The 144,179-nt window shown below is 41.1% G+C and overlaps 1 protein-coding gene across 2 annotated transcripts; it reads left to right on the forward strand.

The window, feature by feature from the left end:
* Positions 1-22,728: 22,728 nt before the first annotated feature.
* LOC138756324 (complement C1q tumor necrosis factor-related protein 7) lies at positions 22,729-118,876 on the forward strand. 2 transcript variants are annotated; one of them, XM_069922853.1, is made up of 6 exons: positions 22,729-22,913; positions 32,357-32,534; positions 49,422-49,541; positions 51,131-51,224; positions 83,771-84,028; positions 117,826-118,876. In XM_069922853.1, exons 5-6 carry the CDS (start codon positions 83,779-83,781, stop codon positions 118,452-118,454), a joined length of 879 nt encoding a protein of 292 aa, XP_069778954.1. In that variant the 5' UTR covers positions 22,729-22,913; positions 32,357-32,534; positions 49,422-49,541; positions 51,131-51,224; positions 83,771-83,778; the 3' UTR covers positions 118,455-118,876. The 2 variants fall into 2 exon arrangements, with proteins under 2 accessions (XP_069778954.1, XP_069778955.1); XM_069922854.1 differs by lacking the exon at positions 22,729-22,913 and having other exon boundaries at positions 32,324-32,534.
* The last annotated feature ends 25,303 nt before the right edge of the window (positions 118,877-144,179 follow it).

The raw sequence follows: 144,179 nt of genomic DNA on the forward strand, positions 1-144,179 counted from the left end.
AGAGCTCACGGCCTACTGGTTGACATGAAGAGAAAATGGCTGGTCAATGCCTGAACATTCCACTCCACCCGACTGGACACAGCAGAAATCCTCAGGCCCAAAATCGCTGCCGTAGCCGCCACCGGGGACATGTTTGACGAGATACTCCACGAATTCCACATAATCTTAGAGTGCTGCCTTGCCCCAGCATGGGGTCTTCCACCATATCGCCACACAGGGCCCCCCATTGTATGCTATACCCAAATGGCTGGTGCCTGAGAAACTCCAGCAGGCTCCAGGAACTGGGAATCATCCGATGCTCAGACAGCACCTGGGCATCACCGCTCCATATGGTCCCAAAATCATCCAGGGGCTGGAGACTGTTCGGGGACTACTGTTAGTTGAATGACATAACCACCCCCGATGTGTACCCAGTGCCCCACATAAGGACTTCTTCACCAACATTCACGGCGCACGGGTCATCTCCAAAGTCGACCTCGTGCATCCAGATGACGTGGGTAAGATAGCCATTATCACCCCTTTCGGTCTCTTCGGTTCTTGTATATGCCCTTAGGTCTAAATAACATGGCCCAAACATTCCAGCACCTCAAGGACGTGGTTAGAAAAGACCTAGATTTGTGTTCATTTACCTGGACGATATTCTCATTGCCAGTCGCAACCACGACAAATACAAAGCTCACCTCTGCACACTCTTTGCCCAGCTGGCAGACTTCAGCCTCACGGTCAACATGGCCAAATATCAGATTGGCAAGGAATCCCTCCAGTTCCTGGGCACACCATTTCGGCAGCTGGGGATGCACTGGTGCAGGAGAAGGTAGTGGCTGTTCAACAATTACCCAAAACCTCCACCCTGAAAGGCCTCCAAGAATTTGCGGGGATGGTGAAGTTTCACCATCGTTTCATCCCTGGAGCCGCGCGCACCATGCGCCCATTGTTTATGCTCATGGCCACCAAAGAAAAGACTTTATCATGGTCAGAGAAGGCGGACAGGGCTTTCATCATGACAAAGGAGGCTCTAGCCAGCACCACGCTGCTGGTGCACCTGCAGCTGGAGGCACTCACAGCACTCTCCGCGGATGCCTCAGCTACGGCAGTTGGCGGGTGGGGGGGTTTTGGAACAGTGGCTCGATGGACAAAATGCCTGGTGGCCTTTTTCAGCAAGTAGCTGCACCCGCCAGAGCTCAAATACAGCACTTTTGACCGGGAGGCCTTGGCGCTGTATTTGGCCATCCTCCATTTCCACTACTTCCTCAAGGGCAGGCCATTCACAGCCTTCACGGATCACAAGCCCCTCACTCAAGCACTGGTGATGGCCAAGGACCATGGTCCACCAGACAGCAGTGCCACCTATCGTACGTGACTGAGTTCACGACCGACATCCGACACAGGGCCGGCAAGGACAATGTAGTGGCGGATGTGCTCTCCCGTTCAGCCATTAACATTCTTGTGCCTGGCCTGGATTACGAGCAACTTGCTCAGGCATGGAGGAACGATGCAAAGACGCAGGCCTTGCGGACCGCCATCTTTGGCTTCAAACTCAAGGATGTCCAGGTGCCCAGCAGCCTGAACACATAGCTCTGTGATGTCTCAATAGGCACACTGTGCCCAGTGGTCCCGCCACATTTGAGGGTGAAGGTCTTCAGTCTGATCCATGACCTCGCTCACCCAGCTGTAAAAATAACCGTGCGGATGGTCGCGGAGCGGTTTTGTGTGCCACGGGCTGAAGAAGGAGGTGGTGGAACTGTACCAGGTGCCAGATCTCCAAGGTCCAGGGACACACATGAGCCCCCATCCAGAACTTCAACCCGGCGGTTCGCAGATTCTGACACATTCTCGTTGATGTCATTGGGCCCCTGCTGGTGTCCAAGGAGGCTCGTTACCTCCTCACTGTGGTGCATCAGGCCACAAGGTGGCCTGAGGCTATCCTGATTAAGGAGGCCTCCGTGTAGACATGTGCCAGGACTCTGGTCAGCCAATGGATCACCTATTTCAGAGACCCAGCACACATCACTTGCAACAGAGGGGCGCAGTTCACATCTGCCCTGTGGACTCAGATGGGTCAAGCTCCACCACACCACAGCATACCACCCGCAGTCCAATGGGTTGGTGGAGAGGTTTCACAGGCACCTGAAGGCATTGCTTATGTCCAGGGGTTTCTGGATCAGACTGGGTGGACAAACTACCCTGGGTCCTCGGGATTAGGACGGCACCCAAGGAGGACCTGCAGGCTTCAGCAGTGGAGATGGCACACTGCTTTCCCTGCCGGGTAAGACCCTGATACCACGGCCACCAACAAACTTTCTGGCGGACCTACGCAGGCGAATGGCCTCCCTAGCTCCCCCACCCCTGGCACTCCATGGCACCTGGCCGTTTCATCTCCGCAAAGAGCTCGACTCGGCCCAGTTCATTTTTGTGTGGAGAGGACCACAAGGTGCACCACTACAGCGACCGTACAAGTGGCCATACAAAGTCTTGCACTGGTCCGGCAGAACCTTCACCCTGGATGTTGGGGGAGAGAGGAACTTTTTACGGTGGACTGCCTGAAGGCAGCCCATCTGGACTTATCACAACCAGTGCAGGCGGCTCTGCCCAGGTGCCGGGGCCGGCCGCCAAAGCGTCAGGACACATAACTGGTTCTTGGGGGTGGGGGGGAGTTGTGTGGCGGCACACCTCCTCATGGCAAACCAGCCCCGCTTGTATCGCCACATGGCGGGGAAGCCATGGGGAAATGGCATCGTCAGACGTTTCTCTCTGACTCCAACATCCCTTCCAGCTCGTACCCTGGGCAGCGATTATGATGTCACAATGAAGCAGGTGACTGAGCTCATGCTGCCCTTATAGGGGCGTGCTGAATTTGAATAAAACAGTGGTTAATGACCCTCAACGTAGTGGCTGTGTTTCTTCCACTGCTCACACCACCACATGTTTTTAATAACTTGTCACTTTTTTTTTTATTGTTGGAAACTTGCACTCAGCAATTACTCTAAACAAGCTGACAAGAAAATATAAGCCAGGTCATCAGGGATCTGAAGCTTTGCCTAGACCTGGGAAATCAGTAAGCTACTCCTTGACAATATCACATGTGCAGAGATGCATCGTCAACCAACAGACTTCTTGTTGTGGTGTTCCACAAGGATGTTATGGATAATGTAGGTTATAGGTAACAGCAGGAGATAGACAGGATGCAGAGTTCGGTAGAGAAGTGGTAGATGGAGTTCAATCCGAATAAGTGTGAAGTTTCCTGATGGCAGCAGCGAGAACAGAGGATGTTCTGGATTGTTGATGATTGCTTCTGTGGCAGTATTCCCCATAGATGTTCTAGATGGTGGGGAGGGTTTTGCCTGTGATGTCCTGGACTGTGTCCATTACCTTTGACAGTTCTTTATGCTTTGGAGTATTGGTGTCCCCCTTGCCAGACATTGATGCAGCCACTAAGCACACTTTCCACTACACCTCTGTAGAAATTTGCCAGGGTTTCCCGATGTCATACCAAAGCTCTGCAATCTCCTGAGGAACCAGAGCACTAATGTGCTTTCTTCATGATGCCATTAGTCTGTTGGGTCTAGGAAAGATCCTTTGAGATATTGACTCCCCAGAAATCCATTGATCTATCATTGTTGCCATGCAGGTTGAGATGGTAGTTAAGAAGACTTACAGTATGCTGGCCTTCATTAGTTGGGGGATTGAATTTCAAGGGTCATGAGGTAATGTTGCAGGTCTATAAAAGTGTTTAATCACACTTGGAATGTTGTGTACCATTCTGGTCGCCTCGTTACAGGAAGGATATGGAAGATTTAGAGAGGGCACTGAGCGATTTGCCAGGATGTTGCCTGAATTGGAAAAGGTGATTTATGAGGCAAGATGAAGCAAGCTAGAGCTTTTTTTTTTGGAGCAAGGAAGGATGAGAGGTGACTTAATGTAGATCTACAAGATTATGAGAGGTAGAAATAAAGTGAACAACCAGCACCTTTTTTTCGAGGTGACAATATCAAATACCAGGTGAAATCCATATATTCGAGGGGAGAAAAGTTTAGGGGAGAAATCAGGGGTACTTTTTTTTCCACACACTCAGAGAAGTGGGTGCCTGGAATCAATTGGCAGGGGTCGTGGCGGAAGCTAGTATAATAGGAACATTTGAAGGACATTCAGGTGGCACTTAAAAGGCACTTTCAGGTGGCCAAAATACCCCGATGTAAAGCTTCATATTCTACCCCTATGCAGCTGTCAGTAGGCCACCTGAAAGTTGAGAACCCAGCCTGGAGGAGCACTTACCTAACTCTCCTCCTGTAGGTATAATCTCCGGCTCCAAGAATCTCCTGTTGAACCTGAAAGCAGCCACAGTCCACAGGAGCCGGCATTTGCTCGGACTCGGCTCTCTTTCAGCTGGCACATTCAGGTGACAGAAAGGTTTGGCATATTTAAAATTTCCTTAGCCATGAGTGTGGTGCCGGAAGATTGGAGGGTTTCTCACATTGTACCATTGCTTAAAAAAGGCTCCAAAAGTAACCCTGGAAATTATAGGGTGATGAGTCTGATGTCAGTAGCAGGTAAATTATTGAAAGGTGTTTTAAGAGATAAGGTATATAATTGTTTAGATAGCCAGGGGCTGATTAGGGATAATCAACATGACTTTGTGTGTGGTAGGTCATGTTTAACCAATCTCGTCGAGTTTTTCAAGGAGGTTATCAGGAAAGATGATGAAGGAAAGGCTGTGGATGTTGTCTACATGACTTTAGTAAGGCCTTTGACAAGGTCCTGCATGGCAGGTTAGTCAGAAAGGTTCAGACACTCGGTATTCATGGTGAAGTAGTGAAATGGATTCAACAATGGCTGGACAGGCAAAGCCAGAGAGTAGAGGTGAATGATTGCTTCTCAGTTTGGAGACCTGTGACTAGTAGTGTGCTTCAGGGATCGGTGCTGAGACCATTGTTGTTTGTCATCTATAACAATGATTTGGATGATGATGTGGTAAATTGGATTAGCAAGTTTACCTTTGACTCTAAGATTGGAGTTGTTGTGGACAGCGAAGATTTTCAAAACTTGCAGGTACAATGGTATTCTTTAGTAATTTCTACTTATTTGAGGAAGGAGGAGAGAGAAGGAATGAGTGTGAGAGCAGTTTGCTGTTCTCTGTGCCAGATGTGGGAAGTCATGGAGTCTTCTAGCCTCCCTGATGTCCATATCTGCACCAGATGTGCTGAGCTGCAGCTCCTCAAGAACCGTGTTAGGGAACTAGAGCTGCAGCTTGATGACCTTGCTCTGGTCAGGGAGAGTGAGGTCGTCATAGATAGGAGTTACAGCCAGGTGGTCACGCCAGGGCCATGGGAGGAGGACAGGTGGGTCATGGTTAGGAGAGGGAAGAGGAATAGTAAGGTGGTAGAGAGGACCCCTATGGCTATGGCCCTCAACAACAGGTACTCCTCTTTGGTTACTGTTGGGGGAAACAGGCCAGCTGGGGAAAACATCAGCGGCTATGCCTCTGGCACTGGGTTGGCCTCTGAGGCTCAGAAGGGTAGGGAAAGGAAGAGGAGGGCAAAAGTCATAGGGGACTCGATAGTCAGGAGTACAGACGGGGGGGCATGGCAAGATGACGTAAAAGAAAGACGTGTGTTCCACCTTTCCCCAGGTGGATTATTAAATGCTCAATTTTAAAAAGTATAAAAGTGGTTAAAAATAATATTTATAGATTTTTGAATAACAGTGATTCATCATGGCTACAAATGTGAAGAAATCTAAAACTCAATTTCAGAAGAAATTGCCATATAAATGTATAGACGATCTGAGGCCTACCTGCACAGCTGAACCCATAGAGTCGTTGTTGGGAGTCTCCAAACCTCAGAGGACTCCTGCCCATTTAAGCTTGACCTTGGCACCGACCCTGCAGTCGCAAGATGGCGCCGGCACTTCGGTGAATTTGGTCATAGTCGACCCGCATGCACGTGAAGCCGTGCATGAGGGAGGCCCAACCGACAAAGGGGCCCATGAGCCCATGGCATTGCTGGGTGGCCCGGGTACACCAGCGTAGCATTGGATGACGCCCGTGCATGTCTGGTGGTTCTGCCAGGCATGCGCAGAGCATTCCAGGTCTGGGACCTTTTGGAGAAAGTGTGGGCTTTCTTTTGGGGGAGCCCAAGCGCCAGTGCTCCGATGAGGCCAGGGTGCTGGTGTCTAAACCCGTAGCCGCACAATCAGAGGACCTCTGGTTACTGAAGGTGAAGAGGAAATGACCTTATTGGAATTTGTCCAGGAGGAGGAGCCGGCAGTTAAAGAAGGTTGACATCAAAAAATGGCTATGGAATCTGGATTGGACTCTGTTTACTGTTTTCGAAAGATTGCTTTCTAAATGGATAATATGTCAAAACAAATGTCAACTCAAATAAACCAAAGATTTATGGATGTGAAAACAAAAATGAATATTTTGTGTGAAGAAATGTCAACTATGAAACAAGAAATGACTGTAGTTAAGAGTGATGTTAACAGATGTATAAAATCTGTTGACATTGTACAAGATAATTTTAAAAAATTGAAACAGCTTTTTCTGAATGTCAAAATCAGGTCGAACACAATAAAGAAAAAATGGAAAAAGTGGAAGGTTCTTTTGTTGTTTGGGGGATTCAAAGAAGGGATTTGTTGAAGAAGATTAATTCATTGGAAAACCAAAGCTGGAGAAATAATGTGAAAATAATTGGTCTTCCAGAGGACTTTGAAGGTTCTGATCCAATAAAAATTTTTAAACATTGGATCCCAGAGGTATTGGGTAAAGAGTTTTTTTCCTGAAGGTTTGGAACTAGATGGGGCTCAGAGCGTTGAGGAAAAGACCACTTCCTGGACAAATACTGAGGGCAGTCTTGATTCGTTGTTTGAAGTATCAAGATAGAGAAATTATTTTATGAATGGCGGTATACAAAGCATGACTGAGTCAATCCCCATTGATGATTCAAAACAATAGAGTGTTTTATGCCAATTTGAGTCAAGAGGTTATTAGAAGATGACGGGAATTTAATTCGGCTAAAGATGTCTTATGGCAAAAGGACTATAAGTTTGCTTTTCATTATCTTGGAATTTTGAAGGTTTTTAACGGAAACTTTCAATCTCAATTTTTTTAGAACAATCACGATGCCTTTGTCTTTGCTAATTCATTGCCAGAATTGCGAAGAAATGGGTGGTCTTCACCATCGTATCCTAAGAGGAGGGTAAATGGAAATGTAAATGGGAACAGGAATATGTTTGGAAAGAATGGAAAGAAAGAAGAGCTGACACAAAGTCTTCTTGACATTGAAAATCACGAACAATCATTGGGCTTGGAATCATTGGGTTGAATATATTTACTATATTTGATTGTTCTTAATTACATAATGAATATGTATCTGGATGATGGGGGGGGGGGGGGTGGATGACATTGAAAGTTTTGACTGTCATCTGCCACTAGTGGGTTTACCACACCCAGATTTTTAGGGTGGTTTTATATATTTTATTTTGGTTTTTTAAATTTTTGTGTGGTTTTTTTTGGGTTTAAATTTTTTTTTTTGTTTATTGAGGGTTTTTTTGTGTTTTTGAAGAATTATAAAGGAGAACTTTATTTTATAGCGTAAATATATTAGTAGTTAGTAAAAATGTCTACTTTGAATTTTGCAACTTTTAATGTTCAGGGATTAAATAATCCAATTAAGTGAAAAAAGGTATTGGCTCATATTAAAAAATGAAAATTGATATTGCCTTTTTACAAGAAGCACATTTGACCAAAAAGGAACATTTGAAATTGAAAAGAGATTGTGTTGGACGTGTGTTTTTTCCTTATTTTAATTCTAAGCCGTTGTCATACCCACACTCCTGTTCGGCTCCGAATCATGGGTCCTCTACCGGCATCATCTACGGCTCCTAGAACGCTTCCACCAGCGTTGTCTCCGTTCCATCCTCAACATTCATTGGAGAGACTTCATCCCTAACACTGAAGTACTCGAGATGGCAGAGACTGACAGCATCGAATCCACACTGCTGAAGATCCAACTGCGCTGGGTAGGTCACATCTCCAGAATGGAGGACCATCGCCTTCCAAAGATAGTGTTATATGGCGAGCTCTCCACTGGCCACCATGACAGAGGTGCACCAAAGAAGAGGTACAAGGACTGCCTAAAGAAATCTCTTGGTGCCTGCCACATTGACCAGCACCAGTGGGCTGATATCGCCTCAAACCGTGCATCTTGGCGCCTCACAGTTTGGCGGGCATCAACCTCCTTTGAAGAAGACCACAGAGCCCACCTCACTGACAAAAGACAAAGGAGGAAAAACCCAACCCCAACCAACCAATTTTCCCTTGCAACCGCTGCAACCGTGTCTGCCTGTCCCGCATCGGACTTGTCAGCCACAAACGAGCCTGCAGCTGACATGGACATTACCCCTCCATAAATCTTCATCCGCGAAGCCAAACCAAAGAAGAGAGAAGAATTCTAAGGCAAGAGGGGTGGCAATTTTGATTCATTAAAAATTTATTATTTGAATTGGAATCTTCAGAGGGAAATGTAGGTAGAGTTTTACAGATGAATTGTAAAATCTTTGCTGAATCTTGGACTTTGCTTAATCTTTATGCACCTAATATAGATAATGAGCGATTTATTTCAGAAGGTTTTTTATTGTTAACTCAAGCTAATGAAAATATTTTAGTTGGGGGAGATTTTAATTGTGTTTTGGAACCTTTATTGGACAGAAACTTGAAGAGTATAAGGAAATTAAAGACAGCAATACAGATTAATGCATTGATGAAAGATTTAAATCTGGTAGATATTTGGAGAAAGGTTAATCCTACAGAGAAAGATTTTTCTTTTTATTCATCACGACATGATTCGTTTTCTAGGATTGATTTTTTTTGGTATCAGCACACCTACAGGGTAGAGCACTGCAAGCTGAATATAAAAATAGAGTTCTATCAGACCATTCATTATTTTTTCTTGTGAAAGTTCAGAAGTTGTACATTTGTCGTATAGATGGAGGTTTAATGCAATGTTATTGAAAAAACCAGAGTTTGTTACTTTTGTTAAAGAGCATTTCTCTTTATTTTTGACTGAGAATATTAATTCTGTGGATAGTCATTTTGTAGTATGGGACACATTAAAAACTTATTTGAGGGGACAGGTTATTAGTTATTCTACGAAAGTTAAGAAACAATTTATGGCAGAAAGTTTAATGATGGAAAATCAGATTGCTGAGTTAGAGAAAGATTTTCAGAAGGATGTGACTGAAGACAAAAAAGCTGCATTAGTGAAATTGAAATTATGGTATAATACTTAACAAACTTACCAGTTTGAGTTTTTAATTAATCAAACTAAACAACATTATTATGAGTTGGGTGAAAGAGCTCATAAGGTACTTGCTTGGCAATTAAAAGCTGAACAGGCATCTTGGATTATTAATGTCATTAAAAATAATTCAATAATTACCTATAAGGCTCAGGAAATTAATGATCAGTTTTATTCATTCTATCAAAAATTATATACTTCTGAGGGGAAGCAGGATAATGGTTCTATTGAATCTTATTTATCTAAATTGAGGTTACAGGTATAGATGAGAAAGATATTCAGGAATTGGAATCTCCATTTACTGATTTTGAAATCAAGGAAGCTATACAGGAAATGCCAAACGGAAAATCCCCAGTGGACGATGGATTTTCTGTGGAATTTTATAAATTTTTTAATGATGATTTATCTAGTGTATTTGGAGATGTAGCAAAACAAATTACTGAAGAACAGAAGTTGCCAGAATCTTGTTCAAGTGCTTTAATAACTGTTATTCCAAAAAAAGATAGAGGTCCATTAAAAGTGTCTTCATGTAGACCTATTTCTTTATTAAATGTAGATTATAAGATTATAGCCAAGGTACTAGCTAATAGATGCTACGTACTTACCTAAGCTGATAAATACTGATCAAACAGGTTTTATTAAGAATAGAAATGCATCGGATAATATTTTTCAATTAATTCCTTTGGTCAATGCATACCAAAAGCAACCTAACCATCCTATAGTGGTTGCACTAGATGCAGAAAAGGCTTTTGATAGGGTTGAATGGGATTTTTTATATTTACAGTGTTAGAAAAGTTTAAATTCGACACTTTTTATTGGTTAGGTTAAAGCTTTATATACGAACCCGATTGCTAGGGTGGTGACAAATGGTCAGATTTCTTTACCATTTAGGTTGACTCGTTCAACTTGGCAGGGCTTCCCATTGTCACCAGCCTTATTTGCATTGGGTATTGAACTATTAGCTCAGACTATTAGGCAAAATGATGAAATTAGATGGATGAAGGCTATGAATGAAGAATATAAGATTAATTTATTTGCAGATAATGTATTGATATATTTTATGGAACTGGAATGGTCATTGAAGCAGTTACAAGATTGTTTATCAAAATTTGGAGAATTGTCAGGATATAAAATTAATTGTGATAAAAGTGAAATTTTACCAGTTGGAATTGGAGACTATTCAGAATTTAAAATTATTACAAAATTAAGTTGGACAAATACAATTAAATATTTAGGTGTGTTTGTAAATGTTAATTATCAGTCATTGTATCAGTTAAATTATGTGCCTATATTAAAATGAATTAAAGCAGATTTGATTAAGTGGAAAGATCTTCCATTAACTTTAATTGGTATGGTCAATTGTATTAAAATGAATATTTTCCCCTGAATTCAATATTTATTTCAGTTAAAAGTTTTTTTTCAGTATTTAAATAAGGTAGTGCGGGAGTTTTTATGGAAAGGTAAATCAGCTCGAGTGGCATTGTATAAACTTGCATGGAAATGTGTGTTAGGTGGACTTCAGTTACCATATTTTCAAAATTATTATGAAGCAGCCCAGTTGAAGTTTATTAGAAGGTTGATGGATTTAGATTATCCTCCTAGCTGGGCAAAGGTAGAAATGGTGTGTATTTCTGAGGTTAAAGTACATGAATTTATATTTTCTTGGAACTTGAATTTGCTACAGGAATATAATATGCCAGTATTGAAAGATTTATTAAAGATCTGAATTTTAAAAAAAATAGGGTTTTGGGATCAAAAGATAAATTTTCAATTTTAACTCTATTGTATAATAATCAGCTTATTCCTTTTTCAATGCTTAATAATCATTTAAAGAGTTGGGATTTTAAGGGTATAAAGACAATACACGATTGTTTTGAAGAGGGACAATTTCTTTCTTTTAATCAATTGAGAGAGAGATTTGATATATCTGTAAATTCTTTTTTGTGTATTACCAACAGAGCCTTGGTAAAGGATAATTATGCTAGAGATTAATTTACCAACTTTGTCGAGATTTGAGTCTTTGATTTCCTCTGTACCAAAGAAGGGTTATATTTTGGTTATATATAATTTGTTTCAAGATAATATGGATAAACTTGATTGGGAAAAATCTAAACTTAAATAGGAGAATGAATTAGTGTTTATTTTTCCTGAAGGTGATTGGGTGGATATGTCTCAGGACAATGCAATCAAATTGACAAATGTAAGATATGGAATGGTAAATTATAATTTTTTACATCAATTATATTTAACTCCAGAGAAACTTAAAAAAATATGGGTTTAGTAATTCAGATTTATGTTTTAGATGTGATTCATGTATTGGAACGTTTTTACATGCTGTTTGGACTTGTGTTAAGTTCAACCATTTTGGCAAGGAATTAAAGTAGTTTTGGAAAAATTGTATAACTTTACATTATCATTAGACCCAATGATTTTTTTGTGGGTAATTAATTTTGCTGAGGGGATTAGGTTTGGATAAAAGTCAAATTGCTTTTGTAGGTTTGGTATTATCAGTAGCACTTAAATGTGCTGCGAGTACTTGGAAAGACAACACAGAGATTAATATACTATGGTGGCATAATGAATTGATAGCTTGTATTGTTATGGAAAAAAATACTTATAATTTACATGATAATTATTCCCTTTTTGTTAGCGAATGGTCTCCGTATTTATGCACTTAGATATATTTTGAATTGTTCTCAACATTTATAATATTTTTTATATATAATTTATATTTTTTGCTCCCCTTAAGGGAGCTGGCTGAAGGGGTGGGAGGGTGGGTTTGGGGATTATCTCTGTAAAATCAATTTTTCATGATTATTGGACTGTATGTTATTTTTTAAAAATCTTTAAAGTTTGGAAAAAAAAAGTACAGACAGGGGATTTTGTGGACAGAGCAAGGAGAATCGGCTGGTGGTTTGTCTCCCTGGTGCTAGGGTCTGGGATGTTGCTGCTCAAGTCTAGGACATCCTAAAGGGGGAGGGAGATGAGATGGAAGTCGTGGTACATGTAGGTACCAACAACATAGGGAGGAATAGAGAAGAGGTCTTGAAAAGTGAGTACAGGGAGTTAGGTAGAGAGTTAAAAAGGACTGCAAAGGGAGTAATCTCGGAATTACTGCCTGTGCCATGCGACAGTGAGAGCAGGCATTCAAGTTTGTGGATCATTGGGTCCATTTTTGGGGTAGGTGTGACCTGTACAAAAAGGACTGGTTGCATTTGAACCCCAGGGGGACCCAGATTCTGGCAGGGATGTTTGCTAGGGTTACTCGGGAGACTTTAAACTAGAATGGCTTGCGGGAGGTAACCAAATGAAGGAGAAAAGCAGGGAGAAGGTTAGAATGCAATCAGAGAAAGCTTGTAGACAGTGTTTGAGGTGGGGGGGGGGGGGGGAAGGCAGGTGATAGAAAAGTGGGAAATCTCTAAAATGCATATATTTTAATGCTAGGAGCATTGTAAGGAAGGTGGATGAGCTGAAGGTATGGACTGACACTAGGAAGTATGACGTGGTAGCAATTAGTGAAACAAGGTTACAGGAGGGATGTGACTGGCAGCTAAATATTCCTGGATTTAGTTGCTTTAGGTGTGATAGAACCGGGGGGGGAGGGGGAAAGAGGGTGTTGGGTTGGACTACTTGTTAGATAAAATATTACAGCGTTGCTTACGTGCGATAGAATAGAAGGCTCATCTAGGGAGGCTATTTGAGTGAAATTGAGGAATGGGAAAGGGCAAGTTGCAATTAGAGGGGTATATTATAGACCACCGAATGGGGAACACAAATTAGAGGTAGCAAATATTTGTAATAACCACAGGGTAGTGATTGTGGGGGATTTTAATTTTCCAAATATTGATTGGGAGACCTATTCCGTGAAAGGGCTGGATGGGTTGGTTTGTAAAATGTGTGCAGGATAGCTTTTTACATCAATACGTGGAGGCACCAACTAGAGAGGGAGCTATGTTGGATTTACTGTTGGGGAATGAGATGGGTCAGGTAACAGAGGTATGTGTGGGGACACACTTCGGGTCCAGTGTTCATAGTGTCATTAGCTTCAAGGTAATTATGGAAAAGGATAGGTCTGGGCCCAGAGTTGAGGTTTTTGAGTGGGGAAAAGCTAGGTTTGAGGAGATGTGAAAGGATTTACAAGGGGTGGATTGGAACAATTTGTTTTCTGGGAAGGATGTAATAGAGAAATGGAGGTCTTTTAAAGGAGAGATTTTAAGAGAACAAAATCTTTATATACCTGTTAGATTGAAAGGTAAGGTCAAAAGAGAACCATGGTTCTCAAGGGAAATTGGAAACTTGGTTCGAAGAAAGAGGGAATACTACAATAAATATAAGAAACAGGGAAAAAAGATGTTTGGGTACTATATTAAATGTAAAAAGAATCTTAAGAAAGAAATTAGAAAAGCTAAAAGAAGGTATGAGGTGGCTATAGCAAGCAGGGTGAAAATAAATCCAAAGGGTTTCTACAAATAAATAAATAGCAAAAGGAAAGTGAGAGATAAAATTGGTCCAATAGAGAATCAGAAAGGACAAATGTGTGTGGAGCCAAAAGAGATGGGGGAGGTCTTGAACAATTTCTTTTCCTCAGTATTTAATGAGGAGAAGGATATTGAACTGTGCAGGGTAAGGTATATGGAGACTATAGTGATTAAGAAAGAGGTAGTACTGGAGCTTTTGAAACATATAAAGGTGAATAAGACTCCAGGTCCTGACAGGATTTTCCCCAGGACCTTGAGAGAAGTTGGTGAGGAAATAGCGGAGGTTCTGGTAGTGATTTTTCAAATGTCATTAGAGACGGGTAAAGTGCTGGAGGATTGGCATGTTGCGCATATGGTTCCTTTCTTTAAAAGGTTCGAGGAGCAAGCCTAGCAATTATCGGCCTGTAAGTTTGACGTCTGTGGTAGGTAAATTGATGGAAAGCGTTCTTAGAGATAGTGTATATTTAAGTATCAGGGTCTGATCAGGGACACTCAACATGGATTTGTGCGTGGAAGGTCATGTTTGACCATATATAACCATATAACAATTACAGTATGGAAACAGGCCAATCTGGCCCTTCTAGTCCACACTGATCCAAGTAGCCTCCTCTAATCTCACTTACCAGCACTCTGTCCATATTCCTTCATCCCCCTCCCATCCATATACTTATCCAACTCTTTCTTAAATAACAAAATTGACCCTGTCTCCACCAGCTTTCCCAGAAGCTCATTCCACACAGTAACCACTCTGAGTAATCCCCCTCATGTTACTCCTAAACCTTTGCCCGTCAACTCTCAACCCACGACCTCTTGTATCCATCTCTCCTACTCTCAATGGGAAAAGCCTTTCCATATCAACTCTATCTATCCCTCTCATTATCTTAAACACCTCTATGTTGATGAGGGTAGAGCAGTGTATGTTGTCTATATGGACTTCAGTAAGGCCTTCAATAAGGTTCCACATGGGAGGTTAGTTGGGAAGGCTAAGTCCTTGGGTATTAATTTGGAGATAGTCAAATGGATTCAACAGTGGCTGGAAGGAAGGTGCCAGAGAGTAGTAGTAGATAATTGTCAGGATGAAGGCCGGTGACAAGTGGTGTACCTCAGGGTTTGGTATTGGGACCGTTGCTGTTTGTCATATATATTAATGATCTTGAGGATGGGGCAGTAAATTGGATTAGTAAATATGCAGATGATACTAAAATAGGGGGAATTGTGGATGATGAAGAGGGTTTTCAAAGATTGCAGAGGGATTTAAACTGCTTAGAGGAGTGGGCAGAAAGATGGAAGATGGTGATAAGTGTGAGGTGCTTCATTTTGGAAAGAATAATCAAAGCAAGACTTGTGTGGTAAATGGGAGAGCACTGAAGAATGCAGTGGAGCAGAAAGATCTAGGAATAATGGTGCATTGTTCCCTGAAGGTAGGAGCGCATATGTGGATAGGGTTGTGAAGAAGGCCTTTAGTATGCTTGCCTATATAAATCAGTGTATAGAATATAGGAGTTGGGAAGTAATGATGAAATTGTACAAGGCATTGGTGAGACCAAATTTAGAGTACTATGTGCAGTTCTGGTCACCGATTTATAGGAAGGATATTAACAAGATAGAGAAAGTGCAGAGAAAATTTACAAAAATGTTGCCTGGGTTACAACATCTAGAATACAAGGAAAGATTGAGCAAATTAGGTCTTTATTCCTTGAAATGCAGAAGGCTGAGAGGGGATTTGATAGAGGTGTTTAAGATAATGAGAGAGATAGATAGAGTTGATGTGGAAAGGCTTTTCCCATTGAGAGTAGGAGAGATGGATACAAGAGGTCGTGGGTTGAGAGTTGATGGGCAAAGGTTTAGGAGTAACATGAGGGGGATTACTCAGAGAGTGGTTACTGTGTGGAATGAGCTTCTGGAAAAGGTGGTGGAGGCAGGGTCAATTTTGTCATTTAAGAAAGAGTTGGATGAGTATATGGATGGATGGAGGGATATGGGCAGGGTGCTGGTAGGTGGGATTAGAGGAGGTTATTTGGATAAGTGCGGACTAGAAGGGCCAAATTGGCCTGTTCCTGTTCTGTAATTGTTATATGGTTTTATGGACCAGTTGCTAAAATGGGATGAAAAATGGCAGATGAAATTTAATGCTGACAAGTGTAAGGTATTGTATTTTGGAAGGATAACCCAGAAAAGGACATACACAGTAAATGCTAGGGCACTGAGGAGTGCAGCAGAACAAAGGGATCTGGGAATACAGATACATAATTCCCAGAAAATGGTATCACAAGTGGATAGGGTTGTAAAGAGACCTTTTGGCATATTGGTCTTCATAAACCAAAGTATTGGGTACAGGAGTTGAAATGTTATGTTAAAGTTGTATAAGACATTGGTGAGGCCAAATTTGGTGTATTTTGTACAGTTTTGTTCACCTAACTACAGAAATAATATCAATAAGATAGAAAGAGTGCAGAGAAAAATTACTAGGATACTGCCTGGACTTCAGGAACTGAGTTATAGGGAAAGGTTAAACAAGTTAGGACTTATCCCCTGGAGCATGGAAGAATGAGGGGAGATTTGTTAGAGGTATTTAAAATTATGAGGGGGACAGACAGAATAATCATATAGGCTTTTTTTTCCACTAAGGGTAGGAAAGATACAAACCAGAGGAAATAGGTTAAGAATGAAAGGGAAGGAGTTTAGGGGGAACATGAGGGGGAACTTCTTCACGTAGAGTGATGGGAGTGTGGAATGACCTTCCAGCTGAAGCTACATGGATGGGAGAAGCACGGAGGGCTATGGGCTGGGTGCAGGTCAGAGAAATAAGTCGGCACAGATGAGAGGGGGCCGAGATGGCCTGTTTCTGTGCTCTAATTGTTCTGTGGATCTACGGTTCTATGAAGACAAAGCTCCAGCCCAGCTTTGTTTTCTGTCAAAGCTTTTTAAAGCAGAATTTTGATAAAGACACCACCTATTGCCAATTAATCATCTGATGTCATCTGCTGACTTCAGAGTGCAAGGTCAGCAACATCAGAACAGGTGAATACACAGATAGGTAGGCATTGTCCTTAAAGACCAAACCCATTGTATTATTCAGCTGTTTGACTTCATTCCATTATGGAACATCTATAAACAGCCAACATAGTAAAAGACTTGTCCTGTCTGATCAGGAAGAATGTTTTTGGGTGTGAGATCATGCACCACCAGATACAAGAACAGTTTCTTTGCCAGTGTTAACCGACACCCAAGTGAACCTCAGAATAGTACAATTATGCTGTCTTTGCTCTGTACCACCTGATCTCTCTCTGTAATCCTGTGCTGTCTTGCTCGTAGTATGTTCTAAATGGACTGTGTGCAAAACAATATCATTGCATCTTGCCGCATCTGACAATAAACCTGAGCTTTAACTTGAACATCATAAAGATGGCAACAGTTACATTTCATTAACTCAGTTGTGAATATATCTGTCAACATTTTATAAGTATATACATTAAAGCTTAATTTTCCTTCATCAATATCATTTATTTAATGCAAGTATTCTATGAACCAATTTATAAACAAATTACAAAAATGCAATCTCTTTAGTATGAAATCATCTATTGGTTTCCAAATATGGTTGCACAGTGGTACATTCATATCTGAGCAGTTCCATGAAAATTTTCTGTGAAAACTTTAAATTAATATGAATAAATATTTCCAGACATTTAACAGAATATTCCATTCATGTTTCCTTTTGAATTAGCTTGAAAGAGAAAAACAAAAATCTTTATACAGGTATAATTCCACACTGGTACATGGGTTAAACAATGTTCTTAATTAGAATTGTTGGAAAATTTTGAGGGGAAAAAAGTTACTTGTCAAGACATGTGGGAAAGTTTGAAAGCAGACAGCTTGAGGTCCATACTGGTCCATTCTCCTGATGACCATGTGTTAAGTTGCAAGTCAGTCAGTTTGATGCATTCTAACTATCAGGGTCTCAGTACATTCAAAAGGAAAAGGAAAATAATTGCACCAAGTTATTTAAGACTTTCCCCCAGGATAGATTGACTTGTGAGTCTACCACTTGGAATTGCAACAATATTAGCATTACAGATAATGATACTTTATTTCCTCTAAACCTTGCAATGAATTAGTGACAAATATCAGAGGTTAGTTTGTGGTCTGAAACTAATAATTTTTGGCAGTCAAGATTTTGCGGTTTTGTTCAAAGTTTTTTAAAAGTTTACTTTTACTCTCAGGGTAACTGTCAATACATAAACCTATAAAAATATGTTATTAGCACTGTTTATTGATTATGATGCTTCTTAGAAATAAAAGGAATGGTTTTTTTTGTTAACCTCAGTTTATCCCATCAGGAACTGGATACGAGTTCCTTTTGATTCTAGAGTTCTGTCACAGCTGAGACTGAGGTTACACTTGATTCCTGGAAGGAAAGAAACTCTGTTCAGTCCTGATCACTTTTGTTGGCTCTCCCTTGGAAATTCAAATGTGTGGCTCAGAACATGGGGAACGTTGGTAGGAAGATTTCAAGTGGATTGAAGGGTGGTGAATTCAGGGAAAACCACAGAGAAGGAAAGTTAAGTTCCTGAGAACTTACTATTAATTACAGAGGCACACAGGGAAGAGGAGAGGGGCATTGGTGTAAGGAGCTTGGTTGCAGGGCCTGGTGAGAAAACTGCAAGCACAAGGATTTTTGAAGGAGGTGCCGGCAGGACTGTTGTTCCACTATTTTGTGCCATAGGCCGGGGTGGGGGTGCTGATTGAGCTGAGTGGTGCGCGCTATACCTGATGTGCCGTTCGATGCGATCTGTACTATTTCATCCCTCCACCTTACCAGACTAACGCCCATGCTTATATTGCATTAATCAGAACCACATCATTCATGATGCAGAGGTGCTGGAGCTGGTGAAATGTCTCTTCAACTGCGCCCCTCTGATGTCTGCGTTCTAGGTGGCTGCATATTTGGCGTGGGCCCTGGGTGCCAGAGGGTTTTATCACATTTAAGTGTACAAAGAAGAAAGTAACTAGAAAGGCTGTGAACATTTATTGATAAGGGTTGCACTATCTCTGTAGTTCATTACTAGTTTAGTGGCCATACAATTTTCAGTGATGGCTTGACACTGTACCCATAAATCAATTTCATTCAGGCCCAAGTATCAAAATGCAACCATCTTGGTGATGATGAGGACATCTATCAGGAATGAAGCAAATTCCTGGAGGGAAAAATCATTGATTGTAGCTTTGATGGCTTACTTCAATTTGGCAGTGCTGGCTGAGTGAGTCATCAAGTACAGGAGGAACGGTGAGGGGAGTGGGAGGGTGGCCAGCAAAGAGCTTGATCAGTGAAGAACAGGTGAGAGAGGTAGGTGAGGGGTGTTGAACAATCCCATCACTTTCCATCAATTTCAAAGAACTTTTCAATGTTTGATTGTGTCTCATGTGAAGGGGGATATGAGCTAAAGCACAACTTGAGGATTTATTTTGATGGATAAGGAAACAACATTGCTGATAACTCCAACAATATTCTTGCCTGGCACAGTTAACATTAGACTGATAGTTCCTAGAACCATTGAACATTACAACATAATAATAGGCCCTTTTAGACCTAGTCTGTGCTAAACATTTTTCTACCTAGTTCCACTGACCTGCACCCAGTCCATAGCCCTCCATATACATACCTGTTCAAATTCTTCTTAAATGTTAAAATTGACTCCACATTCTCCAAATTCAGCTGAACACTCATTCCACACTCCCACCACTCTCTGTGTGAAGAAGTTCCCCCTCAGCGTTTCGCCTTTCATGTTTAACCCGTGTCCTCTAGTTTATCTCACATACCCTAAGTTGAAAAACCTATCTGCATTTACCTTTCTTTCCCCTTAGTTCCTGATGTCGAGACAGCATCCTAGTAAATCTTCTCAGCATTCTTTCTAATTTATTAATATCTTTCCTGTAGTTAGGTGACCAAAACTGCACACAATATTCCAAATTTGACTCCACCAAAGTCTTATACAACTTTACCATAACATCCCAGCTCCTATACTCAATACTTAGATTTATGCAGGCCAATATGTCAAATGTTCTCTTTACAACTCTATTTATCTGTGACACCCATTTCTGGGAATTATGTATCTGTATTCCCAGATTCCTTTGTTCTACTGCACTCCTCAGTGGCCTATCATTTACCCTATACAATGAAACCCCAATTTTTTACATGAGCTGATTGAACGTGAATTCAGATATAGTATGATGTGTCATTGGACTTGGGCAGCGGGATTGATTTTGAAATGCATACAGAATAACTGGGAAGTTCCAAATAAGCGGGAAATAGAAATGATGTAGGTATGCAAATTAAACAGGGAAATACAATGAAACTTAGATTTAGTGCAACTCTGTTTTTCTTGCCATGAGGTTTTATGGACCCTCAACAATTGAGTTATAATGGGGTTCAACTTGTATCCTTTCGTGGTTTGTCTTTCCAAATTGCAACACCTCACACTTGTCTGCATTAAATTACATCTGCCATTTTTCAACCCATTTTTCCAGCTGGTCGAGATCCCTCTGCAAGCTTTGAAAACCTACCTCGCAGTTCACATCACCTCCAATCTTAGAGTCATTTAAACTTGCTGATCCATTTTACCACATTATCATCCAGATCATTGAGATAGAGGGAAAAAAAACAATGGTCCCAGGACCAGTCCCTGAGACATACCAGTAACTACAGACCTCCAGTCTGAGAAGCATCCAGCCATTGTTGAATCCATTTTACTACTTCACCATGAATACTGAGTATCTGAACCTTCCTGACTAACCTCCTGTGTGGGACCCTGTCAAAGGCTTTACTAAAGTCCATGTAGACAAAATTAACAACCTTCCCTTTGTCAACTTTCCTGGTAGCCTCCTCAAGAAACTCTATAGGTTTGATTAAACGTGACCAACAAAGCCATGTTCACTGTTCCTAATGAGTCACTGGCTATCCAAATAATTGTATATCTGATCACCAGGAACACTTTCCAATAATTTACCTATTATGGACATCTGGCTCAATGGTCTATAATTTCCAAGATTACTTTGGGAGCCTTTTTTAAACAATGAAACAATGTGAGCTAGCCTCCAATTCTCCAGCACCATTCCCATGGCTAAGGACATTTAAAATATTTCTGCAAGAGCTCCTGCAATTTCTGCACTAGCCTCCCTCAAGTTCCGAGGGAATATCTTGTCGAGCCCTAGGGATTTATCCACCCTTATTTGCATTACGACAGCAAGCACCTTCTCCTCTTTAATCTGTATAGGAACTCACTACTTCTTTTCCTGGCAGTTTCCTGAGTGAATACTGATGCAAAAAAAATGTTGACATTTCCCAATTTCTTTTGGCTCCATACATAGCTGACCACTTTGATCTTCGAGGAGACCAATTTTGACCCTTACTATCCTTTTCCTCTTAATAATCCCTAGAAACCCCTTAGGATTTTCCTTCATATTGTCAGCCAAAGCAACCTCATGTCTTTTGGCCTTCCTGCTTTCTTTCTTGAGGTTTATCTTGCATTATTTATGCTCCTCAAGTACCTCTTTTGCTTCATGTTTCCTATACCTGCTATACACCTCTCTCATCTTCTGAATCAGATCCCCAGTAGAGGTGCTCCCCTACTTACGATGGTCCAACTTACAATTTTTCAAAGTTATGATGGTTTGAATCCATACTTTCAATTTTGAATTCTGATCTGTTCCTACACTTGCGATGTGGGGTTCATTACTCTCTCATGCTGCAGGGCAATGGCAGCAATGCACAAGAGTATTGTACAGCATAGTCTCTCTTGATGCTGACTAAGCCACACTCGCAGTCTCTGTAGTAATCATGCAAATGGGTGTGCTGTAAACAACCCATCATGTCTACTAAACACCCATGTGTGTCAACAAGTGTCAATGCCCCAGAACCTTCAACAAGTGTCGATGGCCCAGTGCATTCTACAGGCATCATCAGAAGAGAGGGAAATTGATGACCCTGTTGCTTTAGCATCTTCACCATCCAGCAATTAATTTTAGTTCAATGCATCATACATTATTTATGCCCAGTGTGCTTTCAGCTGTGTGTGATAATGCTTTTTTTCCCCCCAGTGTGGGAAAAAAAAGTTATTCAAAATATAATTATAAAAAATGGTAGGTGCAGTATTCTTTCTTCACTTACGATTTTTCTGACTTACATTTGGTTTGCCAGAACATAACTCCATCGTAAGTTGAGGAGCACCTGTATCCCTACTTTTCTTTTTAGACATACACAGTAATGGTGCTTTTCAGTCAACCAGCCCATGTTGCCCAATTAACCTACAACTTCCAGTATATTTCAAATGGTGAGAGGAAATAGGAGCCTCCAGAGGAAACTCACACAGAAATGAGGAGAATGCACAACATCCTTACAGAATGCATGGGATTCGAGCCCCAGTCCTGACTGCTGGCGCTGCAATAGCTTTGCTCTAACTGCTAAATGTGTTGCCCTTTACTCATTCAGGGACACTTCATTCTTGAGTCAACCACAAACTGATTATGCATTGTAAAATGCCAAGACTACCAATTGCTAATATTTTTATTTTATCTGCTGTAATTCCGTCATTAGCTTTAACAGATTCAGAACTAATGAATTTATTATTACCTTCAATTAGTGACAAACTAGAAATTCTACCAGATGGTCCAATGTTTATTGAGGAAATTTATTGTAAAGATCATTTGGACACTTACCATATTCTTTACAAAGTCCACAATGTTTCTTCTGGTCTTCCATGTCCTTGACATGCAGACAGATTGAGATGCCAAGTTAATGTGCTCTGATATAAAATTGGGTCATAGAGAGATGCAGCACAGAAACGGGCCCTTCAGCTCACTGATTTTGCAAGGAACATCAACAACCTATTAAAACCAATCCCACATTATCTCATTGTTATTCTTTCAAAATTCCAATCAACTGTCCCAGATTCTATTCTTAGCTCAGTGCATTCTTCTGGAAGTGAACTATGCAATGGTATGTGAGGCATGGTTTGATGTGAACTGGGGAAAAAAAATCTTGCCTTGATATCCAGCATGGGACATGGCTCTACAGATCCTCTTTAACTGAATAAACTACGCTTGCAGTGAATCTCTTTTGGATTCCTACACCCACTTTCAATCCAAGGTAAAACACAGGATTCTGTTGACACAGTGGTTAAGTGAAAAAACACACAAATGCTGGAGAACCTCAACAGGTCAAACAGTGCCTTTATGTATCAAAGATAAAGATACATCACCAAAGTTTCAGGCTGGAGCCCTTCATCAAGGTGTGGGGGAACATGAGAGATGTCTGAACAGAAGGGGGGAGGGATGGTAAGGGTGGAAGAGGAGGGAGAAATACTGCGGGTAGGGGAGGAGTCTAGGCTAGGTGGAGAGAGAAAGGAAATAGGAATTGGAATAACTGGTTAAAGGGGGGAGGAAGGGAGCAAAAAGTAAGCTGATTAGTGGAATGCAGTGAACTCAATGTTCATGCCCTGGGGTTGGAGAGTGCCCAGACAAAAAATGAGGTGTCGTTCCTCCAATCTGCTGGTGGTTAGGGTGGGATAGTGTGAAAAGCCATGGACAGATATGTGAGCTTGAGAGTGTGACTCAGAATTGAAATGGTTGGTCATCCAGTCCATTATCCCACTCATTCGATTGTAGCATCTCCTATTCATCAATATGGCTTCATCATGGGATATTAATATCGGCAATGACCAATCATTGTTACTTTAAAGTTGTTACAGTACCACTTAAAGCAATGATATGTGACTTATTATTCTATGGTTTCGGAGTAATCTTCAGAAAAAATCTATAAAGAGCCCTTAAATAAGCACAGCAAGATATGTGAACTGCCATATGTCGGGTCTTTCATTCTGAACATATTCTTAGAGGAACTCACTGAACACACATAATTTTCAGTCCCGATAACCCCCACACATTGTCTGCTGACATCCAATCCTTTCAGCTTCTGCATCTCCTGTAACCAGCAACCCCAAATACAGTCAATAGCATGCCAAAACTATGTATATTAAGCGTTCAGGAGTTATCTATAATGCTCACAAATCTAATGTCCCTGCACACAATAGAACTATGTTGTAATGGGCTCTAATCAAAGCATGTTTTCATCCTCTGTGCACTGCCCATTGAGCACAGCCTAAAGTGTCTAGTCTTGTCCATTCTCATCGCCTGCTTTGAGGAAAGAGACCAGAACTGTGAATCATGCGGCCATTTCCAGATCAAACTCTTCTGCTTAAATTTGAATATTGAGCTTTATTGTTTTGATGCCCTCAAAATATGCAGAAGATCCTCAGTGGAGAACATCTGTGAAGATTGAAACCAAGTCCTGAAACATTGACTTTGCTTCTGTCTTCACCAATTGTCTAGCCAACTGAGGATTATCAGCATTTTATTTTCTTTTTCTCTGCAGTATTTTATTGACGCATAGCCCAGTAAAATGTTCTATTTTATTTCCACTCATTTTGGAAAGAGAGCATTGTGTAGAATATGCACCCACAAGAGGGGAGTTTCTACCTATGTCAATGCATTGGCCAAAAAAACACACCAACCCCTCTAATTCTTCAGAAACCTGAGGAAATTTAACATCACCTTCATCCCTTATCAACTTCTCTAGGTTCACAATGAAAAGTATCCTGTCAGAGTGGTGCCAGAACTGCTCTGCCCAAGACTGCACAAAACTACAAAGGGCTGTGAAAGTAGTTCAGGCCATCACGCATAGCCACTCCCCTCCAATGACTCCATTCATAACTATCCTAAGGGAAAGCTGTCGATTTATTAAAAGACTCCTCCCCCTCACCCGTTGAAAAAATATAAAACCACATCCCCTCAGATTCAAGGCCAGTTTCATTCCCACTGTATCAGACTTCTTAATGTATCCCAAAATAGAAAAATTAAATTCCCCTTGCTCTCTCTATAATTTTCTAATTAGCGTAGTGGTTCATACAAAGATATTTCAGCAACACCTGAAGTGGGCACTGTCAGTAAGGAGTTCTCCCCATTATTAACCACATGAGTTTCTTCCAGGTGCCCTGGTTTATGCCCACCCTCCAAAAGAAAATTGTAGAAACCCCATGGAAGGATAAACAGTTGACATTTTGTCCTAAAATAGCTCTTGTGCTTCTTCATGAGCAAGTGATGCTTATGTAGTGCATAAACATTAAGGTTCCACTTGAATGGGGATCTGACCAAGGTTCTATTTGATTAGAGCAACATTTTCCCTTGTTTACAATTCCCAATCCATGTGAAATTACAGTGAACTTTCCATCAGCTTTTCTGATCCTATTTTGTTTCCGTGCACTGACTTTACTGATGTTTGTGCATGTACATTTTGCTATTCACAGTGAATTTGAACTGGGCTGTAGTTCCAGAAGCAGACCATCAACTTGCTTGCCCGAAATTGTAGACCACATTACTTAATAGGTCTTGTTTAAATGTCGCTTTTTAAAAATATTTTATTGAAAAATTTTATCCATACATGTATTAATTGCAAAATAAAAACATCAAATATTAATATCAGTTTCATTATACATGATGGTATAACCCCCCCACCCCCTCCTCTAATAAAAAAAATCCCCATTAAATAAAAAAATAAGTAATAAGAAAAACCAAGAAAAGAAATTAAAGAGAAAAAGTAAAGGAAAGAAACCTGATTGCCAAAAATACACTGTCCACCACATGATTCTAACCATTTGCATTTTAAAATTCTTTCAAGGAGGTTAATGAGGTTCTCAAAGTTTAGGGAAAATATCTATAAATTAATTTCTGCAGTTTGTAAATATGGGCACCAAATTTTCAAAACTACATCCTATTTGATTCTTAAATTTTAAGTAATCTCAAGGGGAATGCAACTATCCACTCCTGCGTTCCATCGCTCCATTACCCAGATGAGAGTCCGAAATCCATGTTACTGCTCTACATTTAGTAAATGTCACTCTCAAGCCATGTTCGCTCTTACCCCATTGAGCTTTATAGTCAACATGTTGGAAAGCCATTCAGCACAGAGACATGGCCTTTGGACTACAAGTTATACCAGCTATCAACCACCCACTTAAACTAATGCAATATTCATGCCTTTATTTAAATTCTTCCTGGACTCTCATCAACTTCCTCCAGATTCTTCCATCGACATACACACTAAAGACTTTAAATTATAACCTAGCCAATTAACCTACCATCCCATGTAGCCCTGAGATGAGGGAGTAAACCAGACTATGTGGTTGAAACACACTTCATCACAGGGAGAACATTCACACTCCAAGCAGACAGCACCAAGATCAGGATTGAAGCCAGGTCACTGGAGCAGTGAGGCAGTGACTTCTTCTAGCTGCCCCAGAGTAGCCCTGTTCATTTTAAATGCAATATATTTGAATTGACTTGAGTTTTGCACTTGATGGTAAAAGAATGACGCCCATGATCAATTATTCTGAAAGTTGTCCATGGGTTCTTTGTGAAATTTTTGGTACAGTAATTAGAGAGTCACCTCTGTATGGCATTCTCTGGGATTGTGTTGACACTGCTTCTTCAGTTAACTCAAGGGACCTCACAGAGGCTAACAAAGACTAAACTGGGAGTTGTAAAGTGCAATATTTAATTCAAAACAGATTTTGAAAGTGAATAAGGAGGGGTTATAGAAAGATATCCTGAAACACATGAGGGATAAAAGGGAAAGTAAGAAAATTCTATTCATGATGAAATTTGCCTGCATCATCAATTTGAAGTTTTTATTTGGTGCTGGGAAGATTGTTTGGAAAGAATTAAGACACCTTGTCTGGAAATTCCTTCATATAATGCTTTAAAAATCGTGCAGTTGGAAATCTTCTTAACCCATAGTAAAAATCAGGGTTATCTCATGCTGCAGCATTTGAAACAAGTCACATCAACATTTTCTTAAGCCCACTGCATCAAGCGGAGTAGACAAAATATTTGATTGTATTGCAGCCTTCCCTAATGTGCACTTCAGGGACCTCTCCAGCAATTTTCTACAGTGCTCCTCATTGTATCCCTGGTGTATCTCCATCCCTAAGTTGCACAAAGAACATTGATCCTGCCGACACTGTTCTCCAAAAACTTGTCCAGATTTATTAAAATCCTCAGGATCATTATTCCCATTCACTTTCTCTCCACAACTACTCCATCACCCTCTTTCTTTCATCATTGCAGCTTCTATTGCTTTATTTTGAATATTTTAATTATGATTTTCATGGACTCACAAAACTCAACAAACCATTCCATCTTTCCATCATTCTTGCGGATATAAAAGTCTGTTTTTATCCCCACCCCCACATACAATTTAACATACAGTCAAGTAATTAATGTTAATACAGATATCAATGGGGCCATCGACCCCTATAAAATCCTAAACAGAAAAAAGGGAAGGAAAAAACTTCGAATGATATTGACTAAGAAACAAAGATTAAAACATGAAAAAAAAGACTCAAAAATAAGACAGAACAAATGAAAAGAAAAGAAAAAAAAAACACGTCGTCTGCCCCATATCAGGTTTCACTAGTCACACTTACTTATTTTCTTACTGAGGACAGATCTATTTCTGGGGGTGGGCACTAATCTATCTGAGTGCCAATATATCTCAGGTAAGGTTGCCATACTGCGACGAATGTGTCGTGCTTCTTCCTTAGGTTGTATGTGATTTTTCTCCAGGGGAATGCAGCTCTGCATTTCCATATTCCATCATGTGGTGCAGCTTCCATTGTTGATACAGCATTACTTTTCCATTATTGGAAGAGTTCTACTTGTATTTTGCATGATATTTGAACTCTGCGGCTTCCCAAGGTCATTTTTGCAAGTCTAGCTATTGACTGCTGTGAGGTCCTGCAATTAGTCAATGCAAAGCCAGACATTAAAAATGACACAGCCTTTCACGAAGAAACGTGACAATCCTGTGGTAGGAACCCTGCAGTAAAAGAGTGCAAACTCTGTGGGACTTTGAAAACAGCATGAAAACTATTCACAAAGTTGTGTAAATACCATAAACAAAATAGGAATAAAATTTCTAAGAAATAATCTGTTTGCAAAACTTTACTTGCCAGAACTGGCAAGTTCAGTGGGCTGCCAGAGGAAAAAGAGCAATGACTGTATTAGGCTGCCAATTTTCTTCATGCCCACACTTAATTGTGTACGTGTGTAACTCCAGATATTTCTCTTCAGTTTACTCCATGATAGCAATGACATTAATATTACAGCAAATTCTTGACCTGAAATATTAATAAATTCTGTCTCCCTGCTATTTCTGTATGACAGTTATATATTTCCTTTTTAAATTTCATATTTCTAGCATTTGCAGTAGTTTACTTTGAAAATAAAGTTCATTACTCAAAAAATTATTTAAACATCCACATTATTGAAATGTGTAAAGAAAGAATGGTCTAAATATTTAAAGTAAAATAGTTGTTCCATTTTCCATCCTCAGACATAAATAATTGTGGCTGTAATTATCTAGAATCAAGAAAGTCATAGGGAATTAATTGCCCAAAGTATTAAAGTAGTGATTGCATTCCAAGAGCAGATGGTGAATTTCACTTAGAAACATCTCTATGTGCATCCATTGGGGAGATGATCATCTCCAATAGCCAGAATACACCTGAGGTTCAAGCCTGGTCCGTACTTGGAGGGGAGACTGCCTAGGAGCACCAGGTGGTGTAGGCTTCTGTGAGGGGCACTGGACAAAGTGGTGACTCTCTGTCTGCCTTACGGAAGACAAGGGTTGAAGAATTTTGTATACGTTAAATTCTAAATGTAGTATAATGTGACAATAATGGAACCTTTACCTTCATCTGGTAGTTGCATTGGCTCCATAAACCAGCACATAAATAACATACAACTACTACAGAAATAAATTTGGCCATTATTCATATATTTAATTCTCTGCATCCTAAGCTAAACAAAAGACTTCTGGAAAATGTTATTATTTTCACAGAAATTCACCCCATGATAAAATGGTTTAACAGTGGTCATTGTGCAGTCGACAAAATCTCCCATGATTCTGTCTCTGCTACCAAATTAATCAGTGAATATTTCTTTCAGAAAACCAATGATTCAGGATGCAAGGCAGTTGAAAGTCCATGGGCACACACACACAGTATCATTGTTCAGATACTGCTTTTGGATGAAAGGGGAAAGGTTTAGGGTGGAACTTCTTCACTCAAAAAGTGGTGGGAGTCTGGAACAAGCTGCCATCTGATGTGGTAAATGCGGACTCACTCTTAGGTTTTAAGAATAAATTGGATCGATACATGGGTGGGAGAGATATGGAGGGTTATGGACTGGGTACGGGTCAATGGGAGTAGCGGAATTATGTTATGGCACAGACTAGAAGGGCCGAATGGGCTGTTTTCTGTAGCATAGCATTCTATGGTTCTAGATGAGCAGTAACTAGCATTCATATTGTGAAATATGAACAAGGGGATCCCGCTGCCAAAATGGCATGCTGATGACAAAAATAGTTCAAATATTTGGACAAATGCTGCTTTATTTAAGTAAATATTTTGATTTCTTCAAAATTCTAGCTTAGAAAAAATATTGGATTCTGTGTTCACTGCAGTCTGTGTAAATTAGGAATATAAATGTTTTCAAAGTAATTTTACATTGTTGGAACACCATAAAGAGAAGACTTTTTTTCACTCTGTGGCCTCGATAATTTATTCACAATAATGTTTATTAAATATGGCAGGGCTACTGGAACTGCTGTAATAGCAGCACAGCCCCCATGAGAGCAGAGAGTGGAGACACAATGCTTCTCTGCTGGGTCCTACCGCCGGATGTAATCATTAATGCACAAGATTTAATTGGCCAGTTAAAGGAGACAACTTTTTTTTTAAATCCTGCAACTGCAGGGTCTGTGCCAAAGATGGCGACACCTGTGCTGGGAGGCGGACCACCAGGGGTTTCAGCCACCAAGAGAGCAGCAGACTGGCACACCAGAAATGAGTAGCACAAACCGCCCCGCCCCCATTCCACCCTCATTGAGAAGGAGGGGCAAAGGAGATGACCATATTGGACAGTGACCATGGCAGAAGATCAGTGAGGGGCTCAGCGACCTAAAGATCCACAGAGTCTATGGGAAGTTGATGACTGGTGGTTGAGAGTCGCACAGTCTAATGGTGATGCAGTGGAAGGGCCCACACAAGCTGTGTGGAGCTGGAGACTGGCTCATAGGAACCAGACTACATCATGGGATTCCAGAGGGTGCTGAGGGCAAGAAGGGCTCCTGAAAGGCCTCGGGCATGGAAAGCTTTCAGATTGTATTAGAGGTTTGGATCTGTGGATTGAACTGGGGTCTGTGTGGCTTTAGAGGGTGCAGGAGCATTGGAAGCAGATCCATGGTCCCCTAATATCTTTGAATGAACACAGTTTTGCTTCTCTTTTCTCTTGTTGATCAGGTACCAAGCAATGCAAATGGTGACTTTGTTGGCCTTATGACAGGCAAAGGGAAATGTGTAATATGACAAAAAAAGGAATGTTGAATCTTTATTAGGTGCGGAAATTATACCGTTCTATTGTAAGTATCATAATAAAATTTGATTTGTAATCAAGCATTATTTTAGCCATATGATGGTTGAACTCTACCACTTGTTGAGAAAAAGGTAAGCGAGAAAGTGGAAAATTATAGACTGTTTAGTCTGACTTAAAATTCGGAGGAAATGCTGAAATCTATTATTGAGGAAATGGTTGCAGGTGGGTTTGAAAGTTAAAGATTACACAGAGACAATGTGGATTTGTGAGAAGGAAATCACATTTGTAATATCCATTTTTTTTTTGGAAGTTGTAACCTGCAGAATAGACAAAGACAAGCCAATTGATATTGTGCATTTGGACATTCAGAAGGACATTAAAAAGTGCCACACAGGAGATGATGAAACAAAATTAAAGCATATGGTTTGGAGCATGTTCGTCAAGCATAAGTTAATGGACGGAAAAGAGAGAATAAGAATGAATTGGGTCATTTTTTGCATAAGGAATATATGTGGCAGGGATCTCAGCTATTCACAAATGACATTAAGGACTTCAATGAGAGAATCGTGCAATAATTCAGGCTTGCGGCTAATAGTAGCTAGGTTAGCAATGTGCTGTGAGGTGATCGCAGAGATGCTCCATTGGGTTTAGACCAGTAAGGTGTGAAGGTTAGAAAATGAGAATGAAGGTACAGATCAACCTGGGTTGTAAAAGTTAAAAAGGCAGGGTACTTTTTGAATGGTGAAAAAAAATTGAAAGGTGATGGTGTTTAGAGATATATGTGCTGTAGTATACAAATCTTGTCAATAGTCAATCTTCAATAGTTAACACGAAGGTTCAGCAAGAACACAAACTGTACGCTAGCTTTTATAAAAGTGGATTTGAAGATGCAAGTTGAGATGTTTTCCTCCAGATACTGTGAGAAAACATCTGGAATTTGCACACTGGTCTAGTCTCCCTCCAGAAGGAGAAATATACTTGTGATTTAGGGAGATTGATAAAGGTTAACAAAATTGAATTGGGATGGGGATTAGTAGCATGAGGAGAGACTGAATTTAGGTGAATGTGAAATGTACCAGGCTTGATCGAGTAAAGGCTTGGTATTTTCCATAGCACGATTTCTAACGAACCAGGGGCCTTAATAAACAAAATAAGGGATCAACCATTCGGGACAGGGATAAAAAAGAAATGTCCTCATCCAAGTAAATGCTGGTGCATCTTTGGAGCTCTGGAGGCTCAAACAACCAATGTATTCAAGATGCAGGTCAAAGGATTTTAGACAATTGATGATGTAGAAAAATAACAGTGAGGTGGAAGATCAGCCAGGACCTTGATGAATTTTTGAGGAGTCAAAAAGTCAATGACTGCCTTTTGCTTATTTTTTTTTTGTGCCTTTAGATTCTTAATTCTTTCCCCCATCTGAATCAAAATTACCAAAGGACCTACTATGTTTGTTTATTTTCTGAACAAATCGGCTTTTTCTCCAGGAAATCACAATTTAATTCCAACATCTTTGGAAACATGGGGCTCTGTAATTCTACCATAATTTTTGGCATAATTGGGTTATAATTTGTGATTTTAATTGATTTTTGTCCATTTGCTTTCCTGCCAAGCATTTCAGGGGGGAATGTGTGTTTGTATGGGAGCTAGTAAATTTGATTAACCTATCACATTTTCACACATGGATTAACTTAAATATTTTATAAAGAAATAATAAGATTACTCCTGGGCATAATTGAAAAGAAGCAATAAAATCTCTAGTGTTCTTTATGTAATCTTTGATTATGTCTGTGAACTCAAAAGTTGTAAGCAATTCCTGCCTATTGTCGTGGTTTCATTTGTATTATTTCAGGCAACCCTCATTTCTTCTGACATGACATGCTATCCTTTGATAAAATTATCTGGTCTATTATGTTATTCTTAAACTATGCAACTAAATAATCTGCCAAAAATGGTTGTGGAAATGTTTTTAGTTTGAGGCAGGGGGTGGGTGGAGAGGTTGGAAGGGAAGGAGAAAGGAGAGTCCAGTTGTAGCTGTTCTGAGTAATGCCATGTGGTCATTCTGACAGTAAATGTATCATGGTTTGTTGTTTTCTTTAGTTCTTTACAATCTGCAACTAATCATTTTCGATTGAGACCTTTTGCAAGAAGGTTTGGAGATATTTTAAAAATCCACATTTGACACGATCTTCATTCTGAAGCAAAACTTGTAAAAAATCTTCAAAGAGTTCGATGTCATTGCATTTGCGCGCGAGAAGTGTGTAACTGCCTGAAGGTGGTAAGTGACTTTAAGTCTAACAATTATAACATATTTTGTTTCTATGTATAATCTTTCAAAATGCTGCTGTGTCATTTTCAATGCTTGAGCTTCCTAGCAAACAGCAAAATGAAGCAAGTCCAGATGCGACTTCACAGTGCATAGATCCCAGCTGGGCTGTTTTCCTTGTTTGATGAATAATTTATGCAATTCTGACAGAAGCAAAGTAATTGTCACCAACTGCAAATCCTGAAGTTCTTAATAAATCCCTTAATTGGTAAATGCATTTCTGCTGCCGAAATGTGTTTTCACCAATAAGATTACAGGTGAATTACGTTGCTCTGGATCATTACAGGAGACCTCAGAGAGAAATCAAAATATAATGATCTGAAATAAAAACTGTAAATGATAGTTCTGATAGAAAGATTTGCAATGTTTAAGCATCATGTTCTTTAAAATCTGACCTGAATGGTGACTGCATTAGGCAAATTGATTACATTTTAGAGACTCCAAAAAGAATAGATGCTAAAATCTATTTGTGGATCAAATATATATACAAAACAATTCAGTTGTGTTTTGCATTGTACTTGGGAACTCCATTGAGAATACAATTATAAAATGTGTTGCAAATCATTTAATCTTTGCTACATTTCAACACTGTTTGAATAAAAAAAATATTTGGATCAAAAATAAGACGAGCACAAAATTCCTTTGTAAAATGGTTGAGCAATATAACATTAAAAATTGTATTGTGGACAAAATAAACAAAAATACTGAATTTCAGTTTATCATTGAATTAGATTAAGCTACTTTTTATTCACATTTTCCTTGGAAACAATAACTTTCTTTCAGCAAATGAGGCCTTTAAAATGAGTACAATCATCTTTCAAGATGATAACTCCTTTAATCCAGATACAACTTCTCTAAAGTTCAGAACTGCTAAGCTAACCCTGTGGAAGATAGAGTGAATCTGTGATCTTGTGGTGAATAGCAATAACTGGAATATATCTGACCAGTTAAAACTGGATCAGTGAATATTTATTTTCACAAGTGTATTTTGTGACTTTTTCTTTGGATGTGGTTGCTATTTACTCTGCATTTTAAGACCTTTAGCCCATAGCCTATCTGTCATCGCTTCACCAGTTGGCAGGCTGGATTGCCTCCCTCAATATAAAGGCATTTAACAACTCCTAGGTCGGGAGGGTTGAACTCCCACTCTGGGGTTCTCTATCCCAGCCCATCCCTCTCCAATGTGGAAGTTCCACCCACATGATGCCTGGTGGAAACAGTCAGAAGCCAGAAGCTGGTGAATCTGGCCTTCTGCTGAAACTTGCGTTGGGCTTACTGTAGAGCACACTGGAAGGCCTGCAGAAACTTGAAGTCTTTTTCTTCCTCTCACATCTGTTGGTTAAATTCAATGCACTTTCCTGGAATAACAGAAAATAAAAGCACTGGCAGTAATGTAAAACAATATATTTCACCTTCAGCTGCCACCTGTGAGATTTCCCATAACCAATAAATAAGGTTTGTCTTTTGTGAGCTTTGAACTTGGTGCTAGACGTCAGGGGAGTGATCAGCTCGTCCCTCTAATTATGAATTTTCAGTTTAAAGCATTCTTTCTCAGGTTTGTGGATTAGGGCATCTGAAGATGTAAGTTGGAAGTCAAAACATTAAGTTACTAGCCTGAATTCTATTCTGTCCCCCTGAGTTTCCACAAGAAGATTAGTGGGACAGACTGGAACATTATGTATATTAAACATCAAATTATGAAACCAATTGATAAATTAGCAGCTGGAATGTTGTTTCCACTGGCATTTGAGACTAGAACTGGTGAGTATAGCTTCAAGATTCAAGACAGAGGTGAGTAGGAACTGCTTCTCCTTGAGAGTTGTGAATTTGTGAAATTCCTGGCCCAAAGAAACAATTCGGGCTATCTCATTAAATATATTTCAAAAGTAGATAGATAGATTTTTGAATAATAGGGGAATGAAGGATGATGCAGGTCAGTGGAGTTGAGTCCATGGCCAGTTCAGCCATGAATGTATTGAATAGCAGAGAAGGAAACAGACAGGGTGGCCTCCTCCTGCTCTTATTTCTTATGTTCTTGTGTAAAACCAAAAAACCTGGAGACGTCTTATTGGGTTGACAAAAGCATATGGGACATAGAACAGAGAACATTACAGTACAGACCCTTTGGCCCTCGATGCTGTGCCGAACAAAAAAAAATAATAAATCCTTCCTACCCCATAACTCTCTATTTTTCGTCTGTCTATGTGCCTATCCAAGAGTCTCTTAAATACCCCTAATGTTTCAGCCTCAACCACCATTCCTGGAAAGGCATTCCAGGCACCCACAACTCTCTGTGTTTATTAAAAAAAAAGCTTGATGTCTCCCCTAAACTTTCCTTGTTCACTTTGTAGAGTGTTTGCTACTCCTGCCCTGGGAAAAATGTGCAGGGTGTCCATCTTATCGATGCCTCTCAGAATCTTGTAGACTTCTATTAAGTCTTCTTTGCTCTAAAGAGAAAAGTTCCAGCTCTGCTAACCTTGCTTCATAAGACATTTTTTAATCCAGGCAACATCCTGGTAAATCTCCTCTGTACCCTCTCCATAGCTTCCACATCCTTTCTATAATGTGGTGATGAGAACTGAACATAATGCTCTAAGTGTGGTCTCACCAGAGATTTTTTGAGTTGCAACTTGTCCTCTCGACTCTTGAACTCAGTCCCCCTATTAATTAAACCCATCATCACATAGGCCTTCTTAACTATCCTATCAACCTGAGCAGCAACCTTGTAGGATGTATGGATTTGGTCTCCAAGGTCCCTCTGCTTCTTCACACTGTTAATTATCTGAACATTAACCCTGTACTCAGCCTTCTGATTTGACCTTCCCAAATGCATCCCCTCCCACTTATCTGGATTGAACCTCATCTGCCACTTTTCTGCCCAACTCTGCATCCTGTCTATATCCTTTTGTAACCTATGTCACCTTCAACACTATCCACAATTCCTCCAACCTTCGTAATACCCGTAAACTTAATGATCAATCCTTTCGCTTCTTAATCTTGGTCATTTATAACAATAACAAAGATCAGGGGTCCCAGAACAGATCACTGCATAACTCCATTAGTCACTGACCTCCAGGCAGAATATTTCTGTCCACTACTACTCTCTGCTTTCTACATGCAACCTGATTTTTTAATCTACACACCAAGATTCCATGGTCCAATGCTTCATAACTTTCTGAACGAGTCTCTCATGGGGGACCTTGTCAAATGCCTTTCTAAAATCCATTTAGGACACATCTAATGCCCTAGCCTCATCAATATCTTTTGTTATTCCCTCAAAAGACTCAATTAGGTTTGTGAGGCACAACCTCCTCTTCACAAAGCCATACTGACTATCCTTGAGTAGACTGGACTCCTCCAAGTGCTCATAGATCCTATCTTTAAAAATATTCTCCAATAGTTTTCACACCACTGATATAAGACTCTCTGGTCTATAATTCCGAGGTTAACGTTTTAAACAAGGGGACTGTTTCATCTTGTATTCGTATGTGTGAGTTGTTAGACAACACATGGATGAAGGAAAAGTTACTTTAAATTTGTTTTAAACTGTACATGAGGCATACCATGAGGCTGCAAGCCTCTGTTACAGATTTTGCATACTGGCTCTTGATCTGTGTCAGCCCCCTGCTGGCAGCCCTGCCCCTGCCCCTGCCCCTGCCCCTGTTGTTACAGATCTTGCATACTGGCTCTTGATCTGTGTCAGCCCCCTGCTGGCAGCTGTCATGCAAACATGACCACTATCATTACAGGGAACATATTTGCCATTCTCCATTCCTTCGGCTCCTCTCATATGGGCAAGGAGGACTCGGAGATCATAGCCAATGCCCCATCTATCTCTTCCCACACTTCCCACAGCAAACTAGAGTATATTGTGTTCAGCCCTGGGGACTTATCAATCAATATTTTTCAGAAGATCCAACACGTCCTCTTCCTTCATCCCAACATCGTCCAGCTTACTAGCCTGTTCTATAATGATCTCACCTTGATTAAGGTCCTTTGCTCTGCTGAATACCGAAATTACAATTTTGAAATCCATGAGACTTAATGTGATCTATTGAACCTAATATTTTACAAAAGAACATTGCAAATGATTTTCCAAATATATCTAGATTATGAATTGTAGGTAGAAAGATTAGACATTAGAAAGTGGCACTGTTATTAATGAAGAGTTCTACAGATAGACTTAACATCAGTTGGGAGAAGTTATTGGACTTTGTCATCAGATTGAATGGATCAAAGTGTGGCTTGTTTCACCTGTAACTTTGGCATGGAAGAAAAAAAGGGGTACAACTTCACAGGAGTACATCCCACGTTCCACGGACTCTTAGGGAACGTGAAAAGTCAGAATTCACCTGTCCATCGTGACAGAAAATGTGCGATTCTCAGCATGCTGAGGAGGAGCACAGTGATGAGGATCCCAGACCAGAAATTTCTGAACTCAAGAAGTCTGCACTGCATTAGCTTTCACTGCATTTCCACGCCAGTACAGCTCAACAAAGACTTATCTGGAGGGCTATAATGGGCCATCTGTTACTGCCTCAGCCACAATCAATTGTGTGCAAATGTCAGGCTAAATGTGTTTTGCTCACATGTGTAGAGTGTATGGCCAATGAGAAGAAGTTGCTGCATATACTGTGTATAAAATGCTTCTTGGTCTCATTCCACTAGATTTCAAAAAGTGCTGTTTCTAATCAGAACAGGAAATGTATTTGCTATTGATTAAAATGCTGATTAACTTTGATCTATATGGATTATCTTCTAACACTCCTGCTAACCAAATTTTGCATGTTTGGAAATTTTACAAACATAAAAAAATTACTACTCTAAGACATGAGTTTCCTAATGTATTGGGTTAATGGTTTCAAAATACCATCTTGTTTTGAATTAGATTTACTGTTGAATACTGCTTCAGAAATCAAAGACCAGTGAATTAAATAAAAAACAGAACCATGTTTAAAGCAACAAAATTGCCTGGAAATCTGTTGTAACTAGCTCAAATTATATTAACAATATTGTAACCATTCCTTCTTTGAAGTGACTCCCTTTTTGACCAGTTTTCCACATCCAAGAGACAAAAGTAATCCTGCAAAGATAAATTAGCAGCAAGCTGAATATAATTATTAAATACACCAATATATGAGAAAATGGGCTTAGAAATGTCAATGTATAATTTTTTCCAAAATGTATTTATTGAGCATAAAAAACAACTTCGTACACATTATACAGATGTCCACTGTGTTTCTAGTTTCTTTTTTTTTCAAAACATAAAAACCAACACTCGTACGCACAAAGGTTCACATACACCCTCAGATACATGCAAGGACCCCCCACCCCCACTCTCAGCACCCCATGATCACCTTGGCACCTTTGCTGACAGTATCATCTGTATATTACCAATTGTATTGGTATAATCATCTCACAGTTAGTCTTTTATTCCATAGCACTTGTAATTCAGAGAAATATTGAATAAAGGGTTGCCATTTGTGGAAAACATTTTTTGGTGGATTCTCTTAATTGTATTTGATTTTCTTCTCTTTAATAAATAAACTGATATCCTTTATCACCAATGTATAATTCAATGTGACTCAGCTTCGTGCACGGAGACCTAACTTGTTTTTTCTTCTATCCACCTATTATTTCCTTACCCTTTTTTTGATCTCTTCTTGGTACTCCTACCTTTTTATCTGACTACTGACTGCCTCTCAGATTTCTCCTTGTCACCTTTCAAGTTTCCTCAACTATTCCCCAACTATTTCCATCCCCAGTTCCACCCTGAAACCATTCTGATCCTCCCAGTCTCAATCAGCTGCAATCCTCAGCTCTCTTCCCTTTCCCCTACATTTTTATCACCCTTGTTATCTTAATTGTTCCTTCTCTCTGATCTCCAGAGTTTTCTTTCCTTCCCAGCATCTACTGCCATCAGTCCTTCCCCATCCTCAGGCTTAAAACACCTCCCATGAGGTTTGCATAGAAGTGTGTCTCTTGAAAATGAACACCAAGTTATTAGACTGAAAGTAGCTGGGTTGAATGTACTTTAGTTTAATGTTAAACTGTATTTCATATTTATATGACTTAGTAAGTTTATTTTGTGGGATTGATTTCAGGGGTACAAAGACAACACATATGCATTTTAAAAACACAGCAAGAGGGATTCTTTCAAGATGGCAGCTGACATCATCTCAGAGACAAGTCAGCTGTGACTACAGTTGAAGCAGAGAGATTAAAGATTCTATGGTGGTTCTTGAGAGACTAAGATCAATGAACTGTTTACTGAAGAAACATTTGCCTGGCAAATCCTAGACAACTCAAAAGCAGGAGAGAAACATTAAACAGAGGCAGTTACCTTGATTTTAAGTTTGGAAAGACAAAGATAAAATTATGCTTTTTTTTAGCATGAAGATGTTAAAAGATTCAGAAGGACTTCAAAGGCTGTTATGATGTCATACCATGTGACATGAGGGATTTGCAAGAAATATATTACGAAATCAGAGACGAAGGGAGACATTAAAGAGAAGGCCATCCTTTATTGACAGGATTGGAAAAAGCAGCCACCAATTCCTTTAAAAGGAAGGCTGCCTGTGCTTTCCTTAATAGAGGAAGAACACCAAAAGTGCTATTCTAAAAGAAATAGCCACTCCAAGGGCAACCTTGTGTGTCCATGGAAAAAGGCCACTCTTGATTAAGAAAGAAATCATTATGGAAAGCAGACTATAATTCTTAGGTAAGAGGGGATTTGTGAAATCACTCATATGAAGAAACATTACTCTGAAAATGGCTCAACAAAAGAAAGTTGTGAGTTTTAAAGAGGTCTGAAGGCAAAATGCTTCACAATTACTTCTGAACTGCAATTTAAAAAAAATTCAAGTTCAACATAAGACTTTTGATGCTGAAAATTAAAATGGACTTTTCAGAATTATGTCTAAACTGTAATAGTTTGGGATTTAATCATGTACACACACACACACACACACACACACACACACACACACACACACACACACACACACACACACACACACACACACACACACACACACACACACACATGCAGAGTGTGGTTTAAGATAGAGTTGAAGTTAAAGATAAATAAGAAATGTTATGTTATTTTAATAAAAACTGTTATTTTGAATTTACCATTGTCTAGTGAATTTTCCATTGCCGTTCCTTTGTTAGTACTAATAAAATTTTATTAGTTTGTAGCATAGCAGAATATTTTTAGTCCACTTCAACATTTAAATTCAACTTGCTGGAAATTAAGGGTTATTTTTGTCCCTTGAACATGGGAACCAGTTCAACGAAAAGAGCCACATCTATGAAGCAATCGCTACAATTATTTTTATTCCAGTTTGAGCAAAGTGCCAACAAATTTTCATGCCATTTTCCTGTACTTTTGGAAACACTGAGGGGAAAACAAAAGCTTATAGGCAATGCAAGTCATGCAGCCAAGTTAATAATTACATAAATTGGATAAACCACATACATCAGCTACTGAACACACTAGAGTGAACTGGATCTCTGCTTCTCCTCTTGGGGGAAAAATCCTGAACTAGAACTCTATCTCCTCTCCTCGAATTTTCTCCCGAGGAGATAGAGCACTTGCATCCATGCTGGTATTGTATCACAAATAAAGGGAAGAAGAGAAGGTTCTCATTTCATTTTCCTTCTTGGAATACCCTGTTTGTACTCAATTTGGAAGGATAAGCAGCAAAATGTGATTATTAGCAAAAAATATTCATTTATTCATCGTTGCGATTTAGGCTCACTGGTTAATGCAAAATTTACTGAGAAGGTGGTGACGGGCTATCCTTTATGATTAATTGCAGACTGCCTGGTAAAAGGTACTTCCATTATAATCTTGTCCACTGAATACCAGGATTTAGACCAACTTTTTCTTTCCACTCACAGACCACTTTAAGTATTCCTGATGCCATAGGTGCTCTGTGATTAGTAAGGGATTGCTTAAGGTGGTCTGTGAATGGAAAGAAAAAGTTTGAAAACCACTGTTTTAATTGTACTTGTTATGTGCATGGTTTCATAACTCCAAAGGGAATGGGCCAATAACAATTTTTCTCAAGCAAAAGATTTCAGAAATAATTGGGTCTAGAACAGTGATTCTCAATCTTCCCTTCCCACTCACATACCACCTTAAGTAATCCCTTACTAATCACAGAGTATTGACGGCATTGAGATTAAAGTGGAATGTGAGTAGAAAGAAAAAGATTGAGAACCATTGATTTAGACCAAACAAAGATGAAGAATTATTTGTGTATTAATTTGTGATTTTATATTCCTTTTGCAAGCTTGAGTTTATTTGTTCACAGGACTTCCTCTAACTGAACTGGGAATGGAGAACAATCTTCAAGAAATCCATAATAGGTTTGTTGCTCAGTCAATGATAAAGGTTGGCCAGAGGTTGCACAAAATTAAGAAGCAGTCCATTAATCTGGATAACATTCAAGTCTGTGGTTCCTGACAATAGATAGAGGAGTCCTAGTTTAATCATCTTGTCAATCTGTTTGTCTAAAATATTGATTGACGTAAGGCCGTAAGGAATTATGATACAGGACCAGAAGTAGGCCATTCAGCCCATCGCATCTGCTCTGTCATTCCATCGCAAGCACCTTTGCATTTGTTCCCAAGATCAGGACAGGAATCATAGAGTTCTAGTGTGTTCATAGATATATACCTTGACATTCAGTAACTAGCTTAGGTCCTGACCATTTGGTTAGATTACCAGTAGCAGACAACAGCACCAGGATGAATGATTTGTGGCTACTTACAAGTTATAAGGCACAGATCAGGTTTGATGTGGTTGCAAACAAATTGGATGTCAAGCAAATTAAATCCCTTTCTGTTCATAAAGATCCCAGCTTGGTGATATGAAGCACACAGGCAGTAAGGATTAGCCTTTCACAAGGACACAAACAAAAGAAGTTGGCCACCAAGTCACTTAAGCTGGCTCTGCCATTCAATAAGATCTACTCCTTTGCCAATTTATCATGACTTTCAATTTCTCAATCTTTCAAATATTTATCCAAGTCCATCATAAATATATCCAATGCTCTTGCACCCACTACCCTTAGGAGTGAGAATTTCCAAGATTCCCCACCTTCTGAGTTAAGGTAACAGATCACAGCCCATAGACTGAGGGAAACTGCCATATGAATCATGTGTATTTACGTGTGGTACAGTTAAATTTCTATGTCTCCATCACATAGTTGCTGTTATTGCAAAGGCTGACTTAATCCTTAATTCTTCCTATGCCACAGCTTTTTTACTTTTCATACTCTGCTCATATGGCATAGTTTACACTCATGAAAAATTCTGCCTTACTAGTAATTTACACTTTAAATTAATTCTTGCAGAAAATTCATGCAAGTGCAATGAATTTTCATGGATTGAGGTATTTTTAAAAGTGATTCTTTTGTATGCAATGGAGCTGGATTCTGGACTTCTTCCCAGAAAGACCAAAGTCTGTCTGGTTTGCAGGAGAACGTCCAGCACCGTCATAATGAGCCTGGCACATCTCAGGGCTGTGCACTCAGTCCGCTCCTGTTCTTTCTACTGATCCATGACTACAAGGTTTTTAACAGGTTTGCTTTAAAGGGAAAATTTAAGTTGGTAATCACTATTTTCAGTAATAATTCCCATAAATGTTATCATTCACAAAAACCAATACAAATAAGTGAAGATCAACGATAACAAGTTCAATTCATGTTTATTTGTCATCTGACTAGTCCTGTGCAACCAAGGAAACAGCGTTTCTCTGGTCCACAGTGCAATGCACGTACAGACATAACACATGGTGACAAATAAGACAAGAGGACAGTACATAATTAATATAAATATTGTTAATGAATAGTAGAGTCATGTAGCATTGTTTTAGCAGTCATTCAGTAGTGTTCACTTCTGCATCTTTCTCCCGACGGGAATAGCTGGAAGATGCTGTGTGTGGGCTGATAAGGATCCTCCCTGATTTTGTGAGCTCCCTTTAATCAATGACCCTGGTAAATCACATTGATGAAGGGGGTTAGGGTACTGTGAGAAGGAGAGGTGGGGGGGGGGGTTAAGGGAGATTACAGTGATCTACTCTGCTGCTTTTATGGTCCTGTAGATTAAACTTTAATCCGATGCTTTATAGCAACTGTACCACAGTGTGATGCAGCTGGCCAGGATGCTCTCGATAGAGCTCCTGCAGAAACTTGTAATATGATAGCTAGTAGCCTTGTCCACCTTAGCCTTCTAAGAAAGTGCAGTTGCTATTGCATCTTCCTGACATGTGAGGAGATGCTGTGTGTCCTGGATAGTTCACTCTGAGGAACATGGTTCTTTCCACTCTCTCCACTACTGAGCTATTTGTGTTTAGTGGCAACTGGTCATCCCTGGTCCTCCTGAAGTCCACAACCATCTCCTTTGTCTTGTTCATGCTGAGACTCAAGTTGTTATTCTTGCACCATTTCTCGAGGTTTTCCACCTCTTCTCTGTATTGTGATTTATCATTGTCGCCGATGAGACCAACTATTGTCATGACATTGGCGGCAAATTTCATGACTCTATTGGAACTGGATCGGGTGTTGTAGTCATGGATCAGTAGAAAGAACAGGAGCGGACTGAGTGCACAGCCCTGAGATGTGCCAGGCTCATTATGACGGTGCTGGACGTTCTCCTGCAAACCAGACAGACTGTGGTCTTTCTGGGAAGAAGTCCAGAATCCAGTAACAGAGAGCAGTGTCAAGTCCCAGAAAAGTCAGGCTCTCTACCAGCTTCTGGGCTATGATTGTATTAAATGCCAAGCTGAAGTCAATGATGGCAGCCTGGTGTATGAAGCAATATTCATCGTGTGTCAGGATGGAGTGTAGGGCAAGGCTACTAGCATCATCAGTGAAATGGTTCCATTTGTAGGCAAATTAAAATGGCTCCATTGTCTCTGGGAGGTGTGCTTTGATATGTTCCATCACTAGTTGCTCGAACCGTGTCATACTGGTGGAGGTCAGTGCCACTGGGCAGTAGTCTTTAAGGCCTGTTACTATTGCCCTCTTTAGGGTCGGGATGATGGCGACTGCCTTGAGACCCACACGCCTGATGGACTATTGCAATGATGTGTTGAAGATCTCCATAGGGACCTTTGTCCTTTAGAATGCACAGTCCTTTGGTTCCATTGCCTTGTGCGGGTGGGGTTCACCCTGGATGGGATTTGCCTTGGCCCTAACTATGGAAGAGACCTGTTCTTCAAGGGATATGGAGTTTTCTTTGGCATCAGCCTATTCTTCTTGTCGTACCATGCCTAGAAGATGTCAGCCTATCCGGAAGGGAGGCATCATTGTCTTTAGCTCACAAGGTTGTGACTAGGGATCCTCTGCATACTCATACTTCACCTTCTGGATTGCATGGGAGAGTTCAACCCTGGTAGATCTTTGTGTCAACTTGTCTCCTGCTTGAAGGCTGCATCTCAGGCTCTGAGAAACCAACTATGGTTTCTGGTTCATCCTGGATGTGAAGCATTTGATCTTTGTGACCTCCACAATACACTTTCTAATGTAGCCATTCACTGAGCTCATGTACTCCTCGATGTTCACACAGCTGTTGTAGATGGCTGCCTCTCTTCCCCTAACAACATCTTTTCTCCCTGCCAACTGACTTGGTTCATTTTTCCAGCAGTCTATACCAGGGTGAGCTGGATGGATATGTAGTCTAACTATCCATTTCGGGCGCAAGGGGCTGCCTTATATGCACCAGGGATGTTGGTGTACCCTCGATCTGAGGTGTTTTCTCCTCTGGTAATGATGTTGGCATGCAGTTGAATCCATGGCAGAACAATTTTCATGTTTGCAGGATTTAAAATAACACCTATTGGCTCCTATGGTGGACAGTTTAAAGCCTGTATAGAACTGCCAACATTAGGACCGCCTAGTAGAACACTGCTGAGTCGTGGTGTGTCTCCACTCCGACTCTCGCAGGTCCACGTCAGTGTCAGCACTGCTGTTACAACAGCTGCAAGAGCAGTGCCATTTTTTTCTGAACTCTGTGAGAACATTAGTGGAAACTTGCAATATTGTTATTGAGGAAATTTCATCTTAATGTCTTTCCTTATAACACCTGAGAAAATTTGCTGTACTGAATCCTTATCCTTTAAGTGAGATTTTGCAGAGGAAAGATTCCTATCTCTCCATTCTGGGGCCTATATTTCTGCTGTCAGGATTAGGAATAAATTTAGCCATGCATTTGCAGAGAGCTATTGTTCAGAGCTACTCTTCCTTTATTTTCATTACCCAATGAATTGTAATTCAAAATGATAAGGACAGAAATTTTATGGATTTATGTGAATTCACACAAAAAAGTTGAGATCTAGAGATAGGCTGTAGAGTATCAATTAATTGCTGTCTATTTTTTGTCAATTTATTTTTCGTAAATCCTTATCTGTCCTGACATAAAATAATAATTTTCAACAGAATGAATATGAGTAGCCAATGGACAATCGGTGCTCTTTAATGATCTGAAACACAGATCTATCAGATAAAAATATATCTTTGGCTTGTTCAGAATACAATCCATTTGAAATTTGCCTGCAATATAACATACTATATTCGTGTCTAGCATTATTCATCCCCAAAGTACGGTGATCAGCTAAAATGGACATGTATCACCTATATTTATCTGCTAATAAGAAAGTGGTGCTGTGGTGTTTTCTTGAACTGCAGCTGTCTTTCTGGTTAAGTAACTCCACATTCATTTGTGTCAGGAAGTAGCATGATCTGGATCCATTTCTGATGAAGAAATGTCAATATATTTCCAAATCATGATGATAGCCATCTTGAAAGGGTGAGATTCCCTTACACCCATTGCCCTTGCCCTCCTTTGTAACAGTAATCATTTTGAGATGGGCTGTGCTAGTAGCAAAGACAAGCAACTACAACGCATTTATAGATGGTACACGTTGCGGCTACTGTGAGCTTTTTGAAGAATTGGATATTTTGGGTGGTTCTTGGGCTACCAATTAAATGGGGTTGTGTTTCCTGGATCCTATTTAGGTTCTTTAGATTAGATCAGATACCATCTAATGTCATGTAATAAAACAGATGTATACTATTGCACAAAATTTCCTTTAGTCTGCAATAAGGCAGACAAGGATTCACCATTAGTATTGCCTGGTGCCCCTTCCAGTCAGAGAAAGAGAAACAAAAGAGAGTCCCCTCAAAATCACTGAGTGTCTGTGGATTTTCCTCCAGCACTCCTGCAGCCTGCTATAGCCACACAAGATTCCAGTACAGTTCAAATCATCAGGAACCCGAGCCCAGATCCAAACCTCTGGCACAATGAGAAAGCCTTCAGCGCCCAGGGCCCTTCATGAACCCTTTTTGCCCTCAGCGCCCTTTGTTAGAGCTACATTTTTCTTGCAATTGGAAAGTGTTCCATTACTCTGCCGAATTGTGCCTTGTAGATAGTGGAAAGGTTTTGGGCATCTGGAGGTGAATACTTGCTGCACTTAGACCTGGTTAGTGCTGGTGTGAGTCAATGGTTTTCCAACTGACATCTTCACAGATTTGTCATGCAGATTTGAGATACTGTGTCAGGTAAATTGTACAAGTCTAATATTGATTGTAGAAGATTTGGTCATGATCATATCAGTGAAGATCAGGTGCTTAGATTCCTCTGGTATTGCAAAAGTTATTTACCACTTTGCATGAAACACCTCATTTGCTGAGGAATTGTAAGTAGAATTAAACATTGTGCAATTGTCAGTGAACATCCCCAATTTTAGCCTTATGTTGAAATGAAAGTTTTAACTGAAGCAATGGAAGATGACTGGGCCACAGACACGGTCTAAGGAACTCCTACAATCATATCATCTGATTAAAATGACTGGCATCAAACAACCGCAACTATATTACTTTGTGAGAATTAATCAAGTCATCTCAAGTTTATCCTCATCTGATTGTACAAGTAGAACCCGACGAAATAGCATTCTCCAGTCCTGCTTGCATAATACACAAACATAAAACCAGACATAGCTCACATACAGACAAACAATACACATGCAGGACAAGTATTTTGTCTATATAAATATTATTGCATGAATATGAGAGTCTCGGATGGTTAGTGTGAGGAGTTTCTTTGGCCATTCAGCATTCTCACTGCCTGTGAGGAGAAGCTGTTCCTCAGCCTGATGGTGCTGGCTCTGATACTCCTATATCTCTTCCCCAATGGGAGCAGCTCAAAGATTCTGTGTGCAGTGTGGAAAGGGTTCTCAATTATTTTGCACGCCCTCTTCAAACCACAGTTCCAAAAGTTCACGTCGAAGCAGGTGAGTGACACTCCAGTGATTCTATCTGCCACTCTTATGGTCCTGTGCATTGACCTCTGATCCATTTCTCTGCAGCAACTGTACAACCCTGTGATGCAGCTGCCCAAGACACTCTTGATAGAGCTCCTATAGAAGGTTGACAAAAAGGTGGCCGGTACCTTTGCCTACTCAGTCTTTTTAGGAAGTATAGTCACTATTACATCTTCTTGACAAGTGAGGAGATGTTGAGTGTTGTGTGGGTCCCTCAGCCACTAAGCCCCTCACTGGTTCACTGCCGTGGTCACTTCCCTGTAGGGTCATCTCATCTGCTTCTCCTTCTCAATGGTGGGGGGGGGGGGGGGGCATTCTTCCCATTTCTGCTGAGCACAGGGGCCACAGTCTTGGGCACAGACCTCTGCAGTTTCAGGACTCTACTTACAAACACTCCTTTGACAGGCTGTTAAAAGCCTCTAGGGAGCCACTGGAATTCGGACAGGGCAGTTGAACCCTTTGGAGCAGTGCTGTGTCTCTGCTCTCCGCTGTCATGAGTCCTCACCAGTGGTAGTGTTGCCATTACAGCCAGTCTGACAACATTGCCAACAACACATCCCATTACTATGTAATTGGTTGGAAACTGAATGATTGGACAGCAATTAGCTGGATTGAATTTGTGTGAACAGAAATGCCCAGATTTTGTTCTATATTATCAGATAAATGATTGTGTTGAAACTATTGGAATTGTAGTGTGGTTAGTGGAACACAGATATCCAATCCTACAGCCAGAATGCTCTCTTGTTCTATAACCATTGCTCTATCCAGCACTATCAGCCAATAGAATGTTTAGCGAAGCAATTTGCTTTCTGACGGGTTTCTGTGATAGTAAGTTGGGATATTCTTGGCACCTCACTTCCTCCTCCTGCTAAGTGTTCTATTCTACATGCTTTGCAATCTGATCTAATGGAACTCCAAAGCTTTGATCTGGTACATTAGGCATGACATTGCATAGTTCTGTTGCATGTTGTGTTCATAGTTTTGTACTCGTGTAGTCCTATATTCACTAAGCTACTAGCTCAGTTTTAGGTATGAAGGACATCCTCCTCTGAACTCTTTATTGAAACACCCACTGATCTTCTTGGCTTTGTGATAATAGTGGAGTCGTAAAGCTGGGTCATAAAGTTACAGATTGTGGTGGGGAACCACTGTGTAACTATATGATAGCCCTTGGGTACTTTGTTTGGATCACAATACAGTGGAAGGTGGCCTTGGTGTGAATACAGGCATTTCGTCCACATGTTAATTCTACCAAAGATGACATCGAGAAATGTATTTGCCACAGGTGCATTGGTACATGATATTACGGGAAAGGTGCAATCAAAGTCAGAATATTGGTTATCTGCCAGAAGGCTAAGAGTGGTGAATAAAGAGGTCTATTCCGGCTGGCTGTTGGTGATTAATAGTATTTTGCAGGAGTCGGTTTTGGGTCCACTACTTTTTCACATAACATGTTAATGATGAGAGAATTGTGACCAAGTTTGTGGTCACAATGGATGGATGGGTAAGTAGTGTTGAGAAGCAGGAAGTCTACAGTGATCAAAGAATTTGCAGATGGAATACAACGCAGGGAAGTATATAATCATGCTTTTTGGTGGAAAGAATATGACAGAATATTTTCAAAATGGGGAGAGAATTCAGAAACTAGAGGTTTAAAGAAACCTGGAAATTCTACTGCAGGATTATCTCAAGGTTAACTTGTAGGTTGAGTCAGGAGTAAGGAAGGCAAATGCAATGTTAGAATTCATTTCAAGAGGACTAGAGTATAAAAGCTAGGATGGAAGATATTGCTCAGACCATATTTGGAATATTGTGATCGGTTTTGAGCCCAAAGGATGGATGTACTGGGTGTGGAAGAGAATCCAGAGGAGGTTTACAAGGATGATCCAAGAATGAGAGGGTTAATGTATGAGCAGCGTTTGACAGCTCTTGGCCTATACTCATAGGAGTTTGGAAGGTTGGGGGTGGGGTGGAGAGGAATCAAATTGATAAGTAATCTACCAGATATTGAAAGGGATGGATAGAGTAGATCTGGAGAAGATGTTTCCACTACAGAGAGAATCTAGGACCAAAGGGCACAAACAGAATAAAAGTATGACTCTTTAAAACAGATTTCTTCAGACAGAAGGTGGTGAATCTATGGAATTCATTGCCAGGCACAGCTGTAAAGGCTAATATACAGGCTAATATACATTGGGTATATTTAAAGTGGAGCTTGAGAGATTCTTGATTAGCAAAAACATTAAAGGTTACGAGGAGAAGGCAGGAACACGGGGTTGAGAGGAAAAGTGCATCAGCCATCATTCGAATGGCAGAACAGACTCAGTGGGCCAAATGGCTTAATTCTGCTCTGATGCCCTCTGATATACATTCAAGAAATTTAATCCTCACATTGGTTCCTCCCATGCTTTTCCCTTCAGGACTTGACCAGCGACAGTGTTGCCAAGCCACTCTAGATTAAGAACATTGAACTCCTTCATTTGTACCTTATTTTCTTTTTCCTGCAGATGCCTGGGAAATTGTGAATGGATAACAACACTGATCATCAATGAACATTCTTAAAAAGCTGTCATTGAAGATGGTTGAGCCTAGGATACTGCCCTGAGTGACTTATGCAGCCGTGGGTGGTGAGTGAGGTGACTGACATCACCTATGTAATAGTTCCATTGTAATCCTTCTCCCTCCAGGCTGGTGAGAGGCTTCCCCTCAATTCCCATTCACTTCAATGATACTCATAATCTTTGATGCCACATTCATAGAATCATACAACAGAGAAAAACAAAACCTGCAGACACTGGAATATACAAATGTGCTAGATAAACTCAGCATGTCATGCAGCATCCATAGAAAATAAAGGGTCACTAAGGTTTTGGGCCTGGGCCCTTGGTAAAAACATTGGTTATCTGTGGCTTCCTGTGTATTGCATGGGACTCCAGCATCTGTAGATTTTCTTGTTTAACTATGCTCACACCCCATCTCTAATTTTGATTGTTCTGTTAAAGGAAGCCCTATCTTAATCTAAGATTGTTCCTCATAATCTTATGCACAGTCGTGCCTTCAGTCTCCTCCATGGAACTCAACCCAAACTAATTCATAGAAGTGCTGGACACCTCCACAGGTCACCCAGTTTTGAAAGAAGGTATAACTAAGATTTTGAGCCCGAGCTCTTCATTAAGGTGCGAACTGAAATCAGGCAGACATGATAGGGTGAGAGGGGGAGCTTTCTGAATAGAGAAAGAAAGGGGGTGAGGAGTTGGAGGAAAGGAGACAAAGAGATGGGGAAAGAGAGAGAGAGAGAGAAACAGGGTAGGGGATTAATGGAAACCAGAGAAGTGGATGTTAATCCCTCCAGAGAAGTCCTCCACCCTCCCACCTTTCTCAGTTCTTTTTTGCAATCACCGTGTCTGAAGACATTTCTGTACAACTCCAAGCGTGTTCCTCTTAATTACAATTTTCTAGCCTTGCAATGTTGTAAAATCCCATTAAAGCTTTCCTGAACTGTATGCAGGACTCATGTTGCAGTGAAACTGGTTTTGTATACAGTTTCAATATATCTTCCCCCCACCCCCCCCCCCACCACCCCCCTTTTGTTCTATGCTGGCAAGAAAAGATTGCATCTTATCTGCCTTACAAATCAATTGCTGCATTTTTCGGTGTATAAGTCGAATTGTGAAACACAAAAAAAAATTCTCAAAAAAGGGGTTGGTCGACTTTTGAGACCTTAAATTCACTGAAGAAACCAGATTAATGTCAATTTGGTGTACAAGTTGAGGCTGGAAGCACCTGCCCACTGCAGGTGCCTCCATTCCCTGGCGCATCCCCACTGCTGGTTACCACTCCTACCTGGAACCCTGAGGTCGCCGTCACCACTCCTGCCTGGTAGGTCATGGTTTCTGCTCCCACCTGGAGCACAATGTCGGTGTTCCAGCTCCATGGATCATCAGTCTGGTAAGCTAAGGTTTTTTTTTTGTTTACTTACTTAATTTACAGCTTTGTTACTTATGATTGGGGTGTTTTAGAAAAATTTGGGTTGTTCCTGGGAGATCCAGACACCCCAAAAAATAGGGTCAACTTGTACACCAGATATACCATAAAACTCTTAAAATTAGGCTGAAAACTGGGGGTTCACTTGTATGCCGCTTGGCTTATTTATATGGTAATTAAATGTCACATTGAATTAAAGATGAGTCACTTCCTCCTCACCTCTTAATTTCAGATATTATGCCCATATTTCAACCAAGGCTGTGATGAAGTCTGCAACTAGCAAGTCCTGGTGATACCTAAAGTAAGAATTGGTGACCAGGTTCTTGGTGAGTAACTGCTGGGTGAATCCTCCAACTCTTTGTTGATGACAAACAGAAGGAACAGTAGATCGCTGGATTAGATTTGTCATGTTTCCTTGGCCAATATACTGCACTTTTAAGAAGAGTTCCTTACAATAATCTTTAAATATTTGCTTTATTTGGTTTGTAGCTACCGCATGAACTTAAATTAATTTTAGATGAAAATTGCCTTTCTTTTGTGGATATGGAGTTATTGGGGAATTTTCCACATTGTCAGTGTTATTACTGTGCAGGATTATTTTGGCTAGTGATACCTCTGGGTCAAGGCACATGCTTTCAATACTGCAGACACGATATTGTTGGGTCACCTAGTTATGTGCTGTAACCATAACCACGCCAGAAGGAGCTGTCAGTTTCTTTCCATATGGAAACTAGTCTAATGCTAGAACCAGTGTGTTCAACTTTTTTTTGATATTACCTGGAATTAAAATAGAATTCGGCTGAAGGCTCGGTTCTGTGATGGAGGAAGACCTCAGCTGAAAGTGACTGCTTCAGTTCAGATTTGTCTTGAGTGCTCATGTGGTGGTCTCCTTCATCAATGGGGGGGGGGGGGGGGGCGGTAATGTCTCTGTTTCCCTCTTTCTCTCTTTTGCCTCTCTCTCTCTTCTCTCTCTCTCTCTCACTCTCTAAAGTTGAACAATATTTTGGCAATAATTTCAATAATGAAGAGAACATCATGCAAAACTTTTATGAAATGAAGTTTTCCTATGGAATTTGACAATTACAAAAATTAGCAAAGAAAAAGTTGGGCTCTTTGGCACCTATTGCTGGGCTTGGGTGAGTGTGGTCTTGGTTTCAATATTTTTCACATTGAGCATTCATACAGTTGAGGTCCAAACTAAATGGACCACCACTATGTGACACTTGTGCACAATGGATACATGAAGAATAGACAGATTAGGACATCAATCCGCTTTCAATGTCACTTGATCATCAGTCTATCCAAATTCGACATGCACAGAGGATGAAAATATTTGGTAGCAGGAACAGTCTACCATCTCCCCCAAACACAACCTCCCCCCCCACCCGCAAATTCCACTGTTCTGATTAAAGGCCTTTATTTGTGGGCTCGTTGCCAAAAAAAATTATAGAATGTGTATTGGACTAAAGGTGCAGTTTAATATTTCCAGATCTTGAGGCAATTTATGAAGTCTGAAGAGTGATACTGTGGCAGAAAGAAGGATTGTGTCTTTGTTTTAAAGCTTCATCAAGTTTTTAAAAAAATGGTTATTCCCAAACATGCTTGTTTGGGTTTCATTTTGTCTGGGTGTGTTGGACAGCCAGGAGAGTGAGGAGAGGCTAGGGAAATCATAAGATTACCTCAGAGGATGTAAAGGTGAGAGTCCATTTCCCAGTAAATTCCTCCCTGGGAATTGCCTCATTGTAGTGTATACTGCTTTTAAGAAAGTCTTAACCTCTTGTCAGTTTAGAATTGTGTGATTGACAACAGAGACCTACACAGGGGTGCCATGAGTAAAGTAGAAGACTGTGAGAGTGACCATCTCCAGCTGATGTCACTGTAATTCGGTCCAAATGGGCTTTGGGGAGGCCAGGCAGCCGCAAAGATGAATGTGCCTGATGTCAGCAACTTGGAGGCCAGAGTGGTGCAGGTAGAGCCGCTGCCACCATTGGAAAAGACTTGGGTTCAGTCCTGACCCTGGGCACTCTCTGTGTGGAATTCTCTCTCTGACCATATGGGGTTCCTCCCCTGCATCTCAAATACATACTAATTGGCTACTGCAAAATGTCCCTGGTATGGAGGTGAGAAGAAGAATGTGGAGAGAATAGAAAGAATGAGATTTAAATAAGATTGTGTTAAATGAGTGGTTGATGGTCATTGAGGAGTCAATAGGCCAAAAACTTGATTCTAGCTGTATCTCTCAGTGGCTGTGAAGAGAATCGGAGTAAGGACTGTACCAGGTGACCATATCCAATTAAAGGTGTTTTGAACGCATCCACTTCTGTAACGTCCAGAGACTAGAATCACCGAGCACAGATAACTCAGAGGATCGAGCATTTGTGGTGATTATAGACGTAAAGAGGAATTATTTTTTTAAATGGATGAGGATGTTTTAAATTCTCATTTCTTTACTCAGAACCAATGTGGATCAACAAACACAAAGAAGGAGATTGGCATAAGTATGTGTAATAAGTATGTGAAATTATTGTCATGTGCATAAGTATATTATATTAGCCACACATGTATGTAAGATATCCCAACAACGATGGTATAAATTAAATGAGCATAATGCACCATGAGGCAGAAAAAGAAACAACAAATATAAAAGGATAAATATTCACAGTTACATTTAATACAAGGAATAAAGTGGCATTTCCATATTGCAGACAGGTGCTTTTGTGGTCCAAGAGTTCCTCATGATTGGGATAGGATAAGTTCAAGAGCCTGTTAGATTTTAAAACTGTTCTTGAACATTGAGGTGCTGGGCTTCAGTCTTCTGTACCTTCTGTCTTAAGGGAGCAGTGAGAAGAGGTTGTGACCAGGGTGATAGTGGCCCTTTATGATGTTGGTTGCCTGCTGGAGGTGGTGCCTCACAGAGATGCTTAATGCACTTAGCTAGGTTTGCCACTTTCTGAAGCCTTCTGCATTTCTGGGCATTGAGTTTCCAAACCAGGCTGTGCTGCCCCTCAGTACACTTTCCACTGTACACATAAAGTTTGATACAGTATTCAATGACAAGCTCTTGGAAAGTCTATTAAAGCCCCAGCAACCAGGGTTTGGATCCAGTGGTAACTATAAGAAGTTTGAATGTTTTCCCTTTGTCTGTGTTGGTTTCCTCTTGGTGCTTTGGTTTCAAGATTCAAAATTCAATTTATTGTCATGCAATAAAGACAGCAAAATATTACAAAAAATTTGCTGTCATCTGCCATAAGGCAGACAGACTCATGTAAGCAAATATTGCTTGAAGTGTTTCTTACAATCAGAGAAACAGAAGCAAAACTGTAGTCACACAAAGTCCTGTCCAAACCATCAGCTCCCAAAGTTCCAGATCTGAACTTCCAACTAGATCAGGAACCCCTCTACAGCCTCTCGCGTCCCAATTCCGATACCTGGTACCCCTTCAGCCAGTCTCCAGCAGTCCGCAGCCTGGTGCGGGTTGCTTGACTGATGTCAGCAGCGGCCCACACCCTCTAATGGCTCCTCACCTCAAGTTGCCTGTATGATCTTCAGCCTCAGAGACCCTCACTGCTCTGCCGCTGTGGTCACAGCCCTGGGGGCTCCTCAGCTTCTGCTTCTCAAATGGGGGTGGTGTCCCTGTTTTCTGGTGCCCTGCAACAGTCCTCTGTTTCCCTAGAGTCTGCAACTCCTCGAGGCTGCTGTTGATCATCTTGGGTGCAGACCCGGTTGTTGTTTAAATAAAACCACTGTCAGCTCCATTTACAGGCTATTTAAAGCATGTGTGGAGCTGATAGAAGTTGGATTGATCAGTTGGACCCCACAGGAGCGTTGACGTTACAGCAGTTCCAGCAACACCGCCATTTTCCACCCACACTCCAAGATATATGGGGATTGTAAATTAATTGGTGTATTACGGCAGCATGGGTTTATGGGACAGAGGGGTTTGTTATAATGCTGCTTATATAATTTATTTTTTAATTAAGTAGAATAATTGGAGTGGGGACACAGAGGAGACTACACATTCTGGAATCTGGAGCAAAAAACACTCTACTGGAGAAATAGTAGGTTGAGCAGCATCAGTGGGAGAAAAAGAATGATAAATGTTTTAGGCCAAAACCCTTCATCAACATTGATAGTGCACAGAAGAGATGGCCAGTAAATGATCTCAGAGTGTTGGTAGGTGGAGGGGAGGGGGAGCTTGGGGTTGTGGGTGGTTGGGCAATGTCTGGTGGAACTACGGAAGGATAAAGGATGAAAAACAGAGACAGCTGATTGGCAGATGCTGACAAAGGGAGATAGAGGCAGTGGAGGAAAAAAAAAGAAAGGGATCAGATGGAGAAAGATGAGCCATACAGAGAGGAGGAGGGTGACTGGAACACAGACATAGAATATTACAGCACTGTACAGTCCCTTTGGCTCTTGAAGATGAGCCGAAATATATATTCCTACCAAAAAAATGAAACCCTTGCTTCCTCGTAACCCTCGATTTTTCTTTTATCTGTGTGCCTGTCTAAGGATAACTTAAATTCCCCTTAATATTTTAGCCTCCATCACCACACCAAACCAGGCATCCACAACTCTGTGTTTAAAAAAAAAAATCTTAACCCTGTTGCCTCTCCTAAACATTCTTCCCTTTATTTTGTACAGATGACCTCTGGTAGAATTTGCCATTCCCACCCTGCGTAAAAGGCATTGGCTGTCCACCTTATCTATGCCTCTCATCCTTCTTCACTCCAAAGAAAAAAGTCATAGATTTGTTAACCATGCCTTCTAAGATTTATTTTCCAATCCAGGCAACATTCTGGTAAATCCCCTGTGCACCCACTCCATAGCTTCCACTTCCTTTGAATAATGAGGAAACCAAAATTAAACACAATACTCCAAATGTGGTCTCACCAGAGATTTGTAGAGTTGCAACATGACCTCTCGAATCTTGAACTCAATCACCCAACTAATGAAGTCCAGCATCCCATAGACCTTCTTAACTAGCATATCAATCTGCATGGCAACCTTGGGGAAAGAGTCACGTGATGGAGTAGTTGCCGGTCAGGTAAAACCAGCCCTCTCGAAAAAAAAAGTCAGGAAAAGACAAAGCTCAACAAATAAAATACAAGAAATAGAAGTTAAAGTTACAGAGAAGAGAAAGAAGATGGCACCCAAGAAGGAGAAAGTAAAAACAATGGGAATAAAAGAAGAAAAGTTACCGGAAAATATAGAAGAAGGCCTTACCTGCACGAAGGACAGGAAGCTGTGGTGACGAAGTGCGCTCGATCTCCGAGGTTGGTTCCTGCCCTGCGGAGTCGCAACCTCCCAACTGGTGGACTTCAGAAATAGCTCTCGGAGCCAAACAAAAGTGCACAACTGCGCAATCAAAGGAAAAAGAAAACACTCAGGGGAGGGGGGCTCAGCTGAGGAGCGGACAGCCATAGCGCGACCAACTGAGGGATGCCTGACACCAGGGCACTCAGCTGGAGGATGAGGATGGCGGCAGGGGAGAGAGCAAGGAACCAGGCGAGGGAGAAAGACGGTGGGGTGACCGACAAGAGGATCAACAGCAGGAGACCCAACAGACGGGCAGCCCAGGAGGGGAGGACCAACAGCAAGGGGCAGCCTGATAAAGAGATACGAGCAATTCATCAGGAAAAACAGAAGAGACACAGATTCAAAGAAGAGAAGAAGAAGACACAAACACAGGTACAGAAACAGAAGAAGAGGAAGAAGTCTAAGATCTTCACAGAGAAATAGAAGGTAACACTGATGGACAGATTATAGATAAAGCCTTTTTTTGAAGAACAAATGAGATCATTAAAAGAATGGTTATCATTAGAATTTAGTGCAATTAAAAGGAAAATGAAAAGAGCAGAAGATAAAATACACAGTTTAGAACTGGTCATGACAGAAATAGGAAAAAGAGTAGAAAATGTGGAAGAGCGGGAAATGGCTGTAGAAATGGAAGTAAATGACTTAAGAGAAAAATTGGAAGAAAGTGACAAAAAAATTAAAGAGACACAAGAGTTGTTATCTCAGAAAATTGATATGTTGGAAAATTATAGTAGGCGAAACAACATAAAAATAGTGGGCCTGAAGGAGGGTGAAGAAGGAACAGACATGAAGGAATTTATAAAAGGATGGATCCTGAAGGTCCTGGGAATGACAGAAATGCAGGAAGAAATGGAAATAGAAAGGGCACACAGAGCACTAGCTCTGAAACCACAGACACATCAAAAACCAAGATCCATCTTAGTAAAATTTTTGAGATATACGACAAGAGAAAATATACTGGAGCGGGCAAGGAATAAAGTTAGAGAAGGTAATAAGCTATTGGAATACAAGGGTCAAAAAATGTTTTATTTTACCCAGACATAAGTTTTGAACTCTTAAAGAAATGGAAGGAGTTTAAAACAGCAAAAACAATTTTATGGAAAAAATATTATAAATTCATGTTAAGATATCCAGCTGTACTTAAAATATTTATACCTGGGGAGCAAAACAGACTGTTGTCAGATCCAGAGGAAGCACAAGAATTCACAGAATGTTGCAGGACAGAAGGAGAGATGAAGAGATGTAGCAAGAATGCAGAATGGCGATAAAATATATATAAAGAGATAAAAAACAATGCATATGTAAAGAACTAAAGAGGGAAAAGAGAAGGGAAGGAAGGAATTAAGGGGAAAAATAGAGAGCTTTGATATATGTGTAAAAATAAAAGGTGTTTTCTGGGGGGCTGGGGGGGGAGGAAATAACTGACCTCACTGACAAAAGGCAAAGGAGGAAAAACCCAACACCCAACCCCAACCAACCAATTTTCCCCTGCAGCCGCTGCAACCGTGTCTGCCTGTCCCGCATCGGACTTGTCAGCCACAAACGAGCCTGCAGCTGACGTGGACTTTTACCCCCTCCATAAATCTTCGTCCGCGAAGCCAAGCCAAAGAAATATGTGTTGTCATACATTGAGTTTAAAAAGGGAAAACTAAGAGATGAAAATGGGAAAAAGGGGGATGGAGGTGGCGAGGAAGTGGAAAAGAGGTGTAAACAAGATATAAGATGGCCACATTGAACTATATGACTATAAACATTAATGGAATACATAACCAAATTAAAAGGAAGAGGCTATTAAATTTACTGAAGAAAGAAAAAATAGATATAGCATTTGTACAGGAAATGCATCTAACTTAAGTGGAACATAACAAATGAAAGAGAAACTGGGTAGGACATGTAGCAGCAGCATCATATAATTCAAAAGCTAGACATGTAGCCATTTTAGTTAACAAAAATGTACCAATCAAAATAGAGGAGGATATAATAGATCCAGCAGGGAGGTATGTAATGATAAAGTGTCAGATATACTCAGAATTTTGGAATTTGCTCAATATATATGCACCTAATGAGGAGGATCAAAGGTTTATGCAGGATATTTTCTTGAAGATTGCAGACGCACAAGGAAATATATTGATAGGAGGGGATTTTAACCTTAATTTGGATCCATTGTTGGAAAAAACTGGACAAAAGACAAGCAAAAAGAATAAAGTATCCAAATTTATGGTTAATCAATGCAGGAAATGAAACTTGTGGATATATGGAGGAGGCAATACCCAAGATTATTTTTTAGAGTAATTAGAGTAAAATATTATTTGAGTAGGCATAAAATATACTCAAAGATTGATATGTATTTGTTGTTGGCCCATATTCAAGGGAGAGTTAGGAAAACTGAGTATAAAGCTAGATTGCTATATGATCTTTCACCCCTGTTATTAGCAATAGAACTGGAGGACATCCCACCGAGAACATATAGATGGAGGTTAAACTCCATGCTACTTAAAAGGCAGGAATTTAGAGAGTTTATTGAACCCCAAATTAGAACATATTTTGAAATAAATACTGAATCAGTGAAAGACAAATTTATATTATGGGATGCAATGAAGGCCTTCATTAGAGGGGAGATGATAAGTTATGTAACTAAGATGAAAAAGGACTACAATCGGGAAATAGAGCAGTTGGAAAGGGAGATAGTAAGTACAGAAAAGGAACTAGTAAAAAGGGATGATATAACAAAGAAGAGAGAATTGGCAGGTAAAAAAATAAAATACAAAACATTACAAATGTACAAGGTGAAGAACATAACGAAAATAAAGCAGAAGTATTACAAACTGGGAGAAAAAACACATAAAATATTAGCCTGGCAACTTAAAACAGAACAAGCTAGAATAACTGTATTGGCATCAAGGAAAAGGGACAAACAAATTACATATAACCCAACAGAGATTAATGAAAACTTTAAGGAATTTTATGAACAATTATACCAAATTGAGAATGAGGGGAAAGATGATAAAATAGAAGAATTTTTAGCTAAAATTGAACTGCCAAAATTGCAAGATGAAGAACAAAACAAATTGATAAAACCATTTGAAATAGAGGAAGTACAGGATATATTAAAAAAGCTCTATTTCCCAATAATAATCCTTTTTCATCTTAGTTACATAACATTATCTGTCCTCTAATGAAGGCTTTCATTGCATCCCATAATATAAATTTGTCTTTCACTGATTCTGTATTTATTTCAAAATATGTTTTAATTTGGCATTCAATAAACTCTCTAAATTTCTGCCTTTTAAGTAGCATGGAATTTAACCTCCATCTACATGTTCTTGGTGGGATGTCCTCCAGTTCTATTGCTAATAACAGGAGTAATCTGATAGTAGTCTAGCTTCATACTCAGTTTTCCTAATTCTCCCTTGAATATGAACAATAAAACACCAGGAGAGGATAGATTTCCAATAGAATTTTTATAAAACATTTAAAGAGTTATTGATTCCTCCTCTCCTGGAAGTAATGAACCAGGTAGAAGAAACACAAAACTTGCCAGATTCATGTAAGACAGCAATAATTACAGTAATACCAAAGATGGGGAAGGATCCATTAACACCAGCATCATATAGACCAATATCTCTACTTAACTCAGATTATAAGATAATAGCAAAATTATTAGCAAACAGATTGGCCGATTGTGTACCAAAAATAGTAAAACAAGATCAAACTGGATTTATTAAGAAAAGACAAACAGCGGATATTGTCAGTAAACTTATTAATCTAATTCATGCAGTTCAATTAAATAAGAAACCAACAGTGGCTATTGTTTTAGATGCAGAAAAAGCCTTTGACAGAGTAGAGTGGAACTCCTTAAAATATTACAGAGGTTCAATCTACCAGAAAAATATATTAATTGGATTAAAGCATTATATAATGGACCATTGGCAAAGGTAGCAGTAAATGGATATTTATCGAATCAATTTAAATTAAGTAGGTCAACTAGACAGGGATGTCCATTATCCCCCTCACTGTTCGCCTTAGCAATAGAACCATTGGCAGAACTGATAAGAAAATAAAATAAAAGGGATAAAAATAAAGAAGGAGTATAAAATCAGCTTATTTGCAGATGACATCATAGTATACCTAACAGAACCAGAGATATCAATAAAAGAACTACATAAGAAATTGAAAGAATATGGAGAATTATCGGGGTACAAGATCAACACGAATAAAAGTAAAGTGATGCCAATGAGTAATGCGAATTACACAGAATTTAAAAAAGAATCACCATTTAAATGGCAAACACAAGCAATCCGATACCTAGGTATCAGGTTAGATAATAACTTAAGCCACTTGTACAAACTAAATTATCAACCACTAATAAAGAACTTGCAGGAAGACTTAGAACATTGGAAAGAATTACCACTGGGGAGGGTAAACTGCATTAAAATGAATGTGTTCCCAAGGATACAATACTTATTTCAAATGTTACCAATTCCCTTAACAGAGCAATTCTTTAATGAACTAAAGAGAATAATAAGGAAATTCTTGTGGAAAGGGGGGAAACCAAGGGTAGTGTTAGATAAATTAACAGAGAGGTATAACCAACGTGGTTTGCAGTTACCAAACTTTAGAACTTATGGAGCTGCACAATTAAGGTATTTATCAGATTTTTACCAGACTGGACTAAGATAGAACTAGATAAAATAAGGGAGAAGGTACCAGAACATATACTTTATAAGTAGGATGAAAAGTTGATGCAATATAAAAGTTCACCAGTATTGCATCATTTATTTAATATATGGAAGAAGATCCACTTAGAAAGAAAAAAATGAATTACCAAATACCAAAATTATTATTGATGCAAAATCCACTAATCTCTTTTACAATAGATAACCTTTCCTTTAGAGATGGGAGAGAAAAGGAATCAAAAGAATAGAAAATTGTTTTTTGGAAAATAATTTATTAATATTTAAACAGTTAAAGTACAAATATGCAATAACTCATGGTACAATGTTTGCATATCAACTGAAAGCCTACTTAAAGGATAAATTGGGAAACAGATTGAGATTTCCAGAAGGAAGCAGTTTTGAATATGTGATTACAGACAGAATGATAATTAAAAGATTTATTACGAACACGTACATTAAGCTGCAAGATAAGGAAAATGATGAAATAAGCTATAAACCTAAACAAAAGTAGGAAAGTGATTTAAACATAAAGATAAAAAATGAAGCATGCGAAAAGTTCTGTTCTGGAACCATGAAGAATACAATAAACACAAGGTTACGCATGATACAGTATAATTGGTTACATAGAGTATATATCAGTCCTCAAAAATTAAAAGAATGGGATACAACATTATCAGATAGATGCTTTCACTATGAGAAGGAAATGGGAAAAACAATACATGCAATTTGGGCATGTACAAAAGTGAATACATTTTGGGAAGAACTAAATCAGAAATTAAATAAAATCACAAAAAATAACATACCAAAAAATCCAGAGATCTTTCTTTTAAGTAACATAAGAAGTAAACCATTAGGCCTCAAATTGGATAAAATGCAAAAAAGATTCATTATGATAGCCTTAGCAGTAGCAAAAAAATGTATAATATCACCTTGGAAAATCGAAGAGAGCCTGAGAATACAGCAATGGTACAAGGAAATTAATAAATGTATTCCATTGGAAAAAATAATATATAATTTAAAAAATAAAGTCACATTGTTTGAACAAATTTGGGAACCTACATGGAACATAACAGAGAGAGCTTGCCTCGGACCTCCAACCCCTAAAATGAAAAGAAGACAAAATGACTTGATTCAGTGTGTAAAAGTAGATGATGCATTTTTCTTGTTTATTTTCCTTTGTGTAAAGACATTGTTTTATGGTTTTATTATATTGTATATGTTGAATAATTATTGGTTTTGGAGAGGGGAGGGAGGGAAAGGGGGAAAATGTCACTGTGTATATTTAATGAGAAACGTTTGTATACATTTTGGTTGATATGGTTCACAGTGTGAAAAAATTAAAAAAAACCTACATGGCAACCTTGAGAGCCTTGTAGATTTGGACCCCCATGGTACCTCTGTTCCTTCAAAATTGTTAAGTATCCGACCTTTAACCCTGCACTCAGCCTTCAGGTTTGACCTCCCAAAATGCATCACTTATCCAGATTGAACTCCATCTGCTACATTCCTGCCCAACTCTGTATCCTGTCCATATCCTTTTGTAACCTATGACACACTGCAGGACCATCCATAACTCCTCCAACCTTCATATCATCCACAAATTTACTGACTGTGATAGTACAGATTCTATCACCAATGTTTATATGTACAGATTGTAGTGAAGGATGACTGTGATTGGCTGAGAGTGTAGTCACAATCTTAAAGGATTGCTCCTAGCCAGATCAGGTCATTCTGGACTAGTCGACCTACTTGTGATATGCTCCTCTCTTTAGTTAATAAAAGCCTTGGTTTGGATCAACAAGTCTTTGGTTCTTTCAACGCACTCTACAATTTTATTAACGAAAAGACTGGAGCATATCATAAGTAGGTCGACCAGTCCAGCCAGGGGTGAGGTTTGCGAAAAGCACTGGTGGAGAAACTCGGAGGGTAGAGAAACTATAGGTGAGGCTGACCTATCCTTCCGCTTCTTCATCCAGGTCATTTATAAAAGTCACAGAGCAGGGGTCCCAGAACAGATCCTTGCAGCACTCCTCTAGTTACCGACCACCAAGCAGAATATTTTCCTTACACTACTACTCTCTGCTTTCTAAATGGAAGACAATTTTTAATCCACATAGTCAAGGTCCCAGGGATCCCATGCCTCATGAGTTTATGAACAAGTCTCTCATAGGGGACCTTGTCAAATGCTGCACTAAAAATCCATATAGACCACATCTAACACCCTACCTTCATTAATTTTTTTTGTTATCTCCTTAAAAAATTCAATTAGGCTCATGTGGAATGACCTTCCCTCACAAAGCCATGTTGACTATTCTTGAGTAGACTGTACTTCTCCAAATGCTCATAGGTTTTATCCTTAAGAATCATCTTCAATAGTTTGCACATCACTGACGTAAAATTCACTGGTCTATAATTCTCAGGATCCTCCTTACTATGTTTTTGAACAAGGGGACTATATTTGCCATTCTCCAATCCTCTGGAACTTCCCCTATGGGCAAAGAGCATTCAAAGATCATAGCTACTGCCCCAGCTAGCTCTTCCCTCCCTTCCTAAAGCAACCTAGGGTAGGTTGCATCTGGCCCTGGGAACTTAGCAATTCTCATGTTTTTCAGAAGATCTAACACTTCCTCATCAAGGTCCTTTTCTCCAGTGAATACTGAAGTAAAGTGTTCATTTACGATTTCCCCAACCTCATCTGCCTCCAGACACATTGCCTTCTTTATCCTTAGCTTCCCAAACTTCATTTTCATCACCTTCTGTTCTGCACATATGCATAGAATGCCTTTAGGTTCTCCTTAATCCTACTTGCCAAGGCCTTCTCATATACCCTTCAAGCTCTCCTAAGCCTTTTTTAAGTTCCTTCCTGGCCACCATACGATTCTCGTGAGCCAGTCCTATTTTTTGGTTCCTAAATCTGATGGATGCTTCCTTCTTCCTCAACCAGGTGCTGTTTTGTCAACCTTTTCCTACCATTTTTTCCCTGTCTCAGTGGGATAAACCTATCCTGAACACAGTGCAAGTTATTCTTAAACTTCTTCCACATTATTTCTGTGCTTTCTCCCATGAACTCTGTTCCCAATTTACTCTTCCAAATTCCTGCCTAACCCCATCATAATTTGCCTTTCCCAATTAAACACTTTCCCACTTTGTCTGCTTTTATCCTTGTCCATAGCTGTAACAATGCTCAGGGAGTTGTGGTCACTCTCACTGAAATGCCTCCCCTCTGAGAGGTCTGCCACCCCACCAGGTTCATTACCCAGTACTAGATTCAGTATAACCTCTCCGCTCATCACCTGGTCCACATATTGCATCAGGAGTCCTTCTCAGAGACACATCACAAATTCAGCCCCATCAATTCCTCTTGGAGTTAGGAGGTACCAGTCAATATTACAGATGTTAAAGTCTACCATAACAACAACCCTGTAATTTCTGCACCATTCTATAATCTGCCTACTTATCTGTTACTCAGTGTCCTGAGGGATATTTGGGGGACTCTCAATACAATGATTACTCCCTTCCTATTTCAGACTTCTTCCCCAACTAACTTAGTAATACTCTTTTTACAATGTCCTCCCTTTCTACAGCTGTGATACTATCAATGACCAGTAATTCTTCTTTCCCCTCTCTTACCTCCCATCCTATTATTTTTAAAACACCTGAACCCTGCTACCTGCATCAGCCAATCCTGCCCTTCCACTGACCATGTCTCTGTAACAGCCACCACATTGTAATTTCATGTACTTATCCACGCTCTAAGTTAATCTCCTTTATTCCTTATACTCCTTGTATCGAAATAGACACATTTCAAACTCTCAGACTGGCTACATTTATCCTTCCTCCCCTGCCTGTCCTTCCTCACAAACTCATGCCTTTGACCTTCTGCCCTATTCTCTACACTCACATTCTGATTCCCATCCTCCTGCCAAACTAGTTTAAACCCTTCCAAATAGCTCTAGCAATTCTTGCCACCAGGATATTGGTCCCTTTCTAGTTCAGGTGCAGTCCATCATTTTGCAGGTCAGAGCTTCCCCAGAAGAAATCCCAATGATCCATGAATCTGAACCCCTGCTTCAATTCTTCAGTCATGCATTCATCTGGCACAACTTCCTAATTTTACCCTCACTATGGCATGGCACAGGCAGCTATCCCAAGATTATCAAGTTTGAGGTACTGCTTTTCAGACTCTTTCCCAACTCCCTATATTCACTCTTCAGGATATCATACCTACACCTTTCTATGTCATTTGTACCAATGCGGACCACAACATCTGGCTGCTCACTCTCCCACCTGAGAATGTTGTGGACTAGGAAACATCCCTGATCCTGGTACCTGGGAGGCAACATACCATCCAGGAGCCTCAATCTCATTCACAGAACCTCCTGACTATTTGCAAATCCTCAATTACTTTCACTCTCCTCTTTCCCCCCTTCGCTACTGACCCAAAGTGCCAGACTCTATGACAGAAACATGACAACCATAACTGGTTGTCCCTGGTAGATTGTTCCCTCACAACAATATCCAAAACAATATGTGTATTGTTGAGGGGAATGTCCATAGGGGTGCTCTGTACTGACTGTCTCTTCCCCTTCCCTCTTCTAACAGTCACCCAGCTATTTCCCTCCTGACTTTTGAGGGTGAATTTCTCCCTGAAGCTCCTGTCTATCACCTCTTTGCCTCCCAAATGATCCTGTTCATCCAGCTCCAGTTCCTTAACTTGGTCTGTAAGGAGCTGCAGCTGGATGCACCTTTTGCAGGTGTAGTTATCTGGGACAAGAGTGCTCTCCCAGATTTCCCACATCCTGCACTCAGAGCATCCACTGCCCTTGGTGTCATCTCCATTATGTATTCTTGTTAATGTGCAAAGATCTTACCTGACCTTAAGTTTTCCTGCAAGAAGCTCATCCTCAACAACTTCTCACTGAAGCCTCTCAAACCAAAGCCTCAAAGTCCCACACCTGCACTGGGCCACTCACCCAATGGCTGCTCCACTTGTGCTTCCATTTTTTTTTATTGACTGGAGCTAATTGGCCAATGGGTAGATGCAAAATAACATCAACCACTCCCGCTGCCTATTTATCTGCTTGGAACCTGTTCACTCTGCCTCTCTCTCGCATGTGGTTCCCACAGTTCCCAGATGAGAATCTGATTAGAAGGGACAAATATTGCCAGAGCAGAAATCTGATAATGGTGATATAATGAGTGCTATTATGGGAGAGCCAAAGAACTGATGGAACCAGATGAAACTGAAAGGGGGGTAGAGTAAAGAGGGGGAAGAATCCTGCAGATGAAATTTGAGTGTACGATGATGGAACCAGAGAGAGGAGGTGATGAGAATGGGTGGAGGCTTTGTTTGGGTACATGGGAAAAGGGACAGAAATATGGAGGGGGGTGGGGGGGAGAGCAGAAATAGCTCATGGGTGTGCCTTCTTAGTGTTTGCCTCCATATGTTGTTTCCATTATGGGGACTCCCAGGCCCTTGAAGGTACTGACCTTCTCCACTGCCATCCCAACAATGAAGTCATTGAAGTGTACAGTCCTTTTGCCACCTTTCTTCTAAAGTCCACAATGTCCTTGCTCCACAACACTGAGAGCAAGATTGTTGTTCTGACACCACCAAACCAGATTTTCAATCTCCATCCTTGCTCTGACTCATCAGTACCTGAAATTCAGTCAACAATGGTGGTATCATCTGTAGAAGTATATATTGTGTTTGGAAATGAACTTGGCTACTCACTCATGTAGGTGATAGAGAGGGGTCTAAGCATGTGGCTTTATGGTGCTGCTGTGTTCATGGTTAGTGAGGAGGAGATAATGTGACCAATCTACATTTATTGTGGTCTGGTGACAAGGGAGTAAAGGATTCAGTTGCAAAGGTAGAAAAACCTTACGTAGGTGTCCTTGTGGCCCAAGTGATCTAATGCAAAGTGAAGGGAGAGCCAGATAGTATTTGACGTGATTTGACGTGGGTTCACTTCAATTGAAATGAGTTTCCCTTTGGACGACACAACCCTGAACATCATTAATTTTGATGAGAGATTAATGGGGGAGGCCTACCTGGAGGAAACTGGAAAAGCCAAGTCCAGGGGCAGCAAAGCATAAGGCTTTAATTAGTGGGTGAATTAGAGGCAGAGGTTGACATTATTATGGAGATGGATCCTTTCATTTTAGACCCATTTGTCTTAAGTTAAGTATGCTTGGAGGCACTAGCTTAATTCTTCTCCAGACACCTGGCATGGGCCAAGTTGATTAACAGGCACTAACACATTTCTGTACTGCCCAGCAGCTGAGGAGGCACATAGGGTCTAATCTGTGAAACTGAAGGTTCTTACTGCCATTCAAAACAACAATGTCCAGTTACTGTTAGGATAGACTAGCACCATTCTTACTAACTTCACGTGAATCCCTCAGAAGATTCTTGAAGCAAATGTTGAGAGGAGTGCTGGTCAAAAATTGGCAAAGTGTTTCAGAAATTATCCTTAAAGTATCCTATTCAAAAGCTCCAGCAGTCAATAAACAGTGAAAGCTGAGCTTAGTTTTAAAGAACCATTTATCCTCAGGGCAATGGTTTCCATCGAAGATTTATTGCAGTTCTGCCAGTCGTTGTTGGAGGAGGTCATCCATTCAAGTATTTCCTACCAAAATACTCTGATGAGCACCTGCAGGCTACTGGTAAAAGATATTTCTTTAATCAATGGAGTAGGTATTCCTTCTGCAGCCTTCAGCTCATTGACCAAGATGGTATATTGTACTAAAGTCGGAAGCAGATAAATTCTTGAAAAGTAAGGCAGTGAAAGGTTACTAGGGCAGGAAAGATTGCATTGTTGAGTTTGCAATCAGATGAACACAGAGATTCATTGGGTTGAGTGGACTATTCCTAATCCATATGTTCATATCCCACCTTTGCCAATTTTTGAGTGTTTGAAATATCTGGGGAAGAAAAACATTAATGTACTGAAATAACATTTCCAGAGTCAATAACTCTAGCACTTTTGAAGGATAATGTGTTCAAGAACTGAAGAAATTACTTCTGGAAAAAAACATCTGACATTTATTTTCAGAAGTTGACATGTGCAGCTGTCCAAAAGGTCATAGATAGAATTTCACTTAACTTCCTTCCTTTATTTATTAATTTATTTATTTTGAGTTTATTTATTTATTTATTTATTACAACATGGAAGCAGACCCGTCTAGCCTTCTAGCCCATGAGCCTGCACTGCCCAAATATACCAATTAGCCTACAAACGCCATAGGTTTTTGGTGGGTGGAGGAAATGGGACCATCCAGTGAATCCCACGTGGTCATGGGGAAAATGTACAGACCACGCCAGATTCAAACCTGGGTCACTGGCACTGTGATAGTGTTGTGCTAACCGCCGTGCTAACTGTGTCACCCCAGATTCTGCCCAAATGCAGATAAACTATTTCTCTGTGAAAATTGCCTGTTCTCTGGTACTGTTTGTCTACCATACCCATTCCTGACTGCTGTATGTCCAATTGGTACTTTAATCCTAGACTCGATGAAAATCTTTCTATAAGATGCTTCATTAAGTGGGGGAAAAAACAAAAATTGCTGGGAAAAATCAGCAGGTCTGTGAAAAGAGAAACAGGTCTGTGACCTTTCCCAGAACTAGCAGGTGCTCTACGAATTTCCAGATCACAAAATATTTAGTTTTAAACATATTTTTTTCTTTCATTGCTGGTTGCAGTTCAAGGTGAGGCATAGTATTAGGCCCTAGAGACAATTTTCTTCAGTTAAAAGGCATTTTTCTGTGCATTTGCACAATCTGAACAAAGATCTCTACATCCCATTCTTTTTTTCCTCTGTCCCTGTTGTTTCAAATTTTCCACTGCAACTGAAAATTAGTGGCCCGAAGCAAGGGGCTCATGTTCCATTGGATTGGAGTTTAATTATATTTTAATTTACTGCCATCCGAATCCAACCCCTCTAAATGAAAGATTTTCTGGGAAAATAGCCACCATTGTGCAATATAAAGTATATTTTTTGGTTTGATCAACTGGAAATTTGTAAAACTCCATCAGTACTTGGCCTAATAGATTAAATAACTAAAAAGGTACTTTATCTAGAAAACCCACAATTTGATTTTGGAAGCAATGTATTTTTTTGCTCTTCAATTTGAGAACTGGGCTGATGAAACTTTTGAAGCTTTGGCAATAGAAACAATTCAGATTCTCTCCTTATGGCAGCAATTAACTTGGCAAGATAATAATTTTCTCCTTTGAATAGAACATCATGCACTTTCCAACATCTTGATGCTTCATCTTTGGAATTTACATGCTCAAATTGAAGATTTATATGGCCATATAAAGCTGCATACACACAGAAACTAATACATAAACAATCAGCCCCAGAGATAGCAATAATATATGGCCATAATGCTGACATTTTCATAGAGGCTTTGTATTTCTATATTCCAGCTTTAGGATTAACTTGATAGCTACTCACAGTATCCATCAATGGTACCTTCCATATATGGTGAATTATTGAGCAACTTAAGTACCAGTATGTTGAGAGGAGTTTAAAATGCAAGGCATAGTTCCAACTCAGCAAATCTGTTTCTCTTCAGACAATTGAAGTTAATTAAGATGCTGAAAATAATTCAGCAACTTTACAAAGATAATGGTGAACATATTCCACAAGGATATTAAAATTGAATTCTGATTATTGGCTGTTAAAATTAGGCATCAAGATGCACAGACAAAATAGATGGGATTGAATGATCAGGATCTGAAATATACAACAAAGATCATCCACATATAAAGAAATCTTGTGAACACTTCCACCTCTTAAAATTCCAAAGATTTCACTAAATTGCCAAAAGGCCAGTGCCAATGGTTCTAATGCCAAATTAAATAATAAAGGGCTAAGAGGACGATCTTGCCATGGCAAAGATTAAACGGTTTGGATTTTAAATAGTTAGTAGAAATTGAAGCAACAGGAGATGAATATAACAATTTGATCCAATTAATAAATTTGGGACCAAAGTTAATTTTTTCTAGTACTTTAAATAGATAGTTGTATTCTACTCTGTCAAATACTTTTTCAGCATCTAAGGAGATAACACACTCTGAACAAGAGAAAGGAGGGGAGTAAAGAATGTTTAATAAATGATGGATACTAAACAGTGAGTAACGTCCATTAATACACCGTGTTTGATCTTCATAAATAATAAGAGGCATGATGTTATCCAACCTACAAGTCAATAACTTAGACTGAAGCATTAGCGTTCAAAAGATAAATAGGCCTATAAGAGGAACAGTCAGAAAAATCCTTGTTCTTTTTGGGGAAGTGAAATTGAAGCTTCATAAAAAGTAGCAGGTAATTTCTCAGCAGTAAAAGATTCATACCCGATTTAGTTTCAGTGTTTTCTGAAAGTGTGTGAAAAGGTTTTGTAAAACTCAGCTGGTAGACCATCAGGACCGGGACCTTTGCCGGATTGTAAAGTGTTAATTGTTGCTATGATCTCCTCAGAGGAGACGGGCTTATCCAACAATAACTGGTCTTGTGAGGGAAGCAAAGGAACAAAAAAATTCTCCACACAGACTGAATCTTTAGGAGATTCTGATTTTATAGAAGTAGGAATAAAATTGTCGAAAAGCTTCATTTATCTATAAATGGTCAATGGTAATCTTTAATTTTATCTTTATGAATTTCTGAAATGATTCAGTTAGCAGTGAAGGCTTTCAATTTATTACACAGAGAAAGAAATAGAATGGTATGAGACTAGTTTTGCTGCAATCACATCGTGTAATTAGCCAGTGGTGCCTATTTCATCCAGTGAAGGCCTTACATAGAATTTAATATTTTATAATGTTATTAGCCCCTTTTACACTGGCACTTGAACCCAGTAATTACCACCAATGTACCAGTTCACCTGCCAGTGTCAACGCTTCCAAACTGGTAAGGGGGAGGGGGGCAAATCGCCCTGGGGATGAATCGCCTAGGTATTAATCAGACAAGCTACTATTTATTGTCAAATAATAAAACAGAAATGTAATATTACATAATATTGCCTTTACCCTGCCATAAGGCAGAGGCAGGAAAAGATTCACCATTAGTATTTGCATGGTGTGGTGCCCCTTACAGTTAGAGAAAGAGAAGCAAAAGAGAGTTGTTTCCTCCCCCCCGCCCCACCCCACCCAAATTCATCTGGAGTAAGTGAATAGTAAAAATACACTGAAATGCTGAAGGAACTCAGCCAGTCTTGGAGCATCCATAGGTGATAAAGAAATATTGCCAACATTTTACACCTGAGTCTTTCCTCAAGGAATAAACAAAGAATAAAGAAATACAGGAAATCTCAGAATATAGACAGTGCTAGCTGGGGGAGGAGTCCAGACTAACAAAAGGTGTTAATTTATTGTGATAAAGGGAAAGGTGAGAATTGTGTGAAAGGAACAAAGGGAGAAAGACAGAGCTAGGAGAAGGACACTGGGGAAGAAGTGAGAGGGGTGGGGTTAATGAAAGCCAGAGAAGTCTATGTAAATTCCATCCAGTTGGAGGGTGCCCAGACAGAAGTTGAGGTGCTGTTCCTCCAATTGGCTGGTGGTCTCAGTCTGGCATGAATCTATGGACAGATAGGTCGGCAAGGGAATAAGATGGGTAATTGAAACAGGTGGCCACTGGGAGATCTATGCTATTGCAGTGGACAGAGCTCAAGTGCTCAACAAAGTGATCTCCCAGTCTGCGTCCAGTCTCTCCATAACAGGAGCACAACAGGAGCACCGGATGCAATAGCTTCTGGCACATTAAAACCAGCCAGCCCCTCTTAAAAGGTTAATTTGTCACTGGAAACTAATCATTACTGTAGTTTGCCGAAAGCCAAAGCTGATCACAGTTAAGAGTGAGCATTCCAATTTTTAGACAGGACAGATGTCCTTGCTTGATGGGTTAGCAAAAATGAGAGTGATCTTTTATTTGAAGGAAGCTCAGAAGCTATGCAAGTCCCCACTAAATTGGCAGTGGGGTGGAAAAAATGTGAAGCTAAATTAAAGTAATCTGCTCCTAAGTACTTGGATGGTGAGCTGGAGAAATTTTAATGAAGCCACATGCTCAAAACCAGCAAATGCACCTACAAATTCCATATTTCACCTAACCACATGATTAACCAGACATGGCACAATGCCCTCATCACTGATGATAAATGCTATCAGTCAGAAGTATGCGTAAGGGCATTATGGAGAAAAAAATTAATTTGAAAATAAAGTGAGATCTCTCCAGTTTTAGATGCACCTGCGCATGTCCCTCCAACAGCATTCAAATTTAAATCACACTGAACAAGTCATTCCCTCAGTCAGGAATGTTAACCTATCACCTTACACTCACACAACTATCACTATTTTGAACCATACCCAAGCCTCACAATATTTACAAATAACTAGATAATCAATAACGACAGATCCAGTAGTCAAGTATCAAATAATGATGAGATGGAACACAGGAAAGAGATAGAATTCCAGTGATATAGTGCCAGGATAACAACCTCTCTCTCAATGACAGTATGTGATCATTGACTTCAGGAGAGGGGTAGAGTTCACCTTGTTGTCCATATCAATGGCACTAAAATGGAAAGAGTGGCTGTCCAAGTTTTTGGGAGTAAACCTATTCAGTGTCCTGACCCAGACCAAATGTGATGACGCAATGGTTAAGAAAGCTCACAAATGCCTCATTGAAGACTGAGGAAGTTCAGAATGACCCCTTGTCTTTCAACAACTAGAAGTATATTTGTTGGGTGCATCACAGCATGGTATGGGAACTGCTCTGCTCAAGATCAGAAGAATTTGATCACAATATCACACAAACTCCATGGACTCCAACTCACACCTCCAAGGAAAGGAACCCAAAATATTGAATTAATTTATGCCACCATGGACACGCTCTCTTATCCTTCTCCCAATGGGAAGAAGTCTCAAAAGTGTGAAATCATGCACCAACAGGCTTAAAGAGAGTTTCTCTTCTGCAGTCAAAAAATTTCTGAAAGAATCCCAAAGGGCTCTTCTGCTGATCTTTTGTTTCATTTTAACGTGATACTCTGTAATTGTGCTCCTATCTCTTCTACTTTAAAGAGCTGTATGAATGTTAGACTTTAACTGTTAGAATGATCATTGAAGAACCTTTTTCCCTGTAATCAGGTTTAATGTCAGAATCAGAATTTTTTGTCATGAACATTCGGTGTTTTGCTGCAGCATCATACTATCATCTTACAACGTTACTAGAAATTTTTTTAAAAATAACAACAATATTCCACAAAAAGTAAACCAGTGTCTTTGGTTCATTGGTTATTCAGGAATCTGATGGCGGGGGAAGTCCTTGTGCCATTGAGTGCTCATCGTTAGGCTCCTGTACCTTTTTCCTGATAGTGGCAGAGTGAAGAGGGCATGGCCTGGGTGGTGGGGGTTTTTAAGGATAGAGGCTGCTCTTTTAAGACTCCGCCTCATGTAGATGCCCTTGATGGAGTGAAGTCTGGTGCCTGTGATATCTCGGCCCAAATTAACAACCCTCTGTGGTGCGCTGTTAGCCAGAATCAGACACACACAAGATAAAGACTGTACAACAGGCTTTAATCCACAAAGACTTCCACAGAGCCAGGCTAGCTGTAGCTGCAGTAACTCTGAGTGAGCTTCGGGAGGCCGGCACAGGCTTATATCTCAGAGGGTGATTGACACCCGACAGGGTGGGGCTTGATTCCTTCAGGCCGACTGATTGACAGCCAGCCAGGTGTTGTCCTATCCCATTACACTCCTGCAGGTACAGAGGTTGCCCCCTGCAGTAGGCCGGTGGTGTACCACCACACCCTATGAAGTTTATTCTAGCCTTGAGAGATGGTGTCTCCATACCAGGCATTGATGCAACTGGCCAGAATGCTCTCCACGGTACACCTGTAGATGTTTTTGAGAGTTTTCAGTGACATTCAGAATCTCCTCAGACACCTCACAAAGTATAGCCACTGGCGAGCCTTCTTTGTGATTGCATCAATGTTGAGGCTCCAGGACAGATCCTAAGAGATGTTGACACCCAGGAATTTGAAGTTCTTGACCATCTCCACTACTGAGCCCTCAATAAGGACAGGGCCATGTTTTCTTGACGTCCTTCTAAAGTCCACACTCATCTCCTTGGTTTTGCTGACAGTTAGTGGAAGGTTGTTGTCGTTATACCATTCACCGAGCTGATCTATATCCTTCCTGAACGCTTCCTCATTGCTCTTTGTGATTCGGCCGACAACTGTTGTGTCATCGACAAACTTGTAGATGATATTGGAATTCTGTCTGGTTTCATAGTCTTGAGTGTACAATGAGTAGAGCAGTTGGCTAATCACACATCCTTGGGGTGTACATGTGTTGATAATTAGAGGAGGTAACATTGTTTCCAATTCATACTGATTGCTCTTTCAATGAGAAAGTCAAGTGTCCAGTTACAGACTGGGGTACAGAGGCCTAGAGTTTGTAGCTTCTTGACCAGCATTGAGGGAATAATGTTATTAAAGGCCAAGCTGTAGTCAATGAAGAACAGCAGTTTGTCAGAATTGCTGTTTTCAAGGTTATCCAGAGTGGAGTGGAGAGCCAGCAATATTCCATCTGCTGTGGAGTGATTGTGACAATAGGCGATGGCAGTGGGTCCAAATCTTTGTTTAGGTTTATGTTAATTCTGGCCATGACCAGCCTCCCAAAATATTTTATCACATTAGAAGTTAGTGCTACTGGACGGTCGTCACTGAGGGAGCTCTCTCTACTTTTCTTGGGTACCGGGATGATTGATACCTCTGACTGCAGCAATGGGAGTTTGAAAATGTCCGTGAACATTCCACTTAGTTGATTGGCGCAGATTTTCAGTACCCTGCCAGGTTCACTGTCAGGACCTGACACCTTGTGAGGGTTCACCCTCTTGAATGATGTTCTGGTGTCATCCTCAGAGACAGATGTCATAGGGTCCTCAGCCTTTGCATGGATTCTAGTAGGCATTGTTTGGTTCTTCTTTTCAAAGCAGGTATAGAAGGTGATCAGCTCATCGGGTCATGAAGCATCACTGCCATCTATATTGTTTGCCCTCACTTTGTAGGCTGTAATGACCTGCACTCCCTGAAATAGCTACTGTGTATCTCTCTCTGTCTCTGGCTTCCTCTGGAATTGCCACTTTGTTTCAGAGATGGCCTATTGCAGGTCATAACTGGACTTCTTGTCAAGATCCCAAACCCTGCCCTTGTTCTCACCCTCAGCAGTGACAATGTGACAATAAACTTAAACATTGAAACACTTCCCTCTCTCCCAGAAAATTGATATTAACACCAGAACCAGGTTTGACTGCAGGAGAAAAGAATGTTGGGGCAACTGTTATAGAGTGTGTATCTAGCAGAAGGCATAATGTTATGATCTTACCTGTCCTCTTTCACTCATAACTTTTTTCTGATATATATATATATATATATGTATATTTACATATAGATAGATAGATATAAATAGATATATACATACACACAGCACAGTAACAGGCCCTTCCAATCCAGAAGCCCATACCACCTAAATACCCCAACTACCCATGGAGAAAACCCATGCAGCTAAGGGGAGAAGGTAGAAACTCCTTAAAGACAGCACTGGATTAGAACAAGGGTCATTATCGTTGTAATAGCATGGTGTTAACCACTACACTAACCATGCTGCCAAGATGCAAATGATATGGGCATGTACCAGTCACTTTATTGACCATATCATTCACTACTTTATATCTCTTGATCTTCTCTTTCCATATAACCAAGAGATCCAGTCAGTTCACGGGGTGGTCAATACCAAAAGACAAAGATATCTAACCATTGGAACCACAAGTTCAGAAACATACAGTTTACTTAACCTTGAGGTTAAATTGGAGATGAGATGCGTATGGCTGCCACCAAGCATACATAACTTGAAGCCAGGTCAGTGGTGATGGGCAATATTGGTGCCCACACACTGAACTCTGATGCAAGGACTTGGGTGAGAAATTTGAAGGTAAAGAATAGAGAAGAAAACTGATGAATTAACACAAAAAAAAACACCTGGTCTATTGGTGCCTGCAGTTAATATTGCAAAGCATGGGAGAGCCAAACTTTAACCTTGACAAGGATAGCACTGAGTATAGAGTTCATCTTTGTCAGCATGGAAGTTATAGGCAGGATCATTTCAAGATGACATCTCATGGGTTTCCTATGCAACACCATCAGAGGTCACCCACTCCTATATGTTCTGTTGGAAAGCTCAAGCAGCTGCAATCATGGTGTTAGATGCTGGAGGGTATAATGGCACACAATCAAATACAACTTATTATGAGGTTAATTGATGCTTACCCCAGTGAAGTTAGTGGTATGCTATATCAGTTGTCTCTGGCAGGCTCATCACCATTGCCCCATCAGTGCCCATGTTTGCTGCCCTACAGTGGGAGAGGCGGCAAGCCAAAGCTGAGAATTTTAGGCCTAGGTGAATGTGTCAAGATTATCCTCCAAGACCATCAGCATTTTTCTCTCCTGACAAACCAGTGCCTTCCTTTGATATTACTCCAGCTCATGGGGAGGCATGGTGCTCAGATAGGCAGACAGGAATGCAATAAGGGAATGTGTAAGGATGTTTCTGAGGGAGTGGGGATGTTTTGACATAAATTTATTTTGTTTTTTTTTTGTTTTGTGTTTACTTGATCAGGCAGTTTCAACGATGGATACCAATAGCTGTGGGCAGAATTAAAGTGCAGGATTGTTGCTGTATGATAATTGAGAAGGTGTACACATGCTGGTAGCGCATCCATACAAATTGTTCTTTGTGGAAACACGTTATACAAGCTGCTTCCTTCTTTCTTGTAGTTCTGTCTTTTCTTCTTCTTCCTCACCTCACCTGCTTACAATATTGTAGGTGGCAAGGGTTGACCTCCTGGATGACAGGAGAAAGAAGAAGACCTGCAGGAAATCAGTCCCAAAGTGCTTTGGCAGATTTTTCCTTATGATATAGAAATTGGCCTTTCCCCAATTTGGACATTTATTTCTAGCCTATCTTCCATAACTCTCTTAAAGTTTACAGAATCACAGTTATTAACTTCAAAATGCTCTCCCACTGACACTTCAATGACTTGTCCAGCAACATTCTCTAAGATTAAGTACTGTCCCTTCTCGAGTCATACCTTCAAAGTGACTTGCATCTGGTTGATGGCACTCTACACTATGTGAAAACCAGAAATCCTCAAGAAGTTGCATGTTCATTCTATTTGTTGCTCTCTGCGAATAAAATGTAGTCACTTCAATTTCAAGTGCAAGCATTATAGAGAAGCATTTGGGATAGGTCGGGCTCCCATATTCCATGAGGTATTCAGATTTGTGAATTTAACTGTCAGAAAATAAATATGAAAAGTTTGTTAATTGTCAATGTTCGAAATTATCCAATCCATCCAAACCATCTTTTCCTACAATTGATCATTAATATCCCAATGATTCCCTGAAATAGCATATAATTAACTCAAAATGCAATGTTCTAAAGGCATAACTTTGGCCATTAAAATCTAAATTTAATGGAAAACCAACATTATGCCTTTGACAGATTGATAATGGCACAGAGAGAGATATATAATAACTAATCATGGTTTAAATAATCAAATTGGATAGATGGTCCTTCAAGCGCAATACAATATTGTCAGGTAGGCAACAAGACAGTCAAAGGGTGTTGACTCTGCACAGTTACCTACTTTTCCATGAAGGAAATAATGGTTTTTAATAAAGCATATATGAGAAATATAAATGGAAGTTTACAAGAATACAAAATCCAAAATAAGAAAGCCTGTTTAAGCCATTCCATATGTTTGCTTTTTCCCTGTGGATCTTGTATAGTTTCCAAATGTACAGCATGCAATTTCCACATGGACAATGAACAATTTTTAACTGGGCCATGTACAGTTTCCACATGAATCATGTGGAGTTTGTTACTTCTATCTGAAAATTTACAAAAATACAAATTAACTATTGGGAAAACATGAAAACAAATAAAGGACTGTACATAGATAATGAAATGTTAACAAACTGTGTAATACAGAGAGACTACAAGAAAAAAAAATCAATAAAGTGCAAAAGTAAGAGTTTGTTTGTTGTTGAAGAGTCTGACGATGGAGGGGTGGCAGCTGTTCCTGAAACTGGTAGTGCAAGTCTTGTGGCACCTATACCTTTTTTCCTGATGGTAGCAGTGAGAACAGAGTGCGTGGATCCTTGATGATTGCTGCTGCTCTCCGATGGCAGCGTTCCCTGTCGATGGTGGGAAGGGATTTGCCTGTGCTGGGTCCACTGCCTTTTGCAGAGCTTTACGCTCAGGGGTATTGGTGTTCCCATGCCAGACTGTGATGAAGCCAGTCAGCACATTTCCACCTCACATTTTTGAACTCTAACAGAGTTTCTATGTCATGCCAAACCTCCTCAAACATCGGAGGAAGTAGAGAGCTGATATGCTTTCTTCATGATGCTATTAGTGTGTTGAGTCCAGGAAAGGTCATTTGAGATAGTGAAGCCCAGGAACTTAATTTTGATCACCCTCTCCAGCTCAGGTCAGAAGCTGGATGTTTGATGTTTGCAGTGAGCATAGGAAAGTTCAGGAATTAACAAAAGATTTGAATCAAAATTACTTTTGGAAGTTTCTTGCTTTTCCTTAATTTAATCAGAAGGATTACAATTTGTAATAATTTGTTCCCTGAGATTCCATCTTCCCCTTTCTGTCATATGTTCTAATGTTTCTGTATGTGCGGGTTAAGAGTATTACACAGTGCACATTGTTACACAGATGGTGTTGCTGGAAATGACCGTTGTTGATGCTGGGCTACTAGTCTGATGTTAGCCTCTGCAGAGAGATGTTAACAGCCACACGCAGAATCCCATTTCCCGAATGATAACTATGGTAAAAAGTCCAGTTTCTCAATGAGTTTTAAGATTAGAAAATATCCACAAGATTCCCCCCACCCCCCAGAGAATGTACTCAGACCTAACTTAATATTATAAGGACTGCCCTTCTATTGGCAAGACCAAGCAGCATGAGACAATATCACTGAGAAGATTTTCCACAACTGTGTCGGACTGGGAGCCAAAAACAATGTGCAGGAGGAACTCCATGGGCAAGCAGCATCAATTGGGGAGAGGGGGAGGGTGGGAGGGGGAGGGGGAGGGGGAGGGGGAGGGGGAGGGGGGGACGGGAAAGGGAGGAATTGTCAATGATTCAGATTGAATCTCGTCATCAGATGCAAATTAAGAAAGTAAAACTTGTGTGCCGCTTAGTAAATCAAGATGCATGGAAAAGAATAAAGCCCAAAAGGGGAAAATTTGTATTTTCTTCCACACATTTGGTGCCACTGAATTATTTCCATTTTTTTCCTCTCAAAATTTCAGTGGAGTTTCTGAAATAGATCTGAGTTTATGAAAGTTTATTTTCCTCCATAGAACAGATTTAGAAATAAGTAAATGAGACCAAACTGGGGCAAAGCTGGCAGATGATAGTAACATTGTTTTCATTCACTACTAGTGCCACAGTGAGGTTCTTTTCCTACATAAACCGAATGTCCGAAAATGATTTCCGTCTTAGGGTTCATTAAAGGCAATTTTGAAACCATTGGCAGAGTTCCATGATGAACTAAGTAAAAAAAACACTGCCTTAGCTCCCAGACAAATGATTAAGTTAAGTATTACAAAGAAAAGGACACACCTTGCACTTGAAATTGAAGTGACTACATTTTAGTAGGCCTTGGCAAGTATTTATAATGTAGTGGAATTGTGTTCCTGGAATATGGAAGAGGCCATTAATAGTTATCTTATTGTGCACAAGATCTCTAGGAGAGGGACCACAAGCATCAAGGATATAAGAGGCACACTACCTCTCGTAGATAGATGTGTCTATGTGATGAGACACAGATTTAACAGCGATCTGGTCTGTAATGGCAATAAAATTTGTTTCACAAGCTTCTTCCAAGCTTATGGGGGAGCAGTTCTTTGGTCAAGGGCTACATTTAGAAAGTAGTTGAGCTGAGGTGCTCTTTTGTAATACATGCACGAGCGCGTCATTCACCAGGAATCAGCTGCAAAGCCATCTATAAATTTACCTGTTTGTCAAGGTGTATGTCATCATCTTTGCTGACTGAAAGTCTTGCTGCATCTCCAACTGGGGAAAAAAGTGAATTTATTCATCCATTCTCCTACATAGAGTAGCAAACTATTCATTGCTCTCTGCTCAATAACTTGCATAGAGTTCCAGACTACATCATTAAAGTTTAAAATTCTCATTCTTTCTTTCAAAGTTCTCCATGTCTTCTATTGATACTCATCTCAGTCGGCTCTTTTAACATGACTAATCTCCAGGAATAATTCACTCTTCCAACACTGTATTTTTCATTCCATTCAGCTGGTGGCTATGCCATCAGCTTTGGGATTCCATCTCTAAAACACCTGTTTTTCCACCCTCTCTTTCTTTGCAAATACGTTTGCTCACATATTCTGGTATCCAAATGCTTGACAAGTCTGGTCACACTTCTGTGAAGCAACTTAAGGAGACTTTCTTCTGTTACGGAGTTCAGAGGACCCCAAAAACTAGCAGCAATAGATATGCACCAAAACACAGGGTTACTTAAACAGAAGTAGTTTTTACTTATATTTAACCATATAACCATTTACGGAGTGCAAACAGGCCATGTTGGCCTTTCGAGTCCGCACCAGTTCACTAGAACAACTCCACTAGCTCAAACCTCCCGCTCACCGCCAATAACCCTCCAATCCCCTCACCTCCAGGTACACATCCAACTTTCTCTTAAAAGACAGAAGGGACCCTGCCACAACTATCTCAGTTGAACAAGAAAACAGAATTAAACTTTCATTTATTATTTAACCTACTTACTTAATCTACCTTCTAATACTAAGTGCAGGTGTGTGTAATGTGTATTTAAGATGAGAAAAGTTCTTTGGATCACAGTCCAATCTCACGGGTTGCAGGCAATTCTTGTACTGTGCACAGAAGTTAACATTAACAAAGTCTTTGGTGCTTAACAGGCAAATGGTTCCCACTCAGGAGGGTTCTTGCTGGTTTTCAGAGAGAGATTCCTTTTCCACGACATCTGCAACTGATTCCTTCTCAATCAGTCTTGCCGATGAAACTTGCCCCCTTCAGGTTTCTTCAGATGATCCTCTTTCTTTCAGGTCACCTTTCAGACGGCCAGTCTTCTCCTTTGACCAGGCAGCCTTCCTAAGTTTGCCAGCTTGTCCCTCTGGAACTGATTTCTGTGACTCTTTCTCTCTCACTCCCCAAGAGCTGTTCTGTCCCTTGCCTGCAAAGATCACATGTTCTCCCAGGTAAGCTGCTGCCGTTGCTACTTCGTTGCTCTTCTGCAAAAAGCACCCTGCAAAAGTCCTGCAAAAATTTTCTGTTTTGAAATGTGTGTGCAAGCTGCTCTAATAATTCCTCCCAAGCCAAAGTACTCTGTCACACTTCTTGTAAAATAATTCTGTATGTGTGATTGTCCTCATGGCTCACTACCTTCATTAAAGACTCAGCTTGCTGTTTGGATGTCTACAATAGTGACAGCGAAGATATTTGAACAAGTTGATGTCAGCATATTGTTTTATGGGATGGATCCTGCGGTCACTTGTGTGTAAGTTTTAGATGGGAATTGTTTCACTGTCATTATTTGCATTTTATGTCACATATGGCATTACTGCAGGTGGCCTCTTCACAATATTCTGTCTGTCTATAGAATGAGTCTTAATTCGATCTTGGAGTCCTTCTCTGATGATTGAGATGATGAGCAATCTTAATAAGCTTGGGCTCAAACATTAGGTGTCCTTAAGATTGATTGCAGATCCTTAAAAACCCAATATACGAGTCAGTCTTTAGGTTACATTTTGCTTAATAACATTTCTGAGCTGAGAGAAAAGGATTTTTAAATTTTTTTAATGTATTAACAGTGATGAATTGCATCGTTTAAGAGATTAATTGGGTAAGGAGAGTCCTTGTAAGTAAAATTGTGCATGGCTCACAGGTAAGGCAATCATTCCAATAAAATAGTTGTTCCCATTCTTACATACGTGAAAGTTAGGCAAAGAGCTTAGTGCAACTATAAGGAATTCCTGTTGCACTTTAGATATGCACAGTTTCTATGAATTTTTCAGGGTCCAAATCCATACATCCCTCAAAGATGCCGCACAGGTTGATAGGATAGTGAAGAAGGCCTATGCAGGGTCAGTGCCAGAAAGAGTGTTAGAGGGCAGCACTAGGGTAACTGGTGGGAGGGGGGGGGCACAGTCCAACAGTCATAAATTCACTCAGTGAGGGGGGTGAAGGGGGTTCAGCCTACCTATTGAACAGATGTAAACTTCCTCCGTCCCTCAGACATTACAGCCGAAAGTGCTGCTTTTATTGCATGGAGAATGCTGGTAAATCTTCATAAGGTTTACCAGTGAGTTCCATGGGAAATGGCTGGCAGAGGGGCAGCCAATAAGTTTTTGACTCTGTTTATACAAGAGACCCAAAATATGTTGGCACTAAAATGCTCAGAGGTCCATGTTTGTGGTCCCAGGCAACATCTAGGCCAATGTACAATGTCCAAAGATCCACTGCACACTTGAATTATGCCAGTTAAAGACCAATAACAAATATTTGATTCCCATAGGTGTCTTCAGCCTCAAAACAAAAGGGGAGTTGATTAAATAGAATATAGTTTATGAAGGATATGAATCTGAAACTCCCTGGCTCTCCCTCTTTTAGCCAATGCCTGAAATGGATAGGAATGAAAAATTTAAGGATTTATTTTTAGTATTCATGCACATCCAGTGTGTGGTTCCTTTCTCAATAATCTCTTCCATGGGAGGTATAAAAGAAAGCAAAGTAAGATTTCTACATTTGCCAGGTTAGGAAGACTTAGACACAAGATTTCAATTTCCTGAGACATGTAACCTATTCTTGATGAAAATTATTAATATTTACATAGAACATTATAGCACAGAAACAGGCCTCTTCAGCACTTCTAGTCTGTGCCAAACCATTTTGTTTGCCTAGTCGCACTGACCTGTCCCTATACCTCTCCCATCCATGTACCTGTCCAAATTCTCAAATGTTAAAATTGACCCTGCATACACCACTTCAGCTGGAATCACATTCCACACCCCACTTCACTTTGTGTGAAGAGGTTCCCCTCAACATTACTCCTTTCACTCTTATCCCATGTCCTCTGGTTTGTATCTCACCTACCGTCAGTGGAAAAAGCTGATCTACATTGTCTATCCCCCTCATAATTTTAAATACATCTTTCAAATCTTCCCTCATTCTTCTATGCTCCAGGGAGTAAAGTCCTAAACTTTTTAACATTTCCCTGTAACTCATGATGTACCATCCATGCTAGTCAACTGCCCTGAACTGGGGAGGGTGTTGTGGAACAGTCACCATTATTCAGGAGTCTGTGGGAGGTGTTGCAGGTTAATGGGCCAGTGGGTGTGCCCAGACAGTTAAATGTACAAACAGTGGTTGACCACAGTTCATTTCCTGAAGTCCAGGCAACATTCTAGTACATCTTCTTTGCATTCCTTCCATCTTATTGATACAGTTTTACACTCAGCATTGGATTTTTAAAAACTCTTCAGTCAAAATTTGTTGATAGTGACTACATTTTTGATTGGATTTAATGGAAAGTAACTATTCAGAGATGCTCTTCATAATTTTATTCATGTCTTTCTTTGACTTTTTACTTGTGATATCACTTCAGCACTTAAGTCATATCTATCACAGTGGCTTCAGTGGGAGCTGTATTTCATCTTGTGTATATATGATTTCAATAAAGATGCATTACCATTGTGTGATATTTAAAGCAACATATTGATTGCTTTTATTACTTTCTTGTAGATTGCAAGATGCTAGCCGTGCTTTACCTGGCTGTCCTTGTGCACTGTATAACTGGCCAATCCCTTCTGATTAAACTCAAAGGAGAGCGGAGATATACCAGTAACTTTCCCAAATTAGTATGTAGTGCTCCTGGCTTACCTGGACTGCCAGGGCCACAGGGGCCAAATGGAACTCCAGGGCCACATGGGCGAATTGGCCTTCCCGGCAGAGACGGGAGAGATGGACGACCAGGTGAAAAGGGTGAGAAGGGAACAGCAGGTACTGCATTTATGTTTCTTTTTAGGTTGGTTATTGCAACAATTCAATTGTTTTACAAAATAAGCAACATTAATAAAATGATAAGTTATGATGTCAATGCAAAACATTAAAATGAGTGAACAAAATAGCCAATGGAAAGCAGGAGGAAAAAAATTACTAAACTCAGCCACTGTTAGCTAATTCTGCCAGCAAATATTTAATGTTTGATACTGTTTCCCATTAATAAAATATTTTCATAGAGGCTATCATTTTTGATGCAATGGATTTAAATAAACAACTTCAATAAATGCATTTTAAAATGCATTAAAACATTTTTTTCTTGGTCAGTTTTTCTATTTATCTCAAATCTATTTTTGGATATTATCAGATGTTTTTCAGGCGCATTTGATGACATCCATTACCTCCAACACTAAATATCCTCAGTAAATCACACTTAACATCTTTGCACAAATACCCTAAATTTTATTTGAGTTTCTCATTTCCCCAGCCCTTCAGATGCATCAACCTATCTTTTAGGCAATAACAGCTCTTGATTTTCCAGTGACAGGTCCAATTATCTATAAATGAAAACAATAAAAAGAAAAATGCTTTCACTTGCAGCAGCTTTTACAACCTCAGGCCATACACGTGTAGTCTCTGGCATAACACACGACATGTGGCAGCCAATTTTTATCCAGGAATATTTTCAGACATGTGCTTGATATACAGAATCTATTATGCATGCACCATGTTCCTGTCTGCCCACTTCCCTGTGTTTTAACCATGTCCCTCTCTGTCTCTCTCCCTGATGTTTCCCTGTCTGTCCCCCATTTTTGTGTCTCTGCCCTTTGTGTGGACACAAGATCTGCAGATTTTGTAATCTGAAGCAAAAGCAAACTACTGGAAGAACTCAGCAGGTCGGAGGATCAGGACTGATCCAGGATCTCATTCCTAAATGTCAGTCATTCCTTTGCCTCTACTTGAACCAATGAGTTCCCCAAGCAGTTTATTTTTGCTTCTTTCTAGTATTCTCCCCATGTTCCTTTCTATCACTCTCTCTCATATTTTCACCATATTGCTGTCCCTGTCCCTTGTATTTGCTCTGTTTTATTCCCATCCTTCTCTCTATGTCATTCCATCTTCCTCTTCCTATTTATTTTCAAGCTTTCATACAAATAATTCTTTGGCCTAAAATAAATCCCTTGCTTAGTTCATTTTTTCATGCCATGATTTGTCTGCGTTTTCCTTTGATATGAATGCCTCTAATTGTCATAATTAGGCTCACTTACATTGAATGGCTATCAACCTGGGACCAATAAATATAATGAACAGACCATCCTCTTAACTGTAGAAATCTGCCCTGCAAAATATCCTTTGTGTGGATCTGGGTTGGGTATGAGAAGATCAATTAACCAAGCCTCTGGCAAGTTTGAGCATGAGAGATATCAAATTCCATTACCCGCATTGTGAAGAATGCCCCAGCTCTATTGTTCTGGACTCACCCAAGAGCAGAGATAATTTCTTCATCACCATTAGCTCCCACCAGTCTATCCCACCCTAACCCCACCAAGTTAGATTATCTGCCAATAAGTTTCATAATTAATCTTTATAGCCTCGGTCTCTTGCTGGTGATCCTGTGCAATATGCACTCTTGCAGGTACTATTCCCAACCATGGATACATCACTCAAGGTACAGTTTAACAAGGCCATTCTCCCATGGCTCAAAGTCTTGAACTGGCTGATGAAAAGGAGAATCTGCAGGAAGCATGTTCTTTCTGCATTGAGGTGCTCCAGGTCTTCAGCCACTTCCTTCTGGCAGAAGGTTACCAGGCAATCCTCAAAGGCCATGAGGTGGTCACTGAATGCCTACATTTTGTGTTCAAATCCCCTTTCTCACTCTACTTGCTCATGTGGGCTGTCTCCTCTCCCTGACTAGAGTGTAGCTGACTATGAGACATGATGAAAAAGTAACAGCACCAGCATCGAATAATCCATAGGCCTGGAAACCGAGTGACTAAAAAACTTGGCCATCATGGAGTTGCAGGAGATCACTGATGACAGTTGAGACTGATCCTTCCAATCTCCTAAAAATGCACTTGTAGCACTATCAATTAGATCCGACAGACCAGAAGTCAAGATTAATAGCCTTTAATCACTATAAACTTAGTCATATCTTATATGCTGTTAGCTCGATTCCAAGGAAGTACTGAAGGAGGGGATTGGGCAATACCGCCTTTATTAGGAATCCCGGAGGGGAGCAGTTACAGTAACAGCGGCGAGCCAACCAGTGCAATGACTATAATAGTCTTCCACCACATTCCCCCTTCTTTTAAGGCTGATAGAAATGGGGGTTTGCACTCTGCGCGCAGACCGGGCAGCTGCAGGTCAGCTCCCTGACGTCCTCAACTGAGTACAGGAGGTTGCGGGCTCTCACAAAGTTAAGGAGCCTGGTGACCCCATAGTGGGAGAAGCTGTTGTGTTGGGCTAGGAGATGTTCTCCATGCACATTGGCGCAGATACCCCAGGACAGGGCATCGGGAGGCTCATTGAGCTTCCCAGACCGGTACAAGATCTCGTAGTTTTAGGTGGACAGTTCAATTCTCCACCTCAGGATCTTGTCGTTCTTGATTTTTCTTCGCTGTTTGTTATTAAACATAAATGTGACTGCATATTGGTCAGTCAGCAGGGTGAACGTTTGCTTGCTAGGTAATGCCCCAATTAGTTCACAGCTTCTACTATAGCCTGGACCTCTTTCTCAATGGCTGAGTGCTGGAGTTCATGGCCCTGGAGTGTACGTGAGCAAAATGCCACCAGCCTGCCCGCCTGGTTCCGCAAGGCAGCCACGGTGAAGTCAGATGCATCGCTCTCCACCTAGAATGGGATAGATTTGTCTATGGAACGCATTGCCACTTTGGCAATGTTGCCTTTGATGCAGGTGAAGGCCACTTGGGCTTCAGCTGACAGGGGAAAACTAGTAGTTTTTATTGGGGGTGGGCTTTGTCTGCATAACTTGGGACCTACTGTGCATAGTATGAAAAGAACCCCAGGCACCTATTTGGGGCCTTGATGTTTTAGGGCAGTAGGAGTTCCAGCAGGGGCCACATGTGCTCAAAGTCAGGTCCAATAACTCCATTTAATACCACGCACCCAAGTACAAACAGACGCGAAGTGTGGAACATGCATTTCTTCTGGTTATATGTGAGATTTAGGGCTTTTGCTGTCTGGAGAAATTTTTGCCGGTTCGCGTCATGGTCCTGCAGGTCATGGCCACTGATGATCCAGGTAGGGGAACGTGGCTTTCAGTTGGTGGTCATCCACCATTTATTTGGTCCATCTCCCTCTGGAAGACCGGAACTCTGTTCACGACTCCAAAGGAAATCCTGTGAAAATGGTAGAGGCGGTTTTCTGCCTCGAACGCCGTGTATGGGCTGTCCTCCGGGCAGATAGGGAGCTGGTGATAGGCTGACTTGAGGTCATTGGTGGAGAAGAACAGATATTGGGCAATCTCGTTCACCATGCAGGGGAGGGGGTAAGTGTCCAAAAGGGTGAATCGGTTGATGGTCTGGCTGTAGTTTATGGCATTCCTGTGCTTCTCTCCTCTCTACCACCACCACCTACATATCCAAGGTCTGTTGCTGGACACTATGATGCCCTCTGTCAGGAGATGCTTAACCTCAGCCTTGATAAAAGCTCTGTCCCCAGGACTATATCGCTTGCTCTTAGTTGCCCCTGGCTTACAGTTGGGAGTGAGGTTTTTGAGCAGGGTGGGTGGTGGGACCTGGAGGGTAGACAGACCTCAGATCATGAGCATTGTGCAGTGTTCAGGGAGATGGGCGAGTTTGGCAGATGATTATTACAGACTGTGAGGAGGGGTGGGCCCCTTCATATTCCATCAGAACACTTTTAAACTGGCATTGGAAGTCAAGCCCCAGTATAACCAGTGCACAGAGTTGTGGCATCACGAGCAATTTAAAATTCCTGTACTTGATATCACCCACAGTTAGCGTTACTCTGTAGTTCCCTCAGATTTCAGTCAAGTGGGACTTGGAGGCCAATGAGATTTTACACTGGACTGGGGTTACTGTGAGGGAGCACTGCTGTACAGTACCTGGGTGTATGAAGTTTTCAGTGCTTCCCATGTCAAACAAGCAGTTTATAATGCAGCCATTTACCTCAATGTCCAAGGTAGACATTGCTAATTGATGAGGGCTGCTCTGATCCAGCACGATAGATTGCCAGCACCAGTTTGTTGTTCTAACTTGCTATTACTGTATGTGCACAGTGGAGGCCTCCAAGATGTCTGCCCCAAAGATGGCTGCCCCTATGGTTCACATGCAGTCACTGCCGGAGGTGAAGCCAGAAGTGACATCGACCCTGGCCGTCTTGCTCAGGCCCCCGCCATGCTGTTTTCTGTGACTGAAAGTGGGGCTGGAAGTGATGCGGTCCAAGATGGCGACAGTCGCTGTTCGCATGCAACACAGCAAGGGGAAGGTCTGGACCTACATACCCTTGCATAGTGTTCTTTTCTTCCGCAGCTGGAACCGGTCGCGCTTCTGGCAGGACAATTCTTACACAGGTGCTTTGTCTGGCTGCAGTAATAGCACTTCAGGTGCTCAGCGATAGTGACTGCTGTTTGTGACCTCATGTCCCAAGATGGGCAGCACCCGAACTCCCCACTAGATTAGCTATGTCCTGCAGGGTCCAATCGCTCTTCTCCAGGAGCCTTTGTCTGTTATGATCAGACCTGAGACCGGCCACACGAGCGTCCCTGATCAGTTCCTCCTGGTAGTCAGCTGCCGTAACATTGATGCAGCCACAAGCTCTCTCCAGCTCCCACAAGGGTCAAATGTATTAGACAGCAAACTACCAGCTGCATATCAACGGCTGCCCAGGAGGTACCTGGTTTAGGTACTGCTTTTGGAGGAGCCCCATAATGGCTGAATAAGTCTCACAGTCTCTAATTATCTGGAAGATGCAGTGGCTGACCTTTGCAAACAGTAAGTCTCCCTTATCGACGTCTTCCCACCTCATTTCGGTGTTCAGGCAGTGCAGCAACTGATCACATTTTATGGAGGCCTCTGGATCCTTGGGAATCAGTGTCCATCTTCTCCGCTTGAATAGCCTTGTCCATGGCACGAGGGTATATAAACACAGTCATAGCTTACATGCTGTTGGCCCGATTCCAAGGCAGTACCGAGAGAGAGGGACTGGGTGATACTGTGGCATGTCTCGAGGTTCTAACTCAGAAATAAGACATATACAACAAGGACTGCAGTTAACACTGATTTAATGAATTGGCTGCTCTCTTTTATACGGTTAGGCAGACCCCGGCTGCCATGTCACTGACGGGAGTAACCCATGCCCTGAAAGCGCTGATTGGTGGGATGGGCCTGTTTTGCTGTAGCATCTTTAATGGGTGAGGTTTGTGCAGCTCTGGGTGCTGATTGGCCCTTTTGAGTGCGACTGGCAGAACCAATTTACAGCAGCCTATGGGAATGGGCTGCTGATGCCTCGTGCAGACCACTCGATTGCTGTGTTCAAACGGCTTCTTTTGTGTCAGCCTGCGGCGATAGATGTGAGCCACTATACAATCCCCACCCCCCCCAGAACTGGCGATCGAGAGGTGTTAATATCTTTGGGAGGCCTGCCCCTACGGCGAGGGATTAGGAGTGTGATTGGTTGACTGCTGTCCAAATGTGCTGGTTTGAGCCGGTCAATCATGAAAGTCTCTTCCCTGCTGCCAATGTCCAGAACACAGGTGGACCCATTGTGTCGGAAGATGTGATATGGCCACTCGTACTGTCTTTGGAGCGGTGACCAGTGAGTGACACCTCACAAAAATATATTTATATTTCTTGAGGTCTTTGGGGACTATAGATCGGGCAGGGCCATGCGCTTTGGGAAGTGTTGGGGCAAGCGGTCGCAAGCATTCACACAGTCTGGATAAGGTGGTGTCTGGTGGGTTTTCTGTGGTACTAGCCAAGAATTTGCCTGGATGACTAAGGCTGCAGATGCATTAAAATTTTCCTTGGGTGCAGTTCGAATGCCCAGGAGGATCCACTGCAGTTCATTTGTCCAGGTGGGCCATGAGGGCTGATTTGAGGTGCCTATAGAACCTTCCACCAATTTCTTGGCTTGTGGGTGATATGCTGTCATCTGGTGGAGTTGAGTTCCCAGGGCATTGGTCAAGGCTGTCCATAAACTGGAGGTAAATTAAGCTCTCCTATCAGAGGTAAGATGTTCTTTGACCCCAAAGCATGCCACCCATTTGTTTAGCAGGGCCCTAGCACATATCTCAGTGGATACCTCAGGTAACGGGACTGCTTCGGGCCACCTGGTTGAACAGTATACAATCGTGAGCAGGTATCAGCCACTCCTTGACACCAGTAGTGGGCCAACAATTTCCACATGTATGTGGCTGAACCTTTGCCGTGGAACTTCGAAAGTTTGGAGAGGGGCCTTAACATGGGTCTGGATTTTTGCAGACTGACATTGTATGCAAGTTCTTGTCCACTGGTCGACTTCATTTTGGAGGCCATGCCAGATGAATCAGTCATCTACCATTCCGACAGTGATCTTAATGGAGGGGTGTGCCAGATTGTGGACCGTGTTAAATATTTGTCTTTTCCAATTTGCCGGAATGATTGGGCATGGCTCACACAAAAGAGTTATTTAACATGGACTGATTGGGACATCCTCCAGCTGTAGGTCGGTTACTGCAGTCCAATAAGAGGGGACGTCGAGATCCATTTGTTGTGTTTTTGCCAGAGCCATGTGGTCGATGCCTAGGGCCGGGGCATGTATGGCGGAAATAGTGGGTTTGGACAATGCATTAGCCACCACATTGGATTTTCCCACAATGTGAATTCTGATATATAAGAAAACCGTATCTATTGCCTGGCTGACCATAGATCTGAATCTTTGCTGAAAGCAAAGATAAGTGATTTATGGTTGGTGAAGATCTGGAATTTCCTGCCCTCTAGGAAATGTCGAACATGCTTCATTGCCAGGTTCAGAGCCAACAGTTCGCAGTCAAACACACTGTACTTCAGTTCTGGTGGGCAGAGATGCTTGCTAAAAAAGGCTAGTGGCTGCCATTGTCCATACACCAGGTGCTCAAGCATACCCCCGTCCACTGTATCAGAGGTATCCACTATGAGGATGTCAGGGCATCAGGCCTAGGGTGCATCAGTAGTGTTTTGTTGACCAGAGCATCCTTAGCTGATTGAAAAGCTTCAGATGCCTCATTCGTCCATATAATTGTCTTCCTTGTGACTGGAAATGAGGGAGAATAATTGCCTCATGATGAGGGCTGCTGCCAGTATCAATCGGTAGTAAAAATTAATTATATTGGCAAATTTTTGTAGGCCCTTGACTGTATTTGGCTGAGGAAATGACTGAATAGCCTTTACCTTCTCGGGCAGTAGCCTGGCCCCATCTTTATTAATCCAGTGCCCCAGAAGTCAATAGTCTCATGGCTGAACTGGCATTTTGCCAGGTTAATGATCAACCCATACTCACTCAGGCAAGTGCACAAAGTCTTAAGTGAATAGTATGCTCGGTGTGGTCATGGCTAGCTATCAGAATATCATCGAGATAGATGAAAATGAATTTGAGATCCCGGACCACTGCATCCATTAACCTCTGGAAGGTTTGAGCTGGATTTTTTAATCTGAAAGGCTTCCGGATGAACTAAAAAAGTCCAAAGGGAGTGATAATAGCAGTCTTGGGGATATCATCCAGGTGGACTGAGATTTGATGATGGCCCCAGATTGTCAATTTTTGAGAATATCCAGGGCCCCTGAAGGTTAGCGGTGAAGTCTTGTATGTGGGGGACCAGATACCTGTCAGATTAGTGGATTCATTGAGGCTTCGGTAATCTCGATGTGGCCTCCACCCTCCTGATGCTTTGGGCACCATTTGGTGTAGTGAGGCCCTCAGACCATCAGACTGTTTTACAATGCCAAGCTCTTCCATTTTACAGAATTCCTCCCTTGACAGGTTAAGTTTCTCAGGTGGCAGGCAGCATTCCCTGGCATAGAGGGGAGGTTCCTGAGTGAGGATCTGGTACCTCATCTCATGTTTGGGTGTTGTAGAGGTGAAATACAGCATTGTAAAGGAAGGAAACTCAGCAATAATGTGTGCAAACACATGGTCAGCAGCAGTGACTAGTGCCACCAAGTGAAAGGAACTGGAAAGTCCTTGAGTGTGCCCGCCTTCGCCCCTTAATGTCCACCAGTAGAGAGTTGACTTGGAGGAAGTCAGCCCCCAGGAGTGGCTGTCGAATGGCTGTCAAAGTGAACCTCCAGGTAAAATGGCATGTGCCGAAACAAAGGAGAATGGTGCGGGTGCTGAAGGTGTGTTGGTTGAGTTATTGCCATCCCTTAGTTCTTGGCCCATCCTTCAGCTGCGGATGTCAGGAGGGGGAGGGGGAGGGGAGAAGGTCATTCACTTCAGCTCCAGTGTCAACCAGAAACTGATGTCCTAATATGGAGTCTCATACATGAAGCAGGGTTTGACATAGGCCAGCAGTGGCAACCGTAAATGACGCCTGACTCTGGCATTTTCCGGTGGAGTGGCATCGACAGGCCTCTAAACCCCAGCATTTATGATAAAAACAGTACAGCTCACCGTTGGGGTCCATCACTTCAGTGGTTAGAGGGTCATGGGCTTCCTGGCTGGTCACTGTTCTTGAGGTGTCATCACTTGTTTCACCATAGTGCAGGCATCTCTCTTCACCGCCAATAGCACGTCCGCTTGGGCAGCCACTTTTCTGCAGTTGTCAAAATCTTCTTCTGCGATGAGCAGCCAGATGTCTTCAGGCAGCCACTCCAGAAAGATCTGCTGAAACAGCGGACAAGAGATGTGGCCATTGGTGAAAGCGAGCATGTTGCTCATGAGGGCTGAAAGGGCTCTGTCCCCCAAAACATCCATTTACAACAGTTAGTCTGCACCTCAAGAGCCCAAAAGTGTGGGTTAGTAGCTCCTTGATGGCCACATACTTCCCTTGCTACAGGAGCTGCTGAAGTGTCCTGGTCGAGAGTGCTTACTTCGTGGTAGTAGCTCGTGGAGATCCGGTGAATGGTGAACTATGCCTCAGCTTGCTGGAACAACACCCATGGCTGCAACGTCCATAAGCTCGGCAACTTCAGGGAGATCGCAATGTTTGAAGGTTGGCGTTCCATTTCGATACCCAGCGTTGGGTCCAAAAATGCCGTTTGGACCAGTCGGGGTCACCACTGTAGTGTGTCTTGAGGTTCCAGCTTGGAAGTAAGACACACACAACAAGGAGTGCAGTTGACACTGATTTTAATGAATTGGCTGCTTTCTTTTATATGGTCAGGCAGACCCTGGCTGCCTTGTGACCGATGGGCATAATCCATGCCCTTTCAAGTGCTGATTGGTGGGATCAGCCTGTTTTGCTGCAGTGTCATCAACGGGTATGGTTTGTATTGCCTAGGTGCCAATTGGCCCTATAGTGATCCATCGTCGGTGATTGGCTGGCAGATCCCATTTTGCAGCGACCTATGAGAACAGGCCACTGACACCTCGTGCAGCCCACTCGATTGCTGTGTTCAAATGGCGTTTACTACGTCGGCCTGTGCCGATGGCTGCGGGCCACTACAATACCGCCTTTATTAGATATCCTGGAGGGGGAGGAGTTACAGTATCGGGTGAGGAAAGCAGTACAATGCATGTAATAGTGTTCCACCACAGCCTTTCACTGAAAAATGGTGCCATGAAAAATGAGCGTCCTGCCAATAAATCAGGAGTTTTAAATCCAAACAATTGTATGGAAATATCGAAGTGTGAGCAGAAATTGTTCTACTTTGTACTTTTGAGTAAGTGCATTTTCAACTGTGTGTGTCTGGATTTGTGAAAGGCCTTATTTTCTGCCTAGGTACCTTTCAACCAGATGACATTAATATCGACTTCTCCAGGTTCTGTTAAAACCACCTGCTACTACTTCTTCCCCATCTCCTTTCCCCCAGCTCTCTCTCTCCCTTTCTCCCTCCCCCCCCCCTTTTCTCCGTCTTCTTTCATAGAGTCAAAGCCTTTCATCTTATCATACCCAATTGACACCTTTTGTCAGCCTGACCTCCCCCAGCCAGTCTTGTCTTTATTCTGACATTTTCCTGTTCTTTTCTTATTCCTTGATGAAGGGCTCAGGCCTGAATATACCTTCACCTACTATGGATGCTGTGAAACTGGCTGAGTTCCTCCAGCATCTTTCTGTGTCTTTACTACAGTCGCAGTGTTTGCAGAATTCTGTTTCACAAAGGCCAAGGTTCATCATGTCAAGCCCCTATGTCATCCAGCACCAGATTTGTGATCAAGCTCGCTATAGTGGGAGTACTTATAGACCCACCCCCCTCCCCCACCTTCCAATTGATCAGTTCTGCCATGGTGCTCGACAAGGGAGTTCCCGACATTGCAGAAAGGTCTGTCCAGCTGGTGATAAATGTTGTAGTATAGAGAAATAATTATGTTAAAGGTTGAGCAACATTCTATTTTATTCAGCAAAACAGGGGAAAATTACTGTTCAGATTTGTCTGATTTTGATCCGGTTGCATTCAGACCAATAATCGTTGCTGAACCTTATGTACAATTTGCTCTTTATTGCATCTTCTGTCAATTACATTCTGAACTAAAAGGAAACTGTTTTATGTCCACATCTTGACAATTTTCCTTTGAAACTGAAACATATATAGTTGGAATTGACACTTTCTGGTGCACATTCCAGGGTATTAAATGTGTCAACTCGTATTTGGCGCAATTGAATGCTTCATTTACCATAGACTGGGGCATTGGAATTGGGTTCAGTAAGTTCATGGGGTAAATCTTCCATCTGTCACGGAAATGCTACTCTGATCCCTGAGAAACGTTGCAGCTCCAGTTTTAGTTGTCTGCTGGAACAATGCATTCTGATCACTTCTTAAGAAACTGAGTCATGATACCATGAGAAGCAGAAATCAAATGCATTCTTTTGGCAAAATGTCCTTTTCCAGTGTTGGAGGGTGGATTGTATATGAGTTGTCACACATTCTCCACCAAATAATCACCAAAGATTATCTGACATACCTTCAAGTGCACGATGGATTTAATGGTAGCTTTCAAGAGGTTTCTGGATTAACTTATAAATGTGCTTGGATTATATCATATGCAAACCACAGAGATTTAGTTTAATTTGGCATCATGTGCTAAAGGACTGTTCTTGTGTTATAATGTTCTGTGTTCTAAAGGATGTGAAAAAGGGAATTCGACTTGGAAAGAAGGTTGCTTCATGATTCTCTACCTCCAATATGCTTTCTCTGAAAGCAGAGGATAAGTGATCCCACAGCCAATGGATCAGACCAATATTCTGCCCTCAAAGAATGATGGTGGTCAATTAAACTGCTACTGGGAGGGGAAGGCTCCCAGAACATCCCATCCTCAACAATGGGAATGCCCAGCACATAACTCAGGAGTCAGGGCTGAAGAAGTTATGGATATTGTTAATCAGAGGTGTGGAGTTGATATTCTTCTTAGATCCTTGCCATGAGATTTAAAAAAAACATTAACCAGTTTAGTTCCATTCACGTGATCTCAAGAAACAGCTGAGAGCACAAGATATGGCAATGTTCTGAGACCAGACAACAAGTTGGCAATAGTCTTGACTGTTCTCAAGAACTGGGCAAACCTCTAGCTAAGTTGCCCAAATATAAGTGAAATTTTGGCATCGGCCTGATATTGTAGAGAATCACTCAAGTATTCCATAATGAACAATGCAGTCTAGCTATTAAATGCCTAATTAGTCTAGTCTCATCCTTTAGAAAGGTGATAGAAAATCTCATCAACAATTCCATCCAGTGAAATTTATTTAGTGACAACCCATTTACCTACAAAACTAGAAAATGCTGAAAACCTCCCCAATGGGTCAGAGAGCACCAATGGACTGATGAAGAGTATTTGCCCTGCTACGTTAACTCTGTTTTATTTTTATAGACACTGTCTGACTCGCTGCTTGTTTCCAGCATGTTTTTATTCTCATTCCCAGCATATGCACTTATTTGAATTTCACCTATTCACTAATATTCATTCAATCTCACCAGACCTCATTGGAGAGATGAGGTGAAGCCTCAACATCAGAATAAGTGTAGTATCAAGGAGCCTTTGTAATTTGAGGATCAAAGCGTGTATTCAAATGATAAGAGTGATTTCTTGCACAAATACTTTTTTCAGTGAAGTATTTTTGCCCTAATTTCCTGCAATTGGTTCAACAATGACTTTCTCTCCATCTTAGAACTGAGATGTTTATTGATTAGTACAATGGTCAATTCCAGCTAAGGAAACAGCCATGCCTGTACACAGCAAGGCCTGGGCAACATACAGACATGGACCGACCGGTAAGCTACACATAGCATGCATGCTCACAAGTGATTGGTATTAACCATTGTCAGCGGTAGAGAATCTAATTAGCTGCAATAGGTGCTTGCTTCACCATATGATCTTCCATCAACATTCTTGCTATTATCATTGGACAGAAAATATGTAGACAGCCACCACATGAGGTGGGTGGTTGGGTGTTCTGTGGTGAGGTGTATATATACAGATTCCTTAAGACCTTTCCACCAAGTAGAAGTTCAAAGAGCCTTGATGAATCCAGCAATGCTCAAGAAGACTGGCAGTTTTTTAGGTATCCCATTCACCACACTAAATACCATCAGCGCAGCTCCGTGCACATCTACATAACAGACTTGGACTACATCAACAGCATTTCCCATCACAGCCAAAAGAAAAAAATACCATACTTTGCTGGTTTCACAATTAGTCATGCACCACCTTAGATGACAGCATGTTGCTGCTCTTTCCGAGGTGCTAAGTCCAAATCCTAGAACTTCCGACTCAATGCACTGTGGCCGTACCTTCACCAGAAGGACTGCAGAATTTTATGACAGTGGTTCACCATCATCTTCTCAACAACATGTTCTTCCCAGCATGCCCACATCCTGCGAATTAAACCATAACAGTAAGAACCATTATACCTTTTATTGTCAATCAGCATAATGACGCTAAACTTCCTGGAACCAAACCATAATTTATATATTTTTTTAAATCAAAATATGTATTTATATAACACAATTTACTGCCTCAGCATATCTCAATCCAGATGATTTGGGGTAAATATTGTCCATGACACAAGGAAATAGCTCCACTGTTCTTCATAGAGATGGTGCTGAGGTATGTTCTCAGTCCACTTGAGACACCAAATTGGGTCATAGCTTAAAGTCTCAATGAAAGGACAGCATCCAATAGTACAGCAGCCCTTGCCTGTCTCTTCACCATCATCTTTCCAATGACCTTGAGATACATTAGATGCTATTCACGCTCATCTGACCTGCCTCCTTTCTATGGTTCCTTTGTTCGATTGTACACCCATCATTCATCTCTGTTCCAGTCCGGGCTTCATTATTTGTCCTACTATTTCCCACTACTTTTTCTTTTGCTGCTGTACCAAATTGGTAATGACAAGTAGAAGATAATATTCATTCCTGGTCCAATTCACTAATTGTTCAAAATAAAGTACATTTTCAAGTGCTTCGCTGAATTCCGAAACAAAACGCCCTTTGATGCAAATAGTAATTACTTCAATCCTGCATGAATTTCATCTCTCTGCCTGTTGAGACCTGGAATAAATCCCTAAAAAGCTTTGGAATTTCCATACTAGATTGTTTGTTGTTCTGTTTAAAATCTGAAAATGTGTTAACAGCTTTTGTTGTCTTTTGAATATGTTTTTCCTCTTTTAAAAACAGAATACCCCATCTCACCTCCAATTGGAGTGGTGCTCCCTGATTTCTGTCTATGACTGAATGATACAAATAATATACATTTTTGTTGTTGGAAGGTAATGGCCCTTTAAAATCTAAGCTAATTCTCTCAAAAGGTCAGGTTGCCTTGATGAGAGTGGCCTCTGGAGCTTTGAAGTATTGCGGTTTGCATTCTGTGCAAACAGGACAGCTTTTAGTCAGTTTCCTGACTTCTTCCAGAGTCAGTGAGAAATCATGAATCGATTTCTATATCTGCTTTATGTGAAAACATTTGGTCTTCCCCACAGAACTTCAACTGGGATTGGAAGATTAAATGGGACTTGAACTGAGTTAGAGGGAAAGGTTGAATAGGTAGGACTCCATTTCCTGCAACGTAGAAGAAGAGGGGAGATTTATAGAGGTATATGAAATTGTGAGGCATTTTCCACTGAAACGAGAAGTGAGACAAGAACTAGAGGACATGTATTAAGGGTGAAAAGTGAAATATTTAAAGGGAACATGAGGGACACTGAGAGTGTGGAAGAGCTGCCAACTGAAGTAATGAATGCTGACTCCATTTTGACATTTAAGAACAATTTGGATAGGCACATGGATGGGATGGATATAAAGGGCAATGGTCCAGATGCATGTCATTGGGACTAGGCAGAATAATAGTTTGGCATCTTCTAGAAGGGCCAAAGGGCCGTTTTCTTTGCTGTACAGTTCTATGGTACATATTCATCAACCTGTGCCTTTATCTTCTCATACCCCAATCTCTGGAATGCCATCCAATGATCTGCAATTTTTCCTTCCTTTAAGACATTTCTTAAAAACTGTTTCTTTGGACCAGGTTTTTGTAATCATCTGCCCTAATATTGCTGTGTGTTTAATTTGAAGCTTCAATTAATACTTGCCCTGTGAAGTGTTTTCAACAATTCAACATGTTAAATGTGCCATAAAAATCTATTTTTTTTTTGCACCAATGTTTGTCTCCAACACAATTACCCCACCCACCAACATATTACTTAAATTTTGCAATAATTATTAGTTGTATATGTTTTCATTTTTATGTGTTTTTTCACCTGGAGACAAATTGCTCATCAGTTGTGAGGAATTGTGCTGAGGCTACCAAATACACAATTAGATTATATTTCATAGAATTTTCTATAGCTTTAATAAACAAATGAAATTGTGTCCATAAATCTAAGGAGGATAATCAGATTCTGATTAATCTCAACCATTTCAGAATTGTGCTTTACATTCTTATTATATTTCTGTTTGGGTTATAGAATGGAAAAACCACAGAACATTACAGCACAGACAATGGGGCCATCAAGTCTGAGCTGAACTACTGGCCTAGTCCCACTGACCTGCAACCAGTCCATCCCTTGCCATACCCCTCTCATCCATGTACCTGTCCAAACTTTCATTAAATGTGAAAATTTAGCCTTCATTAACCACTTCAGCTGGCATCTCATTCCACACTCGCCCTACACTCTGTGTGAAAAAGTTCCCCCTAAAATTTTCCCCTTTCACACTTAACCCTTATGCTCTGGTTTGTATCTCACCTAACCTCCATTGAAAACACCCTACTTGCAATTACTCTGAACATAGCCCTCATAATTTTGTATAGCTCTATCAAATCTCTTCATTATTCTACGCTCCAGGAAATAAAGTCATAACCTGTTTAACCTTTCCCTGTAACTCTGTTCTTGAAGTTTCAGCAACATCCTAATAAATCTTCGCTGCACTCTTTCAATCTTATTGATATATTCCCTTAGGTAACCAAAATTGTAAATTTGGCCTCACCAATGTCTTATACAATTTTAAAAATTATTTATATTTTCAGATCAACATGAAAACATGAAATTCAGAAACATAATCTTATCATTTAATGGTGATTTTGAGTAAGAAAAAACAATGTCTTATACACTTTACCATAGCATCCTAACTCCAATACTCAATAATTCAATTAATGAAGGCGAATATCCCAAAGGCTCACTTTGCAACCCTATCTAACTGTAATGCCTCTTTAAGGGAATTATGTTTCTGTATCCCCACATCCCTCAGTGCCCGATCATTTACCAAGTACGTCCTACTTTGGTTTGTCCTTTCAAAATGCAACACCTCACACTTCTCTGCAATAAATTTCATCAGCCATTTTTCAACCAGTTTCCCACTGGTCCTGATTGCTTTTCAAGCTTTGAAGCCCTTCCTCATTGTCCACAACACCTCCAATCTTTGTGTCATGTACCTACTTGCTGATCCAATTTACCACATTATCACCCAAGTTACTGATATGGATGACAAACAACCATGGTCCCAGCACTGATCCCTGAGGCACATCACTAGTCACAGGCCTCCAGTCTGAGAGGCAATCATCTACCACCACAATCTGACTTCTCCCATAAAGCCAATATTGAATCCAGTTTACTACCTCACCATGAATACCGAGCATCTGAACCTTACTGACTAACCTCCCATGTGGAATCTTGTCAAAGTCCTTATTAAAGTCTATGTAGACAACATCCACACCCTTTCCTTCACTAATGATCCTGCTAATCTCCTCAAAAAACTCCATAAGATTGGTGAAACATGATCTACACTCACAAAGCCATATTGACTATCCTTAATCGGTCTCTGGCTATATCTGATCTCTTAGAACATCTCCAATAATTTATCTGTTACCAACGTCAGGCTCATTGTCCTATAATTTCCAGGGTTCCTTTTGGAGCCTTTTTTTTGAAACAATGGAACAATAATCCTCTGGCACCACACCTGTGGCTAAGGACATTTGAAATATTTCTGCCAGGGCCTCTGCAATTTCTACACTAGCCTCCCTCAAGGTCAGAGGGAATATCTCATCAAGCCCTAGGGGTTTATCCACCTTTATTAGATTTAAGACAGCAAGCACTTCCTCCTCTTCAATCTGTATAGGTTCCATGACCTCACTGTTTGTTTTCCTTACTTCCCTCAACACTGTGCCAGTTTCTTGAAAGAATACTGATGCAAAATGAAACCATTTAAAATCTCTCCCATTTCTCCTGGCTCTACACCTAGCTTACCACTCTGATCTTCAAGGGGACCAATTTTGTCCCTTACAATCCTCTTCTTAAAATGCCTGCAGAAAACTTTAGGATTTTCCTTCACATTGTCTGCCAAAGCAGGCTCATGTCTTTTAGCTTTCCTGATTTCCTTCTTAAGCTTTATCTTTCTTTTTTTTTATACTCCACAAGTATCTTATTTACTCCTTGTTGCCTTTACCTGCTCTACACCTCTCCCTTCTTCTTAACCCAATCACCAATATCACTTGAAAACTAAGGTTCCTGATGCCTGTTAACTTTCCCTTTAACTTTGGCAGGAATGTATAAACTCTACTCTCAAAATTTAATCTTTGAAAGCCTTCCACTTACCAAACACATCCTTGCCAGAAACAACTTGTTCCAATCCACACTTTAAAGATCATTTCCTCAAAATTGGCCTTTCTCCAGTTTAGAATCTCTACCAGAGTACAAGACCTCTCCTTATCCATAATTAATTTGAAACTCATAGCATTATGATATCTGGACCCAAAATGTTCCCATATGCTTACTTCTGTCACCTGATCTGTCTCATTCCCTAAAAGGAGATCCAGGATTGCACCCTCACTAGTTGGTACCTCTATATATTGATTTAGAAAACTTTTCTGAACAAACTTCAAGCCATCCAGCCCATTTACAATATGGGAGTCCCAGTCAGTATCTCTCTACAGATTTGCTCATCCAATTCTTGCTGACTATTGGGCTGTCTATAGTACAACCCCATGAGTGTTGTCATCCCTTTCCTATTCTCAGATCTGCACATATAGCCTCAGTAGATGAACCCCCTTGTCTGTCCTGTGAGATTTTCCCTGACGAACAATGCCACTCCTCCCCTTTTCATCTCTCCTGCTCTCTTGAGTCTGAAACAATGGAATCCGAGAACATTGAGCTGCCAATCCTGCCCCTCCTGCAACTAATGACTACCATGTCTCAATTCCATGCTCTAAGATCATCTGCCTTTCTTTGCATTAAAGGTTCCATTATTGTCATGTAAAACTACATTTAGAATGTAACATACATGAAATTCTTTAGCTTTGTCTACTGTAAGGAAGACAGAGAGTGGTCACAGAAATGAGGCCACAGCTAGGAATGAACTCATGAACCCTGGTTAAAACTGTGGTGATATGTAATTACACCACTAGGTCACCAGGGGTCATCCTGATGACCTTGTATATAAAGCAGTCCAGAGCTACAGTCTAGCCTTCCAGGTTCGTCTTGAAGAGAGACAAGACCTCTTAGTGTACATATTAGTTTATTAAAGCTGTCTTATATTCGCACTGCTGGTGTGGTTATTGTCAGTACAAAAACAGTGGCACCTGAGAATATTTCCACTACATACAACCCTTTGATTTCTGGCCTTACTTCTGGACTTCACATCATCGTTTCCCTCCTCCACTTCCCTATTTGCTCTGGTTCCCCCCCTCCCCCAACCCCCCACCAATGTCCCTGTAAATCAAATTTAAATCTCCTGGAGCAGCACTAACTAACCTTCCTGCAAGGGTATTAGTCCCCCTCCAGTTCAGATGCAAATTGTCCTTTTGGAACAGATTCCACCTTCCCTGGAAGAGAACCCAGTGATTCATAAACCTGAAGCTTACCCTCCTACAGCATTAAATTAACCATGTGTTAAGCTGCATTGTCCTCATATTTCTAACCTCATTTGCACGTGGCACAGAAAACAGTCCTGAGATCAAAGCACTCAACATCTTGTCCTCCATCCTTCCGCCTAACTCCCTGAACTCTTTTTGCTCAGACCTCATCACATAGGAACATAGGAACATAGGAAGTAGGAACAGGAGTAGGCCAAAATGGCCCATCGAGCCTGCTCCGCCATTCAATACGATCATGGCTGATCTAATTTATGAATCCTTCCTACTCAAGTCATTGGTCCATACATGAACCACATCTGGCTTCTCATCCTCCCTCCTGAGAATGGCATTAACTTGATCTTTGATATCTTGGATGCTGGCCCCAGGGAAGCAACATGCCATTTGGGGTTCTCAATCACCTTCACAGAACCTCTTAACTGTTTCCCTAGCTATAGAATCCCCTCACACGACAGCGTGCCTCTGCTCCTCCCTTCCCCTCTTTGCCACAAGACAAAAGTCCGTGCCAGAGACCTGACCACTGTGGCTTATCCCTGGTTATGTTGAATCTTGTCCTTGTTGCTCTGACCATAGCTATTCCAAAAGCTTGGTAATATATTCAACAGAAGTCAAGGGAATCTAAGCTGCGAAGGCTAGGGAAAAAGGAAGATGGAAACCTCCCATTATTACACACAAATGGTGAAGCTTCTGTGCAATTAGACACTGATCTGGTTATGCACACCCCTGAAGATAAGTAGCTTCTGAAATACCTACGCGAATAACTGAGCAGTTGGTTGTAATGGTGAACTTAATGATCAAAGGAACTATGCTCTTCAAAGCCCATTGTAATAAAAATGACTGCCAAATGGAAAATTCCTCATTGAAACTCAGTACAAATCAGTAACCGCATCTCCTCCTCACTGACAAATCAACACATGTGCACCTCAAGGATGCGTGCTTAGGCCACTACTCTACTCTCGCTAAACCCATGAATGTATGGCTAAGCATAATTCAAATGACATCTACAAATTTGCCAATGACACCACGATGACATCACAGACGGCAATGAAGAAGCGTATAAGAGTAAGATAGATTAGCTCGTTGAGTGGTATAACAACAACAAACTTGCATTCAATGTTACCAAAGCTAAGGAATTGATTGTGGATTTCAGGAAGGGTAAACCAGGAGAACACAGGCTAGTCCTCATTGAAGGGTCAGCATTGAAATGGGTAAGGAACTTCAAGTTCTTGGGTGTCAAAATCTTGAAGACCTATCCTAGGCAAGCATGCTGATGCAATCATAAAGAAGACAGACCAGCAGCTATATTATTTGAGGAGATTTGTTATGTCAACAAAGACTTGCAAATTTCTGCAGATAAACTGTGGAGAGCATTTCAACTGGATGCATCACATTCTGGTATGGTGGTGCCAATGCACAAGACAAGAAAAGGCTACAGTGAATTGTAATCTCAGCCAGAACCATCATGGGCATTGGTCTTCACTCAATTAAGGGCATTTTTAAAAGGTGGTGACTCAAGAAAGCAGCTTTTATCATCAAGGACACTCACCACCCAGGCCATTTCCTTTCCTCACTGCTACCATCAGGAAGGAGGTGCAGGAGCCTGAAGACACCCACCCAATGTTATAAAACAGCTTCTTCCGCACCACCATCAAATTTCTGAACAGACAATGAACCTATGGGCACCACCTCACTTTTCTCTTTGTTGCGCTAATTTTATTTACTTTTTAAAATCTTGAATTTAGGAATTGTAATTTATAACAATTTTGCAACTGCTGCAAAACAACAAATTTTGTGACACATGTTCATGACAATAGAAATACTGCTGGAGAAAATCAGCAGGTCAAACGGTGTACTTCATGTAGCAAAGATAAAGATACTTAACCTACATTTCTGACTTGAGTCCCTTCATCAAGATACCTGCTGAGTTTCTCCAGCAATGAGCTTTTACTTCAATCACAGTGACTGCAGACTTTTGTGTTTTACTTCAAGAGAATAAATCTGATTCTCATTCTCATTCTGTTCCTGCCTAGATATTCTTTGCAAACTTCCATCAAAGCTACTTGACCCAGAATTTGCTGCATCGTACACCTCTGAAGTTAAATGCGCTAAAGCAATGGTTCTCAACCTTTTTCTTTCCACTCACATGCCACTTTAAGTAATCTCTCTGCCTTTGGTGTTCTGTGATTTGTAAGGTGGTATATAAGTGGTAAGGGAAGGTTGAGAATCACTGCTCTAGACCCAATTGTTACTGAAATATTTTACTTGAGAAAAATTGTCATTGGTCCATTTCCTTTGGAGTTGTGAAACTATGGATCTATAATGAGTTAATTAGGTACGATTAAAATAGTGGTTTTCAAACTTTTTATTTCCACCCACAAACCACCTTAAGCAATCCCTTACTAATCACAGAGCACCTGTGGCATAGGAAATACGTAAAGTGAAAAGAAAAAGGTTGAGAACCACTGCATTAAAGCATTTTGTTGAAGTTGTATAAAGCATTGGTCAGTCAATATCACATATTGTGAGTAGTTTTTGGCTCCATATCTAAGGAAGAATGTGTTTCCATTAGAGGGGCACTCTTGATTAGGAAGGGAATCAAGGGTTTTGGGGTGAAGATGGGAGAATGGGGCTGTAAAGGATGGTAAACCAGCCATGATGGAATAGCAGGGCAGACTCAATGGGCCAAATGGCTGAATTCTGCTCTTGTGGTCTGATGAGCTAAGCCCCTTTTGAGCATTGGACACATTATATCCAGGTTGTAACACTGCAGACTTATACTCCAGAAGTAGTACTTCTAACAAAGTTTGCACTATTGGTATCTACCAAACTTTTTTTTAATTTTAATTTTAAATTTTAGTCCTACAGCATGGCATCTGGTCTTTTCAGCCCATGAGCCCATGTCACCTGATTACACCAAATTGACCAACAACCCCAATACATTTTGAAGGGTGGGAGGAAACCAGAGCACCCAGAAGAAACCCTTGCAGACACAGGAAGAACATACAAACTCTTCCAGACAGTGCCAGATTCAAACCCCATTCACTGGCTCTGGAACAGTGTTGCACTAACTGTTCTGCCCCTTGAATCTTGAACATTGGAAATCAAAGAAAAAGCTGAAGATACCATTTTTTTCTTCTTTGGCTTGGCTTCGCGGACGAAGATTTATGGAGGGGGTAAAAAGTCCACGTCAGCTGCAGGCTCGTTTGTGGCTGACCAGTCCGATGCGGGACAGGCAGACACGATTGCAGCGGTTGCAAGGGAAAATTGGTTGGTTGGGGTTGGGTGTTGGGTTTTTCCTCCTTTGCCTTTTGTCAGTGAGGTGGGCTCTGCGGTCTTCTTCAAAGGAGGCTGCTGCCCGCCAAGCTGTGAGGCGCCAAGATGCACGGTTTGAGGCGTTATCAGCCCACTGGCGGTGGTCAATGTGGCAGGCACCAAGAGATTTCTTTAGGCAGTCCTTGTACCTTTTCTTTGGTGCACCTCTGTCACGGTGGCCAGTGGAGAGCTCGCCATATAATACGATCTTGGGAAGGCGATGGTCCTCCATTCTGGAGACGTGACCCATCCAGCGCAGCTGGATCTTCAGCAGCGTGGACTCGATGCTGTCGACCTCTGCCATCTCGAGTACCTCGACGTTAGGGGTGTGAGCGCTCCAATGGATGTTGAGGATGGAGCGGAGACAACGCTGGTGGAAGCGTTCTAGGAGCCGTAGGTGGTGCAGGTAGAGGACCCATGATTCGGAGCCGAACAGGAGTGTGGGTATGACAACGGCTCTGTATACGCTTATCTTTGTGAGGTTTTTCAGTTGGTTGTTTTTCCAGACTCTTTTGTGTAGTCTTCCAAAGGCGCTATTTGCCTTGGCGAGTCTGTTGTCTATCTCATTGTCGATCCTTGCATCTGATGAAATGGTGCAGCCGAGATAGGTAAACTGGTTGACCGTTTTGAGTTTTGTGTGCCCGATGGAGATGTGGGGGGGCTGGTAGTCATGGTGGGGAGCTGGCTGATGGAGGACCTCAGTTTTCTTCAGGCTGACTTCCAGGCCAAACATTTTGGCAGTTTCCGCAAAGCAGGACGTCAAGCGCTGAAGAGCTGGCTCTGAATGGGCAACTAAAGCGGCATCATCTGCAAAGAGTAGTTCACGGACAAGTTTCTCTTGTGTCTTGGTGTGAGCTTGCAGTCGCCTCAGATTGAAGAGACTGCCATCCGTGCGGTACCGGATGTAAACAGCGTCTTCATTGTTGGGGTCTTTCATGGCTTGGTTCAGCATCATGCTGAAGAAGATTGAAAAGAGGGTTGGTGCGAGAACACAGCCTTGCTTCACGCCATTGTTAATGGAGAAGGGTTCAGAGAGCTCATTGCTGTATCTGACCCGACCTTGTTGGTTTTCGTGCAGTTGGATAATCATGTTGAGGAACTTTGGGGGACATCCGATGCGCTCTAGTATTTGCCAAAGCCCTTTCCTGCTCACGGTGTCGAAGGCTTTGGTGAGGTCAACAAAGGTGATGTAGAGTCCTTTGTTTTGTTCTCTGCACTTTTCTTGGAGCTGTCTGAGGGCAAAGACCATGTCAGTGGTTCCTCTGTTTGCGCGAAAGCCGCACTGTGATTCTGGGAGAATATTCTCAGCGACACTAGGTATTATTCTATTTAGTAGAATCCTAGCGAAGATTTTGCCTGCAATGGAGAGCAACGTGATTCCCCTGTAGTTTGAGCAGTCTGATTTCTCGCCTTTGTTTTTGTACAGGGTGATGATGGTGGCATCACGAAGATCCTGAGGCAGTTTACCTTGGTCCCAACAAAGCTTGAAAAACTCATGCAGTTTGGCATGCAGAGTTTTGCCGCCAGCCTTCCAGACTTCTGGGGGGATTCCATCCATACCTGCTGCTTTGCCACTTTTCAGTTGTTCGATTGCCTTATATGTCTCATCCAGGGTGGGAACCTCATCCAGCTCTAGCCTTAGGGGCTGTTGAGGGAGCTGGAGCAGGGCGGAATCTTGGACTGAGCGGTTGGTACTGAAAAGAGATTGGAAGTGTTCTGACCATCGGTTGAGGATGGAGATCTTGTCGCTGAGGAGGACTTTGCCGTCTGAGCTGCGCAGCGGGCTTTGGACTTGGGGTGAGGGGCCGTACACAGCCTTTAGAGCCTCGTAGAAACCCCTGAAGTCGCCAATGTCCGCGCTGAGCTGTGTTCGTTTGGCGAGGCTAGTCCACCACTCATTTTGGATCTCCCGGAGTTTGCGCTGAAGATGGCTGCATGCGCGACGGAAGGCTTGTTTCTTCTCTGGACAGGACGGCTTTGTAAGGTGAGCCTGGTGGGCAGCTCGCTTCTTTGCCAGCAGCTCCTGGATTTCCTGGCTGTTTTCGTCAAACCAGTCCTTGTTTTTCCTGGAGGAGAAGCCCAGTACCTCTTCAGTGGATTGCAGTATGGTAGCCTTCAACTGATCCCAGAGGGTTTCAGGGGACGGGTCCGTGAGGCGGGTTGCAACGTCAAGCTTTGCTTTGAGGTTTGCCTGGAAGTTTCCTCTCGCTTCGTCTGACTGCAGTTTTCCAACATTGAACCTCTTTCTGGGGGCTTTATTGTTCCTGGGCTTTGGCTTGAAGTGAAGGTTGAGCTTGCAGCGAACCAGCCGGTGGTCAGTGTGGCATTCCGCGCTAGGCATGACCCTGGTGTGGAGCACATCTTGTTTGTCACTTTCTCGCACCAGGATGTAGTCCAGGAGGTGCCAGTGTTTGGATCGGGGATGCATCCAGGTGGTCTTAAGGCTGTCCCTCTGCTGAAAAAGGGTGTTTGTAATGACAAGCCGCTGTTCTGCGCAGAGCTCCAACAGGAGGCGCCCATTGTCGTTGCACTTGCCAACGCCATGCTTGCCCAGGATTCCTGGCCAGGTTTCTGAGTCTTTGCCAACACGAGCGTTGAAGTCGCCCAGGATGACAACCTTGCCGGCTGTAGGGGTACGTTGGATGAGGTTGCGCAGGTCGGTGTAGAACTTGTTCTTTTCTGCTGGTTCCGCCTGGAGGGTTGGAGCATAGACACTGATGAGGGTGATGTGACGCTTGTTTTGAAGTGGGAGTCGCATGGACATGATTCGGTCCGAGAGGCCTGTCGGAAGGTTTTCGAGTTTGGAGGCAATGAAGCTCTTGACCATGAAGCCTACACCAGATAGGCGTCGTTCATCCGAAGGCTTGCCAGACCAGTAGAGTGTGTAGCCCGCGCCGCGTTCTTGGAGGCTGCCTACATCTGCCAGGCGGACTTCACTGAGAGCGGCTATGTCGATGTCAAGTCTGAGGAGTTCATGTGCAATGAGGGCAGACCGACGTTCAGGTCGGTGGCTGTCAGTCTTGTCTAGCATGGTTCTGATGTTCCAGCATGCTAGCTTGAGTTTGTGAGCATCTTTTGAGGGGGAGGACGTGGAGGGGGAGGACGTGGAGGGGGAGGACGTGGAGGGGGAGGACGTGGAGGGGGAGGACGTGGACCTGTCCTCGGGCCTGCGCAAAGGAGCTTTTAGGTGGAGTGCAGTGCGCGCAGTACTGCGCTCCACCTGAAGATACCATAAATCTGAAATAAAAGCAGGAAATGATGGATACATTCATTTGCTCATTTACCATCTGGCAAAGAGCCTTCAAACTGAAACATTTACAGTTTTTCATTCTACAGACATTGCCTGTCCTGCAGCGTATTTCTGGCAATTCTGTTTTTATCCGCCCATGTATGCCTTGTCCAGAAAAGCTAACAAAACATATTCCAACTAAATACTGTCCACTAAGTCATCACTGGCTGTGCATCAAGTGACCAACAATGAACCTGCTTGCTGGTGCCCAGTCTGAGGACTGCAGTGACATTGCACTCCATACCTCATCACAGATTTTGCACAAACGTGGAAGACAAGATTAAATGCCTTTGTCATCAAGTTAGCTTTTGATTGATTGTGTCATCAGAGCTCCTTGTAAAATTCTAGTCAATGGCATCAAGGGAAACACTGTGGAAAACGATTATGCTTATTGGGATTGGTCAGGAATTGGGAAACATGGTGTGCAGGGAGTTTCAATCATCGCAACCCAGGATTCTTCAAGGCAGTGTCAGAGATCCATCCACCTTCAGTTGCTTCACCCTTGTTTCATTATAATATTAGAAGTGATGTTGATGGCACAATGTTCAATTCTATTTACAATTCCTGAGCAAACAAATTACTTCATGTTGCAAGATAGAGAAAATGGAGGACAAGGAAATAGCAGGAGTGGGGTATTAAGCCCTCAAGCCAGTCTTACTTGATCTATACTGGCCTCTATTCCTAATCTGTGCCAGTCACAGATGAGTATCGGAAGGTAAGCAATTCAACAAGCCTTTCCACCATTCACAAAGCAATAAAATCATGTTGAATGACTCTCCACTTGTCAGACTAGGTACAGCTCCAATAGAACCCTAGAAGCTGGACATCATACAAGACAAATCTGTCTGTCTGATTGACACCCTATTCCCCACAAAAATGATCATTACTTTTCCCATTGCTGCTGTGCATACCATCTACTAAATGTACTGCAATTGTTCACCAAGGCAGCTCCAGGACCAACAGTTACTCCCAATCCACAATTTCAACAATGAGCAGGGACCAGAATATGGGAACTGCATGGCCTGCAGGTTCCTCTCTGATTCTGACTTGGAAACAAGTTCCTGATCCTTCACTGTTGTTGGATCAAGATCCTGGAAGTCCTAACTACCAGCCTTGTGAGATGTGAGAGTATGTTCATCAGAAGGACTGCTGAGCTGCAAGAAGGTCAACAATTTCTTAGAGATTCATAGGATTGCAAAGAACAGAAACAGGACCTTTAGCCCAACTTATCCACACCAATAAGATGCCTCCCTTTGCTGATTACATTTGTCTGTTTATGATCCATGTTATTCCAATCATTTTGTCTCATTGTACTTGTCCAATTGACTTTTAATGTAAATGTACCTGCCTCTACCACTGTGGTGATACAACCACTACACTGGCCGCACTCCCACCAGTCCACTGCAGGGGTCAATCACTGTACCTGCAGGTAGGCAACCTGGGAGGCTGGCCCCACCAGCCGGCTCTCAATCACTGGTCTGTATAATGACAGAAGCCGATCCCTTTGGGGACAGTCAGACATGTGGAGCCAGGAGTGTACTGAGACCTGGTGTATACAAGTTTCAGTAATTAAATCCTGATGTATCGTCTGTGGACTGTACTGTCAGAATTATTCATGCAGCAGCGCTCACAACCACGTCCTATGGAAGCTTGTTCCATAAATGGAATGACTTGTGACTTGCTAGAGGAAGTGGGTCCAACCACGACTCCCCTCTCACCTAAAATAAATCTAATTTTACACTCCACTAGCCTGGGAAATAGTCTATGATAATCAAACTTATCTATGCCCCTCATAATTTTATAAACCTTAACGTTCACCCCTCAGCCTCCTCCACTCCAGAGAAAAGAGTCCCAGCCTATCCAATTGCTCTTTATAATTCAAGCGTTCTACATTTTGATGAGAATCACTTCCAACAAAAGCAAAACCTGCTGCAAAGGAAAACTGAAGCTTTTTGAGACTGAATGGACTCAGAGACAAGTGAGAAGTACAAACACGCTATCAATGGCCAGTAAGCACAATTGTCCTCCGGCGAATCTGAGGTGGGAAAACCAGGGTTTATACTGGGGAAGGTGGGGGTGAAGCCAGGGCAGGAGCCAGCCATCTTAACAATACATAGACAGGGAATTCCAGTTCACTGCATTCACCCCTTCCCTCAGAATTGAGCCTGTGGGTGGAAAACAAAGATGATTCATTCAAAAAAAAAACTAACACTTTACAAATATTTACAGGATAAGACTGTAAGGGGGTCTGGTAATTTTGGTGGAGTGCTGCAGTACTGGAGGACTTTGGGCTTCCTGAACCTCCTGGACCCCCTGTGGTACAGGGACAGTGGGTCTCGAGGGCTCTGGCTCAAGTCATGGGGTGAATTGGTCCTCTTCCCAAGAAGTGATCTGCGGCACCCTGAGTGGGGTACTCGGTAGTTCCTGGTGCACTTGAGGCATTGGACTCTCCATTCCAGTAGGTGCCAGGTCTCTGATCGAGACGGTATCCTCTCTGCCATCAGGGTATGCCACAGAAGCATACGCTGGGATGGTGAGCAGCAGTTACACTCTCTCGATCAAGGGATCTGTCTTGCTCCTCCTCACCTGCTTTCTCAGCAGGACTGGCTCCGGTGCCATTAGCCAAGCCGTGAGAGTAGTCCCAGATGTGGATTTCCTCTGGAGCGTAAACATAAGCTCATGAAGAGTTGCGTTGGTCACCATGAAGAGGAGCAACTTTATGGAGTGGAGCACCATGGGTAGGATGAGTCTGAAAGGCCTTTGAAGTGGAGAGCTAAGTTCACAGCCTTCCGTACAGTCATCTCTTTTTCAACCTGTTGTTCCCTTGGGGATTGTAGCTAGTCGTCCTCCTTGAGGTGATGCCCCTTATAAGCAGGCACCGGCATAGCTCTTCGCTCATAAATGACGAGCCATGGTTGCTATGGATATAGGTGGGATACCCAAAAAGGGCAAAAATAGAGAACAAGGCTCTGGTGACTGTGATGGTGGTCATGTCTGGGCACGGGATGCCAAACGGAAAATGTGAATTCTTGTGAATAACTTTAAGAAAGTACACGTTTCCATTGGTGGAAGGGAGGGGACCCTCGAAATTGACACTGAGTTGTTCAAGGGGCAGAATGTCTTTATCAGGTACGCTTTGTAAGGGCAGTAAAAGTGCAACTTCCACTCAGCACAGACCTGGCAGGACCTGGTCATTTCCCTGATGTCCTCAAAGGAGTTGGGCAGGTTGCGTGCTTTGACGAATTGAGCCATGCGAGTGATGCCTGGGTGGCAAAGCTCATTATGCAGTGACCTCAACTGGCCAATGTGTGCAGAAGCAGAGCTTCCTCTTGACAGGGTATCTGGAGGTTTATTGAGAGTACCTGGTCTGTATGTTATGTCGTAATTATAGGTAGAGAGTTCGACCTTCCACCTAGCGATCTTATCATTCTTTATTTTGCCCCTTTTTGCATTATTAAACATAACTGCCATCTGCTGGCCAGATAATGCCTCCAGTGCTGGTCTCTACAATGTCTTGAGCCTCTTTCTCGACAGATGAATTCTGAAGTTCATGGCCTTGCAGGGAGCGAGAAAAAAAGCAACCAGCCTGCCTGCCTGGTTAAGGATAGCGACCAGAACTACATTAGATGCATTACTTTCCACCTGAGGGGACGGATCTTATCTGCATAGTGAGGGACCCACTGGACATAGCAAGAGAAGAAACCCAGGCACTTCCTTAAAGCTTTGATGGACCTCCGGATCAGGAGCTCTAACAGGGGGCGGAATGACACCATTCTCCACCACGCAGCCCAGGATTGCCAGATGTTTCATCCAGAACATGCATTTACTGGAGTTGTATGCGAGGTTCAGGGCCTTGGCCATATGGAAAAACCTCTGGAGGTTAGTATCATGGTCTTCCAGAGAGTGTCCAGAAATGGTGACATTGTCGAGATAAGGGTAGGTGGCCTTTAACCCATACTTATCAACCATGTTGTTCATCTGTCTCTAGAAGACTGTGACCCCATTAGTGATACCAATAGGGACCCTCTGGAACTGATAGAGCCGTCCATTTACCTCAAATGCTGAGGGGAGGTCCTCAGAATGGATCAGTAACTGATGGTATGCAGCTTTCAAGTCGATGATCGAATAGACCTATAATAGATTACCGTGCAATTTCTTTCACCATGTCCAAAGTTGGAGGGAGAGGGGGGGTACACATCCAGGAGTCTGAAACAATTAATTGTTTGGCTGTAGAAAATCACTAGCTTGGACTTTTCTTCCCATTTCATGACTACCACCTGGGCTCTCCATGGGCTGTTGCTTGGCTCAATAATGATTTTTTTGAGCAGCCTCTGTTTCTCTGCTCTGATAAATTCCCGATTCCCACCGCCCCACCCCGCACAATATCACCTGCTCTTTGTAGCTAATGTTTTGCAATCAAGAGTCAGGTTTGGAAACAGTGGGGGGTGGAGGGGAATAAATATTTAGGGTGTCCGGCATGTGGTGTCCGGCTTTTGGGACCTTCCGTTCCCCACCATTATTAGAGGAAGTGGGCCAGAGTACTCCATGGTCATGCTTTTAAGGTGACACAGGAAGTCCAGGCCCAGCCACGCAGGAGCACACAAATCCTTCAGTATGTACAATTGGAAATTACAAAAGTTCCCCCCCCACATTTTACAGTTAGATGAACTGCACAATACCCCTGGATCATCGCAGAGTGCGATTGTGAAGTTAGGAAAATATGATTGACTGTTGGGTACACTCTTAAATTGTACCGCAGAGCCATCGCAGAGTTTATAAGGCTCTCAGTGGAGCCAGTGTCTACTAAGCAATCAGTCAAATGTCCATTTACCCTCATCTCCATCGTCGAGTTATTCAATTGGTCAGGTATTGCCTGATCCAGGACAACCGATGCCAGTTGTGATAGTACAGATCTATCACCAATGTACATAGTGTATATAGTTACTGTATCTAGACTGTGCTAACAGCGATTGGCTGAGAGCTAAGCCACGCCTACTGTCTGGGCCTTAAAGGGTTGTGTCCCTAGCCAGGTTGGATCATTCCGGACTGGTCTGCCACCTGTGAAGAGCTCCTGTCTTTTGCTAATAAAAGCCTTGGTTTGGATCAACAAGTCTTTGGTTCTTTCGACAAGCTCTACACCAGTGCTCCCGAAACCCCATCGCTCCCCATGCTGATGGCAACACTCTCCTCTTGGCCACGGGAAGACAAGGTGTCGTTAACCATGAGATGCGGCAAGATGGCTACCCTCTATCTTGATCTGATGACAGGCAAGATGGTGCTGACCTCGAGTGGCGGCAAGATGGCAGCCATGGCATCCCCTGATGCTTCACTTCTGGTGGGGGGTCCAGCCACAAGGCACAGCAAGACGCTAATGGTGCACAGCATGAAGAGACTGAGATCAGTCCTTTGGGACTTGGGTACTGGTCCAGTGTTGATTTGGGGGTTGCACACATGCTCGCCCTTTTTGGGTTCCCTTTAGCCTGGCAGACCTTCACCCAGTGCCCTTGCTTACCACATCCTGAGCGCACAGAGTCCTTTGCAGGGCATCAAGCATGCGGGTGCTGTGCCTGTCCACAGATGTAGCCATGTAGCCTGGTCATGTGTGGCCACAGTAGTTGGCACTGGGGCTGCGGGTGGCAACGGTGCCCCAATGATCTGGTCCTCTGAAAAGGCGCCGCTTTCACCCATGAGGTCGTCAGCTCCCAGTTGACCCTGCTCGAGCGCTTTCACCAGCTCCAGGGTGCTGGCCAAGTCTTTTTTCCCCATCTCCAGCAGTCACTGCCTCATGTACCTTGACTTCACTTCTGCCATGAGTGTGACCCAGATTTGTTCCTCCTCTCTCACCCAGGCCACTTCGTAGTGGCATTTTCTGGTCAGGGCCCACAGTTCGAGAACATAATCATCCAGCAACTCACCCAGAAGCTGCTGATGTTAAGTGAGTCGGCGTCTCAGCAGCACATCATTCTGGAGCCTCACATAACGAGCCTTCAGGCCTTCTATGGCTGACTCGTATGTAGCAAAGTCTCTGATGACAGCGTACCCTTTGGGGCCGACTCAAGAGAGATGTGCTGATCTCCGTAGACGATCCGAGATGAAGACATCTTGTGTGGCCATCAGGTACGACTGGAAGCACTCCAGCCAGTAGGTAAGTTCCTTTGGGCCCTCTTGGGATCTGGAACACGCCTGGCTTCAATAGGTCTTGCATCCTTTTTCAAAGTTAAGCCATTAAAATTGTAACATGACTGAATGCACACAGAAACAAGTGAGGAATACAAACACGCTTTTAATAGCTTACAATCAATGGCTGGAAGACACAATAACCCACAGGTGAATCTGAGGTAAGACGGGAAAACCAGGGTTTATATTGGGGTAGGCGAGGGTGGAGCCAGGGGAGGAGCCAACCATCTGAACAATTACATAGACAGTGAATCACTGCAATTCTGAGGCAGTATTTTCCTTTTATTTCCTCTAAACATCTGGATGGATAATCCTCATCCTAATGTGAATCTAGTAAGCAATGAAGCCAAATTCTAGTGACCAATGGTCCAAAGTAAATACCCAAACATCAATTCTGATATTTAATTTCATGGATCTCATAGGCCCGTCATGTAAAAGCTGGTCATTGCACAGTTTAAAAAGGACCTACCTAAGCAGATCCCAGACCATGAAACCTGATCCAGAGAGCCTGCTCCAGGTAAATGCTTTCGTAGAATATATGCCACCGGAGAGACTCTCCCTCCCATCCCAAAATGCAGATGGTAAAATTCTGAAATTGCTGCAATCTCCAGGATCCTTAATGTTAAGGCCAGAACCGAGGTACCCTCCTGATTTAACATGACCTGACGATTTACTGCACCTATCGTCTCCAAACTTTAGAACTTTTCTACTTGTGCTGCTTCAATAATGAAATGTAAATATGAACCAAGTTGTGCATTATTAAATAACTCTCAATTTCACTTTCTTGACTAAATTATTTAATATGTATGTTTGTTACTGAAGAATTAAATATTACATTGACTAATGTAGGACAAGTAAGTTCCACAAACATTAAGTTATAGAATGAACCTGAGCATAAAAGAGCACACTGTGCTTTGTGAGCTTTGGCACACTAAATTTACAATTGCTATCCTACTAATTTTATTTTATTCTCTCCACAAACATTCACACACTCGTGCTTACTCTAGATATTATTGTACACCTCAGACAAGGGTCAATTTGCATTGAAATTTAATTTTTAAACCCTCTTGGGATGAGGGAAGAAACCAGAGGAATTCCACACAGTCTCAGGAAGATTGTGCAGTCTGTAGACAGACAGAACCAGGGATCGGAACTGAACCCAGGTCACGGGAGATGTGATGCAGAACTTCTACGAGCTGAGCTATTGTGCTATCCCTCATCTTCCTGAGAGAAATGCATTTTATAAAATTAATCTGTAATCGTAGAATATGTATTGTTTATTGGTATTTAAGATCCATGTTTTCGATATCAATGCATAATGGAATTTTGACCATTTTATGCTTTGCTTAATTCAATAAACATTAATCATATAATTCACAAGAGTTCACAAGGAAGACAAAGGGAAAATGATTACCTACCATTAGAATCAAACCAAAATCTTTTCTTAAAAAAAATTAACCAAACAATATAAGACACAATGAACATGCTTTTCAAGATTCCATTGAAATCAAACACATCCAAAACTATTTTTTAAAGTGGCAAAGCCATTTCATCACATCAAAATATGATAGCCTTGGCCCATTATTTCTTCACCCTAAATCATCAACTATGGCACGTGAAAATGTGTAAAGAGGTAAAGGGCATTTCAGTTAATTATAAACGCTGACAGAAGCAGGATATACTGCAGATTCTCGGAATGTCAGACAGCATAACAGAGTCTCACCCCTTTTCCACTGGCATCCCAGTTAATTGGCTCTGCAGTGTCCCAGGATAGGAAGACCTTTATGCCATTTCCACTGGATCACCCTTAACTGGGTCACTAATTGCTTTTCCACTGAACACAACTGGGATTGGAGTGTTCTAATTTAAATTGGAAATGGTGACTTTCTACTGTCCCTTTTCCACTGGTTTTATCAGCACGCTGGCATCAGCAAACACTGGGGATATGAAAAGGGGTAGAGCCGGTTAATTCCTGATGTGAAATGCTGTCATTTGATGCCAATGTTCGGACAGTGTTCCTTTTCCACTGGACCCTGTCCCAGTAAATTCCCAATTAATTCCTGGGACAGGGTGCCAGTGGAAAAAGGGCTTTTGTTTCTTTTACAGAAGAGAGTATGCAGAGCACTTCCTGGTCTTTGGTTTTAAATTTTCTGCACCTGTAGTAATTTTCCTTTGCTTAATCTTGTGACAATAGAATATTCTAAACAAGAAAATATGCAAAAAGAGAAATACATTTATTGAAACCAAACACAAAACCCAATGACAAAATTTGTGCAAATGACCATGTTTTATTCCCTACTTGATGGAACACTCAGTATCTGGGAAATCAGCTAAATATTATTGAGAATCGCTGCAATATGTAAAAGATGCTTTGGAATCTGTTTAAACAACAAGCCATTTTATCTATTCATTTATTCCCATGAGTATTCTAAAAAGAAATCAAAATAAATTCCTTTTAACCCTAATTAGAGTTTTTAATTTTTCATGTTTGGTGACAGATTCCAAGTTCTGGGTGTGAATGAACTGAAATTGACCACAGTAAATTCATCCCTCTCATTTATTCCAGCGATAAGGGGGAAGACCGGACGTGATGGAAAAGTGGGTGATAAAGGAGACAGAGGGCCTGCTGGCAAAGCTGGAATTCGAGGACAGGGTGGCTTGAAAGGAAAAACAGGACCATCAGGATCTTCAGGACCAAAAGGAGACAAAGGACAAAAAGGGGACCCTGGACCACCTGGCTTTTGTAAATGCGGCAGTTTGGTGCTTAAATCTGCCTTTTCTGTTGGCATAACCACTAGTTACCCAACAGAGAGAACACCCATTATTTTTAATAAAATTCTTTTCAATGAGGGAGGCCATTACACCCCTTCCTCTGGCAAATTTATATGTGCCATTCCAGGGATTTATTACTTCTCTTATGACATTACCCTAGCTAATAAACATCTTGCACTTGCACTTGTGCACAATGGTGAATATCGTATAAAAACCTTTGATGCAAATACAGGAAATCACGATGTATCTTCAGGATCTACTGTGATGTATCTGAATCCAGAAGATGAAGTGTGGCTGGAGATCTTTGAGTATGAACAAAATGGTCTGTTTTCTGATCCTAATTGGACTGACAGCTTATTTTCAGGATTCTTACTTTATGCTGACGCTGATTACCTGGATGCTTTGGCTGAAGATGAACTATAGTTCATTAGATGAACATTAGTTTAAGTTCCAACTCTTTAGCCATGATACACCATAAATATTTAATGGTAAAATTTAGGCACGTTTGAATGATATTAAATTCTTCTAATTCTCACTGACTGCTCTACGTTGGAATTAGAATGGAATTTGTGTACCAAATATGATTGATTTTAATCTGGTTTAATGTTCTGATGGATTTAATTAGACATGATATACTTGAGATCAACCTTGATAAATAACAGTTCCTATATTCAGTTAATAACTGCAGGATACATGAGCATGGGTTCAACTTCAGAATGACTCTAATCTTTTCAAGGACAATGTGAACTGATGCTATGGTTCTAATTGAGAATTTAAATACCAGTCCACAGAAACTACATTTTATGTATGTTGATTGAAACTGTTTGAATAGGTTTTTTTTATTTAAGGCTACATTACTATAATGATAACAATAATAATTAGAGCTACTGATCTTTTTTAATTGTAGCTAATTTGGCACAATTTCTAATGTCTGATATTGTAAACATTTCATTTGTTTTTTTTCTAAGCATAAAACCATATCATCAATTTCACTTTTCCCATCAGATACATCCCATGAATTATCTTATCAATTTTTGTTAATTCAGTCAAAGAACTGCCTATGTTTTGGAGGTAAATAATATTGCAAAACCATGATTTACAAAACACCATCATAAAAATAGATGGCAACTAGAATATCTATCCAATGCAAGTTGTTCTAATGAATGTTGTACTCATAACACCGAAGGCAAAGGTACAAAGATATCACTTATTTCTACAAACATGAATGAGTTCAACTTTCTTCATGATAGCAGATCCCTTTACTAATGAAATACACACAAATTTTACCAGCATAACCTGGTAACCTGAATTGTCCAAGGTGTCAAAATAATAATCAGTCTCTGAATGTTTAAATTAATGTAGAAAAAAGAGAGCTTATTGATGCCTTGGTTTAAAAACAGGTCTCTTGCTACATGAGCAACAGATAACACCAAGCAAAATGCATGAAAGAAATTCAAATGTGAAAGGTCACTCAAATGTATTGGAGTCAACTGGAATATTTTTTTGATTCATTTGATAGTTTATACCCTGCTGTAAAGATAGATAAGGGTCTCTTGAACTGATAGCATTGATTTTTTTTCCTCTGTTACTTAGAGGAGTCAGCTTAATTTCTGGCAGGGTAGTAAATTCCCTGACCCATGGAGCAGTGCACTCAGGTGGTGGATGGGTTGGAAACAAGCGGTAAACTGTGCCGCTGATTCTCTGACATTCTCTGCATGCAAACTCCCATTGGCAGCTAGGATTGGTGAAATGTATTTGTGTTTTGTTTCAGGGTGTTGAGCAATAATTGAATGAAAATATTATTTCAATGATAACTGAGAGAATGTCTCTTCTGCATTTAAACAATTGCAAATAAAGTTTAATCTTTAAGAATTATTGGGAAAATAATTATAATATTTTGTGAAAAGAGACATTTGTCTTCTTTCGTTTCCCTTTTAAAATATTTTTATTGATTTTACTAAAGAACTTGTATGAATAATACAATTCAATAAAATGCTATAGTTACACAAAATTAATAAAACATTCAGTTTATCAAAAACATACATAAGTTGTAAATCATATCCATAATTCATTTTCCAAGTACTATATATTTTATATTAAAAAAGAGCTAATCACAAAAAGTATAAAGAAAAAATAAAAAAAGGAATAAATAGAAAAAAAACAAGGAAAAAAATAATAAAAAGGAGACAAATCTCAAAACCCCTGCCTAACAGCATTGCCAGGTTTTATATATATTAAAAATAAAATAAAAACAAAGGTAGAAAAAAAAGTGAAAATTGAAAAGATATGAGTCAGACAATGTAATTACATTGAAATGAAATTCTAAAGTAAGAAAGTGAGTCATAAGTGAGCTGTCTCCTTCTTAGTGGGTTAAATTTATCTCAGTGATTGCATTCTCCAAATTATAAAGTTTGGGTTCAAAGTGATCAGCAAAGTCCAGGCAAACATTGTAGTACATGACCGAGGATAACACTTTTAGTTTAGGGTAATGATTAAATCATGTCACTCATCTCAGTTGCATGTTAAACATGCTCTTGCATTATTAGAGCACTCTGCCAGAGATTTTGGCCAATGTTTCTGGGCCAAAACCATCTTCACCCAAAAGAATAAATGCTTCTTTGGTCACCACTGTTAAAGGACTTTGAGAGGGTTGACTGTGCAGGCTGCACTGGTCTCCTGTAATTCAACTCTATTCATGATCTAATCACCTAGTTGAATGATGCTTGTGCTACATGATTTCTCAACAGAAATTTTAATTTGGAAAACAGTGGTGAACCAACTTTTCAAGCCAAAGATATTTATGTGGGAAAGGTTATTATGTTATCTACATCACTGTTAGAGGTTTGGGAGATGCTGTCAAAAACATTTGTAATTTGCTGCACTGAATCTTGCAGATGACACCCACTGCAAGAAGTATGACAGTGGTGGAGATTATGGATTGAGATTTCATTAGTTGGATGGTGTGATAATTAATCGACTTTTGAACCAAACAGCGTCTTGCTTCTTAATGGAGTTGTACTCATCTAGGTAAGTGAAAATATTCCATTAGAGAAAATAGTTTGGGGAATTGGGTATTTTAGTCACTATACAATGCAATGGTTCTAATCTTTCCCTGTATTTAAGTGGTTGGTCCACAAGTTTCTAAACAATATAATGTGCAGATGCCTGGAGACAGGAAATTCAACAAATAGTAACAGCATTGAATTTTAATGAGAGGTGGAATTACATCTTGATGAAAACAGTAGCCCGTTTTCCTCTCATATCCCAGTTAATTGGCTGTGCAATGTAAGAAGCCCTTTGTGCTGTTTCCACTGGGCTACCCTTAACTGGGACACAACTCATCCGTGGGGATCAGAGTGTTCTGCCTTCTTTTTTGATATACTGCAAACAGGTGACTTTCTGCTGTCCCTTTTCCACCGGTTTTATCAGCACACCAGCGTCAGCTGATGCCAGGGATATGAGTAAGGGTCAAGGTGGTTAATCCCCAGGCATGCAATTATGTCATTTGATGCCGGCATGCTGACAGTTTTCTTTTTCCTGGGACAAGTTGCCAGTGGAAAAGGGGCTAGTGATTGCCTGGAAGCTGTATGACATAACTATTAATTGTCCTTTATTTATCAGCCCAAGTCTGAATGCCATCCCAAGTCTTACTGCATCAGAAGGCCTTTTTATAGTGAAAAAAAAAGTGAATGTAAAGGCGAATATTCTCTGCCTTTACATCACTTCTCTTACCTTGAAGAAAGCTCTGAGGGTAGATTCAGCAGGTGAACCCCGAACCACCTGTGGGGGGGTTGGTACACTCAGAGGTGGAGTGAGGTCACTCCACTTCCTCCATGAAGGAAATGCCGCTATAAGTGGCTGCAAAGGGTCGGCCAGATGATGTTGCGATGACATTGTCAGCCCGCGGCCAAGGAGCGCTCAATGTGTTCAGATACTTTATTACTCACCTGAATCACATCATTACTCTATTCATATGAGTGATGGGTAAAGTTTTTTGTTCTTTTGGGTGGGATGAAATGGCTATATTAATTTTTCCCTTCCCGGTGCAACTGTGCCACTCACCCCATCTCCCTCGGCTTCAGAAGACGGCTCCAGATTCTTCTCGGTGAACGCAACGCTGGATCAGCCTTATAGGGTTTCTCCATAAAAAGGTAAATTTACCTTTTTTTTTCATTGAGCCTGCTTTAATGTGGGTTTTACTGTTAAAAGGCCTAGAGATTGTTTCATCATTTTGGTACCTGTGATTGGAGCTGAACTTTGTGCAATCATCAGTGAATACTCCCTCGTATTTTTTAAAATTTAATTTAGAGGTATAGCACGCTAACAAGCTCTTCTGGACCATGAACCTACACCACCCAACTACAGCCCTGTGACAAATTAACCTTCTATACCATAGTTCTTTGGAACATTGGAGGAAAACAGAGCACCTGGAGGAAATCCACACAATCATGGGAAGAATATACAAACTCCTTTCAGAGAGTGGGGGATTCGGGTCACTGGCTCTGTAATTGCATTCTCTTAACCAGTATGCTACTCTTCTGAAGGATGAATGTTATTGATGAAGCCACTAAATGTGCTAGGTCATGGAGCATTAACCTAATGGGTTCCTCTGGTTATGTTTTACAATAAAAATTATTCCCTTGAATTTTATCTTTTGCTAGGTATGGCCCAATCTAAAAGAGCATTAATATAATGTGAAGTTTTCATTTTTATCACTGCTCTTTGATGGGCTATCAAATGATGTTTTCAAGATTTATTGTCATGTGATAGTACAGAACACAAAACAGTACATCAAATTGCCTTCTACCTGCCGTAAGGTACTGTACGTGGAGCTGTATTGGGGTAATTTCTCAGCTGTCTTGTGGCTCTACAAATAGCCCAGGTTTGGATGTCTTTCTTACCAGCAGTTCCACTCAAGTTCATTGGGCAAGCATTTAGTGTATTCATTTAAAGTACAGTAAAACCTAATTAGAATGTGGTAGTTGAGGTCCAAGATTTCATACCGCGTAACAGGTGAGTCACGGAACAGATGCATACATGCCATGATTCAGGAAGCAGGAAAACAGAATACTGTGACTCAAACCCTATAATAAGATCTTTAAGACCTTTAAACTCCACATGTTAACATACACATCTTGTAAATGAGTCGTAAGAATCCATTTTTTAGTTTGTGGCTATTCGCCACTGATAGCCTGGCTCCTAAAATCAATGTTCGGCGTCCACAGACACCTGCGCTATAAGTGATTCCGTGGATTAACGAATCTCATTCTAACAAGGTTTCAGTATTCTCAGAGGCACAGAGACTGCAGATCCTGGTAGATTCTGCTCACCCAGCAGATTATTTTTTGGTCTATTTGAAGTTCTAAGTGAGAACTTAGAATCATAAACTTGAGCAGTACACTATCTCCTGCCATTTCCACAATGATTTATTTCACATGAATGGGGTGGAGGTGGACCCAGGATACCTCCTCAAAAATTGTCTTTCACTAATTTGACAGAGGGCCTGATGCCTGTGCAGATTGACGTAGGCCAACATATTGCTAAACTTGGTCTGCTTTGCATTTGTCATCATCCAGTTAATTAGCTAAATCTTCAATTGTGATGTGGACACCTGGACACCAAAAAACACTGTACATCCTGCCAAATTACTCACACTGGGATAACCATCTTGTAACATCTTAAATTACAATGGAAATCTGCTTCCAAATATAAGGTCACGTGGGATTGTGAAGCAAAAATGGAATTAAATCACTTACAGAATGAGCTTTCATTACAATATTTCAATATTAATAATTAAAGTTGCTCTAAACATCTGCAGAAGCCATTGAGAAATTATCATTTTTCCCTCCCTTCCCATTTCCATTATGATGTGTGAGGCATTAGGGAAAGAAATGAAGAGGTACAATATTATGTAATACTTGCTAAAGGAATTAACATTTAAATTTAGATATACAGCCTGGCAACAGGTCCTTCTGCCCCAAGAGTCCGTGTCCCCCAAATACAACAATTAACCTACAATCACTGTTTGCTATTTTGAAAGGTGGGAGTATATAGGAGCATGCAAAGGGAATTCATGGAGACACGGGCAGGATTTGCAAACAGGTAGCGCTGGATTACAACGTTCATCTTATTGAGTAACATTGAATGAAGGCAGTTTACAGAAGTACTGAAGATAGGCAGATTGCTTTTAAAGATTTTTTCTTTGGCTTGGCTTCGCGGACGAAGATTTATGGAGGGGGTAAAAAGTCCACGTCAGCTGCAGGCTCGTTTGTGGCTGACAAGTCCGATGCGGGACAGGCAGACACGGTTGCAGCTGAAGAGCTGGCTCTGAATGGGCAACTAAAGCGGCATCGTCTGCAAAGAGTAGTTCACGGACAAGTTTCTCTTGTGTCTTGGTGTGAGCTTGCAGGCACCTCAGATTGAAGAGACTGCCATCCGTGCGGTACCGGATGTAAACAGCGTCTTCATTTTTGAGGTCTTTCATGGCTTGGTTCAGCATCATGCTGAAGAAGATTGAAAAGAGGGTTGGTGCTAGAACACAGCCTTGCTTCACACCATTGTTAATGGAGAAGGGTTCAGAGAGCTCATTGCTGTATCTGACCCGACCTTGTTGGTTTTCGTGCAGTTGGATAATCATGTTGAGGAACTTTGGGGGACATCCGATGCGCTCTAGTATTTGCCAAAGCCCTTTCCTGCTCACGGTGTCGAAGGCTTTGGTGAGGTCAACAAAGGTGATGTAGAGTCCTTTGTTTTGTTCTCTGCACTTTTCTTGGAGCTGTCTGAGGGCAAAGACCATGTACCAGACAAACCCTTAATTTTGCTGAAGTCTCCCACGCTCTTTCACACCACATGGCTCCCAACACAGACTGCCACTGGAGTCCTGATCTCGCTCCTGGATCCCACTTATTTATCCCCATCACCACTCCTTCCTTATCCTCCTACATCTCTCCCTACACCTCCCCTTCTCCACAACCCCCCAAGCCTCATACCAGATTTTCCTCCATCTCTCTGAATATCCCCTACCAACCTGTCCCCCCGACCTCAAACCACCTCTCCGTCAAACCTCCCCCTCGAACCTCCCCACCATCACCTCCCCCCTGACCACCCCTATCTCCCCCATCACCCACCTTCCCCCTAACCTCCCAAAATTCCCTTCCCAGCCAACCCCCCCACCCACCCTCCTGCTCCTCCCGCCATCCTCTCCCACCTTCCATCTCCACCATTGGACCTCCCCATTCTCCTCCTCCACCTCCCCTCTCCCTAAACCTTCCACAACGTTGAGCCCCACTCTAATGCTTTTTGGTTTTTGCTATTACCTTCCCCTCTCTGAGATGGAGCACTCGGTCCTCAGCAGAAGCCTCACCTTCATCCCTTACAGTAAGAGAGAAGGAAAAGAGAGTCTCTCCACACACACTTCAAAGACTGGAGTGTAGGACATTGAGGTCGACCAGTCCAGACTGACCTGGATCTGGGCAGGCGCAGCACTTTATGACCTGGCCAGTAGGTGTGACTATGACTCTCAACCAATCATTAGTACTATATACAAATATATACATAGGTGATAGGATCTCATACAATCACAGGGAACACCACAAAGTCTTCTTCCATCAATTCTGCCTTCGGACTCTCTTTCATGATTGTGACTCTCCATCCCCACCCAAGGCTCCTTCTCCCTCTTCAAGCCTTCTTCCTCTTCCTGGACACCTCATCCTGGCCAGTTGCCTGCTCTGGAGCTTTTTTGAATTTCCAAATGATAGCACTGTCTCAACTTTATCACCCTCCTTTCTTATTCCAATCTCACCTTCAGAGCGCTCTGCCCTCCACTCTCTCCACAAAAACCCTAACCTCACCCGCAGGCAAGGGTGGTCCTGTTATGGTCTGGCGCACTGACCTCCACCTTGCCAAGGCCAGTCCACAGCTCTCAAACACCTCCTCCTATTGTCTTCACCCACAGGTCCTCACCATTACATATCAATCCACTCTCCAATACCATCTCTAACCTCTGGTCACCTCCCCAACATGGCCACCAATCTCATTCTCTCCCACCCCTGCACTGCCCATTTCTACTTTCTACCATAGTTACACAAACCCAACCATCTGGGCAGACCCATTCTTTCTGCCTGCTCTTGCCCCACCAAACTAGTTTCATCTTACCTTGACTCTATCTTTTCTCCCCTGGTCCAATCTCTCCCCACCTATATCCGTGACATGTCACATGCCCTCCACCTCCTCAATAACTTCAGATTCTCCAAACCGGACAGTCTCATCTTCACGATAGATGTCCAATCTTTTTATACCTCCATACCCCATGCAAAAGGTCTGAAAGCACTTCGCTTCTTCCTGGAACAAAGACCTGGCCAGTCACCCTCTACCACCATCCTCTTCTGTCCAGCAGACTTGTCCTCACTCCAAATAACTTCTCCTTTAACTCATCTCACTTCCTCCAAATTAAAAAGTAGCCATGGGTACCTGTGTGGGTCCCAACTATGCCTGTGTGTTTGTGGGCTTTATGGAGCAATCCATGCTGCCAGCCTACACAGGCAAGATCCTCAACTCTTCCTCCAGTACACCAATGACTACATCGGGGCTGCCTCATGTACCTGCAATGAGGTTGTCAATTTCATCCACTTTGCATCTAACTTCCACCCTGATCTCAAACTCACCTGGTCCATCTCCAATAATATTCCTGGATCTCTCTGTCTCCATCTCAGGAGACAAGCTTTCCACTGACATATACTAAAAGCCCTCTAACTTGCACAAGTACCTTGACTGTGCTTCTTTAAACCCTGTCCCCTGCAAGGATTCCATCCCCTTCTCTCAATTTCTCTCTCTTGAGGTCTTCCAGTCCAGATCTTCCGAAACCTTGGCCTTCTTCCACAAATGTGGCTTCCCCTCCACCACCGTAAAATCAGCCCTCGCCCACATCTTCATCATTTCCCATTCATCTGCCCTGACCCCTCTCCCCCAGATGTAACAAACATAAAATCCCCCTCATCCTCACCTACCACACCACCAGCCTCCATATCCAACACATTATCCTCCAGAATTTCTGGCACTTACTTCAGGATCCTGCCCCCAGACATATTTTTCCACTCCTCCCCTCTCAGCTTTCTACAGGGACTACTCTCTCCATGATTCCCTTGCGCACTCATCCCTCACTACCTATCACTACCCTTCCCCCCACCCCAACCAGAACCTTCCCCTGTGGTCACAGTAGGTGCAACACTTGTGCCCATGCTTCCACGCTTCCTCCTTCACCATGGTCCAGGGCCCCAAATGGGCCTTTCATGTAAAGCTACACTTGACTTGTATATTCGCAGCACTTATTTACTACATCTGGTGCTCCCTTTGTGGCATTCTCTACATCGGAGAAACCGGTCGCAAATTGGGGGTTCGCTTCGCTCAGCACCTCCACTCTGACCTCAATCACAGTGACCTCCCAATAGCCAACCATTTCAATTCTGAGTCACACTCCCAGACCCACGTGCCTGTCCACAGCCTTTTGCACTATCCCACCCTGACCTGCAGATTGGAGGAACAACACCTTATCTTCTGTCTGGGCACTCTCCAGCCAAATGGCATGAACATTGATTGCTTTGCTTTTTGCTAGCTTGCTCACCTTGTCTTTCCCTTCCTCCTTACCCACCCAGCCATCCCTCCTCCCCCTCCTTGCTGCTGTCCCCTCCCTCCTTCCTCCACCTATCTGCTGCCTTTGCTAACCCCCCCCCACCCCACCTCCCCCTTACCCTTTTGTTCTCATACTCTGATGAAGGGTTCAAGCCTGAAACATCGGTTCTGTATATATATAACAATTACAGCAAGGAAACAGGCCATTTTGGCCCTTTACTCCCAGACAAAATTAAAGGGGTTGTTAGTGCATTACAATCCATATACTCTACAACCTCCAATCTTTAACTTTGCAGCATAAAGGACACTGTTTGACCTGCTGAGCTTCTCCGGCATTTTGTGTTTTTTACTTCAACCATGATATCTGCAGAATTTCATGATTTACTCCTTTCCTTAATTTTGCCTCTTGGCTTCAGCTCTTGAACATAATAACTGAAACCATTATTTTTAGTTAATAAAAGTTCCTATTTACATAACTTTATTCATGATTACAAAAAATAATCAACTCAGCTCAAAAATACTTATTTCTCTTTCTTACTGGAGCACTGAAATGTTGATAGCTGAAAACATTTTAATGTACTGCACCTCTTTCTAAGAAAAATTGACTGTTTCCACAGATTTTTGAGGATACAGTCAGTCAGAGCTCCATATCTATTATTCATCAAGAACCATAACAATTTGTCTGCCATTTAGTTTTACATAAAATAAAAGCAGCTTTCTAAACTATAACCACATGTGGCTGTTTTAATTTCTAATGATGTGACATTTTTACTATCAGAATATATCCAGCTGTAAAATATGATTGAAAGCAGCATCACGGGTTATGAACACCAAAGTACAGGAAAAGGAGTGAACAATTTGATTTCAGATGAAAAGAGAATGATCTACAAAATGTGTGAGGCATCTGTTAAACATAATAAATATCTAATAGCAATGTGCTTTAGTTAAATTACAGCTACAATTATAGAGCAAGTCAATACCCGAAGGTGTATGGTAATAGCACGGCATCCATCAATTGTACAAATCATCCAAATTTTACTCCAAAGTTCAAATTTTGGTTCAAAGTTTAGATTATTGTCAATGCATACATGACATTGCATACAACCCTGAGATTCTTTTACCTGTGGGCCAGGAAGAATCGATAGTGCAGTACTTAAGAAAAGATAAGTATACAAAAGATGCTTCAACACCAGTTTCTCAGGTAAAGAAAGAAAAATGTAAACAAACTAGCATTACGTAAAAAAAAAAATTATTCAGTAATAAATAATGTGTAAAGTACAAGTTCTTAAATGAGTCTCTAATTGTGTTGTTTAGGAGTCTGATGGTAGAGGGGTAGCAACTGTTCCTGAACCTGATGGTGAGTCTTATGGCATTTATATCTTGTTCCTGATGGCAGCAGTGAGAACAGAGGATGTCCTGGGTGGTGTAGATTCTTGATAATTGCTGCTGCTCTCTGACAGCAATGTTTCATGTAGATTTTCTCAAAGGTAGGGAGAATTCTGTCTGTGGTGTGCTGGCCTGTGGCCACTATCTTTTGCAGAGCTTTTGCTCAGAGGTATTGCCTTCCTCATACCAGGCTGTGATGCAGCTGGCCAGCACACATTCCACTATGCATCTGTAGATGTTTGCCAAGGATTTTGATGTCCTTCCGAACCTCCACCAACTCCTGAGGAAGTAGGAGGCGCTGACATGCTTTCATGCCATTGGTGTATTGGGTCCAGGAAAGGTCCTCCAAGATACTGACTCACAGGAATTTCAAATTGCTCACCCTCTCTACTTATGATCCCCCAGTGATCACTGGATCGTACACCTCTAGTTTACCTTTTAAAGTCCACAATCAGCTCCTTGGTGTTGTCATTCTGAGCCACATGATCAAGTGAGTAAAATGAGTAGAGCAGGGAGCTAAGTATGCAGCTCTGTTGTGCTCCGATACTGAGGAGATACTCCTACCAATCCTGACTCATTGTGATTCAAGATTCAATTTGTGGTCATAGTAATAAGACAGTGTCCTATTACATGAATTTCCTTTTTGCCTGCTGCCAGGCAGACAGATTCGCCACCAGCAGGGATTACCTAGATGCCTCTTACAGTCAGAGAAAGAGAAGCAAAAGAGAGTCCTTCAGAGTCACGCAGTGTCCAAAGGTTCTCCTCCGGCGTTTCTGTGACCCCCACAGCCACACAGGTTCCAGTCCAAATGATTGGCAACCCGAGCTCCTGATCTGAATCTTCAACACAGTCAGGGACCCTTTGGCGCCCTTGGCTCCTCCTCGCATCCAGGTTCTGATACCCGGTACCCCTCCGGCCAAGTCTCCCAACAGCAGTCTCCAGCATCCTGCAGCTTTCGTGGGTTCCTTGCCTCGAGTGGCCAGCAGCCCACTGCAGAGCCCCCTCACTACTCCACCTCTGTGGTCACAGTCCTGTGAGTTGTCTCTTCTGCTTCTCCTTCTTAGTCGGGGGTTGGTCTTCCCGTTTTCTGGTGCCCGGCTCCAGTCCTCCACTTCCCCAGAGTGTGAAACCCCTTGAGACAGCTGCCAATTAATAGGCCCTTCCATCTTGGATGCAGACCCTGAGGTCGCAGGATCTCAAATAAAAACCACCATCGGCTCCTTCAAAGCCCATGCAGAGCTGACGGCAGTTGACTGGGCGGCTGGACCCCAGGGGAGGGAGCACTGCATCTCCGCTGCCTTGTTCCCTGCAGGTCTGCACCAGCGGCAGTGCTGCCACTACAGCGGTTCTGGAAGTGACGCCATATTCAAGGTCTGGAGATGAGAAAATCTATAATCCAATTACACAGAAGCCCAGGACTTGGAGTAAAATCACAATGGTGGAAAAATTCAGCAGGTCAGACAGTGTTCATCATATAACAAAGTTAAAAAATACACAACTAACATTTCAGCTTGACAACTTGATGATCAATTTTGATGGGATGATGGTGTTGAACAGAGAACTGTACTTGGTAAAGAGCATATCAATGTGTCTTTGCTGTCCAGGTGTTCTAGGGCATTGTGTAGAGCCAGTGAGATGGTATCCACCATAATCCTGTTGCTGCAGTAGGCAAATTATAATGGATTCATGTCACCGCTCAGACAGGAGTTGATATGCTTCAACATCAGCCTCTCAAAACACTTCATCACTATAGATGTGCATGCTTTTAGTTGATAGTCATTTAGGCAGGTTACCACACTCTTCTTGGGCAGCAGTACGATTGAGGTCTGTGAGGTACAGGTGAGTACAGTGCCCTACCAGCATGAGATTTTGAAGGTATCCGTGAATATCTTTGCAAGTTGATTATCACAGGTTTTCAGCCACATACTCTGTAGCACAGGATGCTTTCCTTGAATTCTCTCTCCTGAAGCCAGTCAGTACCCTTGGATACTGACAGTAGAGGATCAATAGGGGATGGGGTTTTGCGCAGTGGTTCTTCCTTGTTCTGGTGGTCAAATCGGGCTTTGAGTTCATTTGCGTGTGAAGCTTTGTTGTTTCTTACTGCACCAGATTTGGTTTTGTAGCAGTTGATGTCATTTAGGTCCTGCCACAGCTGTTGGGTATCCTTTATTGTTTCCATTCACGGCCATAATCTCCACTTCGCCCAGGAGATGACATTTTTTTAGGTCGTACCTGCTCCTTGTGTATTGATCTGGATCTCCTGTATTAAATGCCTGAGATCTGAATCTCAACAGGTTCTGGCTTTCATTGTTTATCCAGGCCTTCTGGTTGGTGTTAACCTTTAACAACTTGGCAAATATAGACTCGTCCACAACTGTTTTGACAAAGTCTGTAATGGCCCTGGTGCAATCATTCAGATCTTCATCTAAGTCAACTGAAATCAATAGAAAATGTTTTATAAAGAGAAGATAAATTATTGCTCAGTTATATCCAGTGTAAAGGTGACAGAATCATACTCTCTATTATGGGGTGATGACTTGGTTTTCCAAGTTAGATATACTCATTATAAAATCAGTTTTAATGAGCAGTAGGTTTCAGATGGACAAGAAGTGAGGCAGGTACAATGTTCAGTATTTGTGTTTAATCCCCTGAGATAGTTGTGTGAAATCTCGAGTTTCGCACTGCTATCCACCTGTCAATGGGTGGAAAATGTAAGGCAGGAGATCCCCTCCTTTAGCTGCTTTATATGCTTCTTCTTTCAGACTGAAGGCCTATGTCTAATGGTCTACCTTAGACATCAGTGCTGGGTCCATTTTTTTTGTCATCTACATCAATGATCTGGACGATAATATGGTAAATTGGATCAGCAGATTTGCTGATGACAAAACAATTGGAGTTGTTATGGACAGTGAGAGAGGCTTTCAAAGCTTGCAGAGGGATCTGGAACAGCTGGAAAAATGGCAGATCGAATTTTCTCCAAACAAGTGTGAGGTATTCCATTTTGGAAAGACAAACCAAGGTATGACATACATGTTAAATGGTAGGGTACTGAGAAGTCCAGTAGAACAGAAGGATCTGGGAATACCGATAAATAATTCACTGAAAATGGTAATTCAGATAGATAGGGTTGTAAAGACAGCTTTTGGCATATTGGCCTTTATAAATCAAAGCATAGAATATCGGAGTAGGGAAGTAATGTTGAGACAATTAAAGGTATTGGTGAGGCCAAATTTAGAACAGTGTGTACAGTTCTGGTCACCAAATTATAGGAAGGATATTAATAAGGTAGAGAGAGGTACAGAGAAGATTTACTAAAATGTTGCCTGGATTCCAGTATCTAGAATACAAACAAAGATTGAGTAGACGGGGACTTTATTCATTGGAGCATATAAGGTTGAGGGGGGATTTGATAGAGGTATTTAAAATTATGAGGGGGATTGATAGAGTAGATGTAAATAGGCTCTTCCCCTTGAGGGTAGGTGAGATTGGAATGAGGGGTCATGAGTTAAAGGTTAGGGGGCAAAAGTGTAGAAGTAACATGAGAGGGAGCTTTTCCACTCTGAGAGTGGTGGCTAAGAGGAATGACCTCGCAGCAAGGTCAATTTTATCATTTAAGTAAAATTTGGATAGGTGCATCGATGTGAGGGGATTGGAGGGTTATGGGTAGGGTGGAGATAAGTAGGACTAGAGGAGATCACTTAAAAAGGTACGGACTAGATGGGCCGAGATGGCCTGTTTCCATACTGTAATTGTTGCATGGTTTTATATGTATTATATAAATCAAAATATTGAGTACAGAAGTTGTGATGTTTTTGTAAAGTTTTAGAAGACATTAGAGTATTATGTGCAGTTTTTGTCACCCAACTACAGGAAAGATTAAAAGAGTGCGAGAAAATTTACTAGGATGTTTCCCGGACTTCAGGAACAGGGAAAGGTTAACCAGATTAGGACTTTATTCCATGGAGTGCAAAAAAATGAGGGAAGATTTGATAGTGGTATACAAAACAGGGATATATTTAGAAGCAAGTAGGCTTTTTCCACTGACATGAGGTGAGGTACAAACCAGAGGGCACAAGTTAAAAGTGAAAGCAGGAAAGCTTGGGGGATCGTTAGGGGGAGTTTCTTCACTCAGAGAGTGGTGAGAGTGTGGAATGAGCTGCCAGCTGGAGTGGTGAATGTGGGTTCACTTTTAATATTTATGAAGAATTTGGACTGGTAGATGGATGGTGGGGGGTGATATGGAGGGCTATGGATTGTGTACAGGTCAGTGAAATAAGGCAGAATAGAATAATAATTTGGAACAGTCTGGAAGGGCCAAAGGAACTATTTTCTGAGCTGTAATGTCCTATAGTTCTAATTAAGATAGAACTACTCACACCTTCAGGACCCATATTTTGTTTATATGTTTCTATTAGAAATTAGTTTTGCAATGTCCCCACTGTTAATTCTGCCATTTAGTCACCACTGCTCATCATTGAATACCTTCCACATATGTAATTTTCTACACCAGTTGCACCCTGCCCGCACCCATCCTCAAACTGCCCAAATAATTTACTAGCTTAATGCCGTTCTTCACATTTCATCTACCAGTTCTAATGAAACTCAAGTCACATCAACATATCACTGTTCCTTTTTTTCAGTGACACTGACTGACCTGTGGAATATTTGCAGCATACTCTGTTTTTATGCCTTTTCACCAGAATCCACAGTAATTTGCTTTTGGGTAATTTTCTCACAGGGCATTGAAGCCATTTGTCATTTCCGCACTGTGATTCCAGCTGGAATCAGTTAATTGAAAACAGGTCAGGAAGTAAGCCCTCTCAACATTCCAATCTGTGCAGCTCCTTTCACCTCCAATCCATGAAGCAGAATTTGAGGAACACATTTGAAAGAAAATAATAGTCTATGTACGGGACTATTTTAATGTAAGTTGCATGAGAGGATATTTTGCTTGTGGGCTTGTCTACTGGCACCACTAATCAGAGATTACATTGCACAGGATCAGAATGTTGTGCTCCATGTTACGATAAGCCACTCATTTGCATTATTAGGAGGCAAAGTTCCAACAGGTAGCTGGACTTTTGATAATTACCCTGGAATTTTATGTTTTCATTTAATACTGATTTATAAATATTATAAATCAGAATGTTTAATAAAAGATTTAAACAATTTAAACATCTCACAATGTCAAGGGGTCTCCTTTACCATAGTGAATGATGTGGTAATGGTTGGGGTGCTACTGTAGTATCCGGAGCAGTTTGTGAGGTTGGCCTGTCATTACAGTTACAGTTTGTTGAGATGGGGGGACAGGTGAGGGGATAAGGGAGAATGGTGCTGGTGTGCTATGGGTGGCAACAGTAGCCAGGTGTCGAGAGTGGTCAGCCACAGGCTCAAGGAACTGTAAGTTAGCAGTGGGGGGGCAGTGTCCATTGGTGGTCAATGCTGTCTGGAGCGGTGCCCAATTGTGCCAGATCTTGGATCGAGACCGTGTCCTTGTGTCCGTCAGTGAAGACAACTTAGGCATGCTGGGGGTTATCGTGGAGCCTCTTGACCAGTGGATCAGGCTTAGATTGCCTGGCCTGGTTCTGAAGCAGGACTGTCCTGGGGAGATAAGCCAGACGAGCAGCGTAATCCCTGATGCAGACTTCCAAGGGAAAGCAAACATCCATTCATGATATTTGTGGCCATATAAAAAAGTGACCGGTCAGAGTGAAGTGAATCTGGAAGGACTTCTTGCCATTGGGCCTTACAGTCACACGCTCTGCATAGATTCTGGAGGGCCCACAGGCACTCGGTGTTTGACTCATCTGGTCACTGCTTTCTGTAGCCAGGAGGTGCCTCACGTAGACCTCATTTCCTTTCTTACGATACTGGGCCTTCAGAGTCTCCATGGCTTCCATGTACAAGCTGGCATCGCTGATCATCAGGAATACTTGGGATCCGACTTGTGAGAAGACTAATCTCAGTCAGTTAGCATCCATGGTGATAACATCCGTGGTCACCACCAGGAAGTCTTCAAAAGAGCATGGCCAGAGGCCATATGTGCTCAGGGCATCAGGCAATCAATGGTCGATGTTGAGCTGTCAGGTTTCAGGTACTGTTTCATGTTTTTTGTTTAAATTATAGTTAATAAAATTAATGCACCATCAATACTCACAAAAGACTGAAGTTGTGAAACTGACAAGCTTTTATTAACTATAGACTGGAACAGCTGTCAACCTCATTGACTGAACGAGGCAGAGTGGAATGGGGAGCATGCAAAGGGCTATGGGTAGGATTGGTCTCGGGAGGTGTATCCAGCCAGCAGCAGCCAATCATAGTGTAACAGTGGTTTACCACTGGTGGCCTATAAGCTTATAATCATATCTGGTGCATTAAATTAAATTAAAACAAAAGATACTAGTAAATAGATGAATTTTTGAAAGTATTGGACAGTATTTTACTATAAAATTATACAGAGTTTGACACATCCATGATTCACATCCAGCATTTGCCTCACAGCACAGAAATAGGCCAGTTGGGACCTACTAGTCCACGCCGAACATCATCTCTCACCTAGTCTCACTGAGCCGCATTTCTCCCATAACCCTCCACACTTCTCCTGCCCATTTACCTATCTAACCTATCCTTGAATATTAATTTGGATCTCACTTCTACCACCACTGCTGGAAGTTCAACTTTCAGAGAATTATGTACCAGGACTCCTAAATCCCTTTCTCCCACTGTTGTCCTCAAATGTTTACCATTTAACATGAATGTCCTAATTTGATTAGTCCTACCAAAATGAGGCACCTCACATTTATCAGTATTAAACTCCATCTGCCATCTTTCAGCCTTATCTTCTAACTGTCCTATATCACCCTGTAAGCTTTGATAATCTTCCTTACTCTCCACAACACCACCAACCTTTGTATCATCTGCAATTTGCCACCCTATCAGCAAGAGAGCAGTGGGCCTAGTACTGATCCCTGAGGCACTCCACTCAACACCAGCGTCCAATTCAACAAACTATTTTCCACCACCACTACTCTCTGGCATCTCCCATCCAAACATTGTTGTATCCATCTCACTACTTCATCATTATTACCTAAGGCTTCCACCTTCCTTACTAACCAATTATGGGAACATGATCAAAAGCTTTACTAAAAGTCCAAAGAGACAAAACCCACCACCATCCACCATCAATCTTTTTAGTAACTTTCTCAAAAAACTCTATAAGATTTGTTAGACATGATCTACAACGTACAAAACCATGCTGATTACTCCAAATCAATCCCTGTCTTTCCAAATAGTTGTATATACCATCTCTAAGAACACTTTCTATTAATTTACCCACCGCCGACATCAGACTTACAGGCCTATAATTATTTGGATCCTTTTTGAACAACGGAACACCATGAGCCACCTTCCAGCACTACAAATGTTATTTTATTTAATTTTTGTTACTCCAAGAGTTACCGTCTTAAAAATTAACTTTGATATTTTAATTGAGCTATTAACAAATTCTGGTGAAACTCATTTGCAACTCTAGCAGACACATTAACCAAAGATATCACTTCTCATGATAAAGTAGTGTAGAAAAAGAAAGCAATGTAAATATATTCAATTTCCAAGTTCACACTTATTGTCAGAGTGCTTACATGACATCCCATACTTCCTTGAGATTCTTTTTCCTGCAGGCCAGGCCGAATTTCTACTTATCAGTAACTGTAAACTGAATACAAAGAAAGATAATTATAAAAAAAAGTGAGAAATTTATAAAAAGAAAGAAATGTAAACAAACTGTCCAATGCAGAAAAAACAATTCAGTAATGAACAGTGTGCATGGTAAGAGTCCTTAATGAGTCTTTGAATGATTCAAGATCAAGATACCCTGATCGTCATGTAATGGTACAGATGTATATTGCACAAAATTTCCTTCTGCCTGGTGCCACTTACAGTAACGGAGAATAATAAGCAGCAAAAGAGAAACCCTTCAGAGCCACTGAGTGTCCATGGATTCACATCCAGCACTCCTTTGCACCATCACAGACTCCTGTTTGATCCTTCGGCAACATGAGCTCCAGATGCAAACCTCTGACATGATCTGGAAACCTTCAACACAGCAGGCCCTTCAGGAGCCCTTCTTGCCCTCAGCACTCTCACAAATCTGCACGGGCTCATGGGAGTCAAGGAAACTGGTTCCCATGAGCCAGTTTTCAGCATCCCGCAGCCTGTGAAAGTCTGTGTATGTCTCTCACCCACTGAGCCCCTCGTTGGTTTGCCATTATGGTCACTGTCCCATGGGGGGGGGGGGGAGAATGGGGGTGCTCTCCCCATTTCTGGTCCTTAATACCAGTCCGCTGCTCTCTATAAACTACAACCCCTTTTCGCCCCTGCTGAGCACAGGTGCCATGATCTTGGGCACAGTCCTCCATGGTTGCATGATTTTAAAATAAAGCACCATCAATTAAAGCCTATACGGAGCTTCCAGTATTAGGTGCAGGCAGTTGAACCCTTCAGAGCAATATTATATCTCTGCTCTCCATTCTGCTGGATCTACACCAACATCAGTACAGTGCTGTTACAGTGCAATGCTGTCTGGGCAGAACTCCCATTTTTCTCATTTGAGTGTTGTTTAGGAGTCTGATGGTGGAGGGGTAGCAACTATTACTGATTGTGGTGGTGCAGGTTTGTGGCAGCTATACCTTTTCCCCTTTGGTAACAGCGCAAACAGAGCATGTCCTGGGTGGTGTGTATCCTTGATGGATTGTGGCTGCTCTCTAATGGCATCACTCCATCTAGATTTTCTTGATGGTGGGGAGAATGTTGACTGTGGTGTACTGGCCTTTTTCAGAGTTTTCTGCTCAGAGGTATTGCTGCCCCCATACCAGGCCATGATGCAGCCAGCTAACACTCTATCCACTTCAAGTCCAATGTCATACTGAGCCTTCGAATTCTCCTGAGAAAGTAGAGATGCTGATGAGCTTTCTTCTCAATGACATTAGTATGTTAGGTGCAAGAAAGATCCTCAAAGATAATGGCACACAAGAATTTAAATTTGCACAACCTCTCCACCTCGGATCCCCCAATCATCACTGGATCATACACCTCTGGTTTCCCCTTCCTAACATCAAAAATCAGCTCCTTGGGTTTTGGTGACAGTGAATGCTAGGTTATTGTTGGTGCACAATTTTGTTAAGTTTTCAATCTCCCTCCTGTAAGTTGACTCAGCACCTCTTTTTATGCTGTGGTATCAACAGCAAATTTGTAAATAGCGTTGTTGTTGTACCAAGTTACAAAGTCATTGGTGTAAAAAAATGTAGAGCAGGGGCCTAACTACACAGCCGTGTGGTGCTCCAATGCTGGTGGATATTGTGGAGATGTTCTTGCCAATCCTCACTGTTTGTGGCCTGGATGTGAGTAAATCCAGGGTCCAATTACAGAGTAGTGTCTTGAGGCACAGTTCTTGGAGTCTGCTGATTAAGGTTTTGACTGCTAATATCTTCAATGGTAATTTCTGGTCACAATTTTATATAAAGTTTCCTCACTTAAAAAGTTGTCTGACATAGTCCTCTGACCAACCTAAAGGATATTCAGAAATATTTTAACATCTTTGTGCTTTGTTTATGAGATGTCCTCTCGTCTCATGCAAGACATATCAAAAAGATCATTAAATTATGCCCCAGCATCCAACACAGGTATCTCTCATTAAGAGCAAGGTAATGCCAAAACAGTTGTCTATTATATATTAGACCATTGATAATTAATTTTCAGGTTTTTGATAGGTGGGATTTATTGACAAGTAAGAGTTACAGTTCACAGCTACTTCCAAAATCCTGTGAAAAGGCAATGGAGTTTCCTTAAAAGACTATCTCAAGATAAAGGGATGCTTCTGAATTGCATTTGTTCCTTTCTGTGTTTATATCTGGGTGAAGTCAATATCCTTACTTAACAAAGGATTGAAAAACCCTGAGTATTTAACAGTTTATCATCGAAAAAGTCCAAACAAAATCAAAAAATCACAACATACAATATAATTGCAATGAAAATATAAATAAAAATAATCAGTATAGATTATCAGGGATGTTGCTTCAGTTGTTTGTTACCATGTCAAAATCTGCTGGCAATTTTTGTGACAATGGTTTACTTCTACTTCAAAAAAATATGGTTCACATATTATTTTCAGAAGAGTTTAAAATAAATTCTTGGTGCTTGTTCCCTCTTCCCTCTCACATGGAACAATTTGCAGCTTTCATGTGGTAAGTGTGAGTCATTATTTATACACTTTAAATCAGAGGAAGGGCATCATTTATTTATATTCAGTGCACATCTTGGTCTTTGTTCTTTTATGTAATTTCATTTATGCAGATATATGGTTTCTCAATTTGTGCACATTAAATAAATTGGTGATGCATGGATTTTAAATGTTGGAGAGAAATGTAAGTCAATGTGCTCATTAGCATATACAAAGCTTTTCATCTTTTGACAATAATTTTAATTAAGTGCATTCATTTATGAAAAGCTGCCAATGGATATAAATATGTACATGAATACATTGTGAAAATAATAAAAAAGACATTTTTTGAATATTTTATTTAAATGTTTCCATATATGCAATTATCAAAATTTACATCATTATACAAGTTCCAAAAGAAAGAAATTAAAATTACATACATGATGGTATTCATCCCTAGCCCAAACCCACTCCCTCCCAATCTCTCCCCCTTACTACCAGAACAATGAATATAAAATATAAACAAAGAAAAATAATTTAAAAAAATTTTAGGATTGCACAGAGATATGTCGTCTAGCACAAATATATAAAATTCTTCATTATAATTCAGAGGAGAATCTTGCAGGTCTAGAGACATAAAGAGGGCATTATTTCAAAATGAATCCTAATATTTGAGTATACGGGTGCCAAATTTGCAAAAACATAGCCTATTTATTTCTCAAGATTTTTGATTTTTTTCCAAATGGAACACAACTTTGAATTTCTGCATGCCATCTTGGCATACCTAAAGATATATACGATTTCTAAGTGACTGCACAGCCGCTAATGCTAATTTAACAAATTGCAGCCTGGTTCCTTCAGTGTTTCCTAATAAAAATAAATCTGGAATTTGTGGAAAAACAATTCTTGTAACTTATTCCAAACAATTCTGTAAATCTGCCCAAAAGGGCCTTACATTAAGACAAGACGAAGTTGAATGCAAGAAAGTTCCTTCATCCTCACCACACCTAATGCATTGATCCAATAAATATGATTTCAATCTATTCCATTTCTGTGGTGTAAGATATAACAGATGTAAAAAAATTATATTAAACTAATCTATATCTTACTTTAATAGTATTAGTCATACAATCCCTACATAAATCTGCCAATGTTTTCTCATCAATTATAATATTCAGATCTGTTTCCCACCTCTGTCTGAACTGATGAACTCTTCATTTGGGAGTTCCTACTTGTAATAAAGAATGTATCTTAAAGTAAACTTTTTAACAATTCCTCTCCTAATAAGAATTTTACTTCAGTATAACTAGGCAACAACGTGTTTGTTCCTAACTTTTCTCTCAAATAGGCTTTAAATTGAAAATAGTAAAAAGGATGTATGAGTTACACCATATGTATTTCTCAATTTCTCAAATGACATTAATTGACTCCTTTCATAACAATCTTAAACATTTATTATTCCCTTACAAAACCAAATATTCAAAATTGATTATCCTTTGAAAAAGATATAAGAGGATTTTGAATCAAAGGAATTTCAGGCGATATAGACCCTCTTACACCAATCTCATCATTTATTTTATTCCAAATATTAATCAGATGTTTCAATAATGGTGTATCCTTATCACCAACCATCAATTTTATTTCTCACATATATAAATTCTTCTGCTTTTCTCTCTCTTTTATTCATTTCTATTTTAACCCATGCTGATTTTTCATTTTCGAAAAAGAAGCAAGAAATCTAATTTGTGCCACTCGATAATAATCTTTAAAATTAGGAAGCTGTAGACCTCCCAATTAATATTTCTATGTTATCTTTTCCATAGAAACTCTTGACATTTTACCTTTCCAAAGGAATTCCCTTACATAATTATTCAATTTTTGAAAAAAAAATATTGAGCTATTAAAATAGGTAACATTTTGAAAAGATATTATATTCTTGGGAATATATTCATCTGAATACAATTGACCCTTCCCGCAAAAGCTATAGGTAAATTAATCCATCTTTTAAAATCTTCCTTAATCTTTTTAAATAATTTAATTTATATACATTTTTCAAATTATTATCCATACGTAAACCTAAATATTTAATACCCCTCTTTTGGCCATTTAAACTGTGTATCCCTTTGACAATGAGTATAATCATCTTCCATTAATGGCATAATTTCACTTTTATCTCAATTTATTTTATAACCTGAAACTTTGCAATATTCTTCCAACTGAACATAAAATTTTCATAAAGATATCTCAGGTTCAGTTAAGTATATTAAAACAGCATCTGAAAATAAACTAATTTTATGTACTTATTGACCTACCCTAAATCCTTTAATTTTGAAATTATTCTGAATTGCTTGAACATGGCTAAAATAAACAAAGCTGGAGATAACGGGCATCCTTGTCTACTTGATCTTGCTAGTTGAAATGGTGCAGATATTTATCCAATTAGTCACTACTTTAGCTTTAGGATTATTATACAGTGCCCTAATCCAATTTACAAAATGCAATCCAAATTTTGCCAACATTTTAAACAAAAAAATCCCATTCCAATCTATCAAATGCCTTTTCTGCATCTAAGGCCACTGCAGCACTCAAATCACCTCTTTTTTTGCACTAGCTGAATTATACTGAATAATCTAGCTACATTTTCTGACGACTGTTTCTTTTTTTTAATAAAACCTGTCTGATCCATATTTATGAATTTAGGCAGCAGTTTTATTAATTCTATTTTCCAAAATTCTTGTAGGAATTTTATAATCCATTTTTAATAATGAATTAGGTCTATAAGATGAAGGTTTTAAGGGTCTCTATCTTTTTTTGGAATCACTGTAGTTATTGCCATCGAAATTGATTCTGGCAGAGTATGAGTTTCCAAAGCCTGATCTAATACTTTCATAAATATAGGAATTAACAAATCTTTAAATTCTTTATAAAATTCAGGAAGAAATCCATCTTATCCCAGAGATTTATTGCTCTGCAATGAACCCATGGCTTCCCTCACCTCTGTCATATTAAAAGGAAAGATCAGTTCAATTTGGTCTTCCAATGTTAATCTAGGAAACATTATCTGTACTAAATAATTATCTCTTTTATTTTCATCTTTAAAAAATTCCCAACTATTTAGTTTCAAATATTTTTTAATATTATTATTAATTTATTTCTTGAGGTTTACAAGTAACCACACCACATTATTATCCTTTTTAATTGCATTGATTATTTTCAAGGTCTGATCCACCTTTAATCGCCTTATTCGTAATATCTGTTTCATTCTTATAATTGTTTTCTCAGTTCTTTAAATTTGCAATGTATTATACTGAAGTTTTTATTAATTAATTGTCCATGTTTATCTTCAAAGCCACAATTATGAAGATCATTTTCCAAAAGTGTTATTTCTCTTTCTAATTGAACAATCTCTCTCATATACACCTTTTTTAATTTTAGAAGTAAAACTTATCATTTGACTTCTTAACTATGTTTTTAAAACATCCCATATAATAAACATTTCATTTACTGAATTCAAACTTGTATCATAATAATCCAAATTTGTGTTCAAACAAACTTACAAAGATATTTTCTTTTCAAAACAAAGAATTCAATCTCCATCTATCGGTTGTCTTTTCCTTATTATGCATTTCCATCATTATTTAAAAAAGGCAAATGATCAGATAAAATCCTAATTTTATACTCAGCTTCAAGAATCCTAGCTTGTATTTGTGCTGAGATGAAAAATACTTCAATTTGAGAATAGGAATCATAACTACTCAAATAAAATGAGTAATCTTTCTCTCTTGGATGAATTATTCTCCATAAATCTATTAAATTCAAATCTTTCATCAAAACAAATGAAGCTTTAGCTGTTTTTGTTCTCGTCATTGCTCGAGTAGATCTATCTAACAATAGATCCAAACAAAAGTTAAATTACCCTCCAATTAAAATATTCTCATGAGCCTCTGCTAGATTAAGAAATGTTTTTTTGAATAAATTCTCATCAATATTCAGAGCATACAAATTTACAAATTGTCCACATTTCAGAAAATATTTGGCACTGTACCATTATATTTCATTTTGAATTTTAATTTGAAGATTATTTTTTAATCAAAATTGTCACACCTCTTGCCTTAGAATTAAATGAAGAAGACATGATGTGTCCAACCCATCCCTTTTTAATTTCAAATGTTCTCTTTCAGTTAAATATGTTTCTTGAAGAAAGGCCACATCAACTCCTAGTTTCTTAATATGTTAATACTCCTTTCCATTTTACAATTCTGTTTAACCCATTAACATTAACATTTACAAAATTCATTACCTTACTCATCTATAACCCCTTCCATTACCTCCCCCGCAAGTTTCCTCTAATTCCAGTAGGTAATATTTCATGTTCCAGAACCCATCTCCTCCAGCAATCCAAAGAGAAAAAGAAATACAAATAAGATACAAAATATATCTAATCCCATACTTATAACTATATTGATATAAAAGAGAACCCTCCCCGTAAGTATTGTTTAATAATACAACACTACCTCCCTTCATTTAACGGGTTGTGACTAAAGTCACAAAAACACAGATAACCCTACAGCAATCAGACATGTTGAGAGAATAATTGCTTTGCACCAAAAATTAGCACAGAGTTGTCACAAGAACAGTCACTGCACTTGAAGCCTGAGCTGCATCTCATATTAGTCCATTTCATATTGGCTAACTGGTAAATTGGCAGTTCAAAGAACCGGTTCAAAATAGCATTTTTGCCTTTCACACTGGATCCTTTCACACTCACCACCCAGCATCCCTGAGCAAAGGGGTGCCTATCCTCCAGTAGTGATGTCCTGCATAACTCTGTCCATTTCACATTGGGCTAACCAGTACACTGATTCGAAATGAATCAGCGATGATACATCCTCCCCTTCTCTAACTCATATTTTGGTCAT

The sequence above is a fragment of the Narcine bancroftii genome, chromosome 3 (genome assembly GCF_036971445.1).
Source record: "Narcine bancroftii isolate sNarBan1 chromosome 3, sNarBan1.hap1, whole genome shotgun sequence".
Classification (NCBI taxonomy): Eukaryota; Metazoa; Chordata; class Chondrichthyes; order Torpediniformes; family Narcinidae; genus Narcine; species Narcine bancroftii.

What these genes read in the sequence shown, in the direction of transcription:
- LOC138756324 (XM_069922853.1), top strand. Translation starts at nt 83,779, where the DNA reads ATGCTAGCCGTGCTTTACCTGGCTGTCCTTGTGCACTGTATAACTGGC. An exon ending in GGGTGAGAAGGGAACAGCAG is followed by an intron (nt 84,029 to 117,825) that starts GTACTGCATTTA and finishes CATTTATTCCAG; the next exon opens with CGATAAGGGGGAAGACCGGA.